Source organism: Ostrinia nubilalis, chromosome Z (assembly GCF_963855985.1).
Source record: "Ostrinia nubilalis chromosome Z, ilOstNubi1.1, whole genome shotgun sequence".
NCBI classification, from domain to species: Eukaryota; Metazoa; Arthropoda; class Insecta; order Lepidoptera; family Crambidae; genus Ostrinia; species Ostrinia nubilalis.
Genome location: NC_087119.1, coordinates 3,733,925 through 3,840,468, shown reverse-complemented (window position 1 = coordinate 3,840,468; position 106,544 = coordinate 3,733,925). Strand labels below are relative to the sequence as shown.

Genomic DNA, 106,544 nt, shown 5'->3' with positions numbered 1-106,544 from the left:
TCAACAATCGCCTTCAGATTGCTCAAAGTTGAGATAGCTTTATCAGAGAATATCAAATGGCGCTGCTGGATGGTCAATTGAATATTGGTAATTTTTTACGTCATGCTCCCCAGCAACCCCTATGACTGTTATAACTTTTTTTTATGCGACAGCAAAGGAAATAATAACTAATGTAATTATTGTCGCATTAAACAGATTTGATAGAAATACGAGCGATGGTAAAGTAACTAGATGCGAAATAGCGAAACTTAGATTACTTGATGTATGTAAAGAAATTCAAAACTCAATCGCTAAAGAATTTGAAAGCTTCAAGAAACTCGTGGGCAGATTGCCCCTTTGGACAAATCTTGTGTTGCCATTTTTTAAAAACACCAATGATAGTGATAATAGCAGCAACGTGGAGAGTCATTTTAAGAACATCAAACAGTTGTTACTCAATACAAGAAGTGGATTATTGCGAGTAGATAGTTTTATTAGCATCCATACCGACTATATATCTTGAGAACTGAAGTCATCTCAATGCTCATATCCAGATACTTTTCAGAAAAAAAAGTCTTCAAAAATCTTTGGATGATGAAACGAAACCAAAATATCAAAATCAAAAAACAAAATAATATAGATAAATCCTTCAGGGATAATTCTGTATTCATAAATAGACCAAAGTATGAAGAAAACTGGCGTAACAAAAACAATGACGACAGATCAAAATCCCTATTTGAAACGACAAAACCTAAGGATAACCCTAAATATGTACATTTAATGCCAAATGGGAACAAGACGTATCAAAGTTTTGTCTCTGATAAATATTTAATAATAAATGTTATTTAGTCGTTTTGCGCTACAAAGTTCTTAAGTTTGCTTGCCCAAAGTTCTGTGCATCGTTCACAAGTAAAGACAAAGCGTGTCTGTGTGTCTCTGTGATATAAATATGTAAATATGTCAAGCACAGCTGAGATATTTTGACTGCTGCTAAGGACGCCATACCAGCTGTTGGACGACCACTTCAATCTTCGGTCGTTGCTAGGCGCCCACCATTGTGTGTCCAATGGGATGATCGGCTCCTAGCAACGGTGCTATATTTGCGAGTTCGCGCATGACGTACTAGACTTTTGCTGTCACCTCTTTTTGATTAATTTTATGTCTTTATGAAATTGGTCTTGAATACGTAAAATGACAATCAAAAAGGACCATTTTGATGGAGAGAGATGACATAAAATTACAAAGATACAAGTTTTTGAAGCGTATAAAGGAAAACCGCGAAGTGGAAGAGCATAATAAATTGGATATAATTTATTTAGATGAGACTTACATTAATGGTTCATGTTCTGTGAACAAGTGCTGGCAAAGCAAAGATATTGCAGGTCCATCTAAAATTATTTCACTTGGAACGAGGTGGAAAAAATGGCTTTGTATCAATAAATTGTTGTCTGGTGTACAGGTCAACAAGTGTATCTGCTGATTATCACCACGATATGAATAATGGAAATTTTACAAAATGGGTGACAGAGAAGCTCATTCCTAAAGACAATGCTGGAAATTGGCGCATATTTTTTTATTACAAAATAGTGTAATAGACCAAATTTATTATGACATGTATACCTATAAACTCAGTCTGAACTGAGTTACGAGCATTAGAAGTTTGATGATTTTACATACTAGATTTGCTTTTTGCGCGAAGTTTTGTAAGAAATTGCAACAAAATAGTGACATTGTATGTGTAAACAAACAATACCATTGTAGGCTCCAGTCATCAGTGTGGAGCAGAATCAGCGCAATAAAAATAAGAGTGGGAGATCGTGCGGAGAGTTGTGTCTGCCTCTGCAACCGATGTGAACAACGCCTCAACGTGACCACAACCGCTCTGCCAAGACCGAAACGAAGAAGAAGAAGTAACCGTCAAGGGAATAATTTGGACGATGTAATTAAAAAAAAATTAAAAATACATTTCCTTTCATTTTTTTTATTATTGCAATAATTAAAGTTCTTCAAAATTATAATAGTTTTTTTTTTACCTGGAATTTTCAAAAGTGCATTTCTCTCTTGGCCACCCTGTATTTCCACACGTTGAGATTTCAGGCTGAAATTTTCATTCTGTTAAAGCTATTTGGAAACGTGTCAGAAAATTAAGCATATCGCTTTACAGGGAAGGCTGCTATAATGTAAAGAAATGCCTAGCTATAGCTCACCTTCTGCAGCTCGAGCCCTTATCCAGGCACTTCCCGCGACATTCACTAGATCGTCGGTAAAGGATGCCAAGAACTGCGTCTTCCGGTCAGATGTTTTCAGCATTTTCATCATCCTAGACTGCATCTCACTTAACACCAGATGCGAATGCGGTCAAATACCTGCCTTGTGCATAACAAAGCATTTTTATGCATAATAAAAAAAAATGTATACAATAAAATTTACTGATATCAGTGCGAGCTTTCTAGCACGTTCCAAGCATTTGAAATACGTGTTTAATTAAGTTACGTGAGACGTAACGTTGTCTACATTACGCATCTGCCTACAAAACTTACAACATGGATTGGAAAATCCTGATCTCAATTATCCCCGGAAACTATACTTTCTCTGTCTTTTACACGGACACAATGTTACTCGATGAGTTTTGGGGCATTATTAAAACGTGACAAAGAAACGACTAGAACTTTATACACAACACATTCGGAATCTGCATCTCTGTGGACTTAAATAAAATAAAGTAGGTAATCATATTAAATTATAAATGCTAGCTAACTACCTAGAGCATTGCCAAAAAAACATTCAACTTTCAAGCTAGCACTTGAAATGACGGCTGAACCAGGCCTGTTCATCTCCGCGAGTTCACATCGAAAACAAAACACGCACGATAGCCCACCTACAGGAGGCGATTCGACAAGGCGTCACATACGAGATACGAGCGAGCATTGACACACGCACGCGTACTCTTGTATTATGGAAAAAAATAAAAAAATACTGTGCAGTATTTAACTGCCTAAATAATAATAAAAACACACAATTAAGTTGCCTGAAGACACTGAGGTAAATAAGTGGTTATTATTATTCATGATAATTCATGCAAATTCATGTATTTCTTCCGACATTTTCCGCGATTTGGCACTTCACGTCACACATTAGTTTGCCGAAGTTCGCCGAGCCAGCTATAGTTCCAAAATACTGAACTGTCCTATCGATGACATTGACAGCGGGGCGCCACCGTCAATCCCGAATCGCTGGTTCCGATTTTTGCCATGTTGGAAACCATAAAGTTGAGCGATGGTAGCGCCCCCCTGTCATTGAGTTTGGCGGGACAGTTCAGCGTGGGTCATCTATATTGTCAATTATTATAGGTGTCAAACAGGATAGGGTCTTTGCGCTGGTTTTCGTCCAACTATCGGAGTTGCCAACTTTGTGATCTTAAAATACCCTTACATAAATGTATCATATTATTTTATGTCGTTCGAGTGCTCATAAAGGCAGTCAACTAAAGTCCATACTGCAACGCACACACAATCCGCACCGTAACGTAAACGCCTTGCCTCGCCGATGACAGCGCGCGAAGGGCAATGACAGCTCGCAAAACACTGACGTATATCAATGTCTCATGGACTTGGCGTAACTTTAAAATAAACGTACTCGGTACATTACGCACACACTTACACGCATTATAAATACATACACGATTTAAGAAAACAACATGGCCGCAATATAGGCAATCAGCTGACAGGTATTTGTGTGTGTGTGTGTGTGCGTGTAGTTGTCAGCTGATTGCCTATAAATATGTTGTTTTCTTAAATCTTGTATGTAGGTACCTACTCGGCACAAGTCAGGTAGTTAGTGACGTCACATGAAAATATTGCCAGAATGAGTACTGACCAAACATTATCTATTTCTTTTTTTTATACATCACCAGGGGTAAGTTAGAAAGAGATAAACAGCTGTTTGTCATTAATTTGTCGAATTTTTGTATAGATCTATATTTCCTCTCCACTATTACCTCCATGTCACAAAAGGCGATACGTTGTTGATCCCTTTCCGAGTTGATTTGCCTGCTATATGACCTGAGCTATGCTTTAAAAAAATGACCCTTAGTCATCTAAGATTTAATTTTGTATGAAGAAGTTTAATAAACACTTAAAATTGTGTTTATAATGCTATCAATTAGACATACGTGCCAAAAACTTTTCCTGTCAGCACGTTTTTTTTTAGCGCGATGATTTCTGCAATGTACCGGTGACCGGTGTATGGCCGCGCATTTACGTAATTTTTTGGAACTCACTACTTTTTAAATTATATTTTCATTTAGGTAGAACTGTTGCTTAGGCATTATAGATTGCAACAAAACTAGCGCGGGATGGCTACTGCCTTCTGTGAATACAATACTTTGTATTCAAATTTTACGCATGTGTTTATGGCAGCTCAGTGAAATGGACGAAAACCGAAGTTAGATAGAAAACCAGCACAATGACCCTACTTTCAAAAATTAATATTGCGATTTTATAAATCACTTAAACAACTTTATATTAATTTGCGGTACGAAGTACGCCGGGACAGCTCGTAAAACAAATTCATTATTTACATATTACTAATTTATCAACTTTGTGCATTGTTAGTTCATTAGTTGTTCGTGTTTCGTTTGGGTTAGACCAAGAGCCGAATGCAGTAAATAAATGTTACGTAATCTTTTTGATGTTTTAAATTCCAGCAGTATAAGTTATAAAAACAAATTTAAAACTGCCTTTAAATTAACCGACGTACAGAAAAAAGTTTTAATTGAAGCTACAAATATGTTTTCGACTATTACAGCCACAAATAAAAAAACAGGAAAGTACAACACAAAACGCATCAAATCTTTTGTTAATTTTCAAATATCTATCCAGGCAATCAAAATGTTGTACAAAGATCTCAAAGAAAACGGATTTCAGTATTTATTTACTCGAAGACTAAATCAAGACGCTCTTGAAAACTTTTTTGGGTCAATTAGGCAGCAAGGTGGCTCTTGCACTGAACCTACACCCATCCAGTTCCGAAGAGCTTTTTCCAAGCTCTTTTTTTGCAACATGTTGAAAAATTCCCCTGTTGCTAATTGTGAACTTGATTTCTGCCAAATTCTTCTGAAAGCTGAAAACATAATAAGACTAAGAAACACGAGTGAGAAAAGCGTGGTGACTCCATTAAGCAGTACTGCTGTACTTTTGGATGGAGACACAGACTATAGACTAGATTTACCGGAGGAAAATGCAATAACATACGTCTCTGGCTACCTTCTGTTTAAATGCATGAATAAACACAAGTGTATGAAACTAAACAAAGTTTTAGAATCTGTTGCTGAGTTGGGGGAAACCAATTTGTTTACTCATCATAAAGCCTTCAATAAAAACACTCCATTTTATGGCAGTTTGAAAATGCCTCCCAGAGAATTTATAGAATATATACGGAGTTTAGAAGCAAGTTTTACACATAACTTTGAAAAATTCCTTCAATTTAATCCAGGAAGACAAATATATAATTTATTTAAAACCTTACCTCCACAAACTCCGTGCTCTTGTTTTCCGGTAGAATATTTGTTAAAATTGTTTACCAGGCTACGCATATACGCAACAATAAAATTCAATAACAGATGTTTTAAAGTTTCTAAAAAAGAAATAAAAAAATATCTAAAAATTAGGCATCTATAATTTTTATTATAGATGCTTGCATAATTTTGGGTAAACAAAGTGACAAAGAAGCGTAGTCGTGACTGAGTATTTCGTTTCTTCTCAGCACTTGCCAAAATATGTTTGTCTCACAAAGCACTGATAGGGCAAAAAAATAATGAGACATTTTAAAGGCTCCTTATGAGCATTTTTTGAGATTTTATAAGAATCAATTTATGAAGTTAGATTTATCATAGTACTAGTGACCCGCCACTGCTCCACAATGTACAATGTATTATTTATTATACCTTCCTCTTGAATCACTCTATTTAAAAAAAAACCGGCCAAGTGCGAGTCGGACTCGCTAGGGTTCCGTACAAGCCAGTTGGTATATAACTTTGATTTTGTTACAGCTTAAAGGTACTATAGACCTGAGTATTTAATATGAATTTCAATTTAATACCTCTACGCGTACATGAGGAAATAAGTAGAAACTTTAATTTTTTTCAAAAATATTTTAAAAAATCTGCTTACAAGATCTCGTTCAAACCAATTTTCGTTGGAAGTTTTCATGATGTACAATGTATGTACATACATATAAAATGATGTTAGAAACCTTAATATCATTTTTAAAGACCTATCCATAGATACCCCACACGTATGGGTTTAATGAAAACCAAAATGTATTGCTTTTTTCTATATTAATTTGTGTGAAAATCTTAATGCTGTTCACAGAATACATCTACATACCAAGTTTCATCAGTATTTTTCTTATAGTTTCGGAAAAAAATGGCTGTTTCATACGGACGGACAGACAGACTATGTGACGAATCTATAAGGGTTCCGTTTTTGCCATTTGGCTACGGAACCCTAAATACCGTAATCAAAATCTGTTGCATAGTTTTAAAGATCTAAGCATACATAGGGACAGACAGACAGGAAAGCTACATTTTTTTATAATTATTACGTAGTGATGATGGGCATATAGACCAAATAAAGACATTTTGATTTAAGGGGCGGACATCGTAAGAGCCATTCACATTTTTATCAGAAAGTTAATAAATTAATATATTTAGGTTTTTGAAATCTAAAACAGCCAGGAAATCAAAGAGGCAAACATGATACCTTTGTGATTTTATAGGAATTTTATTGTAAAACACGGTCATATTAAACTTTTATAAAAAAATCCAGAGGTAAATGTTTTTTTTTTCGAGAAATTTTTTTTCTAATCGTGTTTTCGAAAATATCATCCCATCACACATACGTTCTGTAATACATAATATTGAAAACAGTGCGAAATATCGTCAATTGCAGTTTTCACATACTAAGGGCCCATAATGAAATTAGTATAATGTTTGTTTATGTAATAAAATTTGGTTTGAAATACCTACTGAATTGAATTTTTATTTCTTACTAGCTTTTTGGCTTCGCCCACGTGAAATAAATTGTCACAGTTATGTGTGTTATAAAATATTTAGGTGCTAGCTCTTACACTATATAACTGGCGGCCGCATGTAGCTGCGCGTTGCCGCGAAGAGCAGTGAATGCAAGTGTGGTGCGCTAGATGGCGACACAGTAGCTTCTTGTAGCAGTCAGCCCTATGGCATCAAGACAGTACCGATCACTGACGTATGTCAACAAAACGGTGCTCGACTCTTAAGACAAGCTAAATTACACCATATTGTTGATGACATTGAGCATACATTTTTTTTAATACCTTCGCGAAGAAAAACTTCTGTACGTAGTACTTATTATTATTCTGTGGCTGAACCTAAAACGTCATAAACACAGTTACATGCCGGTCACAGACATTATAAAACTCATCCAAGCCTTCTTAATTTGTCTTCAATGACTTTGTTGTTTTTGCAGTACTAAACAAGTAAAAAAAGAAAACAATTAAAATCTACTATATCCTGGAAATTATCATGTTATTCAAATACTATATGTGTACAAATATGTACACAAACCATATGTGTACAAATATGTTCAGAACACATTAAATATTTGGAAGCAGTGAATAATTGATCTATTCAGAGAAAATACTACTGTGTTTTATTGCTTTTAAAAACAATATCGTAAAATATCTTGTTAAAAGATGGATATTTTCCTATGGTTTATCGGCAACCCAATATAATATTACCCCATGGCAACACTATCTCAACTACCAATGACATCGCCAATTTCAAGTTTCCCTCGCTTATCATGCGCAGTAAGCCATTCAAAGACTTTCGCCAAAATGGCATGTGTCATATCAATATGACGTTTAAAATATTGATTAAAATTTTACATGCGTAAAAGATGGGTTCTTTTTAAACTAAATGATTTATGATTATATTTAGACGAGACCGTCATTTTCCTTGAAAGCCTTTTCAGGCATGCGCAATGATGACTTATGATTGCCAGTCTTCAACGATTGCGCAAATGCCACTTGTAAACAAACCTGTTTTAGTTGCTACTCGAACAAAAATTGGCAAACTTTAACATTGTTCAAACGAATCTCTAAATCGAAAAATGGTCCTAGAAACCCCAAAGCTATTTTAAAAGACCTATCCCATGATACCCCACATGATGGGGTAGAAGATGAAAAAAAACATCCCCACTTTTAATTAACATGTATGGGAGCAACCCTAAAAAAAAATTTTTGCAAAATTTTATTCTACCATTTTGTCGGCGTGATTATTATACATACCTTTACAAAATTACAGCTCTCAATGCCAATAGTTTAGTTTTCGGACGGAAAGACAGACAGACAGACAGACGGACATAGCGAAACTATAAGGGTTCCTTGTCAGGATTACGGAATCCTAAAAATGATAGACTGACCTACATGCGATATTGCCCCCTTCACAGACACTTATAAACGAACGAATATTAGTCAACTGCATTCACGTTTAATAAAATTCATCCATAAACATACACGAGTTACTCAATGGAAATATCCACACCAAATCATGAACCCAATAATATTCTAATGTGACTGATGTATAATTTTAATATGAAGTCTATATGGAACCTTACTTTTTCACTTCTGTCATCAAAACTACATTTAATTGAAGATAGATAAATGATTTTTTTTTCAATTTAGGTAAGGAGAAACTATCTTTGATGAAAACTAATTTCCTTAGTATACCTATTATATTATGAAGCTATTAAATGCCAGCATCCATAACTTTGGTGATAGTTATGTCAAGCAATCAAATGAAAGATTGTTGTTTGTTATGAAATCATTTTCTACCCTTTTCATTTTCCACTTCTATAATTCAGCACTGATTGAAAAAAAATTTAAATTTACGAACAAAGACTTTTATTGCATTTTGTTTGCTGACAAAACATTAAGCTGAAATCAGCTTAGTTTATCACATAATATTATGTTATAATAGTAGTTACTTGATAGAGGTGTATTAATTTCAATATTTTATAAGAGCTTGTATCAGAAAGCTCAATTAAGTAATTTCAGTTTTCAGGCTGAAACATAATGAGCATGCCAAATAATGCCAGGCCATTGGAAAGCATCATTGGCTAACTGGAAAAGCTACCTAATTCTTAGGTACTAATTATAATGATTTGAACCAAGTTTGTTCGCAAAAAACTTGTTTTTTAAAAGCTGTTTGTAATTTTGCGACAAATACACTAAACATTGACTTTATTACTGGCTGTGTTGTTATTTTTACCCTGAATAGATTTACTATTATTTTAAACTCATCCATAGTATTATCATGCCAGTTGGTGATCACACTTCTTGTTAAAATATTTCAATTTTAACCTTTTAGATTGACCTAGATTTTAGATTTTCAATAGTTTTTCTTATTCTAACCTTAAAGCTTTTAAATTTATTTTTAGTCACTTATTTCAAAAATTATTGCACTTCATGATCAAAACTTACACCAGGTATATAACGTGTAATTATTTAGTTTAAATTCATGTTTAATTGTTGAAATATCCACAAAATAAATAAAAGGAACGATTATGGGAAAATCGCCTTCATTTGACAGCTAATCGCCTTCAGATGACAGCTAATTGCTATTGAATAGCTTTCCTCTCATGTAATATAACACTGTAAAGCACTCGATTCTATCATATATTACTGAAGATATTAATAAACACTGTTATCCAAAAGGGGGAAAACCGGAATTTACAATTAAAATACTTTGTAGCATAAATAATTATTTTTAGTGTTTTAATATATAAGAGAATTGACCACTAAAAACCTGTGCTGAGAAACGAAACGCAAATTTTGACGTTTCCAGTAATACCCTCTTTCAAAGTGTTCCCTAAACTTAAGGGCATTTCAGTCTTTAGTGTAACAATACTTCATTACTTACATTAATAATATCATAAGTCGTGTGACAGTGATAACAATGCATAAAAGACTGTTCTTATGGATTATTATTAATTCTTATTAGTGTTTATTTGGTATTTTTTACAAATAAAGTATCAAATTCATTATTTTTGCATAATGTTCATAATTTAATCTTTAGATTAACATAGTATATTATTATAATTCCACTCGTACTTTTATTGGCATGAATTTTGTTAATACTAGTGAGCCTTTATGGGGTGAATCTCCCTCAGACGCAATAGGGAAATGGGATACAAATATCTGTGAACATTACCTGGGTCTAGTTTGACCTAGTGAACCTAGTATTGATTTTATCTCCAGTTAGCGCTTGCGCGATGTTAGTCTTTAAGTTTGAACCCTGGGATTGATCCTGGATGAGTCTCATTTACCTGGGAGGAGCCGGCTAACCGAGACGTGTCCTGGGAAGTCTAGATAGAGTCTGGGTCTAAGTTATTTTTTTCAAAATGAGCTCATCAAGCTCAAGTGATTCCGATAGTAGTGAGAAGAGCGAGGCACGAGATTTGTCGCGACTTTTGGTGATAGAACCGTTGTATGGGGGCGGCCACAAGAAGATGATCGATAGTTTGCTGAAAAGTAAGTTCTATTTTCAATACTAACTCTGCTGCCTTCTCCCACTGGCTCCAGAATCACTACCAGCTTTTCTGCGTCCTGTTGAAGCCGAAAACGACAAAACCTAAGGTAGGTGACCACGCCCACTAATTTTTGTAGCTGGATGGTCCCTGGAGAAGAATATTCGACCAACGCAGAACCAAACGAGGATAATGCGGTGTGGGTGCATCTGCATTTTTTGGTGAAAATCTTATTTTGAATGTATTTTTTAAATGTTTTAATAAAATCGCTAGGATTTGAGTGGTGGTGAAGGGCATATTATTTCATGCACCATGGGCTATGCACCAATCGATTGATCGGGTACTCAAAATGGCGGCTTGCGTGGGGAGGAAGGGGAGCTTGCGCGATCGATTAGATTCGGACATGCGCGAACTGACCGATGCGATGCCATCTTTGTCCACTATTTATTATTAAAGGCTTGAATAACTATAATCAATTAAACATTATAAACAGATTTCTTTGCTTACTTATTTGAATAAATTTGTATTTTTGGGTAAATTACGCAATTGGATTAAATATTTAAATCGGAGATGCGCGCACAGTACATTGATTTGATTAAAAGATGCGCAAACTGAGTGATGCCATCTTGTTTAAACTATATTAGCTACAAATAAATATTGCATTAATACAAATTATAACAATTTTATAGAATCTTTTTTTAAGGGTGGCTAATAAAATGTACACCCTTGAAATGTACACCCTTAATGCGCGCCCAGTGCATTTTAACAAATTAACCGACGCCGCCATCTTCATTAAAAAAAAATCAAGAGACTTTGAGAAACGCTAACTCATAAGGAATTCAGACATTCACTATGCATTTTGCTTAAAATTTCGCCACCTTTTACAAAAATTTTACTAGTTTGTGAAGTATCCCTGGTACTCAGTATAATTTTGCAGTATCTAAAACTATGGCCGCCATCTTAGGATGAGCATAAACCAATCGATCGTATTGAGTTGAGAGGGCTGGAGATGCAGCGCGTCAACGTCATCAAAATGACATGCGCAGTGTGATTGTGGCACTAGCTCAAAGACGCCATTTTGCGAAAGTTGGTTAGTTTTGACAAATTAATGATATAATTTGAAAATTTTAAGTACCTACAGATTTAAAAAAAAATGATATTTCCTATACAGTGATGTTTAAAGTTATTTTGTTTAGTTATTTTAAATTTTAACATAAAACAAGGCAGCCATCTTTGACAAAAGATTATTTGCACATGCGCGAACCAGTTGGCGCATTCGCGCATGGTCAGCTATTTTGATTAACAAGTAACCATTTTTTGATGGAAAATATATTTGTGCCTGTGTTTTCTCAGGTTTTTGTCAAAATTATTACACTGAATTAGTATTAACTCATAAAATATTGCAAATACGATGCCACTCCCTGTCTCGCCGGACATGCGCAGTGAGTAATGCATTCAAATGACGTACGTCAAATTGATATCTGTCATGTCTTTGACGTTTAAAATATTGATTGAAGTTACACATGCGCACAAGAATAAGTCTGTAAATGACATGCGCGAAGTGATTTTCACATATCGCGGCGCCATTTTCCTCGAAGCCGCATCGGGCAAGCGCTAAGGTTAATGATGGCCGTCAGTTTTCAATATCTTAGGTAATTGGTTATCACAAGAATATTGTAAGTTAGCGATTTCAATACTTGGTATGCCTTTAAACAATGCCAGGGATGAACTTTTTCCAAAAAAGAATCATAATTTTGACAGCTCCCATTACGGGTGAAGAAAAGTTTAATCGTTTGTGAACCCATTCAACTTTATCGTTTGTCAGTCTTTAAACTTGTAATCGAAATGTTTGGTTTTAAAGTTATTTCGTCTATTATTTCGAGTAATTTTCTTTAAATATTTACAATTCTGGCATACAAGACGGCCATGTTTGACAAAAGCATATTGGCACATGCGCAATCCAGTTTGCGCCATCGCGCATGCTCAGCCATTTCGATTAATAAGTCACCATTGAATTCATTCTGATGCAAGTCTTTGCGATTTCTTGTGAGGCTTATAAAGAAAAGTATACCTGATTAATATTTACCATGAACGTATTGCAATCACGACACCATTTTCTCTTTCTCGCCAGACATGCGCAGTGAGTAATGCATTCAAATGACATGCGTTAGACTTTGACGTTTGCAATATTGCTTAAAGTTGCACATGCGCACAACAAAGGGTCTATGAATGACATGCGCGAAGTTATTTTCACATACCGCGGCGCCATTTTTCTCGAAGCCGTATCGGGCAAGCGCTAAGGATAATGACGACCGTCAGTCACCTTCAACATCTAAGGTTTACACAAGAATATTCCAGATTTGTGATGCCGACACTATTTATGCCTTTGAAGAAAATGCCAGGGATTTACTTTGTTCAAAATGGACGTCAATTATTTTAACCCATCAGGGGGCGATGCGAAGTTTAACCGCTTGTAAACCTATCCAATTTTATAGAGTCACGTCTTATAACCTGGATTTGAGATGTGTTTAACAAAAGCATATTGGCACATGCGCAAACTAGTTTGCGCCATCGCGCATGCTCAGCTATTTCGAAGTCACCATTGAATTCATTTTGATGAAGAAAGTCTTTGTTCCTATGTGTTATCTCAGGTTTTTGTGCAAGAAATAGTACACTTGAATTAGTATTTACCATTAACGCATAAAATATTCCAAATACGACGCCATTTTCTCTGTTTCGTCAGACATGCGCAGTGAGTAAAGTATTCAAATGACGTACGTCAGATTGACATCTGTCACGACTTTGACGTTTGCAACGTTGATTAGGGTTGCACATGCGCACAAGAATGGGTCTGTGAATGACATGCGCGAAGTGATTTTCACATACCGCGGCGCCATTTTCCTCGAAGTTGCATCGGGCCAGCGCAAAGGCTAATGAGGGTCGCCAATCACTCAGTTACTTTTTATCTTAGGTAATTGGTTAACACAATAATAGGATAAGAAAGAACCTTTGAGGAAAATTAACTTTGTCCAAATGGGATGATAATTTTGACAGCTCCGATTAGGAGGCTAAATTCATTATTAACTGAGTACAATATACTTAGTTATTTCGATTTATAATACAAAAACACAGATATCAGTTCGTTTCGCAATCACAAAGAGCAGAACTGTTGGTATGTAGTTGTCATATGTCATATTAAAAGCTTTTGAAAATTATTCCATCGTAACGATGTTTCAAAACTTAGTAATATTACTAAAAGTCAGTTGTATAGTAAAAAGAAATAGTAATACACAATGAGCTTTTACAATTTACTATATCAAGTTTACCGTTAATACACCTACGATTAAATTTGCACTTTGATAGGAGAACATTCGTAATGGAAAGTATACTTGCGCAGCTGTACACCATGTATAGGTGACACTGATATTTACAGAAACCGCGGGGACCGACCGTGAGCAGTGTCAGAATGACTGGTGTGGCGGGTAAAATCGGCGGAATCACAACCCTATAGGTTTTGCCCGATTTTGTCTTACAGTCAAACTGGATCAAGGGGACCCGAGGTGCGACTGTAGTAGCTAGTATACCAGCAGCACCCAGAAATCTTGCACATCCACCTTTGACAAGCAATCCAATCAAAGCAAAGCTAACCCTCAGCTTGTATAGCCTCATCCCATCACTGATGATACTTACATAATTTAACATAATATGTTAAACCAGAGCTTTCAGGCTTATTACTTTTAATTATCATTAAATTATATTTCATCTCAGGTATCACCTATCAAAAACGTATTTATCACTTCAAACGATAAGATAATTAAAAGTACAACGATATAAAATAAATAAATAAATATCCTTTTAAATACGATTGAAATTGTGTGACAAATGCATCACACGTCATGTGCAATTAAAGCTCAATTGGACAAGGAAGATGGGTGGAGTCAGATGGGTGGATTTAACAAGATTAAAATAAAAATAAAACTACTATTCTTGTTTTTTTAATCCTACATAAGACCTTGAGAAAGTAATTTTGATTCCTAAGGACCAACAAGTGAAAAACAAATTCAAAACAACATTTACCAAGTTTTACTCCAGCTGCAGAACAAAATCAATCAGAAAGTAGCCGGAGCCACAAAAAATACTCCAACGACTAGTATTTCGACTCTTTGAGAAAACTTTAGAGAAGAACGCAGACGTATAAACAATTTAATATGGATTACAGTATCTAGAATCGTATGGTCACAATTAAATATTGCAATAGAATTGCATACAAGTGGATGTGTATTATTTCCGGTAACTGTGCAATTAGCTATGCCAAGCAATCTAGTAATGCCAACCGCGAATTTATTGACAATTATTATATTGTTGTATTTTATGAGAAAAATACCACAAATTTAGCTTTTCGCATTCATTGTTTTTACACAAATAATACAAGATGTAACAGACAGGTTGGTAAACGTAGAACAGTGGACTCGGAACATATCTTTTATTTAAAGCTAGAATTTTACTCCTAGACACTTTGTAGTATATCTCACCGTAATATTTTAGTATAATAATATATTCATTATATTTATCAACAAACCCATCAAACAAGCACCAAGCAAAACGATACAATAAACACTCGGCTCACAAAGTAAAATAATGATTAAATTTGGGAACCTGTCCCTTACACCCTGTACAATATACACGATCACAAACGTAAGGATTTCCTAACATTTACATGAATGATAGCAAACGTGCAGTGAAGGCTTTAAAAATCATATTTAAGTTCAAATGCTTTGCTTTAAATTAAAAATCACATACATTACTTGAGGTAGGCTAGGCTAACATGGGTGTAAATAATATTATGGGGAAGTAAGTAGTTCGACTCTGATGGAATTTAAGTAAAAAAAATACTCTAGCTTTGCTCAAGTTTTTACTCGTAGCTTGGCTTCACTAAAAATTATTCATGGTAAAAAAGGAAAACCTGTTATCTACTCGAGTGTCGCTTTATCAGTATTAATAATAATATAATTATAAAACTTTTGCTTCTTGCCCCATTCTGCCTTGTACATTTTATCTCGTCTTCAGTAAGGCAATTCTTACACGTTCACATTACCTACCTTCATTAAAATAACTATTATTTTCAAATCCGATTTTAATATAGGTTGCTGTTGAATAATTCGAACTCGATATGCTCCCGCAACATAATGTTAATCAAACTTTACTTTATTAAGAGATATAATATTTACTATATATTATATTCCGTAATTTTCTATTCCAATAAATGCCAATTACAATTTTTATGCTCGCTTTGCTTGCGTTTTTATTAATCAATTGTTTTTATTGTCTAAAGTATGCCGCAAAGTTGAAAGAAAGGTTTATAGATCAACTCTCGCTGGCGTGGCTCAGAGGCGTCCCAAATGGATTAACGGGGTTCAACTCAATTATAAATACGCCATTGAAGGTACTTGAGTAACAATCATTTGCCAACAGCTTCATCATAAAGTATAAGCTGCAGACAAAAGATAGTTATTCTACTTTAATAAAGCTATAGCTACGCTATGCCAGTCACCAAAACAAAATAAATTAGTACTGAAAAAGATAATATTATTACAATAATCTTTTGGTGGCATTTGAAACGTTTTAAAAACGTTGCTTTCGCTTTTGCATTCACGCTTGCCATGATTACCGAGATATAGGAAATTATATTTTTTCTTTCAGTTGGACCTAAAAAACGATATACTTTAATTACGATGCCGCCAACTAAATGGGAGTGGCGTTCAAGGTGCTCCGCTATGTATTTGGCGGAGATAATACCTCGAGATCATAGTTACGAAATTCTGTTCTGCTCGTCAGTGTTGCCACTAGCAGAACTTATCGGAATTAGGCCAGATCTGGCGCATTTGTTTAAGATTGTATATTTTCATGAAAATCATCTTGAACTAACTTTGTACCCTTACGAAGATCTCAACTATCACCTAGGTCATAGCGAGATTATGACATGGTAAGAAATTGAATACCAAGATAAAAATAAAATTTATTTTGATAGAAATTGGTAAAGTATCGTAAGTTTATATTTGTTTTATTTCAGTCTGGCAGCGGATCAGGTTTTATTCAACTCTAATTATCATGCAGAGTCATTCATTGCTGCGATCAGCAAACATATGGCGAAACAGCCAGACTTTACGGTATCTAATTTGGAAAAAAAGATCCGGAATAAAAGCCAGGTGGTGCACTTCCCATTGGATCTACATACAATTGAATTGTGTACAGGCAGTGCGAAGAAACGAAGGAAGCCCACTCTATGTATTATTTGGCCCCACCGCTGGGAGTTGGACAGGAATCCCTTGATGTTCTTCAGAATCATCAAACGCATGGATGATGAAGGCTATGATTTCAGGGTCGGTGCATAGTATTGTGAATGTCGTTGCAGTTTCATACTGTGTACCTACTTCTTTTTTAACATTTCTAATTTTCAGGTTATCATGCTGCCTTCATCGTACATGGTTGACCCACAATATCCCTTGCAGCTCCAGCTAATGGATGACATACCCAAATCCCGTTTGCTGGTCCTGGACGACATTGAAAGCAGTGACAGAGCTTACTACGCATCGCTCAAATGCGGTGATGTTATTTTGTCGACAGCGAAACACGAATTCTTTGCGCATCAGATGTAAGTATAACTATTTGTATTTGTTGTACATATCCTTTTAGCTAAGATCATAATGAAGTAGCCGTTAACCAATAGAAACTTTATAGATAGACTGACATTGATGTTTTTTTTTCAGCATGGAAGGAATGTATTGCAATCTGATCCCCGTCATTCCACGTCTCCCTGTATATCAGGAGCTGTTCAACGATATCAAGGACGTATATGATAATGAAAATCAACTGTACGAGATTCTAGTCGACCTTTGCGACAAAAAGAGAGCAGGCATTCTTGATGCTGATCCTAATTACAAGCGAAACACCTATCGTTTTGAGAGCTGCAGATGGTTCCAATCCTTAATGTCAGTCCTCAAATGTAAACTGATATAAGTTTACAGAAGACTTTTAATTCACGGTAAGTGTGAAGAATGTTCCGCTACATTAAAATTGGATTTAGTTTTGAATGTTATGATTTTTAAACTAATAAATTATTTTCAGATCGTCACGTCCTCTCACCATTCTTGGATCAACACAACTTACGTATGGAGCAGTTCCCCTCCTCGCGCTGGCTACATCTCAAGAATGCCGAAATGATCACTGGCTGACTTGGGATCATAATAATCAATATAGGTACCTTAACCATGATTCAATAGAAGCTGATAACTATGTAAATAAACATTATTACACACAATTACACCATAATCATACACATTATTTAACAAGGTTATGAAATCAACTCAGAAATACTTAAAAAGGGTACTAAATAGGTATCTAGTTGAATCAGCTCCGTGATCTTTACGCACAATAAATTGGACCATCTAGCTAGGTATCTACAATAATTTAACTTTCCGATTAAAGAAAGCTTTATTATTCGCACCATTAGGGACCGCCAGTACATAGACCACAAATACGGCAATATTAATCAGTCATATTTGTTTACATGATTATTGGCGTCTATTGAATCGGACTATACATTTCAAAATGATGTATCAATCACTGTGCCAACAGCGAAGTATTTTGAATTGTAAGTAATAGATATTACGACTTTACTTTCACAGATGCGAACTTTTTACACCATGCCAATAGAATTTGAGAAATTGTCAATATCTGAAATATTGATTGAAATGTATTACGAGTATAAACTATAAGTTGACGTTATATTACTTTGTCGTGAAACTCAATTTTATAAATAAATAAGAACAGTATTGAAACCTGCTGATGACATAGGTCGGCTTAGTTTGTAAAGTTTGCAAACTCTATTGGTGTGGATCATTTAACTTTTGATCATTATGCAACGCGAACGCTCAAAAGTTATTTTTTTAATAAATATAAATCTAATCTATATCGTCGGGCGGACTCATCCACAATGATACTCCATTACTTACTACCCCGCGGGGTACCGGGTAGTAGAATAGTGCCCCCCCTTTCTCTTCTCGTGGGTGTCGTAAGAGGCGACTAAGAGACAGTCATGTCAAGGAATGGGCAGCAGCGTCCCTTGATTAACATCTACGTATACAACATCTATACGACTGCGACCACCAACCGTCTGTCACGGGAGGTGAGACTGCATAAGGCTGCAGTGGTGAGATCGAACACGTGAACACGCAATGTTCAGCAAAAGAGTTTTTGGTCGGGTTCTAACAGCTGAGTGGTTTGATAATAACACGAAAGGTCCGGCAGCTTCATAAGGATATTCTATCTCCATTACCAAACAGAAACCTTATGGTTTACCAATGCTTCGAACTATATTCTGCTAAGAAACACAGGAACTGTGATGTTTAATTTTACATGGCTTGATTAGACACACACATCAGGATGTGTAATATTTAATTTAAATTGATAAGATCACGGAAAGACTGAAGAGGAATTTCGAAATTGAAGAAAGAATGTTTGTTGGAGGTGGAGTATGAAAGGAATATTTTGCAGACTTAAATCTGAAATAAATAATACATCATTATTACCGATCACAAATTTTATCGTAAAGCAATAATTTGGACTATATTCACTATGCAACACCTTTACTTGAACAGGCATTGCTTTTCGAAAGAGTTTTTGGTCGAGTTCCAACGTGATACAGATTTAAATTAACATCTGTGAGAAATTGATAAGATCGTGTAAAACCTAGACAAGAATTAAACATTTTGGGAAAGTAAGTTTATAATCGGAAGTGAACGTCATGTGAAATAAAGATTTCGGGTCGACTGGGTGAATAATGAACAGATGCAGAACACAATCTTACAGCTTAAAATCAGAATTTGGATTGGGATAACTGAGACTCGCTGAACATAGTGTTATCCGTGTTCGATTCCATCCAGGAATAGTCAGAAGAACACGACTATTAAACTTATGTTTGTATCCTAACTTAATTTCATAGGTTTTAATAAGTTTTTATATTACTTTGTATTTGATTACCAAAGCATGCACTAGCTTGCTGTGGTGAAATTTTATCACTTCATTGACAATTCTTAAATTCAATTTTATCATTTCTACAGAAGCAATATGCTTCTTATTCCTCTATGAGTGTCATATGAAAATTTCTATGTCTATTTTAACCGTGCAATAAATATCTATAAAATAAGATAAGATAATATTATAACAAAGAAATGCTGCGCTGATAACAACCCAAAATTTAATACTCTACAAAATCTGAAGTTGGATCAAGAATAATTGCCAGATACTTTAAAATCCAAAATCACCGCAACATTTCTTAAAATTACATTGGTGTCTATGCTATACCCTAGTTGGAAAGATTCCGCAACTACGGGGATTTTGATTCATAACAACTTTGGTCTTGACAGTTGACGGAATTTCTGGTCGATTGGTAAAGCATTATGGAAAATACGGGTTATTTAACGACGGTTAGTCGAGTTGAGGAAGCTTCTACACGGCGATGTTTGAAACGTCTGTTAGACACGGAAATACAGGGGTCCTATGGTCGTGTCTCGATGAAATTTTTGATCGGAGTAATCTTTTTTGAATTAAGAGTACATAGCAATGGACCTAGGTTCATCATCCGATGAGGCAGCTCGTAAGCATTATTAGATTAAGATCTCTTCGACTTTGTTTCTCGTGCAATATACCAGCACCCTAACTTTCCTACACCTATTATTCCTTCTTTATCTTTACCTTCTTTCCTCATCACCTCATTATTCCTCAAACTTTATCCTACAATTCTAATTTAAACCCTTGTCTCTTATTACCTTAAATTAGGTTTCTGTGACAAAGTCCTTTCTTAAATTCCTGTTTCGTAATTTATGCATTTCTTGTTATTGTGTTTCGTCTCTTAGTCGTTTTTGATAAAATTCTGATTCTTTATATTACACTTACTAATTTCAATTTGAAATTAATATTCTATTTCTGCGATAAGACAATTTCCATATCTGATCTTAAGAAAAAACTGATAACTTCATCCCTTAGACTCGGGTCAAAAAACATTTCAAACTCTTCTCTTGAAGTTCTGACTAAAAAAGTAAACTTTCTACAACATCGTATTTAAAAAACTTATCTCTTTCACAAACTTACTTAAATTTTCATCTGAATTTTTATCTATTAGTCGCGATTATTTTACCACGACGTAACCTTTTCCTATCATTCATACCAAAGTCCTTCCCTTTTAGTCCTCATTTACTTCTCAAGTACTTATTACTTCAATTGTTCTACTTAAGTAAAATAAGTCGTGGTGATTAATACAAAACTCCTTTTTTAATAGAATCCTCTTTAGTGATTTATAAAGTAAAATTCCTCTTCTTATAAATCAAATTAACTTACACCTCTTTGTAAAAAAATAAATATTTTCCAGTTATTTAAGTCTAAAAGCCTAATCTCAGTCATGTACCTATAATAATCTCTCACAAAACTCACCATTAAAAAACACATTCCCACAATTCAACTTACGTATTTCTATAAGTATAGTCCTAATTAATAGCTCTACTCTCTAATAAAAATCACCTCAATTTCACCTACTTTTCTTCAAGTTCAGTTTCAAATTAATGTCTTTTAAGGGCAAACCATAACGAAACCTATTCCTACAAATCTGAACTAAACGTCTTAACCTAAACTTAATTAAGTAAAATTACTTCACGACTTCGACTCTAATTTTTTAAGTCTAAACCCCTCATCTCTTACTTGACATTATTAAAGATACACTATTTCCTACTATAGTACTTCAAATCTGTATCTTCCTCCTTGAATATCTAATTTCTCCTCAACCCTTTACCCTCATCAATACTCATCATCTCGATTAATTAAGGTAAATTATTGTCTAGTATGTAAGTCTGAATGCCTTATCACTGAGTCGCAATTAATAAAGGAAATTTACGCGACGATATAAATAACTTATTTAGTAAATGTTATAAAAAACAAATAAAATCCAAAAAAACTTAAAAAACATACCAAATGTAAAAAAAAACCAAAAACACAATGTAAAAAAAAATTCAGAAAAAGCAAAAAAATCATACTATGTGTAATGTAAAAAAAAAAACAATAAAAAACGAAAAAAATAAAATAAAAATAAATAACAAAAAAAAAATCTTAGAAGCCATAATCGTATAGTTTGTATTTTCACATGACACTCATCATAATGTATTAACCCAAAAGTTACATTTGCTTTTATTATTATGTTTAAAAATTCTAATTAGTTGAGATCCGTCTAATTCAGGATGGAAGCTTGACACCTCGCGGGGTACCGGGTAGTAGAATAGTACCCCCCCCTTTCTCTTCTCGTGGGTGTCGTAAGAGGCGACTAAGAGACATTTTTGTCAGGGGATGCGCAGCAGCGTTCCCTGACTAACATCCATGTGTAACATCTATACCACTGCGCTCGCTGGCTAAGACCACGCTTGGCGATAATAACAGGGCACATCACTACATAATATAAATTCGAGCTAGTTCGACACCAGTTTCAGGGCCAATTCCAACACATAAGAGATGATGAAGTTTCATGTTCTTTAGTTTGATAACATCACGAAAAGAATAAACTGATCATGCAACGTGATAAAAACAATTCCGTATTTAGCTTGTTAATATCTTGAAATATTTAGACAGGTATTCACATCGATAAAATATCAAAACAGTTGAGTTTGGGACATAATGTAACTGGGATATGAAATGTTTACAACTTAGGAAACGAAACGTCTAGAACTTGGGATACGAAACGTCTACAAAGAAATGTCTACAACTTGCGAAACGAATCGTCTACAATTTGGGAAACAATATATCTACAACTTGGGATACGAAACGTCTAGAACTTAGGAAAAAAAATGTCTACAACTTGGGAAACAATTAGTCTACAACTTCGGAAACAAATTGTCTACAACTTGGGAAACAAATAGTCTACAACTTGGGAAACGAAACGTCTACAACTTGGGAAACGAAACGACCAAAATTTGTGAAGTGAAATGTCTACAAATTGGAAAACGAAACGTGTACAACTTGGAAAACGAAACGTCTACAACTTGGAAAACGAAACGTCTACAACTTGGGAAACGAAACGTCTAAAATTTGGGAAGTGAAATGTCTACAACTTGGGATACGAAACGTATAGAACTTGGGATACGAAACGTATAGAACTTGGGATACGAAACGTCTAGAAATTATGAAGAAAAATGTCTACAACTTGGGAAACAAATAGTCTACAACTTGGGATACGAAACATCTACATCTTGGGAAACGAATAGTTTACAACTTGGGAAACAAAACGTCTTCAACTTGGGAAACGAAACGTCTAAAATTTGTGAAGTGAAATGTCTACAACTTGGGAAACGAAACGTCTACAACTTAGGAAACGAAACGTAGAGCTGGAAAACGAGACGTCTATAACTTGGAAAAAGAAACGTCCAAAACTTGGGAAACGAAACGTCTACAACTTGGGATTACGAAACGTCTGATTACCAGAGGGCGTGTGTAAAAGAATTTGGCCTACTCCTAAATCTCATAATTCGATCTTATCCACTAATCAGAAACTTTATCGTTAAACAAAGCTTAGAACTTTACCTTAACTTAAAAATAAACAACAGCTTATGAACAGGAATTGTCTAGCGAAAACGTTTCTGGTTGAGGTCTACGAGATTTAACTTGTGATTAGTGATATTAATGCTGATCAGTTATAACATCTAGCTAGATAAAAGAGAGAGGGGATTTGGGTGTTAAATTTCATTATTATCGGAATTGAATGATAGAAGCGGAAAGTACATTTCAGAAAAAAATCCAGGTCGATTGAGAAAAAAATTAAGTTAACTTATTACAAAACGGTCTGTAATTTTGGGGTATTGATAACATCACAGAACGGATTTTATAAAATGCAGGAATTTACGAGTATCAGTCAGCAGAAACAGAAAAGCTAAACAGTCGATTTGGAGAAGAATGAGGTGGACTTTGCACTCGTTTGACAAAGGTTAGAACTTTTTAAACTAACAACTACCAGCATAATTTAGTTTAGGGGATTTTAGATTGATATCATCACTCGAACGGCTTTGAGAAATGCAGGATATTTGCGAGTTTAAAATTGATACTATCAAGTGACAGTGATGGAAACGACAAATAAATAACATTTTGGGAACTAATAGACGGTTTCAACGGAACGGACAGAACATTGCCAGTTAAACTTGTTTACTATTGGAAGTGAATAAGGGGAAATGGAAATCTTTTAGAAAAAAAAAGGAGTGAATAAGGGGAAGGAGAGGAGATCTTTTAGGAAAAATATCGGGAGTGAATAAGGGAAAGTGGAGATTTTTTAGGAAAATATATCGGAAGTGAATAAGGGAAGAGGAGGTCTTTTAGGAAAAAATATCGGGAGTTTGTAAGAGGAAGTGGAGATCTTTCAGGAAAAACATCGGGAGTGAATAGGGGGAAGTGGAGATCTTTTAGGAAAAAAATATCGAGAGTGAATATGGGAAAGGGGTATATTTTAGGAAAAAATATCGGGAGTGAATAGGAGGAAGACGAGAAGTAGGAAAAATTAATATGGGTCGAATTTGTAAAAAGGTTAGCGAGTTTCATTATTGGGTCTTAGAAAAATGACGTTTTGACAGTCTTGCAGTTAATAACCTGATTAAAATTTGTCAAACGCTAAACCGTCTCAGCGATGACATTGTCAGGAGGGCGTTTCTATCAATATTGCATTATTAGATCCGATTTTTGCCACGTTGGACACTTGATGCTAAGTGAGATGCATTTCGCATAACATCTCTGGTCACAACTCTTGCCTTCGACTATTATTATTGGACAGTGAAAAAAAAATCGGATCCAAGAAAGATAATATCTGGATTTTCACAGTCAATCGCACTTGATGTTATGTGAAATGCAGTCTGGGATGGTATATGTCTACCCTTTCGCCTTCGACTATTTATTATAGGACAGTGAAAATATATCGAATCCAAGAAAGATAAGATCTGGATTATCACAATCAATCGCATTTGATGTTATGTGAGATGCATCTCATAACAGACGTCTTGTCGGAAAGCTTGTGATAGTCTATGCTATCAATACGTTGATAGAAACAATCTCCTGTTTTGAAAAAGAAATGTAACAGTTTGAAAACATGTAAGTCTCACGTTCTTTGATAATTCTCTAGTTTGGACAAACGAGACGCATATTCTCTCTTCTCTAACAACCGAACCCATTATACGTTGAACATGCTTGTGTTGCGTATTCGTGTGATGAGTCCGCCTATGAGGAAGAAAACGACGATTATTATCTTTTCTTTCAATTGTTTTCTAGGTATTTTTACTTTAGTATTTAAGTATTTTATTCCGCCTAACTCACGTACCTAATATAATTTTATTTATACATCTGTGTATGTTAATTTCAAATAAAACATTAATTTTATCACTTTAGTAGAAGCGGCAAAATTTTATTACACGTCGATTGTAATTAAATGTTGCCGTTTCATACATTTTGTGTCTGTATTGCTGTTATTTATGTTTTTAACGTATGGTTCTGTTAAGCTAGTTATAAGATAAATATACATATTCTTATCAAGTAATGTTGCGCTGATAACAAACCAAAATTTGATAGCTCTACGGACATTTAAAGATTTAATTCACGACAATTGGCATAACAAGTTCTATGAACAAAATCACCGCAGCATTGCTTAAATACATTGGTGTCTATGCTATACCCATACTTGCAACTGTTTCGCAAGTATGGGGTTTTGAATACATATTGGAACTTGGAAGTCTGGAAGGTTGTTTGAAAGAGTTTTGGTCAATATTTGGGCATATTTAAAATCCGGTTAGTCGAGGAAGCTCCTAAAGGGCGATGTTTGAAAAGACTGTTAGACACGGAAATACAGGGGTCCTATGTCCGTGTCTTGTTGAAATTTTGGGTCTGAGTATCTTTTTAGTATAAGGAAATAAGTAATAGTAATGGACCTAAGTTAAACATCCGGGGAATAAGACAAACGGGACAGCTGCATGAGCAGCATTATTTATATTAAGATAAGTTGGTGTCTTTTTTCTCTCGTGCGTTATATCAGCACGCTATCTGGATGTCTAGGCCTATAACTCCACCTGTTCTTTAGTCGCGACTATGAAGTAACTTCCGCGACGACACATTTGTAATAGTTAAGGTAATTTATACTACATTTACTGTGACTCTGGCACACTTCTACTTGTATACTGGATGTAATAAAAAAAGGAAAAATGTAAAAAAAATCTACAAAATAAATAAAATCTGTCTTAAATACGCACGTTTTTTTTATTTTCACATGACACACTCAGACGTATCTACCCAGAAGAAGACCAAACTTGTACTGTATTTTGTGGACATAAACCTCGCCGGGGTTCAGCACTGAATTCGGGAAGTTTTTCTGAAAATAATAATTTTACATTACTAAAATATGACACTTCTTCCTTCATTAACACTAGTACAAAGGTCAGATAAATCTTTAGATTAGAGCGATTACGCACTGCATTTCTATCCAAATTCGAAAATATCGTTTTAATGTACTGGTCAGTCATCAACCACGGTCACCTTATTTGCAAGACTTACTTACTTTTACGGATTCGGATTGGATGCAGTCCGGCGTCGCCCTTAACGAATGTTTCTCGTAATTGTACAGTTATGGTATTCTTTAAAGTTTAAAGGACCGTAATGGGGTAGTTTAAAGGACAATAAACTAGGTAAGTACGATGAACTAAGTAAGGGTGGTTTTACACTCACGCCTACGCAAGCTGACCAACCAGCTTCGCGGGCCACGAGCTTTGCGGCTCTTGGATCGTAAAAGTGCTTTCTAAAAGTCTATTTGCAAAAATAAATGAGTTTTTTTTATTATTATTAGTTACATAGTTATGTAACCGCTTGTAGTAATGTATGTAGTGGCCAGCGACGCTGACCAACCGCGTGGGCGTAAGCGTGACTATAAAACCACACTAAGTACAATGAAAGTTCACTAGGAAAAAGTAGCTGTACGATCGTATGTATACAGGGTGGAAACGATTAAGTGATCTCACTCGATTATTTCTAAACTATACAAGATATCGAAAAACTGGGTACTGATCCTGAAAGTGCTTCACGAGCTCTTTCAAACGGTACCAATAATAGGTTACAGAATAAACTGGATCTATCTGAAAATTCAATGTTTCCAGCTTCCATACTAAATGTATGCCAGCCACATAATATTAGAAGTGAGGTCTTTTATCAAGTCACATTTTATGGTATATGTTAATCATTTATTAAGAAATTGAATGTGTTTTTCTTTAAGGATATTTATTGGGCTTTCAAATAACACCAATACTGTTGGGGCACCATGATTGTGTCAAAAGAAAATCTTTAAAGTTCGCGTCGCGGAAGGTGCGATTTATTTGATGTTGAGTATATTATCAAAAGATGAGTGCCATGACTGTGGTAGTACTAAATGTATGGAAGAAGAAAACATTGATTTTTTTTATAGATCCAGTTTATTCTGTAACCTATTATTGATACCATTGGATAGAGCTTGAGAAGTACATTTAGAATCATTAACCAGTTTTACGATATCATGTGTAGTTTTTAATATTATGTGGATTTTCCAAATGTAAGGAAACTGGAAACATTGAATTTTCGGATAGATCCAGTTTATTCTGTAACCTATTATTGATACCGTTTGATAAAGCTCATGAAGCACTTTCAGGATCAGTAAATAGTTTTACGATATCTTGTATAGTTTAGAAATAATAGAGTGAGATCACTTATCGTTTCCACCCTGTATTCTCCAAGAGCTACTGGCTGTTGAACATTAACTTTAAACTTACGTGGTTGATCGCGTCGGGGAAGTTTTGCGGCATCAGGCAGAACAGGCCGTGTTTCTTGTACAAGGTCCCCGCCTTGCCAATTAGTGGCACGTACCCGAAGCTCGCCTTGCCCTGGAAATAAAGCAGAAGACTTGATTAATTTTACGTTGTAACACAAGTAGGCATTAGGGGAGGCTGGCCCTGACATGCCAAGTCCGATAGATACGTGGTGCAATGAGGGTTTTCGCGATTGAAAAATCCGCCAGATGGCAATACGTAGACGCGAGGTCCAAATGCTGCATGATTGGTTATTTTTGACATGACATTGACAGATATGTCAAAATCCACAAATCACGCAGCATTTGGACTTCGCGTCTACGTATTGCCATCTGGCAAATTTTTCAATCGCGAAAACCTTCATTAGTATCATAGCTCATGAAAGTCATGAGTGAGTATCGGTTGCCCAAGATCCCGGGGTGGCACTAGACCATTCTGGATTAGGCACGGGTTAAGAAATGCCTTTCCTGTGATGCTGATTTCAGCACGCGTGCGGTGCTAGCCTCTCTAATCTGTGACATGTACGAAATAATGAAATGCGGGCAGGCCATATCAGATCCACACGCGTGCGCCAAAATCTGCATCACAGGAAAAAGGCACTTACACGGATTAAATAACTGGTCCCAACAGGAATACTATAATAGAATTAGGCTTGATTCGACCAAACTTTATCCGAGAATAACTCCTGGTATAACTGACACATTGACAGTTTCAGTATGGGAAATATGTCAAAACTGACTAAATTTATTCTGAGATTATTATTCACTCTTGTTTGGTCGAACACGCCCTAACGCCAGACCTACGTCATTTTATAAAAGGTGAAAGTTTGTCAGCGTATGCTGAGGAGGAAACTACTTATTAATTATTGCCCAAATATTATGTTTAAAAATCAGCTGGTATGGTATAATGTAAGCCTCACTTTTACGTTATACTGTAAAAGCTGATTTTTATGTTTAATATTTGGGCAATGTTTAAAAGTTGGAATCAGCCAGATAGTTTTGACAGTTCCAACTCCTTGCCAGACAATTTTTTTAGGGTAGCTGCCAAAGCCACGATGACCCAAACTTCATGATGCACCAACATTCTTACCTTTATTGGGAGCATACGCTGACAAACTTTATAGCTCTTAGTTTATAAGGTCATCAAGTCACCTCGCTTCCCTCTTCAGTCGCTTCCTCTCCTCTTGCACTCGACTCCTCACTGTCCGACTCGCTCTCGTCTTCACCCTTGCCTTCCTCTTCCTGCTCCTCACCCTCAGCCTAAGAGCATTCAAAAAAAATTAAATCATTATAATCATGGCTTCGTTTTCAGCCAAATGACGTCCACTGCTGGACAAAGGCCTCCCCCAAGGTTTTCCACAATGAACGGTCCGTCATGGCTTACTGCTCGTACATTCTTTCAAGCTATGAAAGCCACTGTGGTCAAGTGGCATAAGATTGGGAGACTTAACTCGGAGTTACTGAGTACGTTTCACATTCAGGTAGGACACATTGTGATAAATCATTTTATCATAATACCCTGGTAACTTTGAATTTCAGGGAAAATAAAACAATGTTTTTGTGTAACCCCCCTACTAATAAAACTTACACGCTCATTGAACAGCGTTTTAAAGTGACGTTTAGTATAGAAATGTTATTTTAAAACAGTGTTCAACAACTGTGTAACTTTTTATTAGTAAGGGGGTAAATTTTTATAAACTATCTGAATTTACAGAAATTCAAAGTTACCTGAATTTCAAGCCAGCTACGGTAAACAATGCAATAATCTATTAATTTAAAGTTACCACCCATGTTGACTGTAACCTAGACGTAGACTGTATTTATTTATTAACCATCTTAGGGTGGATTCTACCAAACAAGAGTAAATATTAATCCCAGAATAAATCTTCAGTTATTCGTCATTTTGACATATTTCCATACTGAAACTGTCAATGTGCCATATATACCAGGTCGTAAAGTTTGGTCGAATCGGGCCTTAATAGAGTGTTAATCCAAATATTAATGATTACATCTGAGTCTAGGTACTAACCTCAACGATTTTATCAGGGTCGGGGAGGAGGTTCCCGGTGTAGAACTGCATACCAGGTTGATTGCTGTATACTTCTAGCACGCGCCCGGTGCCGGGATGAAGAGCTCTGGAAAGAAAGCATATTGAAATTTCGGAATAATTCAGAATAACCTATTCTGTATTAACTCAAATTTATAAAAACAATAATAAAAACAATAAAATTGCTCAACACCTAAAGACCAAGGTGTTCAACCAGTGTGTACTGCCGGTCTTCGTGTATGGGATGGAGACCACGACGCTGACAGAAAAGTCTGCTGAGAGACTCCGAGTCGCACAACGAGCAATGCAAAGCTTGGCATCTCCCTACAAGATCACAAAAGGAACGAGTGGATCAGAGAAAAGACGAGGATCAGCGACGTGGTGGAAGAGATTGAGAGCCGTAAATGGAGATGGGCAGGGCACATTGCACGGATGAACCAGGATCGCTGGGCCAGAAAGACCCTGGAGTGGAGACCCCGCAACAACACCCGCGGCAGGGGAAGACCGCCTAAACGATGGACAGACGATATCCGGCAGCAGGCTGGAGTGAACTGGATGCGTGTGGCCAGGGACAGAAATCGGTGGAGGGTTGAAGAGGAGGCCTATGTTCGAAGGCGAACCCAAAGGCTGACATAGATAGATAGATAAAAACAATAGCTCCTCCAGAGTACTTAACTCAGTCACTGCCAGAGGTTTAGGAGTGGCACAGGAGGGTGATTTTGTGTCAAGTACTAGACCTATAGCTTATTAATTCAGCATTGCAAAAAATTTAAGCTCGTTTGTAATCTTCTAAAAATTTAAATTGGAAAATAAAATATCACATGCATGAAAGCAGAGCATTCGTAATGAATGAGTTTATATGTATAACTCAGCTGCAGTATGTCGTGATACTTAAGCTATACTTGAAGCTTCTAGTACCTATAAAGAGCTATTGAATATTAACAAATATTCTTCAAACTTAATATCATTATCTTACCTTGCTTGGAAAGTCAAGTCCTGTTCAGTGCCTTGCGTTACACAGAAATTGACATCATAACCCCCCAAAGGTATCTTGGGGATCATAGCTCGTAGTACTCTTGGTATCCTGAAGTCATATGCACTACCGCCAACTACTTTCTTTTCGCCTGAAAAATAACAAGGATTTATTTTTAAAACAGTAGATTACTAAAATGAATTTGTCTTAATTTAAATACGAGTAAAATATTTTCAGGCTAAAACAATATTACCAAATCATTTCTTAAATCAACTAAAAGCTTAAGTGAGTAAGTTAAAGCAAAGGAATAATTTATAAATCTAATAGGTTTTGTACAGATTCCTAAATATTTTTTAAAAAATATTACCTGTGACAAGGCCCTCATCGTCCGTCGCTGTATATTTGTCAGCGTTTATTGTGAATATGTGATCGTACATCGTCTCGCACCCGGCATGCTGATGGGATGTAAAAATAATACATATTTATCAAAATAATACATTATGGATCGTGTTGTTCTGGAACACGTCAAACTGAGTTATTGAGACCGAATCGAATTGAATAACTAAACATTATGACCGAATATAATCAAAATGGTCAATTGCGTCATGGGTATAATATAATACTACCGTAAGAATATTAACTTTAAAAGTGAAGTAAATTACTTCATACTTCACGAACCTAATGGCAGGCCTGTTCATCTCCGCGAGTTTACATCGAAAACAAAACACGCACGATTGCCCCCTACAAGAGTACCTACTATTCGACAAGGCCTCACATACGAGCGAACATTGACTCACGCACGCGTATTCTTGTGTATGATGGAAAAAAATAAAGAAAATGGTGTACTAAATACTGTGCAGTATTTAACTGCCTAAATAATAATAAAAACACAGAATGTACTTTTTTAAGTTGCCTCAAGACACTGAGAGGTAAATAAGTAGTTAATATTATTCATGATAATTCATGCTAAATCATGTATTTCCTCCGCCATTTTCTGCAGATTGGCACCTCACGTCACATCATTTTACCGAAGTCAGCCCTATAGCTTCGGCGCAGTACCGATCACTGACGTTTGTCAACAAAACTTCTGACAAACTTGCTTGACTCTTGAGACAAGCTAAATTACACCATATTGTTAATGACATTGAGCATACATTTTTTTAAATACCTTAGCGAAGTAAAACTTCTGTACGTAGTACTTATTATTATTCTGTGCTAATGGTCTTAACTTGAATAGTCAATCTTCTGTTAATTTAATGAATCTGCAGGTATATCATAGAAAGATATATTATTATGTAAAGGAATAAAACGTATAAAACCACTTACATGACCAGCAAGATTGAAGTACGGGGTGTTGCTCAAGTTGATGATAGTCGGCTCGCTGGTGGTGCACCGCATTTCGATCTTGATGGTGTTGTCGCAGCTGACTTCAAAGGTGACCTGCGCCATCACAGTGCCAGGGTAACCTTCGTGGAACCGCTCTGATACATGGCTCATGATCACCTTATTGCCATTCACGTATGACCGCCAGTTTGCCTGAAAATGTAAGTATAAGTAGGAAAATCCGAGAGAGGAAGAAATTATAGTTATAGAGGAATGAAAGAAAATTAAACTGAGATAATTTCTTACTGATAAATAGACTATATTTTATGAGTAATACAGAAAATAAGAACTTTCACAGAAGAACAGAACTACCACACTATTTTTAATATTAATAAAATACATTTCGTCGTTAATATTGCAATTATTTTGTTCTATGTCAAAAATTACAAGTTTACAGGAGAGTAAAAAAACAGCGTACTTACGGGGAAAAAAAATCTTTTAAGACACCCAAATGTTTCTTAACTAATGTTTGCCAAGCAGTTTGTTCTTTTTAATATAAATATAAGTGTCCATAAATAATTTATATTTTTTGACATTGAACAAATTGCAATATGAACGACGATTTTACGATTTAAAAATGCATTTTTATTACCTTGTCAAATCCCACGTATCCACCGTTATAGTGGTGGTGACCCTTATTCGTGGAGAGCATGTACATCCTACCCGAGGGTCTGACCACCATTGTAGCTTCCCTGATGTAGTTCGCGTACCGGCCGATGGTGGCGCCAAAGTACGGGTTCCTGGGCTGGAAGTAATCTGAACACAAGTTTAAAAGTAAGTCTATGGTATTATATCTAAGGTATTAATGAAATTAAACGTTAAAAACATATTTGCGGAAATCAAACTCGCTGTTATTGTCATTTCGATACCAATGCGAAGTATACCCAATAAATCGCGAAGTAATGAAACGAACACTTACAATACTAGTATAAAAAATTATATACTTATGATATAAAATCTAGGATTCTATGGAAATCTAGGTCTGGCTCTACAAGCCTTCGACACTAAGCCAAATCTATTACTAATTTTACAAAGCTCTTGAAAAATAATTATTTAGTACCTACCTATAGTATAAAGCAAAAATAAAGGTTAAAAATTTACCTTCCAAAGTATCAAAACCAGCAATAACATCATCGGGCACTCCTTTCCTGTCCGGAACTTGTATAGATGTAATAGTTGCACCATATGTAATCACCTAATATTAGGAAACCTTTGCCATTATACGGAATAAAACAATATAACTAAATACAAATTGTCAGAATTTCATAATTTAGGATAATCATCATCATCAACAGCCCTTTACAGTCCACTGCTGGACTATGAGCCTCCTCCACTACAGTGGAGGGTTTTGCCATTATTCCCACGCTTGGATATTTCTACGAAATTCACTACCCTGAACTAATTTAGCATTACAATCTAGTTTTGGAAACAAAATTAGATTAAATATGATAAAATACCTGCACAGTCATCCTATTTTTCGTTTTCCATGTATACCTCCTGACTATGTCAATATTTGTGCTAGAACCGCAAGGGCTTTTTTGTTCAGCCTCTGGCATTGCAATTTCCTTTATGGACTTGCTCGACTTATCAAAAATGTTGGACGCCCGACTTTTGGTAGTCTGTATCGACTTGGGCATAAACCCAAAACCGTCGACTATCAACTCTACGTCAGGAATCTTGGGAGGCTCTGGCTCAGGCTCTGGCTTCTTCTCAGAACTCACATCCCCACTACCCTTCTCATCTTCTTCGTCAGCCATTATCACTAAGAATTTAGAACCGAGGTCGAAAAGGTATTATTTTTGAACCAAAATTTTATAAATTATCTACAAAAATTTATTTTGCCGAAATTTTGTTACGTGTCATGATTTTTGTTTTAATGACTGATTGATTGTGTCATGGAAACGCTTAATCTAAATGGCTTCTGTTTTAGTTTTCTAACCAGTATTAAATAGACCAAAAAGGTTATGTGCATCAATATGAAAGAATTTTATTGTTTGTTATACCACAGAATAATAATATGGTTAAACTTTCATAAAGTACCGACCATAGGTACCATAATAGGTACCGACATTAAGATAATATACCTAGATACAGTCTTGATGAAAACGAATCCACGACTATTAAATGAAATGTTTCTTTCTGTGAAGAGATTTATTGGTCGCGGGATTCACACAAACAAAGCAACCAAAAGATAATAAATCACACTAAGACTAAGTACGAGGTATACCTTGTACTTTCTATACATAACTCATTAAAGTATTTTGATCTACTTTCTGAGACAGAATTACCATTGCAATTCGGTATTATGTAAATTAATATCTTCTTGACCTCCTTATCTCAAACAGAATCCAAAGATACTTTATTTAGAAGCTTTAAAACCGAGGCATCAAAGGTTGTACATTTTTAACGGTAACATAATTGCATATTAAATAAAAATTGAACTGCCATTTGTTTTTGAATATTTTATTGTTTTTAGGCTTTATTTCTAGAATTACGGCATCGCATTGTTAGTATTCTTACTTTTCGGCAATATAATTAAAATAAATATTAAAACGTAACTACCGAACAAAATACGGTGATGCAGCACACTCACGACGACTCACGACACTTTGAACAGAGATTTTGTACATTGACATAATTTAAACCCAAAACACTTTCATAGTTTGCTTGTCAAGCTCCAATGTATCAGTCTTCCATTTTTCGTGTTCGGATAAAATGTCTGGCATTTCCTCCATGTAGCCCACTTCTTTGCAGGGCGACGGTGGTATGATACTTATGATCGGTATCCCAATCTCCTGAAACGAGTTCATCGAAGAGAACCCACTCTCGTCTTCGATGAAATTAGATACGTGACTGTATTCATTTCTTTTGTCATTGCAGCCTCTAAGTATTTTACCGTTGGTTAGTTCCGCAACATTTTTTACAGACAAAGGACCCTGCCGTTCTTTTTCGTTCAATTCAACACCGGCAAAGTCGTTTTCCAAACCGCAGGTGAGTGGTGACGGCGACACAATAAAGTCATTCATGGAGTGATCTTTAACTTCCATGAATTTGTTGATTATGCTGTCGTATACATCTTTGCCGTCACAGACCGTGTTAAGAATGAAAGCGTTAGACGAGTTCTCCTCGACAAGACTCAAAGAAGTGTTGAGCTCATTAACCTTCGCTTCTCCCTTCTCGATACTATCTGCAAACTTGTTCCCATCGTCGAGATTGCCGTTACATGAACACGCGAGATCAGGTAATTTTGTGCTGAGCACTGTATTGGCAAGAGTTATCAGTCTAGACATTTCTTCGGATATTTTATTTGACGACTCGTTCTCGGATATAAGTGAAAGTTTCGACTGATTCCTGAAATTACAATCAGATGTGATTTGGATTTTCATAATACTCGTAAACTAATACAATAAATACCCTATTACTTACCAAACGCCCGAGGCATCTCTGAAACCATTAACATTGCTAATGGATTTGCTGATCTTTCTTGTGCTTATTTTTTTGGTTGGGGTCAGATATTCGAGATTTTTGTTCACGTGGAGAACCGATCTTGAGCGAGGCAAGTCAGCAACATTGAAGGACTTGGGAATCCTAGTTGACATCGACTCTTTCCTTGTACTTTCGTTCTTCTGATAATCGATATGATCTCTGACTCTATTTAAGAACGTCACAATCTGCTTAAGTAATGCTATGTGCATCTGCCTGTTTGCTTCAGTCTGAAAATAAGCCATAAATTGGAAGTGACAGAGACTACACAATATTGCAGGAGCGTGTGCGTAGGTACTTAAAATGTAAATGTTTACAATTCGCAAAGAATTCGCAACGCATTTTCGCAGAGCAAACAATACTCGTAATAAACTACTAGATACATGGAAGTTAAGTATATTGGTGCACCAATAAACAATAGATAATAAACAACTAATAAGTTTCGCATGCGCATAAAGACAAGCTGTTATTTAATTTGGTTAACTACTTAATTAAGAAGCTATAATTTTTTGTTATTACTCGTAATTGAAAATAAGAGCTTTGTCTAAATGTCCATAATTACCTGTGCCAGCTGCCACCTCAGAGTTTCTACCTCCATGTTCAAGGCGGTGACTTCGGTGCATCGCATGTTGGTCTTCAGCGTCGGTTTGTCCGGAGGTTTAGCAGCTTCACCGTTCTGCTCCACAACACTCTTTGAAAGTTGAGAATATGGCTCAATTCTTTCTGAAACCTGGAAATAAAAGAAATTCAACCATAAGAAACTATGCCACCTTTAGATATCATTAAATATCAATTCAAGAGGAAGTTGAAAGGTGAATCACGCGATGAAACAAAATTTCACTAAAATTACTTTGCGTCTATCTAAATAGGCTGAGCGTGAGATTTTTTGTTTGTTCGTTCTATACAATTCATCTACAACAAAAAAGCACCTCAGGTTAGGTAAAATAAAAAGATGCGCATATTTTACTTCGGTGAGATTTCGATCTGTTCCAAGAATTTAAGATTCGACGTGTTTGCGAGTTGTTTAGCATACCTTCCATTTTAAACCAACATCCTATCTATAGAATTAGTAATGTTACCAACACCTGTGCCAACACTTTCATACATATAATGTTACCAATTACTCAATAATGCCAACCAAACAGCATACCTATTAAAATATGAATTGATCTCACTGAGTAGTATTTTTAAGTGATCGCTTTATTTATTTAAAGTAGACTATCGTGCATTTTATTTGCGTGCAGGTGTTTCTATTCTTAGTTTTTGCTCAGCGAGCGGGACTATGCCTCCCACGCTTTTTCTACCAGCGCCACTCGGCCTCAAATCAAACAATGTAAATTGAGCTCGCGGTCACCCAGATTCAAAAATGTCAATCAAGTACTTGTAGGTAGTACTTGTATTGCAAGTCTATTAATTCACATATTGTATTTATCAATGTTATTTTAAAGTAACTTTTAGTTTTCAAAGCAATAATAGTTAATTTTCGCTTAAATGCTGCAATAATTGTTAGTTAGGTATCATTAATTTTTGTAGTTGTGCTGTTTAAACGAACAACTTTATAAATTCGCGCCCGAGTTATCAAAATTAGTTAATACAGAGTAGAAAACATTAATTATTATCGTGACTGTAACTTACAAGTGTAATAAAAAAAACTTAAGATAACTTTAACTTTTTGACGTTTGTAATCTAAACCTAAAAATCTTGAGCAGCCGGCAAACACGTAACTGATAAAAAAAAGTCGTTCAAGTGTGTGTTTTTTCCAAGAAATCATTGAAATATCATTAGGTCGGATAAGTGAGCACTAGGTAACGCAGTAAGTACTTTACCTAACTAATACCTATTACGGAAGGTCATGGACGTCTGGTGACACATTGTAATGACCATTCTCATTATTATTTATTAGGAAGATAAAACATTTAAGAAACAAGTTAGTGTCTATTACTTAACAAAGGCATGTACAGTTCACAATACATTAGCAAGCCACAAAACGCCGAATTTGTGCCTGAACTACACTACTCAAGTAAATACATTAAAGTTTAAAATTCATTGTGGATTGTTGGTTATTTTGGAATAGGCGTATGCAATATGCTGGCGACTGTACTATGTCCGGTCTGTTCTCCGTATTATGGTCAGTATGAAACCAAAAAAGATTGTATTGTATCGCGTAGCCTAGAACTAACCCATTATAGAATTTGCAAGTCCTCGTAATTTTTATTCGAATTTGGTTAAAATACTGAAATCGAGTGTTAAGTTTGAGTTTGAAAAGTTTTTACTTTAAAATACGAACGAATATAAGCCACAACGAATAATAATATGCAAAACCACTTTGATAACAAACATTGATGTTATCGTTTGAAACCCACATCACCCAAGCATTGCTTGGATCAAAGATATACAAACTGTACAATTAGTCAAGTAACCAAAACGCTCGTATCATTCCTATTGTTTACACAATCTTTTACGAAGTGCAAACAAAAGAACGAAAAACCGAAAAATTTCACAACAATCTCGACGAACCGGGTGTTGCCAAACACACAGATAAACAACTGGCTGAGGACAACAAAACGCAAAAACAGCTAGCTCACATGAAATGTGAGTCACTAAATAATTGCAGGAAAATCTAACTACAGTGGGCTCGATTCTGAGATCCTCATTATCTCAATAACTAAAGGTGAAACTCTTCTGTAGAAAGTTAAAAATGATTTTATGTTCTTTGAAACAATATTATGTTCCATTAGCTACACGTTCGTTCCGATAATAAATTCACTTGTAAGATTTCATTACGCAGGTCGTAAACGATAGGCAGAAACGAGAGAGAACGCAAATATCTCTGAAACATAACAGGTACCTAAACGGGTCAATTTAAAAAAAAATAATCTGCACAAGTTTAATTTCACTGGCAGTTCTTGTGTGTAGGCGTTGATTTTAGCAGTGTGTGGGCAGACTGTTCTAACTGCACTGCTCCCTGGACCGTGGTCAATTGATCACATAACTGATGCACGGTTGCATGAACTGCCGTTCCCAACGATTTAATTTGGAGTATGCTATTCATGACACTCATTGTCCATGCTTCGGAATCTATGTGTATCATGGTGACCCATTGGACCACCATGTTCTAACCTATTGCTACTATTGTTTGACAGGCTATAATTTTACAGAGATCCGGAATTCTTTGTTTGCGTATGTTAATTGAAGCTATTAAACTAGAGGTTAGAACAATGTGGGAAGCATCAAAATACCTAAAGTAGTAAATGTAAAAATAGTAATACCCGTAATTTTATACCTTTAAACCTACGGGTTTATCATTTAGTTCATCTCAAATACGTAGAAGTTTAGTTTACTTTTCTCAAGTGAAAATTATACCATCCTAAAGATTATCACCGCCAGGCTGCGGGCAACATAGGACCAAAAGGAAATCCTTGGAGAAGCCTTAGTAAGTCCAGTGGTGGAGGTGTTTCAGTTGAAAATGAGGTTCAAATGAAATCAAATATTCTTTATTTCTTCATGTTGATTGTCAATCATTGTAATCTACTCAATAATGCCGACGTCAGCTTCGCTAGAATTGACGTTGGTCACATTCATATTGGCGTGTTATATTAAATGGTCATATTAATAAAATGTAATTAATATTATTACCTACAATTTCGAAGATTGGAGTCTGAAAAGTTGTACTAACCTAAAATCTTTGTAAAGTTTTCTTCTCAAAAAGTCAAAAGGGTTTTCCAGCTTATCTAGGTAGCCAATCGATTTCTTCTGGTCGTTTCTCATCCTAGATAGTTGTTCATCATAGACAACATGTTCCAGCCAGTATCAGGCGTCACGTTACAGGGCGGGTGCTGGGTTGCGGGCTCGGGTGTCGGTAACCGAGTCCGATCAAGGCCGAACGCGCTACTGCTCTCGATTTACAATTTCTACCGACCACACTTACGTGGGCTTAGCAGATGGTCACGCGTCTGCGAATGTGAGGGGATTTCATAGTATTTTAATGCAGCCTCTTTTATGGAGAGTTTAGTCTTTAAAAGGTGGGACTGGTCGAAACTCCTGCGAATTTAACCGTTAGTCTGGTCTATGCACAAGAGTGATTTTAAAATTTTGAATGGTTTATTTAAGCGCACTCTAATTTGGCCGTTTTTAGGGTAAAACTAAACAGAAATATGAACTATGAGTTAGTTCTATTTACTTTACATTGAAGCTACTTTAAGCTTATTTCAGCAACAGTTCTTTTTCTGCCTGCCCATGGTTAGATCGTCGTCATAATTTCCTACATTTAGTTATTAAGCTAAATAAAAAGCGTTCTCTGATCTCCAAACTAGGCCACCAAACTCGTCGACGCAGCCAATCCAGTAAGTAGATCAAACGCGCAATTACAACAATAACTACAAAACGTTAATATTATGTAAAGGTGAGTCACCGTAGGGTCGGCAAGTGGTGAGGCAAGCGGCGCGAGCGGCGACGCGTGACGCGCGCATCCGGCGGGCCCTCGGAAGCGGACCCCACCCCTGCGCTGGCGCCGACAAGTGCACGATTCTTTTGTCTTTTAACACGCCATGTTTTATTGCTGATACCACGAAATGCTTTTATAAGGCAGTAGCCCGATCGGTTATGTGTTGGCCCCAGAAATACTTAAATGGCAACTAAAACAAATAGGTATGTTATTGATAGAGCTCGTAGCCCTAATATCCGTTAAGTATATGTCCCAGTGTCCAATGCTACAGTGATGGCAATCAAAAAAATAATTTATTGATTCTGTTAATTTGGAACGAACTGTGCCCATAAAGTCGCATAAATGACCTAGCTATGACCAATTTTCAAATTATCGAAGACTTATAGCCAACAGGGGATTGTTGTACTAGTTCTAATTAACTCAAGTCTAGCGACGAGTAGGTAACTCATGCCAAATCACACAAATAGTAATGCAACAAATTCGTATGAGAATTAGAATTCGAATGCTCCAAAAATATGTCTCCGAGCTGTAATTCTGCAATCATCATCATCACGACGTAATTATGACGAATCGGACATCGTCAGAGTAAGTCAACTCCATTCACACTCGGAACATTTTTCTTAATTTTATGATGATCTCTACCGCACATGATTTCCTGCTTCGTAAATGCAATCCAGTATTGAGCAAAAAGGTACGCAGAACTTGCTTATTGACCTATTTATTGAAAATCTATACTTTAAAGTCCGAGACTATTCCACAAAGAGAGGTTGATATCCAAATACTAATGACGGGACATACAACAAACATACACCATTTCGGATGCCGCTCACACTCGCACCTGCGCTCCAGTGTGCGCTTACATAACATAAAGCCCCTGCGCGCACGCGTTGTGATTCAACAACATTTTGTAAACAATACACAGGAACCAGATCTATAACAATTTCGAATGCCAACAATGTCTAGTTTGTTTAGTAGTTGAGCTAAAGCCGTAGCTTGGAAAGTTTACATCCTATTCTTATCTGTAACAAGCAACAACATTTTTATTATCCAGTGAATTATGGGCCATGTTCTTACAGAAATTCTTTACAACTGAGGGAATTTTGCTTCATCTGTATCAAATGTCGAATCAAAGCACATTAGGCAACTTATGGGAATTACAATCGTCACCGTTTGATGGTAAACTAAACACAGCAGATCTTTTCATAGCTTTTCATTGGTGGTCAAGCTTTAGCTGGAGGAGTTAACTGGACTAAGCAATTACAAATTAAGTTGCTACTAATATTTCATTAAATCCTGGCTGTTCAAGACTTGTGGCAGTGGGAACGAAAAGAGAGTATTGCCGTAGATCGTGTATAATATGTCTTTCTTTTGAAATAACTGTCACATTTGGACGTTGGCATCGACTTGTCAACGATGTCGTGACTGTGCCGTGTCAGCCGGGCACAAGCACTATGCCGGTCACGTGCGAGCGTGCCCACGCGGCTGTCTACCGCCACGGATCCGGTGTTATGTGATCCTGACCATTATCGACTAAATATAAATCGACTCATTAACAACAATAGAAAATACGATACATTTTGTGATCTAGTAGATGCAAATGCAAAATTCTAATGCAATGAATCATTTTTCAACACGATGATTGCGAATAAGTTCTGCACGCTTGCACATTGAAATCCAATAACACGATTTAATTATCTAAAAAATATACCTAATTGAAAGACTAATCCAAAAACAACATTTAAATTGAATATTATTTGCCTTGAATTTAATAAACTTAGGTAAGTTGAAATCTACTGTGATAATCTCAATTGCAAGCAGCAGTTCAACAATAATATCAATAACTCATAGTGAATTAGTAAGAGCGAAATATGGAACAGAGGAAATGCTTACTTACGCATTCATCGCATTGCAAAACAATTTGTGATAAATCAAAACAATTATTTTTAAAATAATGGCCGCATCAAAAAAGTATAAACAGAAACAGCGAGCATGTAGATAAAAACGTAAGAAAAACTAAACGGCAAAATAACTGACGGTCTATTTAAGTGCAAAGTAAATTAAAATACATATTCAATCTGAGTTTTCTACGTTAAAATTAATTACTCCTACAAATATTAGAGATTTCAACATCATTGGCTGCTTCCATAAGTTACAATTTAGAATAGTTAATGAATGAAATTATTAATTTAGGTAATTGTAACATTGTTTTCTCTACTAACACGAAAACAAACATACTAATTATTTTACTTTTATATTTTGTGCAATAAATAAAGTTTTAAATAAATGAACAAAATGTGTAATTCAACCAAGTTATTAATTCTCACGTTCAAATTAATGACAAAAATTAAATCTAACACCAATATGCTAGAGAGTCCAACTGAATAGCCTCAAATATGTATAGCGGATATGCAATGTGCGAGTTTCATTGCAGTGACGAAATAATGATGGTCGCCATTCTATACATCCGCACTTTCTCGTCGAACTTCTTGCAGAAATATTTTGCATACTCGACAATATTCGAGTGACGTGATTTGCGCCGAGACAGAATCTTAGGAATTACTTACACGTGTAAGAGTAAGCAACGCTGTTCTAAACAGTTCCGTAGATATCGAACTTGTGATGAATTTTACTAGGCATCATTATGTTTGGGATCTTGTTCGAATACCTATATAAAATTGGAAATAATCATCAGATGTTTAGCATAGAGATTCTGTTCGGTAAAACGAGTATACTTGATGTAGTCCAGTCAATACCTAAAACATTATAATAATATGTAGATGGAAATCCGTGAAACACAATTTCTGACTTCGGGACTTTATTTAGACTAGTTAGAAGGTGAACATAGCAAAAGTTCCCGCCCTTAGCCCTTGAGCCGGTGGGGAGATGGGGGTTTAAAGGTTTCATTTTTCGGTTTTTCGTACATCAGCACTCCATTGCATCGAAATTGATATCAGTCAGACCTCAAGTTTTCATCACCAAAATATCTTTCCCTTTATTTTTCATATGCCCGGCCATTTTGGCCATGCGGATTTCTCGTTATGCCGCAAAACTCTAAGCGTACGTAACTCATTAAAATCTGTCACGACAACAATCGTGATTGCGGTGCGCGGGCGCAGGCGTAACTAAGTAATCGTTGCGGTACGTACGCGTCGTTACGATGCCAGTACGATGTCTTGGACGCACCGTACTTATATCTATGTGCTACAAATTTTTATATGTTTTTAATGAGGTAGGTAAAACAATATTTTCAGTCACATTGATAGTGCAGGCAAAGGTGGAATCAAGCTATGCTTTTGATTACAAGTCAATCAATTAATCAAGTAGGTAATCAATGCTTCATATTTATAAAAAATCATGTGAAGAGGTACAGATCTATGACTATTTTATAGATTTTTGCGTATATATTTTAGAATTGTATACTTAGGTATCATTTAATTATTTTTTTCGACAGATTTCATGACTTTTGGGGTCGCTGTTCTTGTTCTACCGGTTTAACATGATGAGGTACGGAAATTATTATTCCATTGCTACCGAGATGGTAACTAGCACATAGCAGTCCCATCTCTTTGTGATCAGTTCACACGGGAACTGTATGCACTAGCAGTGTATGCAGCTGTCCTCAGTCTTCTGTTATAACGGACAAATGTACAATAGCTAAGACAACGGGTTCTGTCATCGCAGTTTTTGCCAGACCGTCCCGTATTGTTTCCTTGTTGTTTCAGTCTTGCTTTTAAAAGTCGATGTCGAATCGTTAGATGGTAAAGTTTACTATTATGAAACCATTTTGTTTGAACTCATTACACTTCTAAAAAGTGGGAAAATCCTGGTGAAATAATTGAGATGTCATATTATTATCATAGACGTCTATGGAACAATGGATCCAACTGCCTATACCTAACTTGTCATTGACCTAATCTTCTAACTTCGAATTGTTGTAATTGTGATGATTTTAGTATACTTATTATGTATGACCATTGATGATGAGCACATAGCCATTCAACAGATTTTGTTTTGTAAAAAAAATCATTTTTATAAACGAATAAATAAAATGATCTCTTGTTAGTAACTGAAAATTGCATCTTTTGAAAACTAGCACGAAAGTATAGTTGTATTTGAAGTAAGTACCTACTTGAGAAGCGATATCAGAATTCCTCAATCGTGATGATCCGTTATTATTATTACTTTAACAGTCAGTTATCTGGCTCAGTAAATATCTTATTGAATCATCAAATCTTATCTTATGTAGCTATCAATTGACAGTCATTTCTTGTATCATGTGAATGCAATGATTTACAGACAGACTGCTGATAATACCGATGGCTGGTTTTCTTAGATCTTCATTGATCATTAAGAATTTTTCCATTATCTCCTGTCATTTAATCGCCGTGTATATGCTCCTTGTTACTTGCGATCTAACCATTAACTAAGTGCTAAAATAATAAACTCATTAAAATATTTAATGCATAATATGAAAGATGTTCCCTTCCCAGTCATTGGTTTAGAGTAGGCGCACACCGTTGATTTTTAGTTGGCCGATAGTTGTGCCCGATTTTAAATTGTATGAAGAATCGGCCAAATCGAATCGGCGTAGTGTGCGCACTCCCATACATGCCCATACTGATCAACTGCCCGACTAAACTATCGGCCGACGAAAAATCAACGGTGTGCGCCTACTCTTAATGTAGTAAAACCTAGCAGCAGGCTCATTAAAACTATGGGAGACAATGTGGCGCTGTGACCTTTTTGTCAATAACTTATCATCTGAACATTAAGAAACTACATCCTTGCAATTAATTATGATTGAAATTTAAGCTATAGACCTATATCAAGTAATACAGAAGATACGAAACACATAGACTTTAGCTATCACATTGTTTGAACACAATGCACTTAGGTTTGCGGAAGATGGTGAAAATCTCCTGAAAATTATTAGAGACGCCGAGATTGGAGATGTTTTTGTGACTTAGCACCCTCTACCCGATGGTAAGGACACTTCCTGTTGTAGGGGTTTGATTTGTGTGTGTGAACAAGCATAGACGCCGATATGTTTTTAACATTTTATAAGAAACAAAAAAGTACTTTAAATAAATAAGTAGAACCATCGAAATACAGTGTGTAGTGTGTAGTAAACAAGGGTGAACCTTGAGAATGAATTTATTGGACAACCTGTATGTTCCTTTGACGTTGATATTACTTTATATCTTTGATGATACAAGCCTATTATAGACTTATTATAACGATATAACCACACTGCACATTGCTTTTAAATTATCATTGAAATAAAATCGTAACAAGTGTAGCAACTGCTATCAATCCACGAATTGTTGCTTCTTTGATAACGAAGTCCATAGGTCATTGGCTAGAGGGAGTTAAAATAGGCCATTGCCTAGATTCGAAGAGCTCTATCGTCAGAGCTCTTCGAATTTCATGCCGTCCTGGTACTTTTTAGGCATTCCCACCTGTTGCGGACTACTCATCATGCGCAGTTGTGACCAAACCACGTGGCAACTAGAGTGGAAGGGGTGAAACATGGTATGAGTAATTATTATTCGGTTCATATCCGATCAATAGCTGGCAAATATGTAGTCATAATTAATTAAACAAACAGTAATATAACGATATAACCACACTGCACATTGCTTATTATAACGATACTAGCTTTCCGCCCGCGGCTTCGCCCGCGTGGAATTTTGTCTGTCACAGAAAAACTTTATCGCGCGCGTCCCTGTTTCAAAAACCGGGATAAAAACTATCCTATGTTCTTTCCCGGGACTCAAACTATCTCTATGCCAAATTTCATCAAAATCGGTTGCGAGGTTTAAGCGGGAAAGCGTAACAGACAGACAGACAGACAGACAGACAGACAGAGTTACTTTCGCATTTATAATATTAGTTGGGATAACCACACTGCACATTGCTTTTAAATTATCATTGAAGTAAAATCGTTGCAAGTGTTGCAAATGCTATCAATCCACGAATTGTTGCTTCTTTGATAACGAAGTCCATAGGTCATTGGATAGAGCAGTGGTTCTTAACCGGTGGTCCGCGAACCGCTGGTGGTCCCTGGAGGCATTCCAAGTGGTCCACGATGTGCACTTGCACACCTTTAACTGATTTAATTGATTTAACCACAACCACTTTTAACTGATTTTGCAGTCAAACTGGTTTTGACCGATTATGAGGTGGTCCCTGACAAGACAGTTTGGTAAAATGGTCCCTCATGACTTAAAGGTTAAGAACCACTGGGCTAGAGGGAGTTAAAATAGGCCATTGCCTAGATTCGAAGAGCTCTATCGTCAGAGCTCTTCGAATTTCATGTCGTCCTGGTACTTTTTAGGCATTCCCACCTGTTGCGGACTACTCATCATGCGCAGTTGAGACCAAACCACGTGGCAACTAGAGTGGAAGGTGTGAAACATGGCATGAGTAATTCGGTTCATATCCGATCAATAGCTGGCAAATATGTAGTCATAATTAATTAAACAAACAGTAATATAACGATATAACCACACTGCACATTGCTTTTAAATTATCATTGAAATAAAATAGTTGCAAGTGTTGCAACCGCTATCAATCCACGAATTGTTGCATCTTTGATAACGAAGTCCATAGGTCAGTGGCTAGAGCAGTGGTTCTTAACCGGTGGTCCGCGGACCGCTGGTGGTCCCTGGAGGCATTCCAAGTGGTCCACGATGTGCACTTGCACACCTTTAACTGATTTAATTGATTTAACCACAACCACTTTTAACTGATTTTGCAGTCAAACTGGTTTTGACCGATTTGAGGTGGTCCCTAACAAGACAGAAATTTGGTAAAATGGTCCCTCGTGACTTAAAGGTGAAGAACCACTGGGCTAGAGGGAGTTAAAATAGGCCATTGCCTAGATTCGAAGAGCTCTATCGTCAGAGCTCTTCGAATTTCATGTCGTCCTGGTACTTTTTAGGCATTCCCACCTGTTGCGGACTACTCATCATGCGCAGTTGAGACCAAACCACGTGGCAACTAGAGTGGAAGGGGTGAAACATGGTATGAGTAGTTCGGTTCATATCCGATCAATAGCTGGCAAATCTGTAGTCATAATTAATCAAACAAACAGTAATATAACGATATAACCACACTGCACATTGCTTATTATAACGATATAACCACACTGCACATTGCTTTTAAATTATCATTAAAATAAAATCGTTGCAAGTGTTGCAAATGCTATCAATCCACGAATTGTTGCTTCTTTGATAACGAAGTCCATAGGTCATTGGATAGAGCAGTGGTTCTTAACCGGTGGTCCGCGGACCGCTGGTGGTCCCTGGAGGCATTCCAAGTGGTCCACGATGTGCACTTGCACACCTTTAACTGATTTAATTGATTTAACCACAACCACTTTTAACTGATTTTGCAGTCAAACTGGTTTTGACCGATTATGAGGTGGTCCCTGACAAGACAGAAATTTGGTAAAATGGTCCCTCATGACTTAAATGTTAAGAACCACTGGGCTAGAGGGAGTTAAAATAGGCCATTGCCTAGATTCGAAGAGCTCTATCGTCAGAGCTCTTCGAATTTCATGCTGTCCTGGTACTTTTTAGGCATTCCCACCTGTTGCGGACTACTTATCATGCGCAGTTGTGACCAAACCACGTGGCAACTAGAGTGGAAGGGGTGAAACATGGTATGAGTAGTTCGGTTCATATCCGATCAAATCTGTAGTCATAATTAATCAAACAAACAGTAATATAACTATATAACCACACTGCACATTGCTTATTATAACGATATAACCACACTGCACATTGCTTTTAAATTATCATTGAAATAAAATCGTTGCAAGTGTTGCAAATGCTATCAATCCACGAATTGTTGCTTCTTTGATAACGAAGTCCATAGGTCATTGGATAGAGCAGTGGTTCTTAACCGGTGGTCCGCGGACCGCTGGTGGTCCCTGGAGGCATTCCAAGTGGTCCATGATGTGCACTTGCACACCTTTAACTGATTTAATTGATTTAACCACAACCACTTTTAACTGATTTTGCAGTCAAACTGGTTTTGACCGATTATGAGGTGGTCCCTGACAAGACAGTTTGGTAAAATGGTCCCTCATGACTTAAAGGTTAAGAACCACTGGGCTAGAGGGAGTTAAAATAGGCCATTGCCTAGATTCGAAGAGCTCTATCGTCAGAGCTCTTCGAATTTCATGCCGTCCTGGTACTTTTAGGCATTCCCACCTGTTGCGGACTACTCATCATGCGCAGTTGTGACCAAACCACGTGGCAACTAGAGTGGAAGGGGTGAAACATGGTATGAGTAGTTCGGTTCATATCCGATCAATAGCTGGCAAATCTGTAGTCATACACTGTCGAGTTAAAATGCTACTTACTCAAAATATACTGTGCCATAGATACCGGTAAACAGATTACACCCTCCGCTCCCGTTGCCTAGCAATGACCAATCAGAAAACGATAAACAGACGCTGCATGGTTAGACTCAATGCGCATGTCCGAAAACTGGTGGAAAATGCCCAAAATTACCAGGACCACATGAAACCGAGGAGTTCTTTTGTTTATGCAATAGCACCCTCTAGCGGGTGGTTAAGAAACTTCCTTGTAAATCAAAGCATCTATTTCAAAACCAATGAGTTCTATTAGGGCCAGTATACATTTATAGAAGCTAATCGACACATTTTGTATGTCTTTATTATCTATTATTATTTATTACTAGCTTTCCGCCCGCGGCTTCGCCCGCGTGGAATTTTGTCTGTCACAGAAAAACTTTATCGCGCGCGTCCCTGTTTCAAAAACCGGGATAAAAACTATCCTATGTTCTTTCCCGGGACTCAAACTATCTCTATGCCAAATTTCATCAAAATCGGTTGCGAGGTTTAAGCGGGAAAGCGTAACAGACAGACAGACAGACAGACAGACAGACAGACAGACAGACAGACAGAGTTACTTTCGCATTTATAATATTAGTTGGGATTCAACATTCGTTTCATAAGTTATGTCGTTTAATGCTACTCTTTTTTATAAACGATAGGTATAGTTTTAATTCTATGAAATTAGAATCCCAATCCCAACTAATATTATAAATGCGAAAGTAACTCTGTCTGTCTGTCTGTCTGTCTGTCTGTCTGTCTGTCTGTCTGTCTGTTACGCTTTCCCGCTTAAACCTCGCAACCGATTTTGATGAAATTTGGCATAGAGATAGTTTGAGTCCCGGGAAAGAACATAGGATAGTTTTTATCCCGGTTTTTGAAACAGGGACGCGCGCGATAAAGTTTTTCTGTGACAGACAAAATTCCACGCGGGCGAAGCCGCGGGCGGAAAGCTAGTATATTAATAATCCTTGCATCTTGAAATGATAAATGGATTACCTGATTTGACTGTTTTAAGCTTATTCATAAGCACACGAGTTCGTTCTTGAACAATGAAGTTTACAAGCTTTTCACTAGAGTGTGTTACTAAACCACGTGGAGCAACTTGATTTTCTGATTGACTGATACAGAGCTCAGAGACGTGACGACATCAGACCACAACCGATTGATAGCTCACTACGGCTCACTATCACAACCTAAGTACAAAACCATGGTTACCGGTTGACGTCATGACGCTCATTCGCGTTGCCACCTATTGACCAATCAGGGATCGACAAAAAGTAAAGAAACGTGGTTTGGATACAAGTGCGCATGTGCAAACTGCGAGAGGTGGTGGAAAATGCCCAAAAAGTACCAGGACCGCATGGAACTAGAAGAGCTATTTTGGCGATTTGCAACCGCCCTCTAGCTGAAAGTTGGGGAACAAAATTGTTTAGTAATTCATCAGTTTGTGTTCCATGCATGACACACACACAGTACCGCGAGGGTTTTAAGCGAGGGTATTGATCGACGCCGCATATGCCGCCGGACAGTGAATCAAAGCTGGTACATGAGGAGCATAGAGGATTATTGTTCTTTATTCATTTATTTTTCAATAAAGGATGGCATACCCTAATTACACAGCCAGCGTTTAAAACATAGTCTAAAAAAGCTGCTTATACCACTTAAACTCGCAGACGCGGTTGGACCGTCAATGATTCAATGCGAAAGTGCTCCAGGATAAAATAATAAAATAAGATGTTAAACTTTTGCGCTCCACTTCAAATTAAAATAGAAAGACACGGGTCTTAACGCGACATTAAAGACTGGATTACATTAAGTAATGACTGACGGCTTGACGTTTCGTCTGCTACGCTGCAGCCGTGGTCACAGGCAGACTGGCGGCTCGCGGCGTCGTCTGTTCGAGCGGGCTTGAAAATTTTCAAATACCCTCATATTGTTATTTGGTACACCACTAGTGATGTTACCACGACACCCAACACTCACAGTATCCGTATTCATACTTGACGGCAAAACCCGGGGCTTACATTTATTAATCACCGAATTCCACACTGGTGACAATTTAAAACCGCCCTCCCGATTAAATTTAAAAAAATATCAAGCCAGTCAAGCCTTGAGTTCATAATGTAACTCAAGTCTTAAATGTCGTGTTAAGACCCGTGTCTTTCTACTTTAAAACAAAAAAAGTAAAACTTCTGTAAAAAATGAGGTGTAAGTATTTCCGGTATTCATGAATCAATATTTCACTCTCTTATTTAGAAAAAATAAAAAGCATCAAACCATCTCCTTTAAGTTTCATCAACTCAAAGCTTTTCCATCATCTGGCTAGTTCTATGGTGTATTACTTTTTAATTTTCAATCATCTTAGCCAAAGAAAATAACCAATAAAATGGTGATTTTTTGGCCTTTTGTGAATTATGTTTGGTGATTTTTTGGCCAGTTGTTATTTTCATTGGCTAAGATATAGAAATTTAAAATTAAAAAGTAATACTCCATAGAAATAGCCAGACTGATGATGGAACCTATAAAAGATACGTATGGTCTGAACTTTGAGTTGATGAAGGCTGTTTCAACCCTCTGTGCGGCGATCTGATTCCACCCTTCCCCCTGCCTCCCCTCGCCCTGCCACTCACAAATCAATAAACGCCTCACGTCAAGTTATGGATACTGATGACGTAGCGCTCCCTTAGCTCGACATCGACCAATCAGAAACCACCTCGCAAAAGGATTAAGTTGCCGCCACGTGGTTTGGACGCTACTGCGCATGTTCAGCCCGCAACAAGTGGTGGGAAATGCCTAAAAAGTACCAGGACCGCATGGTATATGAGGAGCTCTTTCGTGGCTATTTTAACTCCCTCTGTTCGATTGCCAGTAAACTTAACTGTTCATTAAAGCACCATCCGTGAGTAAAAGCAGGTAAAAGCAGTTGCAAGTGTATGCTTTTGCACAGTAATCTAAAGCAGAGTGCTATATCAGTTATAATCAAACATGAATTATAAATGAAATAACGAACTTTATTTAAGTAGTAAATTGATGATTTCTTCCAAGATTTGGATCAAAATGATGTCTTTATTGCAGTATCAGCCTAGTAAGCAGCGCCATCGATACCAGTTAAGTGGTATCGAATTGTTCTAACCTGAACTTAAGCCGGGTTCTCACGATTTGATTTTTGTATCATAAAACATAACTTTGTTGTATGATAAGTAAAAACTTGCTTCTGAATGGGAAATATTCCAGAATTATTTCTGGAAAAACTTCTGACTGAATAATCGATCAACTATTGCAAGAACCCGTACTTTTCATATTCGAAACAATAAATTCTGTTCTTTGAGGTAAAAATTCATGTACTTTTATCGGCATCCATGGCCCTGTGACTCATGGCCCGGATCCTGATACTTACAAGTAAACATGTGTTTCTAAGGTTACACATAGTGATGTACCGAATCGATAATATTTATCGAAATTGGTAAGCCTCGATCAAAACTTGATTTTAGACAAGTCACATGCAGGTTTCAAGCTTCAACCGTTTTAGAATTTGAATTATTTCCAGAGCAAATATAAAATAATTCAAAGAATTGCTGCCCTGCCCATTAGGTTTGATATTTGTTTTTGCGTTTGTTCACTTGGGCTCTCAGTGACATAATAACATCGACATATTCGCTTGTACGAGTAGGTAGAACACAAAGAAGAACTACTATACAAAATCGATACCGACTGCGTCCTCGCAGCATTAACCGAGACCATCGGAGTGGAACCGCTTAATATGTATCTACAAAGCTCCTAAAGGACAAGTGCTGTCGGCCTTACCACAGCGAGCTCAGCGAAACGAGAAGTAGGGGAAACGCACATCCTGTCGTAAATTAATGGATACATACATCCAATGGCAAAAACGTGGAGTGAGTCGATCGTGCATGAGAAGGCCTATTCTGGTGCTACACGCAATTTTAAAGTGGTGCATGAATTTAACGATCCCTAAGTAAAAGAGCTTTTTAAAAGCAAAAATAAAATGAGTTTTAATAATAATAAGTACTTTTACTAACACTTTATCAAAAGCTAACTACAACAGCGTCTGATTCTTTAGCTGGTAATTCTCTTCCATAAAAGATGAAGATAAAAATATTTTTTTAAATTATTTAATTCAAATCACCTTTACAAGAGTCATATAAGGGTTGTCTGATTGCAGATAGTAAAATGTATTTTATTTATACTTTTTGCACATAATACAGTACAGTGGCGGCCAGGTGGCATTCTCTGACAGTCAAACATTGGTCAATTAGATAATAAAATTGCTGAGTATATAGATTTCAAGAAGTGATAAAAGCTCAAGAAATATCATCTATGTTGACAAAGCTTTGACTAAGTTTTTTCTAAATTTTATAAATAACTGTGTACCAAATAAAACGAAGATTGTTAACCCAATAAATACACAAAAAAGTACTATTGGCAATAGTTTGCGATTTATAAAACTGTTTGGTGGTAGGCCCCTGGACTCTGCGTTTTACTGACGACTCTATAAAAGATAAGCTTATCGATTATAGTTCGAGTAAATCACGCAAACTTTGTAACGCTCATACATATTACATCACGGTTGCTGCACAGGATAGATACCTAGACTAGCAGATTCTACGAAGACTAATGGAGTACTTTTTGCATCTTTACATATTTTTTTATGTAATCTTTTAGCCTTTAAAGTACGCTTACTGAATAATGCCCCTATACATAAACTATGGGTCTACTCCGCAACCTAATTTCCAGACTTTGGGTTCAAGTCGACGACAAGAGGGTAAGGCCTGCTATACACGGACAGCTTGCAGCAGTTAGTGTCGGCAGCTTCAAGCTGCGACTGCATAGCAAACTACGGAAATAGTTGAAACTGCTCGAGCGGTTCCGTGTATGTGTGTACGTAGTGTACCTACTGTAGTTTGCTATGCAGTCGCAGCTTGAAGCTGTCGGATACTAGCTGCTTCAAGCTGTCCGTATATGGCGGGCCAAAGATCAAAAGACATTGTTCATAGATAAACGTCATTCTTTATTTCGAAAGACAGACAAGATACACAGACTACAGACTCTATGGATCCCCACAAAGCCTTACTCCACACTTTTATGACCCTAGTAGTTAATCGTTAAAAACCCAAAACTATAAAAAATGGTCATAAAGGGTACAAAGCTAGAGTAACCACAGTGACCCGTTTTTCTGACTAATCTAGAAAAATAAATCAATACCACTGAAAATGAATGGGTGCGTGACAGTTTATATAAGTTTATATGATATAAATTCATTTCAATAACGTTCATATTGTATAATAAACGTATGTTATAATAACACTTGATATATTTTTTTAACATATAATGTTTACTTCATATAATAAATCATTTCTAATAATGTCATTTCAGATACCAATCAAAACGCATAAAGACATTTGATATAAACTTTACTTAATCTAAGACTCATTTGATGTAATTTTGTTTAATATAAATAATATTTCATATAACCATTACATAAAATAAATATTATTTGTTATAACGACTATTTGGTTGTACTCTTTAATTGATATAATTTCTGATAGATATGACTTTTAGTATGTTCTTCTTTAGCTTGACTAATAAATGACTTTAATGACAAAAACGAATCGCCGTAAAACCGACTCCACGTAGTCTTGTCTGCCCTACCCCTAGAGTGTAATTTAGAAGCGCGTAGGCACGGAGGGGCGAGGCGGCCCGCGGGCTGAGGAGCAGGTGGCTGGAAGCGAGGCGCCGCGGCTGAGGCTGGCCGGCGAAGCCGGCCAGCAAGCCGAAGTCGCGGTGTCGAGCGAAAGCCATCTGCGACGATTAGCACGCGAGGGACCGCCAGAGCCCCGCAGTGCCGGAGCCGTGACAGAAGTCTCAAGTTTTTAGTCAAATTTGCATGCTGCATGCCTGCTTGCTTGCTTGCTTGCTTGCCTGCTTGCTTGCTTGCCTGCTTGCTTGCCTACTTGCTTGCCTGCTTGCTAGCTTGCTTGCTAGCTTGCTTGCCTGCTTGCTTGCCTGCATGCTAGCTTGCTTGATAGCTTGCTTGCTTGTTCGCTTGCTTGCTTGCTCGTTTGCTAGCTTGCTTGTTTGCTTGCTGCATGCAATGCTTATTATAACAATTGAACTTTATGTAAAATTATTATTGTTATATGATTTAAGTTTTATAGGAAAAGAATTTTATCTCATTTGATTGTTAGACATTTTATTTTTATATGATTTGAATGTTATTTGTTTTAAATAGTATACATTGTAAGTTTTATAGAAAATATTCATTATATCAAACCATTTTATATCAGTTGTTAGTTATTTGTCTTAAAATTATTCGTTTTAAAATTATATTATTCGTTTATTATAGTAAATAATTATTATATTAAATGATTTTATATAATTTGATGTTATATCCTCTAAGTATTATATGATATGTAGTTATATCATACATTACACACCCAAAATGAATCGATTTTAAGATTATAACTTTCGTGGATCCAACTGAGAACAACTCGCGTATGTCGCGTTTGAGACAATTCATTCTTAAATAAGGTATTTTATAGGTACCATGGTGAGAATATATTCATAAGCAGTTGTGAATCACCCATACTCTGCCAAGTGACTGGTTTATATGGTAATTGAGAAGCAAAACATCGCGTTTCAATCGCAGTGCTTGCACTATGCAAACTGATTAAGTGTAGCTATTATGAAACCAGCCTCCGGCAAAATATAATAAGCATAATCATGAATTAATTTGCACCATTCAACCATTTCAAAAACCCTTTTTTATGATAAATTAATCTGTTTCTAATTAAGTTCTTAGGCGTCTATCCGGAAAGTTTTAAGATTGAGTTACCTACGTTACTGAAAGTATAATGCAAATACAGTGTAAACTCTCTATAACGTCATTACGTCACTCGATTTAACGAAAAACTTTCTTTATAACATCAAAATTTCTTGACTTTGTTGGTTTGCCTTATTATCTATCCGCTCTACCATGTCACTCTTTATAACAACTACTCTCTATAATGTCAAAATATGCTCAGTCCCTTGAGCGTCGTTATGAAGAGTTTACACTGTAGTTTAATACATTTTAGATTAAAACAGAGCATCCATTTACAAATGTTACATTTAAAAACCCTAATTACCCTAAAATGTTAGTATTGTCTGGATCTGGAATAGCTTATCTCATGAACTGGGATAATTTCTTCAAATACTTATTTTAAGTAGGTTACTTTCCAAATAATAAAATAAAAGGAATGTAATCGAAAAAATATCACCAAATGCCTATGCGTCCAGTATTGCATGCATTCTAAAGTTTAACTGCACCTTTTGCTAAGGCTTTGTTGTTGTCTATGGTCCATTGCGCGCGCGCAGATCACTTTCCGGTTGGCGATCTAATAATTGTTACGCTTTAAATATTTTTCATTCATGAACTTTTTGGTCAGACTCGACCGGCAGTCTAATATGACACGAATAGAGATGTGCCTTAGTCGGTAACTCTGAAATATTTCTAGTAATATTAGCGCAATGGTCCCGTTTAATGAGAAAACATAATAAATTGTATCAAAGCTTTTAATTATGGTACTAACTTTTTCGTAAGTAACTTATATTCCAGTCAAATTAGATATGAACCCTGCAATAATTCGCATACTTCTGAAAATTGGTACGAATGTTCGGAGCACCATTTTTTTTACAATGTTTGTAACTGGTTGTTACATACACTATTTTTTTAACTTACAATATTATTATTTTTTTAATTCTACAGTACCTTATTATATTGCATAAACAAACCAATAACACTATCTATCACTTTACAATATTGAAAGTCGGTATCGCATCGCATCAGACTATAAAACTACTTTAATTGTATATTCGTACCTACTTAACGATGTGAAATAATGTTTAACTGATGTGCTAACGCCTATTGATTTTATCTACTAGTAACTTAAGACCAGTTGCAGAAAATGACCATTTAAATAATAAAATACAATAATTGAAGAACCATGCCGGTCGATAAACAAAAATAACAGCAGACAACGCAAACTGAAGTCTGTCCTCGAAACAAAATAAAGTATCAATACTTTTGCTCGTAATCTCACATTTTTTGTAATCTTCGTTTTGAGCATTGAGTAGGTATTTCAGTCAAGTGTCTGACATTTGAATTTTAACAAGACCTAGTTCGGCATTCTAACAATCACTTTACATAATACTGAAACTGATAAGTATTGACAGTGAACTGTTTGTGTTCATGCAAATTTTCAAACCACACATTGGCTAAAAAAAAACATTATTAGGATCTTATTCAGGGTGTGTAACTCTGAGTGAGACAAGTAAAACTGGAGCAGCACACTTAGGCTGGGTTGCACCATCTTACTTTAACTATAATAAACGTCAAAAGTCTGTCAATCTTCATACAAAATACACCGTTACGGTTAAAGTAAGGTGGTGAAACTCAATCATATAGTACAAAAAGAACCAAGCTTCAATGTCATCATCACATAATATAAACTGGATAGAAATAATATTGTGAACACCATATTTCCTTACATAAGGTATAAGGTGTTTTAATCCCACCGGAGGAAAATGACATTGAGCTCATGTCCTACCTATTCATATCTGGGGTCACGGCTTTGTTAAAATAATCTGTTTTAGAATTTCTATTCGTTAGGTTGTACCATAGTTCAAACTCTGCTAATTTAGTAGTCGAAAAAAATATTTACAGAACCAACCGGTAAGGTTAAGTACGTACAGTAGTCCGCTGACGTAATGTCAATGACCTTGATCGGCGGAGTATGAAATTAAAATCTGCACTAAAACGTCGTTTCACACGCACTGATCTTAAGTGCTAGTCAGTAATTTGAATCACGAAAGAGCCATAATTGTATACCTGCCTAATAAATCATAGTTACCGGGGTTTCTGATCGCTATCAAACATCATCGCGACTGGAAAGGCATTTGACCTGGTACGCGGTGATGTGATATTTTAATTACTACAAGTAGATGACTAAGCCCATAATCTATACTCATATTATAAAGAGGTAAAGTTTGTGTGTTTGTATATTTGTGAAATTGTAAGGGGTAATCTCGGGATCTGAATACTGAACCGATTTTAAAAATTCTTTCACCAATAGAATGCCACATTATTGCTGAGTGTCATAGGTTATATAAAAAATCAAAAGATTACACGCGGGCGAAGCCGCGGTCGGAAAGCTAGTCTGTAATAAGAAGATAGCTTTGGAAACAAAGTGAGAGTTGACATCCCTTTTAGTTATTGAGTGCTCTTTGAATCGTTCACTTAACTTGGAGTCCTACTAGGTCAATTTAAGATTGTTTTTGTCGATGAATGTGGTAAATAAAAATCTTTTTTGTAACTAAAGGCAACGCAGACATAACAGTGTTTTAATGTATTGATAAATGAATAAAGTACTATTTGTACAATCTCTAGGTATTCAATGATAATTAAAACGTTTCATAATAGCACTAACTAGCCTCTGCGCTCGTCAATTCATTGTGAATTTGGTCCGAATGTACCAGACCATGACATTTCGAAAAGGGTGAAAACAGCTAACGGTCATGACACTGAGTAAGACTGTAACGGTGTTACCGGATAATTAATTGTATTATCAACAAACAATGGATGCACTCGCGTGTGGGATGGTGGAAACGAGAGCAGGCGCAGTGATGTTCCTTGTGAATCGAGTACACGTTCGATAAACGAGTGTTGTAAGGTCACATCAAAAAGGTGCAGTTGTAGAACACTAATGAACTGCAATACACGCATTGAACTATTAGACCTCCATTCGTAACGGAATACACCACTTTTTGTGATGAGAACTACCAAAGACGTTTCGGGGACCACCAGGGATATAATGATCATCAGAATAAATGCTACAAAAAAATGAACCCACACTCAATCTAAGTAAACCTTACCAATATCGTAAGGTTGAGTGGTTACAAAAATATCTTGCCGTTAACAATTTATTAATAACCTTTGGTACAAGTACCATTACCATTTATAACCACATAAGACATTTTCGATTCAAATTTTTAATTCATAAAAGTCATTTTTAAGAGCATTTTGAGTGCTTCTCAAAGCTTTAAACTATTTTTTTTTGTGGACTATCCCGCGGATAGTTTTAAACTTCCGAAACAGATACCTAAAAACAACTGTCAATGTCTTTATTCACAAAATTTGTAGTTTCTTAAATTAAATAACAGTACTGTCAATCTACAGTCGAGTAGTTACTCAGCATTTATCGATCCTTATCAATTCGACGTGTCGCACATCACTAAGCTTGCCTGACACGTCACGCTACACCTTTAACATGTCTATGCATTGATAGACCTAGCGGTCGAAGCCGGGTTCAATGCATGTGTTGTTTTATGTTCTTAGTCTAAAGACTCTATAGACGTGAAGTTTTTTTCGTGCGAAAATGAACTGTTTCATTAAGCGGCATCGAGTATGATACTATCTTCTCTTCTTCTTCTTTCTTTTCAGCCAAATGACGTCCACTGCTGGACAAAGGCCTCCCCCAAGGTTTTCCACAATGAACGGTCCTGCGCTGCCCGCATCCAGGCTCTTCCCGCGACCTTTACCAGATCGTCGGTCCACCTAGTAGGAGGCCTGCCCACGCTACGTCTTCCAGCCCGTGGTCGCCACTCGAGAACTTTCCTGCCCCAACGGCCATCGTCTCTACGAGCTATGTGCCCCGCCCACTGCCACTTGATTTTAGCAATTCTGCGAGCTATGTCGGTTACTTTGGTTCTCCTGCGGATCTCCTCATTTCTGATTCGATCACGCAGGGAAACTCCGAGCATAGCCCGCTCCATCGCCCTTTGGGTGACCTTGAGCCTTCTTATGAGGCCCATAGTAAGCGACCACGTCTCAGATCCGTATACCATCACTGGCAACACGCATTGGTCAAATACTTTCGACTTAAGACACTGCGGTATTTCGGACGTGAGTATATGGCGAAGCTTCCCGAACGCTGCCCATCCGAGTTGGATTCGACGATTGACCTCTTTCTCGAAGTTGGACCTACCTAACTGGACTGTTTGTCCCAGGTATACATAATTGTCAACAACTTCGAGTGTAGAGTCTCCAACCTTCAGAGGAGTGGGTGCAACACGGACATTAGACATGATTTTTGTCTTGTCCATGTTCATTCTGAGGCCCACTTGTTGAGAGGCTCTACTGAGGCCATCGAGCATTGTGCCTAGATCCTCCAAGGTCTCAGCCATGACTACGATATCGTCCGCGAATCGAAGGTGGGTGATGTACTCGCCGTTGATATTTATGCCAAATCCGTTCCAGTCCAGAAGCTTGAAGACATCTTCCAGGGCGGTGGTAAACAGTTTTGGAGATATGACGTCTCCCTGTCTTACCCCTCGCTGCAACTGGATAGGTTTCGAGTCCCGATCCTGGAGGCGGACCGACATTGTGGCGTTTTTGTACAAACCCCTTAACACTTCGATATATCGATAGTCAATTTGGCACCTTTGGAGAGACTGTAGCACTGCCCAGGTCTCGACCGAATCGAAGGCTTTTTCATAATCCACAAACGCCAGGCAAAGTGGTTGATTATACTCCTCGGTCTTCTGTATAATCTGCCTTAGCGTATGTATGTGGTCTATGGTACTAAAGCCTTTTCGGAAACCGGCTTGTTCGGGAGGCTGGAAGTCGTCGAGCCTGCGAGCGAGACGATTCGTAATGACTCTCGAAAACAGCTTGTAGACATGGCTCAGAAGTGAGATGGGTCTATAATTCTTCAACAAGGTTTTGTCACCTTTTTTGAAGAAGAGTACCACCACACTTCTGTGCCATGTCGTAGGCGTTTTTCCTTCGAGGATGACGGAATTGAACAGCTTCTGAAGAGCCCTTAGTACCGGCGTTCCGCCTGCCTTCAAAAGCTCAGCCGTGATTCCATCATCACCCGGTGCCTTGTTGTTCTTCAGCTGTTTGAGAGCCATGATACTATCTAGAAACAGTAAAATGGAGTATTTATTTTTGTAATGAGACAATGATCATGTTGCTAATTAAGGCTGAAAGACTTGCGTTTGACAACTCACTGCTTTTGAATCAACAAGAAATCGAATTATGTCCTCCATCCTGAACCTGATTAAAAGTAGAAAGAATGAGTGCCAGCAAATTTTATCTATTTGTGTGCTTTGCGTCAAAATGAAGGTGATGCTCATAAATCGCAATACATAATAAAATCGCAATATTTTTTATATTCAGATTTACCCGAAAAAATATTTATTTAATTTACATGGTGGTAGGTACACTATTCAAAACTGGATAATAGTACGCGGTCTTGAATGCCGATCAAAGTATCGGTACTACCTTGGATTGTCACGGGGACACGAAGAAGTGGCCTTACTGAGGCTGTCTTTCAAGGGCGTATTGATTTTCGCGAACTCGCAATGGGGTAGCAGGGTCAAGGGCCCGGTATCGGTTGTCGCCGATTTCTCTACCTTTGTATCAACTCCACGATTCGCTACGGATATCACCGGTCTTTTTACTTTTTTTGTTAATTCCCCAGATATTAATAGCGTTGTGTTAGAACAAGCAACTTTTTGAACGTGCTCTAATAGGTATTTCTCCTTTTTTATATTCTGTTATTTCAGTTTTAATTAAGTTAATTGTTAATAAATTTGTTTCATATAAAAACCGTTTGATCGCAATGAAAACTTTGTTTTATTAAACTCGCGGGTCAAAATCGTCCAATTAAGCACAAAACGGGTAAAATAAATACCAACAAACACTACATTTTGTTGTAACTTTACTAATTAATTAATTGAGGCGTTGACACTGCCACTCTAATTTAATTCAATTAATAGTTACAATCCACGCCACGCAATAAATTATGACTAAACTGGATACACATCATATGCAAGTAATATGAATATTTATCGAAATACCCTCCTTCTGGCGCAATCGTGTAAATTTTAACCTACTTACTTGGCCGCCACTTTGACACAATTTATTGAAGAAAAATCCAGGAGGCCATGCAATAAATTAATCTAACAACTAGTATACTCGCATATAACTTAATTCGAATAGCTTATTCGATGTCAAAGTAAGTCGGCCTTTTTGACTTGCAAAATGGATGTTAACAGCCGACAACATCGATATAAACCAAATCGACAGTGCAGTCAGGTAGTTAATAATTACATCAATCATCTAGCACGATTTTCACAGTTTCTGGCTCAGTAGAACGGTATGAATATCTCTTATATCATTCGCAACGAAGAAATTACGCCTACTTTTGCATCGCTTTGATAAACAAGACTATGAATAGTTACTACCTACTGTGGTAGTGTGATGAGGTATAATATTGGTCCATTATTAATATTTGCTCAGGCAGTGTACTTTCTTTGGAAAATGATAGCTTACAATTAATTTTGTCAACTACTCAATTCTCCAAAGCTTTTTAATGTCTTTTTCAGCAAAATTCAACAGGAAAGCTTAAATCGGGTTTGAAAACGAACGACATACCTACAGCTACATGACGTACTTATTAAAAACTGCATGTTCACTATTCGTGCAAGTTTCCATGAATGGTAGATGCACTTTGAACAGTGTCAAGGGAGCCAAATTAATAAGATCAGCCATGTTGCCTATTTGGGATTCTCGACCCGGCTTGAAAGCACTTATTATGTCAAGAGCGACAGCCAGGCATGGCTTGGTTACTACTTACTTACGAGTAACTGTCGATAGTATCGATAATGTAAATAATATAACCCAATACTATGTCGGCCGTTTGGTGTAGTGGTTCGAAACGGACTACTATTCCGGAGGTAGCGAGTTCGATTCCCGCACAGTACAAACATTTGTGTGCATGAACATATTTGTTTGTATTGGACTGGGTGTTTTCTATGTATAATAGAGGTGGGCGCCACGCCGGCGCGCCGCCGCCGCCGCGAATTTTTTCACGCCGCCGCCGCCGACGACCAGCTATCGGCGCGCCGATTCTGATACTGTACCAACTATTTGCTATTTATTCCTCTCCTATACTGTACTTTCTGGATTTGTGTTTCGAACGCAGAAGAACTAACTATAATATTTATTCTTAAATGTATACTAATATTATAAAGAGGTAAAGTTTGTGTGTTTGTATATTTGTTAAATTGTAAGGGGTAATCTCGGGATCTACTGAACCGATTTTAAACAATATTTTACCAATAGAAAGCCAAATTATTAAACCGAAAATTCCACGCGGGCAAAGCCGCGGTCGTAAAGCTAGTACCATATAAATTGGTACACAATGCGAACTTAATGCCGTTGATATACTAATAAATAGATTGAATAACTTAATACTAACTGTACTAACAGTTAATCCAGTACATTATTCAAGTTGCTTCGTCTAGTAAATAAAATTGATTGCGAGAGGCGCCAGTCCCTCTTGCTGTCAAGAAAAAAATCGCCGCCTTCATCTGGCATACAACCCACACTATTGGACTATACATTAAGCAAATCACTCACACAGAGATTGGCAAATATGTCTCGGAATGCAAATGGGAACCACAACCTCTGGAAGGCAACAAAGTACCTCCCTCAAAGTATTCTCCGCCTATTAGGTCCGGTAATACATGAGTGGGAACTGACAAGAAAAATCACAGACCTTTGCTACATGACAAGTCGGTGTATTTAAACCCATTGACACGGATAATCCAAAAAATCCACAATTCAATCCAAAAAATAAGATTAAGCATTGGACTTGATCCAAGACTTGCAGCTATACCTGCCTTTGATTCCTACTGATGATGATGATTCATCCGACCGATTTCGGTCATGGCGACCACTTCGACTTAGCTGTCTTGGCGGCGCTAGTGCGCCCGAAGCTGGCTTACGTAGCCGATCTTCGCGGCAAACTCCTCTCACATTGAGAGTATCTGAGCATACCGCCTATATGAACATAATTATACTGAATGGCGGCAGATGGTCGGGATTTATATCATTGCGTTTCGCGTCGAGTTCAGTTGTGCGTTGCTCCTTGAACTCGTGGATTCGACTCTTCACAATCTCCCGCCATTCTAGGCGCTGTGCTGCCAAACCTTCCCATTGTGATTTGAGAGGGCCCATTTTGCATCTTTTCATATTATGCTGCTTCTGGACATCTTTGTACCTGACTATCTGAGGAGTTGACCGCCATGTTTCCGCTTCCTTAAATTCAAAGTAGAAGATTGATTCCTACTACGCTAAGAGAGGACGAAAGACGCAGGAGAACCAAAGTGACTGACATAGCCCGCAGAATCGCTAAGATCAAGTGGCAGTGGGCGGGGCACATAGCTCGTAGAGCTGATGGCCGCTGGGGCAGGAAAATTCTTAAGTGGCAACCACGAGCCGGAAGACGTAGCGTGGGCAGGCCTCCCACTAGGTGGACCGACGATTTGGTGAAGGTCGCGGGAGGTGCTTGGATGCGACCGGCGCAGGACCAGTCTGTGGAAATCCTTGAAGGGAGGCCTTTGTCCAGCAGTGGACGTCTTTCAACTGAAATGAACGAACGAACGCTAAGAGAGATAGCTAAGCTAAAGAAATAGCCAAAATATACCCTAGTAAAGCACCTGCATTTGATCTGATCACTATGAACTCCATGGTCTTGACAATGACACACTGAGTGAGAATTTTGCAAGTCTCTTGCAACTTTGAAAATGATCCATAAGGCTGGCAAGTCGCCTAACGAATTCTCCTCCTATCGCTCAATTAATGTGACATTTGTATTGTTTAAAATTATGGAAAAGGATCATTCTTGCTCGTTTATTCCCTTGCCTAAGTATGACCCATGTAATATAGTATACCCGACCATAAATTTTGACAGAAACCATACCAACCATAATCAGTACAATGTTTGGAAAAGAAAGAATCCTGTACATTTTTTTTTGGTGCATAACAAGCCAGTTATTTGACCACAATCGCACCTGATGTTAAGTGGGATGCAGTCTAGTTTAGTTTAGTTTGCTATCGATGCGGCTTCAGCTGGGTTTAGTATAAAGGACTACTCTTAACTACCTTTCTAGCACACTTCTACTACCCGCTGATGGAGTCTTATCTCAGTGACAGACAGTTTTAAATCAAACTTCGTGACAAAATCTTCTCTTTTAACTGCAGAGCTGGAGTACCCCAGGACTCTATACTTGGTCCGGTACTCTATAATATTTAAAGTAGCCCAGACACCATAAATCTGCGGCCTTCCTCAAATGTAACTGTGATCTTAAAGCGACTAAACTGTTGCAAAGTCAACTAAATGCCTTATCTTAAACTTATCCTCTGGCCAATCTAGACCTCGACACATTACTGCAATCAACCTGCATTAAAAACCTGGACCGTAGGATGACATGGAAAGACCATAAATATAAATAAAACAGATCTGAACATAATATTCGACCGACAGTCAGCTAATCCAACAATAACTATGTGCCTCCAAAGAGTTCAAAAATACATGTTAAGGGTACTTTTATCGAATAGATAAATAAATACACGAAAACCTGATCTCGGCCAAGCCCGTTATTCAAATATCAAAGTATCTATGATCAAGAGAGCTAATTTACTAGGGTAAACCACTGTTCCAGTGGCTCTATTGTGTCAAACCCCAACCAACTGCAAATCACCTGATTAGTCTTGACGAAAGATACTAAAAAAGCAGATATAAAAAAAATACCTAATGTGTAAAGGTCAAACAAGGTCACGCCGCCGACGCCGCCGCCGCCGAAGTCAAAAAGTCGGCGCGCCGCCGCCGACCAATTTTATATCGGCGCCCACCTCTAATGTATAATAAGTATGTATTTACAAAAAAAAAGTATTTAAGTATGTTTATATCCGTTGTCTAGTACCCATAGTACAAGCTTTGCTTAGTTTGGGACTAGAAGCGCAGTGTAAAATGTCTAAGGATATTTATTATTATTTATTTATTATTTATTGTAACTATAGAACCCAATTGGTTACAATCAAATAGACTATTAAGTACAAGCTATGAGTACTATTACTTATTCTGTGCTATGAGATAGTAAGTCAAATATGTCGGAATTTGTATTTTATCAAATTTAGGACACCATTTGCATAAAAATAACGTTAAATAAGTAAGTATACACTTACTAATCATCATTGTCACTTACTAGCGGATCGTTCATGAATTGCAAGAATTGTTTAGGTATTTTTATTAAATGTTACCAATTTAGTCCTAAGATTTAAAAAAAAGGGCTGCGAGTTCGACCTTATGTTATCACAAAAAACTAGATCTCAATTCCTTTTTTATGATAAATGGTAAATTAATGTTTATCAGAAATGCACTCCTAAATTTCCATTAGTAAAGTGCCCTTGTTTGTTTAATGTTCACTAATGGAATAAATAGACATACCTAATAACGTTTAATTCACAAAACGGAATTCCCAGTAAATGTCTTAATAATAGTGCTTGGCGTTAGAAGACAGTTAATTGTAACGCAAAGGTCGGTATCAACGCTCGCATCTACCCTACAACCTGCAACCTGCTAGCTCTACTCTCAGGGCTGGCGAATAGTAGAGAAGTAACTTGTGTTTCTGCATAGAATTTACTAGCGTATAACCGTAGCGTAACGCTATGGTTATAAAAAGTGATTATAACTATGACTATTATATAATTCAGTCCAACAGTTCTCCAGTGTTCACGAATTCTAAGGTTGCACCAACTTACTTTGACAATAACCAGTGCTTTTTGTATGGCGTTTGACAGATTTTTCAAAGTTAAAGTAAGATGGTGCAAACCTACCTATTTTACCTACCTATTTAGTGTTCGGAAAAGTATGTACCGGTGTTATTTACAAAATCACGTGGCTTTTGACAAACTATAAAGGCCTTCCATGCTGAAGCGAAATACGCGTGCGGACGCCCGCGTGCGGATCTGTTTTGTGGAAAAATATGCTTTTTGTGTGATGAAAAATCCTTACAGTAATGTTTTACATAAAGGTAGTAGGAAGGCACTGGATGCAGGCCGCTGCCAACCGGTCATTATGAAAACCATTGGGGGAGACCTGTTCAGCAGTGGACATCCTATAGCTGAAATGATGACGATGATGAATGTTTTACGTTACTAATATTATTAGATAAGTTGTGGACGTGTTTCCACAGAGGGCAGCCCTGCGTGCAACCCTCGTGAACTCGGCGACATTTCACTCCCGGACCTTACATAACCTGTTATTAAACGGGGAAAGTTTTTGCGCTGTTTCCTGCAATTTAGCAAATATAAACTCTAAAACTCGAAGCAAATATGTGGAAATTGCACCACAATTAATAGCACCTAATGACGCCGATCGTTGACATCGTGTTGTAACGGAATGATTACGACGCCATTCGAGATACAAATTGACGAATAGTACAAGCAGGAAATAGGTAAGTGTGGAAAAAAATACTGACGTAAACTGACGTTATTTTGTCTGAACGTTAAAGATAGTACATAATACCTAAAAATGTTAAGTGTTCAGTTGTTCAATTTCAGTAACTCTAACAAAATAATGATAAATGAAAGACAGATTACAATTTAGTTTCAGCATCTCGTATATTATATTATGCATTTATATAAAATATTACGAACGCCTGTTTACATAAGATTTCATGATATAAAGTAAATACATAATTTATTTTCTACATTATTATAAACAACTCAGTTAGCAGATTATGTAGCTCATTACAGCAGCACATGTCGGAAAAATCAAAGAAAAAATCACCGTTTAAATACTTTTCTTTCATTTTGATTGTTTTTGAAAGAAATAATTTAGATTCACAAAATAATTCATCAGTGGTTTTATTTAAATTTCGAGCCTTTGCAAGCATTAAGCATGTCTCATACGGATTCACAGTTCTATGAACATGGCGTGGTTAGTATGACGTCAACCTTGGCTTACATAAAGAAATTAAAAGTTACAATAACGAATCCAAAGAAATGAAGGTACAAAATACAATACTGAATGGAGTTTATTGCCTTGTCCGCAGTGATAAGGCTTCCAATCAGCATGTTTGTCACGTTCACCGGCCAAACATTGCGGCATTCGTATTCGTTTGAACTGTGTATCTTCTGTATTGTTTCGACATTGCTTTACAGTCAAAACATATTTATACCTACGTGTTTGTATACTCGTATTACCTACTATGCTGCTAAGCTCAAGAGGGGTTACTTGATTTTAAAGGCTTTCACGCCTCTCTGCTTTGCTAGTGGTTACGTCAGAAGACGGAGAAGAATCGAAGAACTGCTCTTACAATGCTTACGGATCTGATCTAACACTTAAATCACCTTTAGTTGTGTCAAACGTAACATAAATAAAAGATAGGATAATATTTACATTATGAGTTAATTCTCAAGCTAAAAGTGAAAAGTACAAATAATGACAATGTAACTATTTCAGATGATGCTTGCTTTAAAGCTTGAGCTATAAAAGTGTTCACTTCCTTGAATATAGGAAGCATAAACCTTGCACTAATTGTGATTTATCCTTTGTTCTATAGTAACGATCAATATCGGCCCAAACTACCGATCAATACAAGTAAATCGTATATAATGCTAATCAATCATAATTGGGCAAAAAATATGGCCTTGGTTTGATCTTCCCCGTTTATAAATTAGGAGTCTGCTATGTACATAGGTACCTACACGCAAATGTTGCTGTGAAAACCAGTTCTGACTGTGTCATAATAGATTCCTATGTTTATGTATTAAAACATATAACTAGTACATAATTACACACACATACTGGTAAATATACCTAACTTGTTAAAGGTGCATTTTACAAAATTAAAACCTACGTAAAAGTGCTCTAAAAAGTAGAGATATAAAACTTGGACATTTATAAACCAAGATTAATATTTTCGGAGTCGGTTCAAGCCTGGCAAGTGTCAAAGTGGACCTGGATGGAATCTTGTAAAGAAGTTTTTAATTGGTTTATAAATGATGGACTTGTGAACTGAATTTAGGCCTCAGCCTCGAACTTAGCGGGCAGCGGGGCGGCGGCGGCGGCGGCGCGGGAGCGGCAGGATCTTATGCGTAAAATCAAATAGACCGGTTCTCGAAAACAGCGGCGCGGCATCGGCGCCGGAGCGGGCAACGAGCGGGCAGCGGGCAACGAGCGGGCAGCGCACTCCTTCTTTTGCCCACAATAAATCGAGCGTAAGGAATAAATTCGAATCGAAATAAAATTGTCGCTGTTGTTCAGACATTTCGTTCGCGAATAAAAACAAATATCTCGACAACACAACCCCGAACACAACACTTCGCCGCTAAAGCGCCGCGCGAGCTGCCCGCTGGTTTCTAAAACCCTCTTTCTTTTTGAAGTCGGTTAAAATGGAAAACATTCCGCGTTAGAAACCAACCGTCAGTGTAATGAGTGTGGCAGTATAATCGATGATATATCTCTTGTTTCTCACACTGTAATGGCGCCAAGGAGATAGGCCGGGAACAATATAGCGCTATCATCCTTTCATATCAGCGCAGGCGCACAATGGGCGCTGGTGCCATTTCCGCGGCAACCTGCCCGACCATTGTAACCCAGCCAGTGGTGCTAGACGAGGTCGCGCCAGAGGTGGTCAATCAGTAACGAATTTTCTTACTTCATTCTATTGTTCATTTATATTCCAGGCGTTCATGTAGTTCACATGATTCATCATTTCTTTTCTCTTTTCATTCATTTATGGCAAAAACTGATTCGTGGCCATTTTCGCGGAAATCTTTTTTCTATCGTGTATTCGACGACTAGCCCCACTTTTAATTTGGCCCACGGTCGGACGACTAAAGAAAAATTTTGATTCCCACCTTAGGCAATTCGATTTTTTCAAGTTTATTTATAAGAAAAGCTTCTAGTTCTACAGAGCTTTATGAGTTTCATTGTAACATAAATGCATCTGCACTCGATTGTCTGCCTGCAGCCGCTACTGCCGGATGGTGTCGAGGCAAAGGGCATAAGTTTGTCCATGATGCATTGTTTCTTGTTCTCTTTTGAGGTTCATTTGTTTTCGACCAATTTCCTTTCGACCGAACGAAATTTATGTTAGCGGTAATGGCCTGTTCATTAATAGCCTAAACTGGTACTACGTACAGATGTTTTACTTCGCGAAGGTATTTAAAAAAATGTTAACCATTTTCTTTATTTTTTTCCATCATACACATCATATACGCGTGCGTGAGTCAATGTTCGCTCGTATGTGAAGCCTTGTCGAATAGTAATCCTGTAGGGGGCCATCGTGCGTGTTTTGTTTTCGATGTAAACTCGCGGAGATGAACAGGCCTAGTAGTACTTATTAATATTCTGTGGTAATATCAATGATCCTCAAGATGATCCTTCGTATATTCAGAAACAAACTGTTATCCACCCGAGACAATAATTACGGGCCCCGTGACACAGAAAGAGAAACCTATGAAAGGTTGAAAAGCCATGCCCTTAGCTGTTCTTTTCGTATTTCATTGTTCCCAATGTTGTATCTGTTCCCAAGAGCTAAATTATTGGTTTTTATACTGCGCGAATGTAGATAATGAAATGAAACAACAGTTTTCGAGTTTGATGAGGAAAGTTTAGGTAGAGCCTTAGAGCTTCCCATAAATAACCTTACTTCTTTTCTCAAAATGTATGAAAGATAAGGTATTCATTATTAAATTCAGATATCCTTTGTGTGTAGAATATAAGTATTTTCATCCTTATGGTACAGGATACAAGTCTTGGCATCTGTCTAGATTTATTTATTGATCATCCGCCTGAATTGCTTCCTGTGTTACACAAATTAGAGTGCAAAGTATATGAATGCATGGTTGTTGAGCCTTTGTTTGCAACACGCCGCCTGTTGCAAATCTCCATTGACTATGCTCTGTCTACCCTGCAATCTAATACGCAATAGAAAATCAGCGGTTTCGAGCATAGTTATACACACGTTACCACGTTCTTGTTTCATATGTTCGGTTGTTTTTACAAAGTCCTGTAATGAGTTTTATGACACTTTGTATGTAGGTACTTAGTCAATATTGATAGTTTTGCCTAAAAGGTTTGTGAATAAGTTATACCTATCAGCTTAAAACAATCTGCAAATCTAAAGTCGCATTAAAATTATGTTGATAAGAACTCAAAGGAAACGCAACTAGCTTTGGTAGTTATAGAAAAATATAGAAAATAAAATGGTGGTCTTTTATAAAATGTTAGTCTTCCTTTTGCCTGATTACGGCATTAATACAATCTATCAGCTCTTAGACGGGCAAGTAGATCTTATTATTTTATTTTTTGCTCAGTTCTTACAGGTTTCAAACAGATCTATCGCATTAAAATAGAACAATTTGTAAACAAAAGGCATCATATGTGAATGTTGACTAAATTACGGAATAGGAATTAACTAATTATGCTACAGTGGCAATCACGAACGCTACGGCGGAAGGGGCACGCGATAATTAAACTATTTTTTGTATAAATATGTGTTATTGTGAAAAAAATTACGAGGAAAAGTTAAATTAATAACGCAAAACAGTAATAAAGTAGTGCCTTTATGGCCAAGCACACCACCAGTTGTAATTTCAGCATATTATCTGATTATAAGTAATGGTGGATAGATACATTTTATCTATTTGTCCTAGGTTGTGTGCCACGATATAATCTTATCGACATTAGACGACAAATGTATGGAATTCTTGTCTAAAATCCATGTAATATCGACTAGCTGCCTTTTGTCTTCAGCTGTTACATGTGGCTCATACAAAACCTGCTGATACTTGTTCTGCCAAAAAAGTAACATAATAGAAATTCTAATAGACGAGTAATTAATTAATATAAAATTGTTCTTATGTTTTTGCTGATAGAAATTATAATCGTTAGAAACTCTGTTGTGTCATGTCACACCGTTTTTTGTTTCTATTCTATAGCTTTATTAAACCAATTTTATATGGTAGAAACTATCGACTTTCTGTTTTAATTAATTTTATTAAATAATTAAGCCATTTGCGCCATTATGTTTATGCCATCGAGATAATAACATAATCGAGGGTAATCGACATGAGTCGCTTAGCAACTTTTTGCTAGTTAATAATCCGCGACATAACCAATTTAAAAGAGTATGCTGAGAGCTGAAAAAGAAGCTGCATGAAAGGCTCTTCGCCTTTTTTGTTCGTAAAGGAATAAAAAAAATAGTATTTCTTCTCTATTTGATAAGAACATTATAATGCGGAGTTCGGACATTGCAGGCTCGTACTAAACTGGTTGTAATGAGCAGAGTTCATGAAACCATAGATCTGATCAGACGACTAAGAAATGGCGACTTTGATTGTACCTTATCTGTAAGAACCCAGAAGATAGATGAGGACTTAAAAGAATTATTTTACAAGTTTTTCGTAGAAATAGGAGCCGATATAATTAACAAAGATAGCTAAAAAATAAGACACAAATTATGTAGTATACAGGGAAATTGGGATACTCAACGTAGTCTATTAACCCTTTCAAGGAATATGTGGTGTATCCCTGTCACCCTGTATATTATACGCTCACAATTTATTATATTGTAATTGACGTAATTTTATGCAATAATGATTAATAAGAAAAAGTGTCATAGTTGCTGTTCATCCTTCGTCCAGTAATTGCTCGATGAATATTGCTCCAGACAATGTTTTTTGTCCCTTAATTAAAAACGAGTTACCTATGTTGTTCTTTGTCTCTATAAAAGCTTAAATCCACCTCAAAGCCTCAAAGGAACGGTTGAAAAAGGGGCTCTCAGGATGCAATGCCAAGGTCTTCGCCTATTTACGAGTGTTACCGTTAAACATTAGTATTGATATTAATACATTGGTAATGAGGTCAAAAATGATTCTGTGAAAAAAATAATATACCATGTCAGAATCTTCGCAAACATAAACTCAAACACTAGGCTCACCCCACATCTTACGGTTGAAGAAATTTCATGTATAATTTTATTGTATACCGTGCTTTCAAGCAGCCATTTACCCACACAATTGTACACTCAGCCCGAGGCGCGGTAGAGCACGCTCTATCGCCGTTGGTGGTTGGAATATTTTGATTCGCGTATAGCAAAGTTTAAAATACGTAATTCATATAGGGATGGCGATCTGATATCAATTAAAGAATCGATTATTCGCCACAAAAATACTATTTTTCAATCGATTTTAACCAAATTATCAATCACGTTATTGAATTCTGGCACTCAGTAATGTAATAGTGATTCGCTTTATTTTTCTTGAATGGCATAACAGTAACAACAGAAAATTCCTTTGTCTTCATGAAATAAAATTGATGGAGGATTGTTTCTTTCTTCATAATATTAAAAGCTGATAAAGAAAGCAACGGTTCAAATGGTTAATAATACTTTGGAACTTTATATTGTAAAAGTAAATTTTTAGAATTGCCGTTTTAGAACGATTCGCCATCCCTAATTCGTATTCAGCAAAGCTCAGGTTATGCCTGCTGACCACTATAATTGCCTTGCAAATTAACTGTCTGTCTAGGGAAGGTTTCTGCGAAAGCTCAGCGGTCAGTAAAACTTACATAACGAGTACGTTAGGCTTAAACTTCATTTCCATAATCACGTAAAACAGTTTTTTGCACGTTTTAAAACAATAGGACATGAGTATTGTCTGAATAAACAATGGCTGGCTAAACTGTTCACATGTATCATTTAAATCTGCGTATGCGATTGAAAGGGAGAAATCTTTTTTTTTCGAAGATGCTACAGTAGCTTTATCGCAGACCGTTGTACCGGTTATCCTTGACCGAATAACTTTTGTATCGCCATTTAAGTACTAACCCTTGGTTAAAAAATTTCTCAGGGTATGAAAAGATCATTCCAGACTGTAGCCAGCTGTTCCCATCCTTTTATATTAAATGCAAGACTATTTGATACTATGTCATGGGATTCTATTTAACTGACGTTCTCACCGCTGAAAGTCCTGTTTGGCTAGAATTTACAGCTTCACCGTCGTTCAAAGCTTTGGTTTTTAACTTAGTAAGAATTGTGGAAAACCTTTGGGCCTTTGTCCAGCAGTGGACGTCATTTGGCTGAAACGAACGAACGAACGAAAAATAAATAGAGACTTTTGTTATTCTGTCATGTTAAGATGAGAAAGATTATTATTATTGTCGATCAATCTTTAGTAAACTTTTGAACATAACTTCGCTACATGCCAACCTCTAAGGCTGAGTTGCACCAACTTACTTTAACCGCAATTTTAACAATAACCGGTGCTTTTAGTATGGAGTTTGACAGATTTTTGATGTTTGTTACAGTCAAAGTAAGATGGTGCAACTCAGCCTGAGAATCATGACTAACCAGGATCACAACCGTAAAATACAGGGTGTCACAAAACCTTACAACTATCGATAGGCTTCCTCAAGATCTCTATAATATCAACATTTTGACCTTAGTAAAAATATCACAGATTTAATGATTTTCTGAAAATTGCCATCTGTGATTATTTTTTCTCATGAAATTCAACAAACTAGTTCCAAAGTATAAAAAAAAACCGGCCAAGTGCGAGTCGGACTCGCGCACCGAGGGTTCCGTACAAACCTGCAAGGTTTACAAAGTTCGTTCATTACGACAATCGAGTCATAACTATGTTTTTTTTTTCACGGGTTAAAGGCAATTAGATCTAAGTATTTGATATGAATTTCAACTTGATAGCTCTACGCGTTCATGAGGAAAAAAGTAATAAGTTTATATTTATTAAAAAATATATATTTTGTAATGTAACTAAAAATTTAAGGTTTTCGGAATTTTTCCTTTATGTGTGCTATAAAACGTTGCTTCATGCCAAATTTCAAGATTCTAGGTCGACTGGAAGTACCCTTTAGGTTTTGATTCCCTTGCGAGTACTTGCGAGTTTCAAAATATGCAGCTTAAATTGCTGTTTCTTTTGATTGCGTTGACATAGAAGTTTGATTTTGTTACAGCTTAAAGGTATTATAGACCTGAGTATTTGGTATGAATTTCAATTTAATACCTCTACGCGTTTATGAGGAAATAAGTAGCAAGTTTAAAATTATTTAAAAAAAAATATATATGTGATGTAACTAAAAATTTATGGTTTTCGTAATTTTTCCTTTATCTATGCTATAAGACGTTGCTTCGTACCAAATTTCAAGATTCTGAGTTCACGGGAAGCACCCTGTAGGTTTTGATTCCCTTGCAAGTGTCGAAAATTTGCGGCATAAACGGCTGTATCTTTTGATTGCGTTGGCTTAGAAGTTTGATTTTTTCACAGCTTCAAGGGACAGTAGACCTGAGTAATTGATATAAATTTCAGCTTCATACCTCCACGCGTTCCTGAGAAAAAGGGTCTTGTTGACAGACGGACGGACGGACGGACAGACGGACAACAAAGTGATCCTATAAGGGTTCCGTTTTTTCCTTTTGAGGTACGGAACCCTAAAAATGAAAAAGAAGAAAAGGAAAAAATTCGTAATCTCGCATCGCAATCGCAAGATACAAAAAAAACTTAAAAACCTCGAGAACCGTGATACTTTTACCTGGTCATAATTTTATATTAGGTAGATAGACTACAGAGTGAGGGTTATCGATAGTTACAAGGTTATCCATTGTTTTTGGGACACCCTGTATAATCTGACCTTGGAACGAAATTATGTTTGAACCTGTAACAGTTAACGTTGTGTGATATAGAATACGATGAGTTCTAAAACAAGTATCTTATTAAGTGATTATAATCTTAGGAGAGTAGAAGGAGTTTGTATTAACGTTCTGAAATGAGTTCTGAAATGAAGTTTAGATTTTTGACCACTATCACAGTTTGAAGACGATCTGTGAACGTTCCTGCGGGTGTCCCTTAATGCAATGAGTGTATCAATGATAACACCTAGTGAAAATGAGAACATGATTGCCAGATAAGTAAACTGCCAACGGAGAATGGTCTATTTACTATTATACTAAAAAGTTAACGAAAAAATAAAAGAAAATGAAACGCGACGTTAAAATGCCTAGTTTTGTAGATAATTTAGAAATTTCTTGATTAAAAAATAAAATGCATTGTACTTACCTACTTACCTACATTTATTCCAAATTGAACTTGTCGTAATTTTACTTGTGTAGTGACAATAACAAAGTAATAAATTCAATTAAAACATAGATGCTATTTTCAATCAAGATTACCTAAATGTTTTAACATTGTTTGCAATTACAAATATCTTCTAACGCAATTTAGAAAGACACTTTCATTTCAAGTAGTTTAGTTTGTTACGATAACAGCGTTAGTGCACAGTTATTATTTAATTAAGGCCAAATCCGAAGCCACGCATTAACACTGACAAAATAACACATGACTCTGAAATATGGTTATTGTTACCATTAATTATTATACCGCTACTGCAATTCGGATGACCAATGAGGAGCACTTTCACTGAGAATGTTTACCATAAATTACATGTAGGGTACTTACACAAAAACTCAAATGACACGGTCCGGTCTTATACTATCACTACTGGTCACACGAAAAAAGTATCTAACAACAAAAAAGGAAGACAAAATACTTACGTTGTCGTTTGAATTAGATTTATCTGGTCGTAGCTTCAAAGCGGTGTCCGTTCTTGGAGTGGCCACAGGAGACTTGGTGGTGTATCGATTGGACAGCCTCCTGGCGAAGTTGCTCTTGAAGTCCTCGATCCTCATGATGGACTCCACCGGCCTACTGAACTCCTCCTCCAAGACACCGGGCGTCGCGTCATGTGATTGCATGAACATTGTAATTTTAGTGTCGTAACATAATTCATCATAAAAAGCACAAGTTCATTGATGAAGTTCGATTTTTGAAACGTAACGTATCAAAGCGCCCGCGCCGGTGCGCGATGCGACCGTTACGGCTCGAGCGACTAATCGGACTGGCCCACCTGCGCCGTGAGTGCCCTGACAGCTGTCTGACAGACTGTGCTAGCTGTCTCGTTTGATCGATAACTGCAAACTAAAATACTTTACTGTAATAATATACTTCATTTCTTAAATCCTGCATACAAATATTTTAATTTAAATCAACAACTAAATTCTGCAATGAAACATGCAAAATAAGTTAAAACCTTCCAAATTGTTATGCGCCAGCGCCATCTGTCGTCGTGCTTAGTAAACCAGATTAGAAAGGCTTTTATTCAAAAGCAACATGGATCTATGCCATCGACTTATTGCTGTAAATCGCAAGACTCTACATCGAGTTTCTTATAGCACTTAAAACCTGTGACTAAACAAAGATGGCTCTCATTGATATTTCTAAAGGATACATATATAAATATTATTTTCTGGACGAGGCATCGTATTCTTCTTTCAGGAATAAAAAGTAAACAAGTAAACACTTTTTTTGTTCTTAAAAACTTCTTTTTAATGTTACATGTCACCTGATACCTGTCATTTTGAAGTTTGTGCCATCCGAGAGGAAAATGTAAACGACTAAATTTTGAGTAAAAACACAACAAATTACAAAGTTTATAAAAATATTAACAAAAATGTACAGTGACGGGAATATTCAAGTTTTGGTAGGAACAATATTCAAATGAAATGGACAACAATCAATCAGGTAAGTGAGTTATTTGGCTTCTAAGTTTGGCTTCATCTATTCTGCAATCCAATTATCCAATACTTAATTATTGCAAGAAATAAAGTTACTCATTACCTAACCTCTATTTATAATTCTTTTGTAACTTGCTCACTTTCTTCTCTTTACAGAAACATACTCATTGAGTATGCCTCCTCCGCTTATTTTGACGGCAAAAGCACTGAGGTTTCTTAAAAGAATTGTTTACTGATAAACTGGTAAGTAACAAGTAGCGATAGAGCTTAAAGTATTCTGCCCATAACAATTTATCTTAGAGTCAAGATTTGCGTGATTTTGAGGGAGATATAATGGTCTTCTGAGTAGACCAGTGAAGACAAAAGTGAATTCGAACCACCTTTCCACCTAGCTGTGAAGGTTCGGCCAAAAAATGCGTGCAGTCGGCATGCACGATGGTGTCTATGATTGCGACAAATACCAGATTCTTATTTGGACCAAATTATCGAAGCATAAAATATCCCAAGATACCCAAGAGTAAAACTTATGTTTCAGCTCTCAACATGGCTCCACCGGAGTTCCCGCCAAAGTCCTCGCTTTGCAACCAATTCGACTTGGTGGAAATCGTGTTTATCTGCGTGGCCTTCACCTTCCTGCTCATCCTCCTCACGCAGGCCTGTCGCATCATCGCCTCCGGCTTCGTGGACGTCACATTGTAACATAAAAGTTCCTAAGGATGACACTTTGTGCAAGTAAGGAGTCAAAGAAGTAATTTATTTGTTGCAAAAAGGCTTTTAAAAAGCTTTTACACGTCCCCTTATTGCTTTAACTCTACCACTGCACTGCTTCGGGACGATAAATGGGCCCAAGTGTTAAAAAGACAATTTTGATCTATCTAAATTACTTGCTACTCTACTTATTTAGGATCTACCACATAAACGGTCTCTAGTCTCTATCTTTTACAACGGGCATGATGGATAACTGAATCTTAAAAGGTAGTGGAGAGGTGCAGGACGGTTTTTGGTAGATCAAAATGTAAGTCAGGAATTGAGATGTACTTCAGACATGTATGTCGAGTCAGCTTATATTACGTCACATGGACCTGCACCGGTTCACTACTGCATAAATCGATTCAGTTATGCGCTATGACTGTAGTAAAAAATAGAGTTCTTAAGATATTTTTTGAGGACACATTGAATATTAGATAGAGAGTAGCGACATGGTAGAGTCGCAAGCAAATTAGAATTTGCTTACAATTTTTTATCGAAAAATTAATTGTAATGATAGCATGCTGCATGCATAATCGCATAATGTAATAGTAATTATAGTTTTTGAATTGCGCAGGTCTCTTGTTCCCACCAGATGTACTCCAAGACGCTCATCGACCTGGTCCTAGCATTTCGCTCCGTATGCTGTAGAATGTCAAAATCTAAGGATGACATTGTTGTATACAGGTAAGATAAGTTCCATTTTAGCTATCGTTTAAGTTATTTATTGAGATTTCAATCATACCTCGGCTCAGTTTAAAAGTTATATGTAATTATTTAATTTCTATTATTGGTTACATTCTTCAATCACGCTATTGCTCTTTCACATACGTATTAATCATATAGACTGAGCTATAACAGACATAGACCATTAACCTAGATTACCACAGTCCTGAGTGAGGTTATGAGAGCACTATTCCTAGAGGATATAATATCAAATATGACAGCAAAGTACTCGCGGACTGAGACGCAATGAATTGCTAATTATGTGTAATTGCTGTCTGCATGTAGGGGTGAAAGTATCTCTTATCTACCATCAATGCGCTCTGAATAGCACGATGGCACGTAGACCTGTTCTCGCATGGAAGTCACCTACTTAACACATCGTCTACTACATCTTGCTTCATCTGAAAATCCCTTTGAGATATTTTGGCGCCGATATCTCAAATGATAAGATGGCTGAGATGATAGAGTTCCGATAAGTGACGTTCGACATTCCTTAAAATATGTAACATTTATTATTACGGTCGTTTTTAACTGAATTCGGTTAGATTTAAAATGTAAGTGTTATTCGACAAAAAATTTAAAATGTGCAAGAAACGGCTAATGGATTTGTAGGTAATTCAATCAATGAATCAACACGTAATTGATTAAATTAGGCAGATCGTTAAGCTGAAGTAGCAGCCAGATTTTATTGATAGACAAAAAGTATAAATTTAGAAACGAGAAAAGATTGTTAACATCAAGCAAACCTAATGGATAATTTGATCTTCAAAAGATATCATTAAAATATTATTGATTTATGGTATTTTGGAGTTAGGTACAATGTCCCTGAATGATCGAGGACTACTTTTCTTTTTCAGTGGATGATTTCTAAGCAAAAATTTAATATTTTAAGGAATCTATTCAGTTTCGAAAACGCTCTTGTCCATAGTGGTGAAGAAATCCACATTCTGGACATTAACCGTTTACACAATACAACCAACAAGCTGAACTCTAAATTACGTGTCGTTGCGGCACTTGTTGTTGTTGTTGTGGACACAAACAACTGCATTTTCACTGGCACTTTTACCTGTGATTTAGTATAATACAGCGGACCAGTTGCGCCCTTTTTGATACAGCCAAAAATAGACGTAAACGCGTATACAGATTGGTCGTCGTTGAATTTTATTGTGTCTAGGCATAGTAAGTACATAAAAGTTAGGTATTCTCAATTTTTCTGCTGCTATTCATTAAAAACAATAACATAATATCTACTGGTAGGGCAAGGTAATCCTTTGTATCCTACTAATATTATAAATGCGAAAGTTTGTGTGGAATGTCTGGATGTCTGGATGTTTGTTACTCTTTCACGCAAAAACTGCTGAACGGATTTTGATGAAACTTTACAGTATTATTGTTTATAACCCAAATTAACATATAGGCTATAATTTATGACGATCTGTGACAAACTAAATTTTACGCGGTAATAATCATGGCCGACCTCTATGCCTGGCAAGGTCTTGGCTATCCAAGATTTTGCCAATAGAAGTGAGAGAAGTTCCACTTTCTAAGGGCAGATCCAACGAACAGTTAAATGTTTTGAATCGCAAGAAAATACCATACTCCTAATGAGACGTCATGAAATTCTTAAAGACACAAAATTTCCATATTTTCATACCTTAATGTACTTCAATATGCAGTGGCCCTTACACTACGTAACATTGTAAAATGAGGTAATATAACAATTAGTTGAATACTATTGCAAAAAGAACTCAATAGAGGTTTGAGTCAGCAATTTCTTAACCGCGTATCGCAACGTTGGTAATATTATGTACTGGTTTCGTTATGTGAGTGGGATATTCTTATGTAACGGAGGTGTTTGCGTTTGGGCACCTTGACCTTAAGCTGTAAACTAGGCAGTAATAAATTGGAGATATATGTATTCAGATCACTTTTTAACAGAGTATATTACGACAATAACGTCTAATTTGGTACGTTGTTGTCACCTTATTGATAATGTAGAGATTAAATACGAACGTCACTTTTACCCGGTCAACACCTTTATTGCATGGTTACAATGTTTTATATCGACACCATACAATATCTTAAGCACAAAAATTATGATTGTTTTAGACGTCCACGCTCATTTATGGGTAAAGTAATTTATGTTCACGGGGGTTCTAACGAAGAATGTGCAATAAGCACTTGACTCAATATAAAATTAAATTTTTACTAAGAATGGATTCGGATTCGCTAGTCCGTTTTACTCTGCAATGCGCCGACTGCATGTATAGACTCTGAGGTTTTAGAAATATTTATCTGTTGCATATTTACGAAACTTCATGAGCATTTACATGTGAATTTGATCATTTTAATATAGATTCTACTTACTTGTTTAGACCGAGACAGTTTCTATTTAATATAGGTTTAATATACCTACGCAATAAATCTCATAAAGGTAGCAAATGTTACATAGGTGTTCATAATTCAATTAAAAGAACACTCCATTCCAGACCCTTAAGCACATGGAATTATTATAATGTGCGAGAAAATCGAGGTACCCAAGAACAGGTTTAGGCCTGTTTTAAATAAGTTTAGACATTATGTGTGTCAGTGGCTGATATTATTGCATGGGGTCAAGATTAGTGGTCAGTTACATAACGATTGCTAAATATAAAACCGAGTTTTGAGCGTTCATGTTGCCGTGCACCACACTAATCGTCTGCGTGAACAATCTCATGTTTTGTTTAGCAATGTCCCGGCATACGAAATGGCGGGTAGATACAAAATGACGTTGGGAAATGTAGCATCTATAAGATTTTGCTACAAATCATTCATTCGCGATGTTTTGAAGATTATTCACCACTATCACAAGTTATTGAATTAACAACAAATCGAAATATACTTTAATGTGATTGGAAATGTACCAAACATACCTCTAGAATAGACAACACCTGGATTTTACTATCATGAATGCCTGCATTTAGCAAGAAAGGAACTCCCCTGTTCTTCTTTGCTTGGCCCTTTCCCATACAAAAGGAACTCCCTCTCTTTTTTAATTGATTTAAAACGCATTTATTTTTGCAATGAAAAGGGCTCGTAACTTCTTAGAGGAGTCCATGACAGTTATTCTGTAACTTACGATATAGTATTCTACTCACAAACATTAATTACAGGGCAAGGAGGTTATCGTGGCCAATCTTGTTCAGTCGTTTGAAGAAAATCCCTTCCAAAGAAGCCGAGGAGCTGACAAAAGCTATTCTGTATGAATCTTTGATATTTTTACCTAGAAGCTTAGTAGAAACCTGTTAGATGATACAAAATTATAGAAAAAATGTTGATCCGTAAGTTACAGACTGACTATCATGGACAATTTGATTTTTGACATTATGAAATAGAACATATGCTCTAACACAGTGTTTTTCAACCTTTTTCATGACACGACCTTAGTATGAAAAAATATTTGGCGACCCCCCGACCGTTCGTTTTTTTTTCATGCATTTTATAATGTTAAAAAGATGTTTGTAGGGACCGAATACTTCAATCCATATATAACATTTTAATGCATTTGCATAATTATATTTTACTGAGGTAGTTTTTACGACCTCTCGCGACCCCGCGACCGCGCGATAGAGGCTTCGCGACCCACAGATTGAAAAACACTGCTCTAACATCTCTGCAGACTTCTTAGCCTTCACTGGCTGGGTTCAATTATTAGCAGTCACGTTGTAGATCCTGGCTACACAGGAATTGTTGTGGGACCGAGAAGTGTTTAGTTCCGAGTATTTATATTTTTTCATTGTTTTAAGACCTTAGGACTTCCCGCAGACTGCAGTTAGTCGGCCGATAGTTTAGTCAGCTCATAATTTGCGTGCGTGAGTCAAATAGGTGTACTGTGCGTAGGTTTATACATATCATACTGATCTGATCAATAACCCGACCAAACTATCGCCGACAAAAGTCGATAGGCTACTGGGTATATCTAACACTAGCTTTCCGCCCGCGGCTTCGCGCGCGTTGACCCCTGAAACCTATGTTTTTCCAAAATAAAATTTAGCCTATGTTACTCGTGGATAATGTAGCGCAGAATTGCTAAAATCAAGTGGCAGTGGGCGGGGCACATAGCTCGTAGAGACGATGGCCGTTGGGGCAGGAAAGTTCTCGAGTGGCGACCACGGGCTGGAAGACGTAGCGTGGGCAGGCCTCCTACTAGGTGGACCGACGATCTGGTAAAGGTCGCGGGAAGAGCCTGGATGCGGGCAGCGCAGGACCGTTCATTGTGGAAAACCTTGGGGGAGGCCTTTGTCCAGCAGTGGACGTCATTTGGCTGAAAAAAGAAAAGAAAAGAAGAAAATGTAGCTTTCAAATGGTGAAAGAATTTTTAAAAACGATCCAGTAGTTTTTGAGCCTATTCATTACAACCAAACAAACACAAAGTTTTCCTCTTTATAATATTAGTATGACAATGGAATGAAAATATGTCATTTTCAATCATCACCACAGTTTGTCTCTGTTGTTGCCAGTTGTGACACGGATGATCCCGCGGAGGGGTGCTGCACGTCATGGACCTGCGGCCAGGACTTCTGCTTCGGCGACGTCATGTGCATCGCCGTGGGGTTCATGCTCATGCTGGTGATCGCGGCGCAGGCGTACAAGATCGTCATGGATGCCCGCCGCCCGAGTAGGCAGCGGTGCTAGCGGTCAGTCGTCACTGCTGTTTTCATCATCATCTTCAGTCATTTATGCCCGTTTTCACCATCAATCCCTAATTTTAGTGACCTCTATGAAAACTAAATTCTTATTATATGTTACCATAGGGGACACTTAAAAATTAGGGATTGATGGTGAAAAGGGGCAGTAGTCTACTATGTAAGAACACGGCCATCCAACATCCACCTTTTGTAAACATTATGGAAGCAATAAACTATTGAGTATTGAGTATGGCAGTCCACTACTAGATTTAATATTGCAAGTACCTCAGACTCGGATCTCTAAAGACTGGAACCTCGGTCACGGATCTTCAAGATTTAAAAAATCACAGCTTTTTAACTCTGGATCAAAATCCATGCCGTAGTCACGCATTTTTAAATTGGAGAGAGGGCACTTCCAATCGGTTCAAGTCACCTGTTGTCGCTTGACTTTATGAAGCATGATTCAGACTGCGCTGGTTACTGGTAACACGTTGTCAAAGCTCTGAGAGCTCAGTAACTTCTCTAAACCATGTCTGGCTAGGTCCAATTGAAGTCTTGATTTAATATGTTACAACAGTCAAAACTCATAATCGCTTGGTTTTGACCGCACTTACGTTTGCACTTAAAAGTGATTTTGACTAACGCCCTTGGTCAAAACCACTTTTGACTGATTTTTGCAGTCAAAAGTGGTTTTGATCGATTACGAGTTTTGACTGTAAAGTGATGTCAAGTGTCTAATATAAAATGATGTGAAAATATAATCGTAACATCATTTCATGTGGGATTTTTTTTTGCTTGTTGAGATCTTTTGTAAGACCGGCAACACACGTTTATCCTAACGCCAACGTGTGGTGCCTGCTTTACAAGAGATCTCAACGCGCAAAAATCTGACATAAAATAACATTAATTACGATTTTTCACGTCACGTCATCATAAATATCGTAATGCCAACGTGTGTAGCCGACCTAAGCTAAGTGGAATGATGGATGTTCGAATGGTTGCGTGATTTCTGTTTCAGAATGACAGCGGAATCTCTCCACACTATGAAAACTGACACTGGGAGTCTATTGCATGAACGATACCTCATCGTTCTGATGGCGATCACCCTGGCTTTTATAGCTATGGAAAATGACACAATGAATTATTTATCGTATTATAATTGAAAATAAAAATTAATCTCTGTAATTATTATTTTTTATTTGGTTGTTTGTGTTTTTTGAAGATATCTTGTGATAATTTTACCACGGCTCCAAGTTTAAGGTGTCCTTGATATTTTTGTTTGGGTATAATTTACTAAACTCATTCTGGTTGCATCATTCGCACAACAGATGCTGCATAAATTTTGGATGTCTATTTGCATGTAAAATGAAACTAAATTTTATAATTTCTGTTATTCAAAAGATTCTAGGGTACGTATGGCTGTGGTAGAGGTTTAGCTAACGTTCATTTTATAAATTTTTTTGGTCTTTTTAACCAGTTTGGTAGTTGTGACAACATTTAATTCCATCTAATACTTATTTGTATTTACATAGCAAGAAACTGGTACGATTAAAAATACTATTAGGTATTTTGTAAAAAGTTTGTGGTTAAAATTTTCATTTGGGACGTGTCCCAAACCCAAATGTACAAGTACTCTGAAAACAAACAATTTGAATTCAGATTACGGAACCCTGCACGCAAGAATATTCGCGAGCTCATCATGAATATTGATCATCTCCAAACTTTTTGCGTTGGAAGCTCCAAAAGTGAATGCCCTCTGCCACGGGTAACCTTGGCCCGCTCAGAGAATGCCTTTCTTGCCGGCTATGACGCTTGCCCAACCGGCACCCACACGTGAGGCGCAGACAATCAGAATGGAGTTACAAAAGCTTAGTTTTGACATTCAGAAACAGACGAATTTCTTCTTGATCATCAATAAGCTGGTAGATTTCAGTTTCTTTCAAAGTCTGAAAATACGGTTTTAAAATTTTGACTGACGATTAGACTAAAAATCTTTTAAAATTCTTAAAATCTATACTTATATTATAAATGCGAAAGTACTCGTAACTCTGTCTGTCTGTCTGTCTTGCTTTCACGCCTAAAACATTGAACCGATTTTGATGAAATTTGGATATAGTTTGAGCCCGGGAAAGGACATAGGATAGTCTTTATCCAGGTTTTTGAAACAGGACGCGCGCGATATAGTTTTTCTGTGACAGACAGTATTCCACGCGGGCGAAGCCGCGGGCGGAAAGCTAGTCTTTAATATTACGATTAATTTATGTCTCATATATTTGGACATAAAGCACAACAAATGATTCCATAATGCATTATTAACATACATTCTCTATTTCAGACTCTTTAATTAATTTTCTTTTGAAACAAAACGTCTTTCTTGCTTATTTAAATCTATCTCTGTACTAAAACTGCATCAAAATTGATCAAAATTACTTTAATAAAAACATTATTTCGTTAATTACGCTATTCTTGTGACATTCCTACGACACTACACATACATAGTTATGTCCTACATAACATTAATTATTGTTTTTGGACTCTCATCTCATGTCATACATACCTCTTTTCCGACCTCCTGCATTTATGTTAAATTTTATTGTTTTTGAATTTAGAGAATCTCTATTATGTTGGTCTTGGTTGGTATTTATGAATGGAAGACGCGCGTTTGCGCTTGGTATGTATGTTTAATTCATTTTCTTTGAAGTTTTACTATGACAGAAATTTAATAAAATTTTAAAAAATATGTGTATTTGGTTGATACATTTTGTCAGTGAGATGTTTAATTATTTAAACTCTCGCTATAATAACAATTGCCATGTCTCTAGCGCTTTAATGATATCGTTTAATAACAAACAACGCGAATAAATTGTAAACGTCATTACTAACTCTATTATGACAATCATATTATGTAGAATAATTAAGATTGGCAATACTTAATTACTTCATGCCGAATAAAATAATGGTCAGATTGTTCTATGCAATATTAACAAAACAACCTGAGATAAACACAAGACACAAATAATTTGATTAAATCAATCAATAATTTGAAACATTAAATTTAAATACAGTCAACTAAGGTAGACACACAGAGGTAAGATTTAAAAATGGTTTATGATGCGTCATCGCAAATGTGGGTCAGCTGCGCGAGCGCCGTGACATAATAATAATCGTGAAGTAATCGAGTTATCCCTCTCTCTCTTTCAGTATTATATGAAAAACGTATACCCTTTTCACTTATTTGTTTAACAAGTACCGATATTAAATTAATTTTGACATGTAACTTAAATCCAGAAAGTAATTCTAACCCATTCTAACCCATCTCAGTTTAGGTAGCTGAAAATATCTAAATTTAAAGCTACGGATAAGTAGAGTCATCATTATTTATTGCCTCGTTGTTAACACCACAGTTTTTAGTCCCAAGTGTTCCTAATTAAGGTAATTTTAGCTGATGAAGGTCACAATTGGAAAGTGGGGCATGTGGAAATTGGTGATTTAACGTTAAACGTTAATCTCATGTGAACATTTCAAAATGCTGTATGGTCTTGTTTCTCACTGCACTGCACTCATAAATAAATAATTATTTACAGAAAAACATTGTTATTTACTGTTCCTATGTCTCTTTGACCTGAATCTCTTTGACAATATGTTGACAATTTTTATTGCAAAATTGCAATTGTTTATGAATGTTGCATAACACTCAGTCATATGCATCTGCTTATGCATTCTCCAGTGTGCATGTTGAAACTATTATAATTAATCTTACTTAATTACTAACCCCCTACTAATAAAACTTACACGATCGTTGAACAGTGTTTTAAAGAGACGTTTAGTATGGATGTCATTTTAAAACAGTGTTCAACAACTGTGTAACTTTTTATTAGTAAGGGGGTAATCATGCGCTAAGAAATACAAAACACATGATCTCGACCCAAGAAAATGTATGCAGCAAATCATTAAGTAAACAAAAGATCAACACTAAACTAGGTCTAAACTTTGAGAAATAAGTAACTTGAGTAATTAATTGCATTACTTTGTAAATAATTATAGTGTTGACGTGTGCATAAAAATCCTATCTCTTACAACGTTGAGGAGTACTTATTATTATTATGTGGTTGAGGCGCGACGTAACGTTTAATTGGACTCTACATAGCTATCAAGATCATACTATTGCGCAGATCATTTTAGTAACATGATGTGCTATTATAATCATACTACAATACTACACACCAAAGCAAATAATTATAAAGTAAGACATACGAGTATACCGTAACTTCCGATTCCTATGCTAAAAGCTCTTTTAAGATTATAAGATTCTGACTGACGAAACAATGATAACTCCAAATGTGATAGGACACCTGATTATTATGTTTTAATTTTTTATGCCCGTTTTCACCATGAATCCCTAACTTTCAAGTGACCCCTTTGAAAACAAAATTCCTGTTATGTTTTACTATAGGGGTCACATAAAAATTAGGGATTGATGGTGAAAACGGGCATTAGACGAACAAAATTATTCAATTATTATGAACTAAGTAAGGAAGGAAAGCTCTCCCTTACATGAAGAAATACATCACCCAATAGTTGTGAAGGAGCTTTCATTTAAAATATTTAATTGGTTGAAACCTATGATAATTTAAGATATTTTTTTTATAGGTGAACGGGGTAGGATATAATAAATATTCTTTACACAGCAATATTCACGAATGAGTAACTGTACAATTTGAAAAATGCAACGTTATACGACTTAACGATCTTGGCACACAAACACAATTCATGAATTTTAATGTCTCGTAATATTTAACTATAGAGTACAGCAATACTTGCGGTTTTTCTTCCATTGAATAACTTTACGTTCGTACGGCAATAACCGTATTTACGTATACGTGATTTTCGTCAATTTCGGCCCAAACAGTGTGATTAAGGTCATCTACCTTAATCATTTGTACTATTATGAAGCGTTATGTAACGCCTGAAACACATAAACAAACCAGGGGTGTGGAACATTCTGCGGTTTTCTTAATAATTTAAAAATTATGAAATTCCGTTGATTGCTTTTTTGTTTTTGAAGGAGAATGTTTTAAAACAATTTGGATCGATGTTGTTATAATACATACGTACTTTTATCTACAGGCTATTTTATTATATTTCATACCAGAAATACAGATACAGAACCAGAGTTCTATACTTACTTTTTATATGAATCTGTAAAAGGTAGACGATTACCACGATTATTACGATCTTATTGCAATTTGATTGGCAAACCATAAAATGAGAGTAATTTGAAAATTCCTTGGATTTTTCTTCATTAATCATTTCTTGAAATTTCATGTGAACCAAATAAGTTTTCCATCAAACCCAAACCGCAAATGTTGGCGACTCCTGGCGCCTTCGCTAAAAAGCATAGCGTGTCCGAAAGAGTAAAGGTACTGTGTAGTGGCGATTACCTCAGTGGGCAGCAAAAGAAGGACCGCCAGTGGCACAGTGAGCAGTGTGGTTTGGTGCTTCGCGAAAGATACCCGCCAGTGATTGTTGTGACTGAACCACAGTTGAGATTTGGCGGCAATTTTTGACAAGTGAGTGGTTTTTTTTTATTTTGTTTTAGGCAAAGGAATAAAGTTTTAAAATGTTCAGTTCTGCGTTTTAGGTAAAGGCAAATTTTGTGGTTAGTTAGGAAAATATTGTGCTTTGCGATGCAAATGTTTGAGCTGTGCGATCTTTCAGTAAAATCTCATTTAAGTAATTAACTTTTAATGTAACTTTTTATTGGATTGAAAGTTTGTTCATGCTTTTTGTAATAAATTAATGTTATTAATGCTGAATGTTACATTCAAACACAAAAAATCTGCTGATAATTTTAAATTACGTTTACCTATGCAAAACTTCCAAATTGTTCATATCTACCTACTTCTGATTTTCAATTTCTTTACAATATTTAATTAATTAAACCACTAATTTGTAATTTAATTGGCTTTTCAAGACGAAATCAAACAATCCTAAGTGCTTTACAATTGATCCCAAATTAGCTAATTAGCACAGTAACGAAAAATTAATTGCAATCAAAATCTTTTTAAATTTAATTAATTCAGTTACACTCAGATCTTATTGCCAAGTTACTAATCATGCAAATGATGTAAGAAACGAGACATTTTTATTACGTCTCAGATTACGTTTCATTGCTATAAAACAACCACTTTTCTGTTCAACCGCAATTGGCACATCTAGTTTCTTTAAAAAGAAAAAAATAGTATAATTACATTTAAACTTGTATTATGATTTATAATTATAGGTTACATATTTGTAGGTCTTTATTAGGATTTTTTATTGCTACCTACCTATTACCTATTTTAATCCAACTTGACGGAGAAGTAGAGCAAAAAAATAAGATTTTGTGAGTTCAAAACGTCAAACGGACCATATCTTGACCGCATTTTATGAAATTCCTCCAGAAAATGTAGAATCTGTACGAAATTAAAACTTCTGTGGTCTACGGATTGATATTAAGGTACCTACCTAACTCAAAAAAACAGTCCAAATAAAGAACAATTAAAGGTACTGCATACTTTCTAATTGATGTTCCTTGTTTTTTCCAATATGCATCTGACTGTACATTATTTAATCTTAGACACATTTTTACACCGGCATTAAGTAACTTGAGTAACACTTCACACGAAACGCGCGCGCCTGCGCTCTAATTGAGTTGCCCAAGCGCATAGATGGGGCACAATTTATTTTTCATTATCTCGATTATGCAGACCACAACCGTGAGCTGAAATAATTTCTGGGCTGGAACACCAACATAGTACCTACATACCTACATAATAATAGACGAAGAGCTAGTGAACGCCAGACAGTTTTGACAGTTCCAACTCCTTGCCAGACAGTTTTTTTAGGGTAGCTCCCAAAGTCACGATGACCCAAACTTCATAATTCACCTACATTATATCCTATATTGGGAGCATATTTTATGCTGACAAACTTTCAGCTTTTATAAAATGACGTAGGTCTGGCGTTCACTAGCTCTTAGTCTATAATGTAGAGATAGAGAATTTTAGACCTTAATCATACTATTCGTTACGGGCTATCTGAGTCACCTCACTTTTTCGTGTAGTTTTTGAGTAAACTTGAAACATCAGTAAAACAAAGTTTGACTGTGCTTTATTTAATGAGAAGTTTAGTAACTTGAATAATATTTATTTCGACTTAAACACTTACGCCCGAATTCCTCAAACGATACTTGCTTAAGTGAAGCAGCAAATCGAACGCACAACGTTGAATAGAGCTCTGTGATTGGTTCTTGTGTCACTCTGTGCGTCCACGCGCACTGTGAGACCTCATAGTAATGTTTGTAAATACGGGCTGTAACGGTTAGCGTTACCACTGACCTTTATCTTAGATCTAAATTCTGATTTAATTACTATTATCTACCTAAATAAATGTACTTAAATAATAAAATATCTAAATCTACGTAAACTACCTAACTAAATAACTAAATTAAATAATTCATATTGTTCTACACTAATAAAATAAATAAAATAATAAATCTACAAGCAAACCCGCGCGAAACAAGTCGTTCGAGATTTCTTTTGTTCTCTGTCGAGCGGGCGGACTGTTTTTTATGCATGCGCAAGCGACGCGCCTACGGCCGCGATGCTCCCGCCGCGTCTCGTAGTCCGAGCCAGAGCGTTAGCGAGCACGGACGTATCGCTGTCCGTCACCGCCGGACCCGCGATGTACGTAACTTTATAAAACTCTAAAATGTAATCGCGTATTGGTGAACCCCGCTACCGGGGTTCATCTTCACCTTCATCTTCACCTTTCTCCTCACTACAAATGGCCATCTCACCACTACCGAAACCACCACCTGGCTCCTCAACCCGGCAGAGCTGCCTGTCGTGTCGGACGGCCCGTACGCACACTCTAAGTGGCCCTACACCACAGTGCGTACGGTCCCTAACCGTCTGGCGCGTCGACGACCCTGCGGGCTCACTATCTCGAGGAACCAACCCACATCACCATCAACGCTAGCGAGGACAGTGGTTTGAATATACTACCACCGGTGACGAATCTCGTGCGATACGATAGTTTGCTCGACAACCCACTCCCTAAGAGTTCTCACTTCTCTAAATTGTAATAAATGACTTGTTAACTTAAATCTATCTTTTATTTATCTAACTTCTAATCTAAATTCTATTATGTCACTTGGCTCTAAAGCTATAACCGTGACATTGGCGCCCATACCGGTCTATTCTATCGCACTTGAGACGTTACCAGTGAGTTTTACTTGTAATAAATGGTTATTCTTGGTGTTGGCATTCAAATAACTTAGTTATAAGATTGTAACTAATATTGTAATCTCTGTGTGGTAGTACTAAACTTGTAATTTTTTGTGGAGAATAGCTACACTATTCTACCTACCTACTATAATTTTCTTAAATTTAAAATGTATCTACCTACATTTTATAATATTAACTAAATTCTACCTACCTTTGGTAATATTATTTAACTTTTAATCACTATCTACCACACATAGATTTTGCTTTTGTTAAACTAAATTGTAATGCTTACTGTCTTATTGTGTAATTTGCAACACACACCCGCGCGCCTACCTAGTATTTTTTTATATTACGCACTCGGTAATTCTAACTAAAATATAAATTAAACTTGTAACTGAAAACGTTACTTCTATTTAAACTACTAAATTAAATAATAAATTGTAAATACTACTAAAAATAAACAATTTATTAGACCTACTCGTATCTAACCTACTGATATCTCTTAAACCTATAATTGAAAATCTACCTTAATTATAAAGTCTAAAACTATTTTTAACTGTCTTGTCTGACGCACCATCTAAAATGGATTGCAAGGTACACTCTACTAAGTACCTCTTTGCATTGCTTAGGACTTAAGATAGGAAGTTGTTGGGTGCAGCAGTTGCTAAACAACTGCGCATACTTGTAATTAGCTGTAGTCTACCCTACAGATAATATTCCGACCTCTTCATTTAATTTATAGTTATCTTATGACTTTCTCTAAATCTTAACTTAATAAATCTTGTGAGTATTATGAGATCTACTAAAAATCATATACTCTGTACGTCAGGTTGCAAGTAAACAGACCTAAAATGTTTATTTTGTTAGTCAGACTCAAGATTAGCTAGTACAGTTGAGATAGCGGATTTTCCTTAGGTAAAATCCTACCGTAAAAAGGGGGATATGTAACGGTTAGCGTTACCACTGACCTTTATCTTAGATCTAAATTCTGATTTAATTACTATTATCTACCTAAATAAATGTACTTAAATAATAAAATATCTAAATCTACGTAAACTACCTAACTAAATAACTAAATTAAATAATTCATATTGTTCTACACTAATAAAATAAATAAAATAATAAATCTACAAGCAAACCCGCGCGAAACAAGTCGTTCGAGATTTCTTTTGTTCTCTGTCGAGCGGGCGGACTGTTTTTTATGCATGCGCAAGCGACGCGCCTACGGCCGCGATGCTCCCGCCGCGTCTCGTAGTCCGAGCCAGAGCGTTAGCGAGCACGGACGTATCGCTGTCCGTCACCGCCGGACCCGCGATGTACGTAACTTTATAAAACTCTAAAATGTAATCGCGTATTGGTGAACCCCGCTACCGGGGTTCATCTTCACCTTCATCTTCACCTTTCTCCTCACTACAAATGGCCATCTCACCACTACCGAAACCACCACCTGGCTCCTCAACCCGGCAGAGCTGCCTGTCGTGTCGGACGGCCCGTACGCACACTCTAAGTGGCCCTACACCACAGTGCGTACGGTCCCTAACCGTCTGGCGCGTCGACGACCCTGCGGGCTCACCATCTCGAGGAACCAACCCACATCACCATCAATGCTAGCGAGGACAGTGGTTTGAATATACTACCACCGGTGACGAATCTCGTGCGATACGATAGTTTGCTCGACAACCCACTCCCTAAGAGTTCTCACTTCTCTAAATTGTAATAAATGACTTGTTAACTTAAATCTATCTTTTATTTATCTAACTTCTAATCTAAATTCTAATATGTCACTGCTCCTAAAGCCTCTAACCGTGACAGGGCGTTAGATAGTTTTGTAGCTATAAATCAATCATGTAGACCCTAACCTACAGTGTAATAATTCACTAAAAAGTGTAGGGTGTTAACTACCTCTACTTATAAAAAGTCTTATCAAAAAGGCATACACTCAGAAACTTAGAAATGGTTCCGCATGATCTTTGCGTGCTTTTCACATAATTTTGTTATGATCTTGTGAGAACGAAGGTCAGTAACAAAGCAAAAACAATAGGTTTACCTACATGCCACATCAAATAATGCGTGAGAACTACTTAAAACTAACACCGCGAAGCAATGCGATGTATTTCAAATAATAGAGAGATAAAACATTCTTGGCAAATATTATAACTAGCAGTCATAACATTTCATGTTTCTAAAGAGCTTCTTAAATTGTTTCATAATAATTAACACAATGACCTGCATTAGTTGGAGTACGAGTACCTACCTATTTATGAAGAGAGATTACTCGTAGATTAGAAGTAGGTTATAGCATTATAGCAAACCATTTCAAAATTTCTTAGTAATATAGTAGCAATCAGGATCCAGGCCACACTCATGATGACATTAATCTAATTTCATATTACAATCTGCCGTAAGATTATTAACTTGCGACACGGCTGCGCACACGCACCTATAGGGTTACCAATAACGCAATCGCTACATATTGGACACGCGTTTGTTCCGTTGAGCCCTGAAGGTTACTTCGAAACTTAATACCTTTTCAATATCACTTACAGAACTACTACATAAACTTAGAGACATGAAATTATCATCTAACATGAACCCAAAAGATCTAGAAACCCTACAAGTTCTTGAGTGAAGAACATCTTATTGTATGCTCATGATAGTCGAAAATAGATTTTAACATGTAGCTTAAGAAACGAAATTATCAATTAATATAGTGACCTATTTATTGAAACATTTCATATATGTAACATTTATTTCTTTATTGAAAATCATAGTAAAATAATCACTTTTGTCATAAGAGCTTTTTTGATGTTACTGAGATCTGACCGTTAAAATTCATCCTATGCTTATAGTTTTTGACGTAGTTTCCGAATACGGAGCAACAAACAGTAACTGGAATGTAACAAAAGATATGATGTATGTTACACGCTGCTTCTGTCCGCGACATCGTTACAACAGAACCTTTGGGCCGAACTTGTTAGTTAGGAAACTGCCTCTGTGACATCATTAACCGAACTGTTTCTTAATGATGACGGATGAGATCGTAATCTTTTTACCTAAAGGTCGATGTATCTGACTGATGTAATAATCTTCTTTCTAACTTATTCTACTTTCTGGCATTAAAAATAGAGACCTTGATAATTAGTAGAATTACCTTTTTTTACGGGGAAAAAATGCGTTGAATCGCATACCTACCCTGCGGGGACAGGGTAGGTTATGTGGGGCTCACCAAGTCAGAAGGACGAGCCATACCCACTAAAAAGACCCCGGTGCTCCGTCGCCATAAGTGGGGGGAGGAAACTGTGGGTTTCCGGACAAAGTCTTCTCCACCACAGCCCCTCCCGGCGATTGCCCGCCTACATGGCGGGCCCTACAAGCCCCCAGGACGGGGGGTGACAGGAGCAGCTGGGAGCACACAGCTGTTCCGAATCCGATTGATGACGATTCCGACGATGGTGGTGACCTGTGCAATGCAGGCGGGGGCGCCCCCACGCCCCCAGCCCGCTGGCTATCACTGAGGAGAGGAAACTGGAGGTGACCTATTCTTAGGTGTAATGACTTAAGACAGTCTTAAGTTTATAGAAATGGATCATAGCACATGCGAAAATCAGGAGAGGTTTTTGCTTACCGGTCATTGTAAAATCATTGAGCCTTTATCCAGCAGTGGACATCATTTGGCTAAAACGAACGAAAGAACTGCTCGATGTGGGGTACACTCATCTTCACCATTTTAGACTGGTAACGATTTGTTCCATTACTTCTGATGCTTTGGCCATATTCTTTTAATATGCTAAATATCTACTGAACTAACTACTTAAGAAAGACTGTTAACCTATTCTGAAAACGTCGCCCTACCTCTCCTCGCTTTGACACTATCTCAGAATCTATGATTACGTGATGAGAGATGGAAAATATCGTCATCTTATTAGTATTTTATACCCATGGACAAATGGCCGGCCCTTAAGCAATGAATAGGGTTGACCCACCCAGACTCATAATTTCAATTTCAATAGTGAACGTAACATGTAAATTGTTATGTAACTGTAATGCCACGTTGAGTGCATTTTATAGGTCGCTGTGAGCCTTTTGCAATTTACATTGTGAAGCTCGGGTTAATAGTAAGACGAGAGCAATAATTATTATAATGAAAGTGGTAGAGTCAATCAAAATTGAACAAAAAATAGACATGACTCTATCAACTTTAATAATGACTCGACGACACCCATGTAAGTAAATAGCAGTTAAACAGAGTCTGAAATGCCATTAAATATTGCGTTCGTTAGTTACCCAATAAAATAAAGTTTGTACATATCAAATATAAAAAGAACGCAACACTCAACACAATAAAATCGTAACAGATGGAATAAAAATCTACATAGATAAGCAGTCTTACATAAATTAAGCAAACGGTTTACTCTGCATACAATGCCATTACAAAAAGCACAAGAACAGTTCGTTTATTGTAATACCCGAATGTTGTCTTACATAACACATCAAAAATCATATCATTGCCCAACCAGTTGCCTCACTAGTTGCCGGACTGCTCGATTGGGTATCGCTATAGTTGCGCTGCGCCCAAACCCAATCTCGTGAGAGAAAAGGTCAGGCAATTTGCAATTTGAAACAGCGGAGCGATTACCGTTGATTGAGTTGGAAAAGACGCGTGCGCAATGAATATGAGGCTAGTTTTAGTTTCAGAATTTTCCTAGCATGACTCAGTGTATGTAAATTGAATAACGCAAAAATTCTAGCTTCGCGTTTAAGAGATGGTTGAACGGGTATTCTAGATACTCATGTATTTTAATAATAGTCTTTGATAGCCTGCCTACAGACTTTACGAGTAAGTAATTTATTATTTCTGCGACGATGATTCTTAAAATTACCCATTTTAATAGCATTTAGTGATTTCTAAGAATTTTTAAAAAGCAAGTTATTTCACGAACTTTGTTCTAGGGCCATCATAAAGCATTTAACAATTATGTAGACAATACTTCGAGATAGTGCTCAAAGGCATACGCAACACGTCGCCTTGTAGAAGATGCAAACTCAATATTTTGTAAGTGCATTGTGTAACGAGGATGTCAGGGAGGACGCGTCTGTTTGCGCCCATGACACGCAGAAAATTACAAAGTATTGTTATGAAGCAAATAATATTGTTCCTTTAGAGGTTGTTCGTACAAGTTATTTATATTCATGTCACACTTGTAGGAATTGTACTGAACGTTTGATATATTGTAGCCATAATTGTAGCACACATTTCAGAGACAATGAAACAATAAAACGGACTATAGAATTTACACATTTTTGGAACTCAAATTACAGCATCATTTTCTTTGATAAATTTTACAAACATTTGTAATACACAAGAGGCATCATGTTCCTGTAGGTACCTGGACATTCAACACATGTAATCCTTATCATAACGCATCAAATTTACATGGATATGTTACAGTTAAAACCCGTTTTCTCTGGTTAAAACTAGTTTTTCCTAAAGGACTTTGTTAAAACTTGGAGCGAGATCAAACGCGAAGCTCAAGACCAAACGCGATGGAGGACTGTTGTGGACGCCCTCTGCCCCATCTAGGGGACATAGGACCTTAAGTCAAGTCTTTGTTAAAACTACAATACTTCTCCACCCAATTTCAGAAACACCCAATACAAACAAAACTCTTTCTTTACAGATCCACGACAATGTCTCGACGTCTAACCAAACGGTACCTGACCGCCGCCGACGAGTACAAATGCCCGCTGTCCGAAGACACGCAGGCGATCGCCTCGGACCAGCTCCGGGAGACTCACAACTCCAGGTCCCAAGCGCTTACAGCCTTGAGGAGCTGGATGGAGCAGAACCCCAAATTCATGGCTGTGAGGATGGGTAAGATTTATTTTAAGTTCTATGATATTATTCGTTTATGGCAGAGCGGTCGTGGTCACGTTGAGGCGTTCACGTCGGTTGTGGAGGCGGATACAGCTTTCCGCCCGCCATCTCTGTGATATCATTATGGTTAAGTCCTATATTTTTCGTCACAGTCTAATTAGATGATTCAGATCAGATATGCAGACACATGCTATTTGGTACCTAGTACTCTGAATCATGTGTCAGACCAGTTACATTTTTTTTTAAATGCTCAGTGCCCAGAGAAATGGGTAGGTATTCATTGGATAATATAATAATAAAGTAGTACTAGTACTTATTATTATTCTGTGGTAGTACCAGTAGTACTCACAAAGAGTACCTAAGCATTTATAAGAAACTCTCTTTTCGCAGCAGGCTTGAATCAGTTCGAAAAACAGAATATCTTATGAGTACATCTTATAATGAAGTAATCATTAACACTTACTATTTCGTCCATTAAATTCCAGATTCAAGTTTCCTCCTCCGTTTCCTCCGAGCGAAGAAATTCAGTGTGCCGATGGCTCAAGAGGCCATTGAGAGGTACATCCTCCTGCGCCAGTCCTGGGGCATCGCCTTCAACCAGCTCGACTACAAACTGCCAGTCATGATGGAGCTTATCGACCTGGGGTGAGTTTGCTGGAACAGTTCTTGAATCGGGAATATTCGCATGGCTTAGACAAAAGTATAGACCAAATCCTCTGTTTTCTTATGGTAAATTCGTCCTCCTACAGTGGAGACTAAAGGATTAATGCTGATAATAATGAAAAGTTAAAGTCTTGGACCCGAAATGGCAGAAATAACTTTGAAGTGCCTCAGGATTTAGAATACGAGTGTAAAAGTCGTTGTCAGACAGATAAATACTAAAATGTTCTTTCTTCTAAAAATAGTTAACGTCTTTAACCGTCCTGTAAATTCCATTATACTACCATAAGGTTCGTTAATTGTTCGGTAAATTCCTTGCTGAAAGTAATCAAATGACGTTTACCACATAACTAATATATTATCCATTGCAGGTACATTTTTGTCAGTCCCTTCAAGGACGCCGGCGGTCGTCGTGTTGTCATATACAGGCCTGGTAGATATGCCTTACTTCCCCGGTTTTACCTGTAGCGTTCATGCTTACATCCATTTATACAAATATGTATTTAAACTTTATGTATCTTATTCCGAGGTATGTATTTTTATGTATTCGTAACTTACCGAATAATCTTGATAGCTCCGAAAAACTCATGACTTTCTTGCAAGACAGAGAGTTAACTTTCTCAATTAAACACCACACTAAATTCACGCAAGTTTGGGATAATCAAGCAAGTTACTTATATTTTTGAATAAAATTAGCATAAGTGTATTTATTTGTCAATATTTATAAGTATAAAATCTATATTATGACATAAATATATATGGAAGCATTCATCCAAACCGTCATCAGGACTGACGTCATCATTGCTAACAAAGGGATTGTAAGTATTGCCCATTAAATAATTTAATCTCCACTTCACAGCACATTCAGTCCATATTACCGACACCCATTTCGCTACACCAAATCTTTCTAGAAGAGTACCTGACTAACAGCACTTTCTTGAAACAAACTCACTAAGCTTGTATTAACATTGCCTACTCTTTGCCCGTGATATTAAGTATTTTATAGGCAAAGAAGACAATAACTCTATGCATAAGTAAATTATATTTACCTACTAAAATACCAATCCGTGCTGCCGTTTGTCCAACTAAGTATGTTACAAGAATTCTACTAGACGGAATCTTCATTAAACCCACAAAGTTAACTGCAATTAACTTATGCATAAAAAAAACAAATGCAATGAAGAATATTCCTCTGTACTTAATCTTGAAAATTATCGTTGTGACAATACCAAATTCATGTCAATAACACTTTTCCAACTTTTCTGCACTAAACATGTTGACCACGTCATGCATCGCCGGTGGTCCTTCTGTTTAGTTCTACTGGAAGCTTCACGGATAAGCCCATTTGAAATCAAATCACCCGTAGAAATTATGGTAGGACCACTGCAAAATATTGAGTTTTGAGTATTATATTTTCCGTAGTTCTATCATGAGGACTGAACAGTAGGACCACGGGCAACACACTATTGCTAGAGAAAAGACTGACTGTTTCTCCCTCTAGGCGTTTTCGACCCTTACAAATACACGAACCAAGACATGTGCCGGGTGATGGGCATCTGTTACGAGACGCTGCTCGAGGACGAGGAATCGCAGGTGCGCGGGCTGGTCCACTACGCGGACGGCAGCGGCGTCAGCTTCCCACACCTCACGTTGTTCACGCCCAAGGAGGCTGTCAGGATCGTGAAGAATGGAGAGGTATATGAAGACGCATATTTATAACCCCTATTCGTTCTTTTCAGCTTTTCCTCCTATGACTCAATCTCAACCTTCGTAATCTTAAATCATCCACTTCCTAAGCCTTCTAATGAAAATCTCATATCTCCCCAACCACAAAAGCAACCATCTGACATAGCTCTGACAGTGAGCAAGCCGATATTTTCCTCTCAAAAATCTGAGAAGGAACTTCGGGGGTCTCCCCCTGGTTCCAGCAGTGGACGCTGGACAAAGGTGGATGGATCCCCATGGATTCCCACAAGAACCGGACTACCAGCACTGTCTTTTGATACAGACTTAATTCCTGCGATCCGTATAATGAAAAGAAATACCCTTGCTATTGTTTCTTCTATTTTGAGGGCTCAATCGCAACGGGCCTTACGAAGCTCGGAATCGTCGTACTTATTTGATACTGAGAGTGATAGAAACGGTTGGAGTTATTTATAGCAAAGCATTAAATCTGGGGACCTCCAGCCGGGTCCATGAAGGTGTTTGGCTGGATTATCGAGCCTAAAAAGTAGAGTCCAATCTTTTGATCCAGTTTCAGTAGGATGTATTTTGAAATACCCGGACACAGAAATGTTATAAACGTACGAGACATTTATATAATTTAGTCAACATCACATCTTACTGCAATTTTCACACCTATGCAACAAGTGCCACATGTTGCACGGCCACATTTTGAAACTTACTGATTACATCAATTATTATTTTTTAGCGTACCCTCCCAATGAGACACAAAGAGATCTACGGCGTGAACGTACACCCGACAGTCAAGTTCGCGCTCGACTTCGGCATGGCGCTCATCTCAGACAAAATCCGCAAGCGCGTTCGTCTGTACAGCTCCCCTGCTGACGTGGAGATCGACAAGAAACTGTTGCCACAGGAGTACGGCGGTGTTATGCCTATGAAGGAGATGATCGGTTAGTAGTCCAAAGTACTTATTCAAAACTGTACTACCAGCTCAGCTTGACTATTTACCAATATCCATGGAATCCACAGGCTTCAATTTTTAAGCAAAATAAGACGTTCAAACTGTTATTCTTTCAAAAGAGATATTTTTTTATCACACGGCTGATAAATTCACCGCCTTATTTTAGCTAGAGAGACAATGAGTTCTATTTGGGATCCCCAGATGTAGCTTGCCCACTCTACTGATATGTGAGTCTTGTTTACTGAGGATTTAGTGCTCCAATAAAAGCTATACCTGATAACTTAATTTCCGTATTCAGCAAAATCTAACCTACACCATCTTTCCAGAACTGTGGAAGGAAGAGCTAGCCAGCAAACGCGACACGCTGCTTCTGAACGACAAAATGGCGGTCCGCCTTGAAATGTACAGCGAAGCGGCGCGAGAGGGCGCCATTTCCGCACTTCGCGCCGGCGCCAACACGTGCGCGGGCGCAGACGCGGTCGGCGACGCCATGCGCGGCCTCACCGGCAACTTTAGGAAGCTAGAAGTCGATTGAGACCCACCAGACTGTTGTTGTTAACTCTAGATATAACTGATGGAAAGCCCGACCAGAATGTATAGCACCAAGAATATGCGCCACAAAATATTGCATTGTTATTTGAAACAAATAAGGTCACTCACCAAGACTCTTCTGGTCATGTTTTCATGAACTGAGCCTGTAGACGCTAATTTTAAAATTAATTATTAAGCTTAAATTAGGAATTATTGTACAAATTAATGGTTAAAATAAAAACATGACATGTTTATTGTGTTATTTATTAAAAATCCACCAACTACCTAATTGGTAGAAATCATTACACTCTTTCACGTCGTCACTCGGGAAAGTCATCATTATACAAAATGCAACGTTGAAAACTCGCATACACAAACCAAATTTTTGGCAATCTAGTAAATAAGGCCTACTCTAAACAGTCGATTTATCCGTAACAATGGTTATTGAGCGAAACATTTATGAAAAAATAACTGTTTCTCCGTTACCAACTGTTTAAATGACATTTGTAGTAATATTTGGCCTACGTTACATTAGGGTTTGCTGTGCGTTAGCTTTTACACTGATGGCACGGCACAAAGGAAGATTTGTTGGCACATACAAAACTATATTACAATACTGAAACAACTGTCGCGTGGATTCATTGAACACACATTGTTTGGCACATATGACACGATCACGTCGGCGTACTCGTACCCCATACTCAAACACAGAATGGGGCAAGACAAATGAGCTCATCTAAACATACAAATGTTAATAATTAGGATATTTTAAACTTTCGGCCAACGTAATAAGTACTTACGACACTATACAAAATCTGATAAATCCACTAAAAATAGCAACCTGTCATCATAAACTGCGATGGTTTGTAATTGTATAACAGCAAGTAAACAGAATATCAACGAATGAACTAATCTATAGAGTGTAAATACAATAATATTTAACATCATAGCGCATTTAGTTGCTAAATGAACAGTCGTTGGCTTCAATAACATTCGGTGAAGTTGTAACATATTCGCTTACATTATAAATCTTACATACACACATTGCTGTGTGGTGGTCATTTTAATGTTTTTGTGTATCAAAATCAAGTGTGTAGAACTGTAGACTGCTCATGATTTACAGGAGCCGATATTGTATTTTCGAGTTGTTGATTTGCATTTTTATTCATATTTTTATGGTTTCGTGATATTTAGTGGAAATATCACTTCTAAATTACTCATAATTATTGAAATTGTCGAAAACATTATTATCATCAAGATTGTACAAAAGAGCGACGTAATACCGAAAACCAAATGCTATAGAGCCATAACGAAATATTCCTATAAATGCTATGGAATATAATCTAACTACGAAACTTTACAAATCTGTAATTACTAAACTAGGCACTTTACATAGCTTAGGAAACCGGCGGCCAACCAACGGCCCAATTCCGAGTACAAAGATAGATAAGTATACCATTCTGGGATCATTCACAACCGTAGTTTCGGATATTACAATACAGAGTGCTGTAAAGAAATACTTAAACCGACAAAGTAAATTAATATTGGATATCTTTTGATTCCTGTTTTGTTGAGTTGTAAAATCAACCTTTTCGATTGGGATAGTCTACACTATATCAAATATTTTATAATACTCTTTGTCTCAAGATAAAAATTCAATGTAATATTGGATACAAACAAAAAAGATGTTGATGCGTCGTGCGAGTTCCATTGGTTTCAAATTTTAACAAACATTAAATCATATCGTAGAGACGCCCATTTTTAGCAATTGAGCCGGAATGATCCCATACATAACTGAACACCATGCTTTGTATGCGAGTACGTACAGTTACCTCCCCTTTGTTACAGTTCACGTTACAGTAAAAGAACTGTCTAATGGTAAAACTGTAAGGCTAGTACATGACGCTGGAAACGCACCGGGGCCAGACCGCATGTTTGCTTTGTACACGAATGAAAACCGCGCCTGCGCCGCACTGTCGGCGGACTGTAACCGCGTATTCAATTTTGATGCTGATTTAATATGCATATGAGATGCCGATGCTGCGGTTCTGGTACACTTGCGCGAAAGACACTAGCGCGAAAGACATTAGCGCGAATGGACGTTAGCGCGAAAAGACATGAGCGCGAAAGACACTAGCCCGAAAGACATTAGCGCGAAAATACATGAGCGCGAAAGACACTAGCGCGAAAGACATAGCGCGAAAGTGTCCTGATACGCGATGCGGCGGCGGCGCAGGCGCGATATACACAAAAATGCGGTTCTGCGCCGGTGCGGCTCCGGCGTCATTTACTTGAAGGCTTACGATTGGCTCAGAAAATCAGTTACATGCTATCAAAACTTTAGATTTTGATATTCAAGTTAAACAATTAGTCACACTTATAAATACTTTAAATACTCGCCTAACTTTTGTTTGTCATGGACTATGGAAAACAGTTATGGGAAGTAACTATCCAGCTATATACATTGCATTCTAGTCGTTCTTAGCATGGCACATATAACACCAACAAGAAATAATGGACGCTAACTTAAAAATTAGTTACAATTAAGTACTCAACTAAGTAGGTTTCAATATAACTTATTCTAAAATTACGCATAACATCATTAAAAATTATATTAGAGTTAAAAATAACATTATTAACTAAATTATTTAAATCCTCAATAATAATTGGTTTAGGTACCTTAAACTGATACATTTTGTTATAAATTTAGTAGGTAGGTCAATATAATTATTCTATATGAAATAACCAACAAATAAGTGAAACATGGGTACATAAAGATGCTTATTTACTAGTGTTCTGAATATAACGCGATGTTAGAACATATAGTTAATTAGCAATTAATAAACTCTATGATTGTTTAATACTCATTATCGATTAGTAAAAAAGAATATCTATTTCAAAATAACTCAATAAGAGCTACTTACTTCTTCTATGCAGTCTAGTATGTTGCAGAGATGTCTTTAACATAATTTAAATGCATTATGTTGAGCTCAATCCTGGCTTTTTAAAAATCTTATAAACGTTTTACATACGCGAACCTATTAAGTACTAAAACGCTACAAATGCCGTCCAAAAAACAATATTTTAATTGGACTATCAATTTGGCCTAGTAGTGACATAAAATATTATCCAAAATTATTGGCAAAAAGCAATGTCATGTATGAAAATATACATTTTATATCGTCGACAATAATAGTGCCAATATTTTGTGATTTTATAACGCACCACCTCAGAATATACCTACATGTACGAACCGTAGATTGGACATGAACCTACTAAAAGGTTACTTATACTCAAGACATAATGTTCAAAATGCATTGTAATTTTATTAATATTTGTGAAATGCTGGTGGTGGTAGAAACGTTTAACAAAGGAATGACATCTATGCAATAATATTCAGTTTCTTTTAAATTTTGCTTCAATTTGTCAGACATTGTCAACAATAATATTGACAAGTCGGTATTTTAGTGTTATAATATGACATACAGCTCAGCATAATAACATTATGAGCTTTATTAACAACAAAATGCATTATTATTAAACATTATACCAAGCAGACCCCATTTCTGTTTCATCTAGAAATAATGTAAATAATCTATCCTCAATAATGGCTAACTGTAGTCATAAGAAATTGTTATCAACTTGTATGAAAAATTTGGCACAATTAGGAGAAAAAATATGTAATACACATACATATTTCAAAGCAATTTATATAAATTACTATACTCAATCAAACTCAATTCAAATTTGAATACCTAATTAGGTATACCACATGTGCCCAATGTGAAATACATAAAGGAGTTAATAAATGTTGTAGATCAAAATCAAGAGTACTTTAGTAGGAACTATTGCTAGATGTATGTACAAGACGTGTAAAAATAACGTGGCAATGTTACGTCTAAATTACTCATAGATTAATGCAACATACCCACAAAAATACATACAAACACCAACATTGAAATGTACTATCGGCAACAGTGTTAACTGCCCATTGCCGGTTATGTCGTCTCGTTCTATCGCTAAGAATCACCATTTGATGAGAGCGAGAGCAAAAACGGAAATGTATAGTTAACACTATGGCCGTGTCTACATGTATCTCCTATTAAAAAAACACATTCATTGTATCAATCTATGAGAACTTTGCGTAATGTAATTACGTCGACTCGTAAAAAATTACATTTTAGATAAATACTCATATCTATTTCAATATAACTTAGAAACCTGGCTAGGAGTTCACTGCTGCCGATAATTTAGATGATCTCAATTTAATAAAAAGTAACAAACAAACAGCATGTTGACAAAAGTTGACATTTTGACTTTGTTTTAAGGCAAAGTCATGTTTATAATTTTTTTTTATGTGACTGGAGGCAAACATACATACGGGTCAGAAAAGAGCCAAGAACGAGGAAACCAGATTGTAATAGATTCTCTAGTGTATAATGTCAAATCTGTGTGACTTGCCTAACCAGTTGAGTTACGATGGCCGCGAATGTATAATTAGAATCCAAAGAAAAACAACACTTCCTATTTTGTATCCAACTCTGTCGTGCTATCCATCTATCAACATTAAAAAAGCAAGCCTCCGACAGTTGGGAATGTATATCGGCTGACTAAAATCTGATGCCTACCAACATAGTGAAATGGAATAGTAAAATGTACTCGAACTAGAGTATCAATTTTGTATTCAGCTGAGCATAATGTGAGTGTATAAAGAATTTATTACCACATGTGTTGTCGAATAATTGACAACTTTAACCTTCTGAAATCTTGTTACTTCTGGAAACATGTTGTGTATATACTAAAAGTGATAGCATTGTCCCAGTAATTTCAACTTATCTTTGTAATAATCGTAACAGTGACATTTGTGACAGTTCTTTTTTCGAAATGCTCCACCGAGCTAAATACATACAAAATATGCCAGAGTGAAGCGATTTCGTAATTACGCCTGTCACGTTTATGTTATAGATGACCCACGCTGAACTGTCCCACCAAACTCAAAGACAGGGGGGCGCTACCATCGTTCAACTATATGGTTTCCAACATGGCAAAAATCGGAACCAGCGATCCGGTATTGACGGTGGCGCCCCACTGTCAATGTCATCGATAGGACAGTCCAGTATTTTGGAACTATAATTTGAACTTAGTACGAAGATGCTTTACTTTCTCATTCCACTGTGACAAATTATACTAGTACAAAAGGTATGAAAGACGGGCTGTAACAGTGACAGTACCTAGAGCGTGACCTCGGTGGTGGCTCGGTAGTTGCTGAGTAGGAACGGCGTCGGGACCAGCTCCGCTCGCCGCCGGAGTCGCTGCAAAGAGCGGCTGCGGTCGTGCGAAGGCGGCGCAACTGGAATGACAGACGGTCTACTTAGCTTGATACCCATTGTAGTACTAAAAAAGTAGTTGAAGCTAATCTTATGAAGATAACAAAGAAGTTTCTTCAGAAAATGTATCTATTAAACGTCTAATACAGAGTATCGACCAGAGTAAATACAAATGAGTAGGTCATCTTCATAGAAACGCACGGGCGCGGTTTGTATGTGAGCGCGCCAACACGTATACGGCGCGCACGTACACACTGACAAAATTTAGCGGGGATTAGCGGGGAGCCAGTCGTGGTTGCGCCGAATTTTGTCAGTGTGTGCGTGCGCGCCGCATACGTATATTGGCGCACTCACATACAAAGCGCGCTCGGTGCGTTTCTATGAAGATGACCTACTCATTTGTATTTACTCTATTGATACCCATTTTAGCACTAAAAAAGTAGTTAAAGATAATC

General features: G+C 36.9%; 5 protein-coding genes and 1 long non-coding RNA gene across 9 annotated transcripts; 3 read left to right on the top strand and 3 right to left on the bottom strand.

Annotated features, from left to right (window-relative positions):
- Window positions 1-4,884: 4,884 nt before the first annotated feature.
- On the bottom strand, window positions 4,885-5,604 carry LOC135086640 (uncharacterized). The gene is made up of 2 exons (XR_010260553.1): window positions 5,506-5,604; window positions 4,885-5,100 (listed from the first exon to the last, which is right to left on the bottom strand). It is a non-coding gene; the product is annotated as an uncharacterized LOC135086640 (long non-coding RNA).
- A 4,746-nt stretch (window positions 5,605-10,350) lies between these two features.
- LOC135086676 (glycosyltransferase-like domain-containing protein 1-like) lies at window positions 10,351-20,422 on the top strand. Of its 2 annotated transcripts, XM_063981450.1 has the most exons (7): window positions 10,351-10,548; window positions 15,877-15,987; window positions 16,245-16,527; window positions 16,615-16,924; window positions 17,003-17,196; window positions 17,312-17,586; window positions 17,670-20,422. In XM_063981450.1, the coding sequence occupies exons 1-6, from the start codon at window positions 10,419-10,421 to the stop codon at window positions 17,559-17,561; spliced, it is 1,278 nt and encodes a 425-aa protein (XP_063837520.1). In that variant the 5' UTR covers window positions 10,351-10,418; the 3' UTR covers window positions 17,562-17,586; window positions 17,670-20,422. The 2 variants fall into 2 exon arrangements, with proteins under 2 accessions (XP_063837520.1, XP_063837521.1); XM_063981451.1 differs by lacking the exon at window positions 15,877-15,987.
- Window positions 20,423-25,846: 5,424 nt separating this feature from the next.
- LOC135086675 (galactose mutarotase-like) lies at window positions 25,847-33,739 on the bottom strand. 2 transcript variants are annotated; one of them, XM_063981448.1, is made up of 10 exons: window positions 33,296-33,738; window positions 32,940-33,033; window positions 32,431-32,594; window positions 31,782-31,991; window positions 30,823-30,910; window positions 30,459-30,606; window positions 29,465-29,570; window positions 28,588-28,695; window positions 27,401-27,511; window positions 25,847-25,977 (listed from the first exon to the last, which is right to left on the bottom strand). In XM_063981448.1, the coding sequence occupies exons 1-10, from the start codon at window positions 33,593-33,595 to the stop codon at window positions 25,885-25,887; spliced, it is 1,422 nt and encodes a 473-aa protein (XP_063837518.1). In that variant the 5' UTR covers window positions 33,596-33,738; the 3' UTR covers window positions 25,847-25,884. The 2 variants fall into 2 exon arrangements, with proteins under 2 accessions (XP_063837518.1, XP_063837519.1); XM_063981449.1 differs by lacking the exon at window positions 28,588-28,695 and having other exon boundaries at window positions 33,296-33,739.
- Window positions 33,740-34,283: 544 nt separating this feature from the next.
- Window positions 34,284-75,976, bottom strand: LOC135086735 (uncharacterized). Its single transcript, XM_063981520.1, has 4 exons — window positions 75,620-75,976; window positions 35,884-36,051; window positions 35,265-35,551; window positions 34,284-35,189 (listed from the first exon to the last, which is right to left on the bottom strand). Exons 1-4 carry the CDS (start codon window positions 75,824-75,826, stop codon window positions 34,478-34,480), a joined length of 1,374 nt encoding a protein of 457 aa, XP_063837590.1. The 5' UTR covers window positions 75,827-75,976; the 3' UTR covers window positions 34,284-34,477.
- A 497-nt stretch (window positions 75,977-76,473) lies between these two features.
- LOC135086631 (uncharacterized) lies at window positions 76,474-83,964 on the top strand. 2 transcript variants are annotated; one of them, XM_063981388.1, is made up of 7 exons: window positions 76,474-76,646; window positions 76,796-76,882; window positions 77,175-77,371; window positions 77,964-78,073; window positions 81,265-81,351; window positions 82,612-82,788; window positions 83,798-83,964. In XM_063981388.1, the coding sequence occupies exons 4-6, from the start codon at window positions 77,982-77,984 to the stop codon at window positions 82,784-82,786; spliced, it is 354 nt and encodes a 117-aa protein (XP_063837458.1). In that variant the 5' UTR covers window positions 76,474-76,646; window positions 76,796-76,882; window positions 77,175-77,371; window positions 77,964-77,981; the 3' UTR covers window positions 82,787-82,788; window positions 83,798-83,964. The 2 variants fall into 2 exon arrangements, 1 of the variants encoding a protein (XP_063837458.1); XR_010260549.1 differs by lacking the exon at window positions 81,265-81,351.
- Window positions 83,965-88,210: 4,246 nt separating this feature from the next.
- On the top strand, window positions 88,211-101,014 carry LOC135086943 (alpha-tocopherol transfer protein-like). Its single transcript, XM_063981768.1, has 7 exons — window positions 88,211-88,349; window positions 96,728-96,921; window positions 97,410-97,569; window positions 97,956-98,017; window positions 99,086-99,279; window positions 100,016-100,220; window positions 100,558-101,014. The coding sequence occupies exons 2-7, from the start codon at window positions 96,738-96,740 to the stop codon at window positions 100,764-100,766; spliced, it is 1,014 nt and encodes a 337-aa protein (XP_063837838.1). The 5' UTR covers window positions 88,211-88,349; window positions 96,728-96,737; the 3' UTR covers window positions 100,767-101,014.
- The last annotated feature ends 5,530 nt before the right edge of the window (window positions 101,015-106,544 follow it).

Bases quoted from the DNA above. Each gene is read 5' to 3' on its own strand.
- LOC135086676 (XM_063981450.1), top strand. From the start codon at position 10,419: ATGAGCTCATCAAGCTCAAGTGATTCCGATAGTAGTGAGAAGAGCGAG. The intron at 15,988-16,244 runs GTACTTGAGTAA...TTTTTCTTTCAG, and splicing joins TTATAAATACGCCATTGAAG to TTGGACCTAAAAAACGATAT. The intron at 17,197-17,311 runs GTAAGTATAACT...TTTTTTTTTCAG, and splicing joins GAATTCTTTGCGCATCAGAT to CATGGAAGGAATGTATTGCA.
- LOC135086675 (XM_063981448.1), bottom strand. From the start codon at position 33,595: ATGGCTGACGAAGAAGATGAGAAGGGTAGTGGGGATGTGAGTTCTGAG. The intron at 30,607-30,822 runs GTAATATTTTTT...GTTATTTTTCAG, and splicing joins CGATGAGGGCCTTGTCACAG to GCGAAAAGAAAGTAGTTGGC. The intron at 25,978-27,400 runs GTAAGTTTAAAG...TATTATTTTCAG, and splicing joins TCCCCGACGCGATCAACCAC to AAAAACTTCCCGAATTCAGT.
- LOC135086735 (XM_063981520.1), bottom strand. From the start codon at position 75,826: ATGTTCATGCAATCACATGACGCGACGCCCGGTGTCTTGGAGGAGGAG. The intron at 36,052-75,619 runs GTAAGTATTTTG...TTTTATTTCCAG, and splicing joins AATCTAATTCAAACGACAAC to GTTTCAGAAAGAATTGAGCC. The intron at 35,190-35,264 runs GTAAGTAATAGG...TTGTAATTTCAG, and splicing joins AGAGATGCCTCGGGCGTTTG to GAATCAGTCGAAACTTTCAC.
- LOC135086631 (XM_063981388.1), top strand. From the start codon at position 77,982: ATGTACTCCAAGACGCTCATCGACCTGGTCCTAGCATTTCGCTCCGTA. The intron at 78,074-81,264 runs GTAAGATAAGTT...CATTAATTACAG, and splicing joins GATGACATTGTTGTATACAG to GGCAAGGAGGTTATCGTGGC. The intron at 81,352-82,611 runs GTATGAATCTTT...TGTTGTTGCCAG, and splicing joins GAGCTGACAAAAGCTATTCT to TTGTGACACGGATGATCCCG.
- LOC135086943 (XM_063981768.1), top strand. From the start codon at position 96,738: ATGTCTCGACGTCTAACCAAACGGTACCTGACCGCCGCCGACGAGTAC. The intron at 99,280-100,015 runs GTATATGAAGAC...ATTATTTTTTAG, and splicing joins GGATCGTGAAGAATGGAGAG to CGTACCCTCCCAATGAGACA. The intron at 100,221-100,557 runs GTTAGTAGTCCA...CCATCTTTCCAG, and splicing joins GCCTATGAAGGAGATGATCG to AACTGTGGAAGGAAGAGCTA.